General features: G+C 39.8%; 1 protein-coding gene across 6 annotated transcripts; it reads left to right on the top strand.

Moving 5' to 3' along the window:
- The first annotated feature begins 37,512 nt into the window (after positions 1-37,512).
- LOC124275368 (prostaglandin E2 receptor EP3 subtype-like) lies at positions 37,513-119,254 on the top strand. 6 transcript variants are annotated; one of them, XM_046710892.1, is made up of 3 exons: positions 37,513-37,674; positions 112,045-112,951; positions 114,019-119,254. In XM_046710892.1, exons 2-3 carry the CDS (start codon positions 112,091-112,093, stop codon positions 114,619-114,621), a joined length of 1,464 nt encoding a protein of 487 aa, XP_046566848.1. In that variant the 5' UTR covers positions 37,513-37,674; positions 112,045-112,090; the 3' UTR covers positions 114,622-119,254. The 6 variants fall into 6 exon arrangements, with proteins under 6 accessions (XP_046566848.1, XP_046566846.1, XP_046566849.1 ...); XM_046710890.1 differs by lacking the exon at positions 37,513-37,674 and adding an exon at positions 67,648-67,704; XM_046710893.1 differs by lacking the exon at positions 37,513-37,674 and adding an exon at positions 75,055-75,136.
- The last annotated feature ends 21,414 nt before the right edge of the window (positions 119,255-140,668 follow it).

The following is a 140,668-nucleotide window of genomic DNA, read 5'->3' as shown; positions in this document are numbered from 1 at the left end:
CCAGGCGCCATGATGAGAGACCAGACGTGTTTACAACGATAAAAGGAGACATATTCATCGAACAGTATTTTTTTAAGAGATACCCTGCGACCTCAATGGCTTTGTATTAATCGTATGCTTAATATTAATTCTATTTATCACCAGTTTTAATAAATCCTTATATAACCAATGATATCTAACGTCTTGAAATGCATTGTTAAATGTGGTAAAAAGCTCAAGTTTGGAATGGCTGATTTGGGTCAGTACAACAACAGGAATATTCCAACCTCTGTTTCCATTAATTTCCGTTGTTCTATTCAAGTATTGAAGCACCGTTTTGCTTTCCTCGTCAAAGTCGACTTCTTGTCTTTCACCCATACTCCGTCCGTGATGAAAACTGGACTCGTGTTATTATGACTGTCCGTTGGAAGAAAATGGTCTGAAACCGAAGCAGTCCTTTAATTTGGACCTGAATTTCTTCAGCACGAATATCGGTACGGCACCGTCCACAAAAGCGCTCAGGTCAGACACCGGCCTCGCTTAGAAAGTCAAACACACATGTCTGAAATCAAATCAATCAGGTTTCTGTAAGGAAATGAGTGGAAATTAACTCTTTGAACAAATATTATTTTAATGTTGTCACGGTTACCACTAATGGCCCATCGATGAACACATTAGAGGACCCGTGAAGCCTACGGGGATATGGAATGCTTCTATACATCTGCCCAATGTAATTGAGCAGCAGCAAGAATCAGCACTGCACACAAGTACATTAATAGCTACATGCATGACAGCAAGAGTGCATTCTCCTTTGAACAAACGACTGATTTTGTTTCCAATTTTCATAAATGAAAATATTACTCAATAAACTTTGAACCTTTTATTCAAGGATCACGTGTGTATGCTGTTGCTGAAGACCCACCCACCGTTATTTCTTTCGATGAGAGATCCGGTGTATTCACTCTTATGATGTTTAAAAGCCGCTCTCAGTAATATTCGAAATATATGACGGCGGTCTGTAAATAGAGATTATTAACCGAGTGTGTTTCCGTATCATTAATATCATATATTAGGAATAAAAATTGTATTATGCGAGCCTTTCATAATACAAAATGTTAACGTTTTAGGATTCGCACGGCGTGTATGGAGTTTTGTGAAAGTAGTTCATGGATTGACGTAATTTGCATAGTTATCAGATTTGGATACCAAGTTTATCAAATTGCTTTATTGCACCGATATCACCCTCCATTAGATGATAAATATTGGTTTGGGACAAGCGTCAATAAATTGGCGAGCCATATCGCCTTTTCTGACGGGCATTGGTTGATGAAGACCTATTCTACTGTTTATCATGGAAGAAAGATCCGTATTCTGTGTTCATATGACGCTTTAATACTTCAATACATGAGTGAACAAGTGAGTTGTTTTTACGCCACTTATAGCAAAGATATTCCAGCAGTATCACGGCTTGCAACATCAGAAACGGAATCGAGCCTGCTCCTTTGGTCCAACCTTTAACCACTAGCCTACCCCACTCCTCTAGTGAAGGGCATATGTTATTAGACATGATACCCATCCCCCATCACGACGTTAGCGCCACAATTATTGTAGGTACTACTGGATGGCCACAATTTGTTTTTCTGATAACTGTGTACCGAATCATTCTTTTTCTTAAATTATGTGTCCCTGTGCACTTCCTGATACCTATCTGGTCTGATTCCAGAATATTCCGACATCCTGTTTCTGTGTAGTAGGTGGTGAGAAATAAAACCGCAACAGCTGACCGCAGACGGATCTAAACCCGGAAGTGGTGAGGAACGCTGAATAAGTAAGTAATGTTCAAATGTAAATCCAATCTTACCTAAAAGAATTACTGCTGTTTACTTAATAATGGAAAGTGTATGGCGATATGTATATCTGGACTTGGTGGCGTTTGGGAAGTCATATTTGCATGTGAAAGAGTGCGAATTTAATTTTACGCCGCACTCAGCAATATTCTAGCTATATGTCGGCGGTCTGTAAATAATCGAGTCTGGACCAGACAATCCAGTAGAAGAAAAGGTGATAAAACGCCCGATTACCAACGGAAGCAATACGATAATTGAGTACATTTTCGAAATGGGCCATGAGAATCACCCCAAAAAAACCGTACTATGCTTTTAGTGATTGACTGTTTGCTGAAGTACAAACTTAAATGCAAATGCCACTGTGAAGTGAGTATTTGGATTAATTTTGTTAATATGCTTACAATGCTTCGATAGTCTACTCGATGTCAGTTCCCGACAATGACGGGAGTATAGATTCCAGGATGCCTGTCATTAATGAGGATGATTAAGTTACACAGGAAGGGTCCAACCTCAATCAAGGCCATTAATTGACACACACTATCAATATTCTCTCCGAATAACCGGAAGAAGCAATCATTAAGCAATCAAAGAATCAGAAAAAAATCACCTGGGTCAATACATTCTGATAATTTCCGGATATTCTGATAAGGACAGCATATTTACCTAGCAAAGGAGAATATTTCTGATTCCAGGTTATGAGAGCTGATTCATAGTAATCGATGTCAGGTGACGGGACGTGATAGATGATACCCCTCTCGGTTGCCTAATAGAAATCGGTATCAACTTCCCTCAGTTTCGAAGTCAGAGTGAAAGGATCGTCACGTCTGTCAGAACACAGGACAACTGATAAACATGGTCATGAAAGATGTATAAAATGTATGCGTGATAGAATGGACGTTTTGTTTCGGGAGGAAATTGAAAAACGTGTGTCCATTATTTTTAGCCTCATAGACGTTTTGCAGGTGAGGTATTCGTTTAATTGTGTGATTGAGCAATTTAAAGATTAAACATTTAAGATATGACTTAATAACATTAAGAATGGATTTGATGTTTAAGATGAACTACTAATTCATTATTTTTAACCTAAATACCAATAAAACCGGTCGGGAAAAACGCCAGAACACGTTGTCCCAAACGTGTTCGTTAATGTAGGGGAAGATCACAAAAGGTTTTTTTTCCAGTTTTCTTAATTTAGCGATCATTTACAAATCCACAATTACTGAAAATCTACAAAATATGACACAACAAGGAACAACATAATCACAACATTCATGGGGAGGCTACTGGTGGCCATGACAGACGTATAATATCGGCAGATTGTAAAGATCATCAGGTAATACTCAAAAGCTTAAGGTGTGCCTTCAGATCATCGGGGTCATCCCTTATAGGCGGTAAACTGGTCCAGCTGTGCGGAGTTGAATGAAGTTGTCCCGCTGTGGCTGACAAAACGATACCTTTTAATCACAAATCTAAATGCAAGGTGTGTGCAAGATTCTCTCTGTGAAAGAATTCAACGGTTACTAGGTTTATATCTTATCCGTTTTGGAAGCTTTGTTTGTTTAGGAGATAAACGTTGTCTGTATGTATTGATTTACTGATTGTTTCATGTCCGGATATTTGACTGTGAAACTGAGTGCACAAGCTGGGGTTAAACTATTTAATTTTTTCCACATATATGTAGGCATTCGAATTCGTATACGCGTATACATCATGCAATATACGTACATACCCATACGCATTGACGTAAACATACGCATACAAAGAGACAAACGCATGTCTATACGCACTGACACACACTTACACATACACAGACATGTACACTTACACTTACACAGATATACTCACTTCCACTTACACATACACATATATGCTCATTTACGCACAAACACATGCATTCCCATTCACATGCAAACACAAGCCTACATTACACATACCTATACTCACCCTCAGGCATACACATACCATCCACATAACATATGTGCATATCATAAACACAATATCATGCGCTGACGCATTCCACAAAAACGATGACATGTGTCAAGTTCATCAAGTCAGGGAGCCGGACCACCCCATCCCGTCAGTCTCGTCTTAATGCAAGAAAGGGTTACTGAAGATCAATTCTAATCCGGATCTTCACTGGTCTTGCCAACCCTTGCAAACAAATTCTGCTTCATATGCATGAAGAAACAGACCCGTAAGGAGGAGAGCCCAAAGGGGTACTTCTTGTTAAAATGTTTTACCCCGAAACTTTATGTAGATGTTATCAACGAGGAAACCATACGTTGTTTATTAATCAATCAGATTGCGGTACTCGGTCACGTTTTTTAATCCAAATTGTTTCTCAAAAGTAATTATCGGAAGGGCCCATGCATTGCAGTGTAGACTGATTTATTCTATTTCAACGTGCTTCTAAAGCTTCGAGATAACATTACACGTTCCACATGAACTACAAGAAAATAAATAGCACCTTGAAGAGAGTTATCAGAACATGGACGCCTGCTGTTAACTACCAGGGCATGTGTAGGTTTCCGTTTCCGTGTTCTTGTCAGGAAAGCATTGGCTTATATGTCTGTGGTAACCTGTGCTGTAAGAAGTTGGGAAACCAACCCTGTCTACGTTTCGAATGCACACCTGTGCAAAAATGTGAATTAATCACGACCATGTCTGGCTTTGTAGATTATCTACGTCTTGGCGGAGAGGTCGGGTATATTTAGTGATTGTGGTAACACAGATAGTGCAGCCAGGAACTGGGCTCTCTGCAACGATAACTCTTTCTTTTTGTGTACTTTGTAGGTGTGTAACAAAGGACGTCTTGTTTCCACTTGAAGCTGAGCATGTTTCACAGTTTGGTGACTAGCTTGTAAAACACGGTACGAATAACAACCATGCCATGCTCTGTTTTATGTCATGCGATTTTTTGTCAATGGACTACAATGATAAATTAATAGGCCAGATTCTATTTGTATCAGTTGTAGTGACGGTGGCTCCAACGCTTCGTTAAACAGTATAAGCTTAAAGTATGGGGAAATGTGCATGCATTTCCCAGACGTTTACCCTTTGGGTGAAACCCACTATCAGGGTATGGTACAAACCTTGAAACATACTCGCGGCGAAGAGGGATTCGAACCCACAGGTTTCAGGCGTGCCTGTGAGATGCCCCTGTGCACAGTGAATTACGGCTCTTCTGACTTCGTTCCCCCTGTAGATGTTGTAGTGAGTGAGTTTAGTTTTACGCCGCACTCAGCAATATTCCAGCTATATGGTGGAGGTCTTTAAATAATGGTGTCTGGACCAGACAATCCAGTGATCAACAGCATGAGCATCAGTCTGCGCAATTCGGAACCGATGACATGTGTCAACCAAGTCAGCGGTCCTGACCACCCGATCCCGTTAGTCGCCTCTTACGACAAGCATGCATTACTGAAGATCAATATTCTAGCCCGGACATTCACGGGTCGTAGATGTTGTAGCCTTCACTGACAATATACAGGAAACGTTGTGATAAATATATGTTGTAAAAGTACTTAAACTAACAGATCTGTTAATTTTTGAAAGTACCACCAAAGTAAACAATTACTATCAGTTCTTGGCGTCAACATGTACCACGCGAACATCTCATACTCTTACACATGTATTTGCTTCCATTGTGTCAACATGAAGAAACCCGGGTTTTGCAGGTGAAGGTGTAAGAGCCCCACGATGACATTTCAGTGCATGATACAGACATACTAATCACAGGCATGATATATGAATGATCCAACCTCAGAATTATTTCAGGATCCACTTTCAGAAATCCATAATTAGATTACAAATATCACAATTCTCAATGTAAAGAAACCTGGACTCAAGTGGGGGATCGCAGCGTCTGTCTCGAGAGATTGGTGCTTAAAAGACGTAATTCGGCGCCCTTGTCAGCTGAAGGATGAAGAATGATAGAATCTAAAAAGAGTTTATCAAGGAAATATTCTGGCGTTGCCTCCGTTCTTGGACGACAGAGAATTTTGTACTTCCTTATCCAGTGGCGTAGTGCCCGCCATTTGTCCGGCTTCCTGAAATAGATGAGCACTTATGTAATGCACATACTACAGACAGTACCTTATCTATATTCCGTCCTCCTCACCATCCTGATCTAATTGAGTCAGTGGTTTATTGAATGTTGTCAGGGGAGGATTATATGCCAGCCCACTAGGGTTGTGACTGTATAATTGAGGTGTTATTACCGTCAAACATTGAGGTGCTATCCTTTGGGATCACTCTGACAGAGAGCAACTGATTTCAAGGCCAAGTTGAAAGGAGTTACTGGCTTTGCCATTGCATAGAATGTAAGGTTAAGTTACATTGCATACCAAATTGTATTGGTTTAGGTAGCATCTTAATGAGATAAACGGTATTCAAATTGTCATAGAAATCATCGTTGAAAAGCCGTTTTGGAGAATGTTTTGTTGTTAAATAGCATGGAAAGAGTCAAGGATCATCATCAGTATGAATTGCATTTGAACCCGAACATGGTCATACAGGTAACAAATATGACTTATATGGTCATAGCTGACATTTTGTAATTGCTCTTTCTCCTTTCCCTGTACTTCCCAAATGACAGGAATCATGGTACAAGAAGGGGACATGATTTAATTGCTCTTTCTCCTTTCACTGTACTTTCTCCAATGACGGGAATCGGATGACCAGGTTGATGCATGTCATCCCATCCCAGATGAGTAGATCGGTGCTCATGTCAGTCACTGGAAGGTCTGGTCCAGAGTTCATTATTTACAGACTGCGACCGGAGTTATCTGAGAGCCCAATGATGAATGCATTCGCTTGTCACGATGGAGACTCGGGTTCGATTTGCAACATGGGCACAATGTGTGAAGCCCATTTCTTATGTCCCTCGTCGTGATTTTGCTTGAGTATTGCTGAAAGCGCCGCAAAACCATACCGACTCATATGGCATCCTATAGCTGAACGCGGCGTCAAACAACAACGAAATAAAACGGTATGGCCTCAACTGCTTTAGTCTGATCCGAATGTGTGATAATGTTTACAATGATCTGTATACATACACCAAAACACACAGGCCCACATCGGGATTTCACTGAGTATATTTCCTTGCCAACGCAAGGATATTCCAACCACTGATATTATGATACATTCCCATTCCACACCAAGTTGTTCATTAACCATTATCTAGTGTATTTCTGAGTTGATTGTCCGCTATGTTTGATCAGGTAAAATGGCTATCGCCTGTTCAACCGGCTGACAAGCGTGGCCTTAAATTGTAAAGAATAATTCATTATAACGTGTCTAAAATCGATTAAGGTGTATTCTTTCTATATTCACGCTATTACGGTAATCAAAGACAATTTTATTTTACATCGTTGTAATATATAGGACGCATATGTATTTTGACTTGTACGTAAAATAATATTCCTCCAGTCACCCTATACAGACATCATCAAACGTTCTAACATGTTTCAAAATTCGTAATATAAAATGGGATGGGATGTTGTTCATGTTGATTCATGAGCTGTCATTTCTCAGCAGCCACGCAGGTTTGTGAATGTGGACGTGTACACTAAGAGCAAAAATCAACAATACAGACTGATGTTGACTCTAAATATTGTGGACATCTGATATCGTTTTCTTGAACACAATTGTCTCATCGAATGCTACACAGCGAAATATTGTGTTTGCTTTTCGCCATAATCCCTATTATTATCTACTGCGGTTTGAAGCCAAGTGGTGATTATCAGAATTATTTTATTTATACTTTTCCCATAACGTCCATGGTTTGGCATTGATATGATATAATTCCAGTCCACTCTAGCGCACGTGTCGTAAAGTTTCAATTTAGAGAAAGTTTATTAAATAAAACGGAATATTAATGACTATATTTTTGCCTCATAGAATCTCTTTTGATAGTCACCTGCAACTTGCAAAAGTAGCTTTACAATGAGAGTTGTTGAAAATTACCTTCATATTGATTTGCAATGAAATATAAGTCTTTCAGAAATTTTACATTTTATTTTTATTCACATCGAGATGTAGATCTCACCAGCAAACAGTGTCATTATGTAGTTATGTTATTCATCAAATGTATCTATATTTATCATGATATATCCCCTAATCCAACATAGTATATGTTGTGAAATAGTCTTGTCATGCAAAAGTTGAGTTGTGGTTAAAGCGTTTGTTCCTCACGCATGTGACGCAGACTCTGTTCTCTATATTTGTGTCCACTGGCTTGATATTTCTTGACTGTTACTTACAATGTTATAAAACCAGGCCATGATATGACGAAATCAACACCATATGTCCAGTTAATGAAATTAACAACACTAAAGTTCGAAAACACCACGTGAAGTGTTTCCTGCAAGCCAACTGACAATATCACCTGAAAGTGTGTTAAATTGTTTGTGTAATCACCATTAATTCACTTAACACAGCGACATGTTGAGTTGATACAATATAAATTGTATTGACACAGCTAATCAGACACCTCGTTGTACCCTACACAAGGGGCTCCTCACAAACATCCCCATGGGTTCTCTAACACTGTTCCCCTATTTACCGCCCAATCGGTGCGTGGTTTACATGGTAACAAATGGCCCACTGGGCTGGTATGTCCTTGTGTGTTTTCTTAATGGCTAAGAATACGAATGTTGTGTCAAGGATAATGTTGATGTGTGATTATTGCCGTGTGTCGTATTAAGTTGTAAAGGACACATATTAGATTAAATATCAAACTTGTTGAAATGTGTTTGTGATGATAATATGGCTCTGCAATGACAATGAAGAATTAGTTGTTATTCGGGTTATGAGTTTCATTTATGATGATGACATAAAGGCATTTCAGCATTTCTAGAAGAAATTTGCTTTTAGATTTAAATTGTTCAGTGAAGGTAAATTTAAGTACTCTAAATAATACAGTCAGCTTGCTAAGGTGCAAAGATATATAATGTTTACTGTTTGAATTGATTTGTTTGATGTTTAACGCCGCACTTGGAAATATTTCAGCCAGATGACGTTGTGTGTAAATTACAGGAGTGGTGGGGCAGCTTTATGGTTAAAGCGTTTGCTTTTCAGGGTTCGATTCCCTAGTCATGATATTGATGGAATGTTGCTTAAATCAGTCTCAAACCGTACTTACTCATTCACTGGGAAACATCAAGCTTGGATCAGTGATATCGATTTGCGCAAATGTGATCCAATGCATCAACTATTTATTCTCGAATCATTTGTAGCCTCACAATCTTCACTAGGGGTGGGGTTAGGGGGCTTGTGTTGGCTGGGGATTGGGAGATAAGGAGTGAATGATCTGAATATGGGTCTTACAAAATGCTGCTGCAGGAATATGAGTCATATCCATGAATAATCCAACAAATAAGGTAGCGTCTCATATCTAAGCAGACATTTCGACAGCAGATTTGATGCCAACCCAAGGCTGTCTAGTGTATACATACCCCCAAGCACTTAAACCCCAACTATTGATATCAAGTAGAAACATGAACTCCATGGTCTTTATAATCTGTACGTCATCAACATCGATTCCACATTTTACCCCATTATTCGTTCAGGTTTGTGTGATATAAATTCCCCAGGACTTCCAACATGAAATTTACCAGAGCCAAGGCGGCGCCTTAAATGACGTACATTGTTTAGAGGTAAACCATTTGTGTCCGGTAGAGAGTGCAAAGTAAACCTGTGAGGAAAACAGTAATGTCATGATCTCATTTTAAATTGTATGCTTGTCCCATTTGGCTCTTTTAACTACAGTTATGTTGAGATTAAAATGCCCTAAATGTCAAGGCATACGTTCAATGTTATTCTTCAAAATAATGCTCGATTTTAAACGCGCCATTGAAATACAGCATCTCTTTGATATTACTTGAATGCTAACTGAACTGGTGCACTCCAGTCTGAATCAAAATTGACATCATTCCTCGATGTGGGAAATGTGTGTCCCAGTCTTATAGTGTTGATAGTACGAGAGTCCGAAATAAGATCAGAAACATCCCACCTAGTATTCTGCGTGTATACAATGCTTTAATATTTTAAAACAGGAGAAAACAAGTGAATTGTGTTTTGTGCTACCTTTCGCAACTATATTAAAGCAATGTCACAGCTTGCAACATCAGAAACGGGCCTCACACTGTAGTCCTGTGGGGAATCGAATCTGTACCCTTGGTCCAAAATTTAACTAATGACCCATCCCTCCCCTCCAATGAAAGGCATAGGTTTAATTTCCATGGGTTGCGAATTGTTCGAATCTCATGGTCATACCCCCATCAACGTATAGCGACCACAGACGGATCTAAACCCGGAAGTGGTGAGGAACGCTGAAGAAGTAAAAATGTACCAATGTAAATCCAAAATTACTGCTCTGAACTTGATAATGAAAAGTGTATGATGATATGTATATTTGGACTTGGTGGCGTTTGGGAAATCATATTTGCATACAGTGTGCGAAATAGTTTCCAAACTTTCATAGCCAGTTGGGCTAGCTATTCCCGAAAGTAATAAAATAATTCACTAGCCCGATGTTTGAATTTAGACAAGGGTTTCATCATTAAGCTGCTAATGTGATGAACATTTTGATCAGGCCATAATTTTGCATGATTTAAAAGTCTATTATAGTTTAACAAATCGGAGAGAGTGATATATTGTAAAATGACCCCATAGATTCACTAGCCAGTCGGGCACTGTGGAGATTTACTGGTCCGACTGGAATTTTACTAGCCACTGGCTAACGGGCTAGTGGCTATTTCGCACACTGTTTGCATATGAAAGAGAGAAAAATATCACCTAGTCATAAAACACATTGAGTTGGGTTTTATTTTTGTTCAACTACAGTAAGTAGTATAGAAACTATATCACGCAGGCCAGTAAATATAACATGACATCCAGTGATTGATATTATGAACAATAGTTTACTCCACTGGGGAACGATAACAACTTCCAACGAGTCTGGAATCAGATCGACTTAGTCGATATACTCTATCGCATGGAACGTTCACGTAGGAAGCATCAATGTCTTTTGCTGGGTAAGCTTTGGTAAAGTGTACTGAAATAAATCTTTTCTGAGATCATGAAGTTTTTCGCTTTTGTTCCAAACGGATGATTTAAGTGTCGAGAATAAAAGAATAATGTCCAAGGAATTTTCGATCGTGTAAAGCGAACAAATCCCGACAGATTCATCAGTAAATTTGTTGTAATGCCCATATTCTGTTTGTTTCGAACAACTCGATTTTCATAAATGTCACGTACAAACATGGGCATATAGTGGTGCACAATACTGTTTAGCAGCTTATACCATTGATAAATACCATCTATACACGTCATTTACACCAATGTCAAATGCAAACATAATGCATCAATGTAGATCTCTTACGAACTTTCGAACTGATGAAGACAATTTCATATATATTTACCACAGTAGGTAGTTATTGAGTGTATTACGTGTATTTATGCCACTTTATTAATATTCCATTAATATTTATTAATAATACTACGGCAAGAAACACATTAACTTACGATACACATTATACCCTTTTGAGAAATCGAATCCGGGACTTCTGAGTTACGAACGATTTAACCAAAGGGCTAACTCCCAGCTTCATTTGTGACAGTAGAAAAAAACATCCGAAAGTCAACGAATGAAATACGATAATTGGGTAAGTTTTCGAAATGTGTCATGAGAGATCGTCCACAAAAATAACAGTGATTGACTGTTAACTGAAGTACAAACTTAATTGCAAATGCCACCGTGAAGTGAGTATTTGGATTAATTTTGTTAATATGCTTACAATGCTTCGATAGTCTACTCGATGTCAGTTCCCGACAATGACGGGAGTATAGATTCCAGGATGCCAGTCATTAATGAGGATGATTAAGTTACACAGGAAGGGTCCAACCTCAATCAAGGCCATTAATTGACACACACTATCAATATTCTCTCCGAATAACCGGAAGAAGCAATCATTAAGCAAGCAAGAGTCAGAAAAAATCACCTGGGTCAATACATGCTGATAATTTCCGGATATTCTGATTAGGACAGCATATTTACCTAGCAAAGGAGAATATTTCTGATTTCAGGTTATGAGAGCTGATTCATGATACGTGATAGACGTGATAGATGATACCCCCCTCGGTTGCCTAATCGAAATCGGTATCAACTTCCCTCAGTTTTGAGGTCAGAGTGAAAGGATCGTCACGTCTGTCAGTACACAGGCAATTGATAAACATGGTCATGAAAGATGTATAAAATGTATGCGTGATAGAATGGACGTTTTGTTTCGGGAGGAAATTGAAAAACGTGTGTCCATTATTTTTAGCCTCATAGACGTTTTGCAGGTGAGGTATTCGTTTAATTGTGTGATTGAGCAATTTAAAGATTAAACATTTAAGATATGACTTAATAAGATTAAGAATGGATTTGACGTTTAAGATGAACTACTAATTCATTATTTTTAACCTTAATACCAATAAAACCGGTGGGGAAAATTGCCAGAACACGTTGTCCCAAACGTGTTCGTAAATGTAGGGGAAGATCACAAAAAGTTTTTTTTCCAGTTTTCTTAATTTAGCGATGATTTACAAATCCACAATTACAGAAAATCTACAAAATATGACACATCAAGGAACAACATAATCACAACATTCATGGAGAGGCTACTGGTGGCCATGACAGACGTATAATATTGGCAGATTGTGAAGATCATCAGGTAATACTCAAAAGCTTAAGGTGTGCCTTCAGATCATCGGGGTCATCCCTTATAGGCGGTAAACTGGTCCAACTGTGCGGAGTTGAATGAAGTTGTCCCGCTGTGGCTGACAAAATGATACCTGTTAATCACAAATCTAAATGCAAGGAGTGGGCACGGTCCTCTCTGTGAAAGATTCAACGTTTACTAGATTTATATCTTATCTGTTTTGGAAGCTTTGTTTGTTTAGGAGATAAACGTTGTCTGTATGTATTGATTTACTGATTATTTAATGTCCGGATATTTGACTGTGAAACTGAGTGCACAAGCTGGGGTTAAACTATTTAGTTTTTCTCCGCATATATGTAGGCATTCGAATTCGTATACGTGTATACATCATGCAATATACGTACATACCCATACGCATTGACGTAAACATACGCATACAAAGAGACAAACGCATGTCTATACGCACTGAGACACACTTACACATACATAGACATGTACACTTACACGTACACTTACACAGATATACTCATTTCCTCTTACACATACACAGATATGCTCACGCATTCCACAAAAACGATGACATGTGTCAAGTTAATCAAGTCAGGGAGCCATGGCAGACCACCCCATCCCGTCAGTCTCCTCTTACGGCAAGCAAGGGTTACTGAAGATCAATTCTAACCCGGATCTTCACTGGTCTTGCCAACCCTTGCCAACAAATTCTGCTTCATATGCATGAAGAAACAGATCCGTAAGGAGGAGAGCCCAAAAGGGTACTTCTTGTTAAAATGTTTTACCCCGAAATTTTATATAGATGTTATCAACGAGGAAACCATACGTTGTTTATTAACCAATCAGATTGCGGTACTCGGTCACGTTGTTTAATCCAAATATTTCTCAGAAGTAATTATCGGAAGGGCCCATGCATTGCAGTGTAGACTGATTTATTCTATTTTTAACGTGCTTCTAAAGCTTCGAAATAACATTTCACGTTCCACATGAACTACAAGAAAATACATAGCACCTTGAAGATATAAATCGAAAACAGTACAAGAAAGTTATCAGAACGTGGATACCTCTATTAACTACCAGAGCATGTGTAGGTTTCTGTATCCGTGTTCCTGTCAGGAAAGCATTGGTTAATATGTCTGTCGTAACCTGTGCCGTAAGAAGTTGGGAAACCAAACCTGTCTACGTTTCGATTGTACACCTGTGCAAAACTGTGCATTAATCACGACCATGTCTGGCTTTGTAGATTATCTACGTCTTGGCGGAGAGGTCGGGTATATTTGGTGAATGTGGCAACGCAGATAGTGCAGCCGGAATTGGGCTCTCTGCAAAGATAACTCTTTCTTTCGTTCTTTCTTTCTTTCTTTCTTGTGTACTGAGTAGCTATGTAACGATGAACGTCTTGTTTCCACTTGAACCTGAGGATGTTTCACCGTTTAGTTTATAAAACACGGTACGAGTAACAGCCATGCTGTGCTCTGTTTCATGTCATGCAGTTTTGTGTCAATGTACTATAATAAATTAATGGGCCACATTCTATTTGTATCAGTTGTAGTGAGTGTGTGAGAGTGGCTCTAGCGCCATGTTAAACAGTATAAGCTTAAAGTATGGGAAAAGTCGGAAGTAATGCATTTCTCAGACGTTTACCATTTGGGTGAAACCCATTATCAGGGTATGGTGCAAACCTTGAAACATACTCGCAGAGAACAGGGATTCGAACCCACAGGTTTCAGGCGTGCCTGTTAGATGACCCTGTGCACAGGGAATTACGGTGCTTCAGACTTCTCTCCCCCTGTAGATGTTGGCTTCACTGACAATATACCAGTGGTTCACTAGACAGGAAAAGTTGTGATAAATATATGTTGTAAAAGTACTTAAATTAATAGATCTGTTAATATTTGAAAGTACCACCAAGGTAAACAATTACTATCAGTTCTTGGCGTCAACATGTACCACGCGAACATCTCATACTCTTACACATGTATTTGCTTCCATAGTGTCAACATGAGGAAACCCGGGTTTTGCAGGTGAAGGTGTGAGAGCCCGATGAAGACATTTCACTGCATGATACAGATATACTAATCACAGGCATGATATATGAATGATGCAACCTCAGAATTATTTTAGGATCCACTTTCAGAAAGCCATAATTTGATTACAAATATGCACAATTCTCAATGTAAAGAAACCTGGACTCAAGTGATCGCAGCGTCTGTCTCGAGAGATTTGTGCTAAAAGACGAAATTCGGCGCCCTTGTCAGCTGAAGGATGAAGAATGATAGAATCTAAAACGAGTTTATCAAGGAAACATTCTGGCGTTGCCGCCGTGACGACAGAGAATTATGTACTTCCTTATCCAGTGGCGTAGTGCCCGCCATTTGTCCGGCTTCCAGAAATAGACGAGTACTTATGTGATGCACATACTACAGACAGTACCTTATCTATATTCCGTCCTCCTCACCATCCTGATCTAATTGAGTCAGTGGTTTATTGAATGCAGTCAGGAAGGATTATATACCAGTCCTCTAGGGTTGTCTCTGGCTGTATAATTGAGGCGTTATTACCGTCGAACATTGAGGTGCTATCCTTTGGGATCACTCTGACATTGAGCAACTGATTTCAAGGCCAAGTTGTGAGTGACTGACTTTGCCATTGCATAGAATGTAAGGTCAAGTTACATTGCGTACACAATTGTATTGATTTAGGTAGCTATTATTTATTTGATTTAGGTAGCTATTTAGGAGGATTATATGCCAGCCCACTAGGGTTGTCTCTGACTGTATAATTGAGGTGTTATTACTGTCAAACATTGAGGTGCTATCCTCTGGGATCACTCTGGCATTGAGCAAGTGATTTCAAGGCCAAGTTGAGAGGAGTTACTGGCTTTGCCATTGCATGGAATGTAAAGTTAAGTTACATTGCATACCAAATTGTATTGGTTTAGGTAGCATCTTAATGAGATAAACGGTATTCAAATTGTCATAGAAAGGCCGGTTTGGAGAATGTTTTGTTGTTAAATAGCATGGAAAGAATCAAAGATCATCACCAGTATGAATTACATTTGAACCCGAACATGGTCATACAGGTAACAAATATGACTTATGTGGTCATAACTGACATTTTGTAACTTAATTGCTCTTTCACCTTTCACTGTACTTTCTCCAATGACAGGAATCGGATGACCAGGTTGATACATGTCATTGCATCCTAGATGAGTAGATTGGTGCTCATGTCAGTCACTGGAATGTCTGGCCCAGAGTTAATTATTTACAGACTGCGATCGGAGTGATGTGATATCCCAGTGATGAATGCATTCGCTTGTTACGATGAAGACTCGGGTTCGATTCTCATTCACCAAATCACACAGGCCCGAATTGGAATTTCAGTGAGTATACTTCCTAGCCAAAGCAAGGATATTCCGAACACTGATATTATGATGTAATCCTATTCCACACCATGTTGTTCATTAACCATTTGAGTTGATTGTCTGCTATGTTTGATCAGGTAACGTGCATTTCACCTGTTCAACCGTCTGACAAGCGTGGCCTTAAATTGTAAAGAATAATTCATTATAACGTGTCTAAAATCGATTAAGGTGTATTCTTTCTATATTCACGCTATTACGGTAATCAAAGACAATTTTCTTTTACATTGTTGTAATATATAGGACGCATATGTATTTTGACTTGTACGTAAAATAATATTCCTCCAATCGCCCTATACAGACATCATCACGCAGGTTTGTGAATGTGGACGTGTACACTAAGAGCAAACTTCAACAATACAGACTGATGTTGACTCTAAATATTGTGGACATCTCATATCGTTGTCTTGAACACAATTGTACCATCGAATGCTACACAGCGAAATATTGTGTTTGCTTTGCGCCATAATCCTTATTATTATCTACTGCGGTTTGAAGGCAAGTGGTGATTATCAGAATTATTTTATTTATACCTTTCCCATAACGTCCATGGCCTTGCATTGATATGATATAATTCCACTCCACTCTAGCGCACGTGTCGTAAAGTTTCAATTTAGAGAAGGTTTATTAAATAAAACGGAATATTAATGACTATATTTTTGCCTCATAGGATCTCTTTTGATAGTCACCTGCAACTTGCAAAAGTGTCTTTGCAGTGAAAGTTGTGGAAAACTACCTTCATATTGATTTGCAATGAAATGTTACTCCTTCTAAATTTTACATTTTATTTTTATTCATTTTACATAATTTATTTTTATGTCCATCATCGAGATGTATATCTCACCAGCAAACTGTGTCATTATGTAGTTATGTTATTCATCAAATGTATACATATTTATCATGATATATCCCCTAATCCAACATATAATTGTTGTGAAATAGTCTGGTCATGCAAAATATGAGTTATGGTTAAAGCGTTTGTTCCTTGCGCATGTGACGCAGACTCGGTTCTCTATATTTGTGTCCACTGGCTTGATATTTCTTCACTGTTACCTACAATGTTATAAAACCAAACCATGATATGGCGAAATGAACACCATATGTCCAGTTAATGAAACTAACAACACTAAAGTTTGAAAACACCACGTGAAGTGTTTCCTGCAAGCCCACTGACAATATCACCTGAAAGTGTGTTCAATTGTTTGTGAAATCCCCATTAATTCACTTAACACAGAGACATGGTCAGTTGATACAATATAAATTGTATTGACACAGCTAATCAGACATCTCGTTGTACCCTACACCAGGGGCTCATATTTATCATGATATATCCCCTAATCCAACATATAATTGTTGTGAAATAGTCTGGTCATGCAAAATATGAGTTATGGTTAAAGCGTTTGTTCCTTGCGCATGTGACGCAGACTCTGTTCTCTATATTTGTGTCCACTGGGTTGATATTTCTTGAGGGGCGATGGGGTAGCCCAGTGGTTAAAGCGTTCGCTCGTCACGCCGAAGGCCCGGGTTCGATTCCCCACATGGGCACATTGTGTGAAGCCCATTTCTGGTGTCCCCCGCCGTGATATTGCTGGAATATTGCTAAAAGCGGCGTAAAACCCAACTAACTCACTCACTGATATTTCTTCACTGTTACCTAAAAAGTTATAAAACCAATCATGATATGGCGAAATGAACACCATATGTCCAGTTAATGAAACTAACAACACGAAAAGTTCGAAAACACCACGTGAAGTGTTTCCTGCAAGCCCACTGACAATATCACCTGAAAGTGTGTTAAATTGTTTGTGTTTGCATTCAAGTCATTCTACAATATGATCACCATTAATTCACTTAACACAGCGACCAGCTGAGTTGATACAATATAAATTGTATTGACACAGCCAATCAGACACCTCGTTGTACCCTACACAAGGGGCTCCTCACAAACATCCCCATGGGCTTTAGTAACACTGTTCCCCTATTTACTGCCCAATCGGTGCGTGGTTTACATGGTAATAAATGGTCCGACCGCCTTAGTGGTGTAGTGGTTAGAGCGTCCGCCCGGAGAGCGGAAGGTCGCGGGTTCGATCCCCGACCGCGTCATACCAAAAGACGTTAAAATATGGTACTTGTTGGTCCCTGCCTGGCGCTCGGCATTAATGGGTACAACAAGGACTGGTCGGCTCGGAGTCAGTATACTGTTTCTGAGTGGGGTATTCCTGCTTCACTGCGGCATGGTATCTCAGTGGGCTAGCACTCTAAAACCAGCTTACGTCTGGGCTAGTACAAGCAGCCGCACATACCCGTACACACGCATGCACGTCGTCATATGAGCGAAATATTCTCAAGCACGACGATAAACCCAATTTTACCTCACAAATGGCCCACTGGGCTGGTATGTCCTTGTGTGTTTTCTTGATGGCTAAGAATACGAATTTTGTGTCAAGGATAATGTTCATGTGTGATTATTGCCGTGTGTCGTATTAAGTTGTAAAGGACACATATTAGATTAAATATCAAACTTGTTGAAATGTGTTTGTGATGATAATATGGCTCTGCAATGGCAATGAAGAATTAGTTGTTATTCGGGTTATGAGTTTTATGTATGATGATGACATAAAGGCATTTCAGCATTTCTAGAAGAAATTTGCTTTTAGATTTAAATTGTTCAGTGAAGGTAAGTTTAAGTACTCTAAATAATACAGTCAGCTTGCTAAGGTGCAAAGATTTAATGTTTACTGTTTGAATTGATTTGTTTGTTGTTAAACGTCGCATTTAGAAATATTTCAGTCAGATGACGTTGTGTGTAAATAACAGGAGTGGTGGGGCAGCTTTATGGTTAAAGCGTTTGCTTTTCAGGGTTCGATTCCCTAGTCATGATATTGATGGAATGTTGCTTAAATCAGTCTCAAACCGTACGTACTCATTCACTGGGAAACATCAAGCCTGGATCAGTGGTATCAATTTGCGCAAATGTGATCCAATGCATCAACTATTTTTTCTCGACTCATTTCTAACCTCCCGATCTTCACTAGGGTTGGGGTTAGGGGGCTTGTGTTGGCTGGGGATTGGGAGATAAGGAGTGAGTGATCTGAATATGGGTCTTACTAAACGCAGCGGCAGGAATACGAGTCATATCCATGAATAATCGAACGAATTTCGTAACGTATCTTATCAAAGCAGAAATCCCGACAACAAACCCAAGGCTGTCTAGTGTATACATACCTCCAAGCACTTACACCCCAACTTTTGATATCAAGTAGAAACATGAACTCAATGGTATTTATAATCTGTACGTCATCAACATCGATTCCACATTTTACCCCATTATTCGTTCAGGTTTGTGTGATATAAATTCCCCAGGACTTCCAACATGAAATTTACCAGAGCCAAGGTGGCGCCTTAAATGACGTACATTGTTTAGAGGTAAACCATTTGTGTCCGGTAGAGAGTGCAAAGTAAACCTGTGAGGAAAACGGTAATGTCGTGATCTCATTTTAAAGTTTATGCTTGTCCCATTTGGCTCTTTTAACTACAGTTATGTTGAGATTAAAATGCTCTAAATGTCAAGGCATACATTCAATGTTATTCTTCAAAATAATGCTCAATTGTAAACGCGCCATTGAAATACAACATCTCTTTGATATTACTTAAATGCTAACTGAACTGGTGCATTCATGTGCACTCCAGTCTGAATAAAACTGACATCATTCCTCGATGTGGGAAATGTGTGTCCCAGTCTTATAGTGTTGATAGTACGAGAGTCCGGAATAAGATCAGAAACATCTGATCTAGTATTCTGCGTGTATATAATGCTTTAATATTTTAAAACAGGAAAGAACAAGTGAATTGTGTTTTGTGCTACCTTTAGCAACTATATTAAAGCAATGTCACAGCTTGCAGCATCATAAACGGCCTCACACTGTAGTCCTGTGGGGAATCGAATCTGTACCCTTGGTCCAAACTTTAACTAATGACCCATCCCTCCCCTCCAATGAAAGGCATAGGTTTAATTTCCATTGGTTGCGAATTGTTCGAAACTCATGGTCATACCCCCATCAACACATAACGATGTTAGCGCCACAATTATTGCAGGTACTGCTGGGTGTCCACAATTTGCTTATCTGATAACTAGGTTTATGTGCATCGAATCAATCTGTTTCTTAAAATGTTGGTCCCTGTGCACTTCCTGATACCTATCTGGTCAGATTCCAGAATATTCCGACATCCTGTTTCTGTGTAGTAGGTGGTGAGAAATAAAACCGCAACAGCTGGACCACAGACGGATCTAAACCCGGAAGTGGTGAGGAACGCTGAAGAAGTCGAAATGTACCAATGTAAATCCAATCTTACCTCACAAAAGTTACTGCTCTTTACTTAATAATGGAAAGTGTATGACAATATGTATATCTGGACTTGGTGGCGTTTGGGAAATCATATTTGCAATTGCAAGAGAAAGAAAGATGACCTAGCCATAATACACACTATGTACTCAATGCATCATTGAGTTGGGTTTTGTTTTTGTACAACTACAGTAAGTAGTATATATAAGCTTGATCAAGGAGGCCTGTAAATGTAACAGGAAATCCAATGATTGATATTATGAACAATAGTCTACGCCGCTGGGGAACGATAACAACATCCAACGAGTCTGGAATCAGATATACTTTATCGCATGGAACGTTCACTTAGGAAGTATGTCTTTTGCTGGGTAAGCTTTGGTAAAGTGTACTGAAATAACTCTTTTCTGAGATCATGCAGTTTTTCGCTTTAGTTCCAAACGGACGATTTAAGTGCCGAGAAAAAAAAAGAATAATGTCCAAGGAATACTCGATCGTGTAAAGCGAACAGATCCCGACAGATTCATCAGTACTTTGTTGTAATGCCCATATTCCGTTTTATTCGAACAACTCGATTTTCATGAATGTCACGTACAAACATGGGCATATAGTGGTGCACAATACTGTTTAGCAGCTTATACCATTGATAAATACCATCTATACATTTACACTAATCTCAAATGCAAACATAATGCATCAATGTAGATCTTTTATGAGCTTTCGAACTGATGAAGACAATTTCATATATATTTGCCACAATAGATAGTTATTGAGTGTATTAGGTGTATTTATGCCACTTTATTAATATTCCATTAATATTTATTAATAATACTACGGCAAGAAACTCTTTAACTTACGATACACATTTCTTTTTTTGTGAAATCGAATCCGGGACTTCTGAGTTACGAACGATTTAACCAAAGGGCTAACTCTCAGCTTCATTTGTAACAGTGAAAAAAATACCCGAAAGCAACGAATGAAATACGATAACTGCGTACGTTTTCGAAATGTGCCACGAGACATTATACACAAATAACAGTGATTGACTGTTTACTGAAGTACAAACTTAATTGCAAATGCCAGTGTGAAGTGAGTACATAGTGTGTTTTATGACTAGGTGATCTTTCTTTCTCTTTCATATGCAAATATTATTTCCCAAACGCCACCAAGTCCAGATATACATATCGTCACACACTTTGATTAATTTTGTTAATATGCTTACAGTGCTTCGATGGTCTACTTGATGTCAGTTCCCGACAATGACGGGAGTATAGATTCCAGGATGCCTGTCATTAATGACGATGATTAAGTTACACAGGAATGGTCCAACCTCAATCAAGGCCATTAATTGACACACACTATTAATATTCTCTCCGAATAACCGGAAGTAGCAATCATTAAGCAATCAAGAGTCAGAAAAAAATCACCTGGGTCAATACATGCTGATCATTTCCGGATATTCTGATTAGAACAGCATATTTACCTAGCAAAGGAGAATATTTCTGATTCCAGGTTATGAGAGCTGATTCCTATTGATCATGACATTGCAGCAGCCTGGTACAAAAAGGGGAGAGTCATGATGACCCTGGCCTAGTTATTGATGCCAGGTGACGGGACGTGATAGATGATACCCCCCTCGGTTGCCTGATAGAAATCAGTATCAACTTACCTCAGTTTTCAGGTCAAAGTAAAAGGATTGCCACGTCTACTAATGCACAGGGCAATTGAGCAAATATGGTTATGAAAGATGTATAAATATGTATGCGTGATAGAATGAACGTTTGGTTTCTGGAGGAAATTTAAAAAAGTGTGTCGAACATTTTTAGCAAAATAGACGTTTTACAGGAGATGTATTCGTTTAATTGTTTCAGTAAGAAATTTACAGATTAAACATTTAAGATATGACTTTATAACGGTACGATTGGATGTGTTGTCTCAGATGAACTAAATGTAGCAGCAACACAGTGCCCCAAAAAGTGTTCGTAAAGGTAGGTGAAGATCTAAAATATGGTCCTTGTACTTACTCCTTAATTAACAAATGCACATTGATTACAGTAATCTAAATAAGACAAGGCAAGAAACAAAACTATTTTAACATAGGATGACGGCTGGTGGCCTTGCCGTCCCATCTGACAGGCTTTTTGTCCTCCAGTGTGCCGTGGAGATGGGTTCATTTCCAAGATTCTCCACAAACATAAATGTTGGATTATTTCACTTACATAAATCTGAATCTTTCTTCCCTCGACCTAGAACGTAAATAATATTCTGGAGATCGTAACGCATGACATCACACTGGGCTAGCTACTTGCATGATTTGATTGATCTCAACAAGGGTTATGGAACTTGCCGAGCAAAACCGTGTTGTGAAGATCTTTAGGTAATACTGAAAACATTAAGGTGTGCCTTCAGATCATCGGGGTCATTCCTCACAGGCGGTAAATTTCTCCAAGTGTGCTGAGTTGAATGAAGTTGTCCCGCAAATCTAAACGCAAGGAGTGGGCACGGTCCTTTCTGTGAAAGAATTCAACCGTTACTAGGTTTATCTCATATCCGTTTTGGAAGCTTTGTTTATTTAGGGGATAAACGTTGTCTGTATGTATTGATTTAGTGGTTGTTTGATGTCCGGATATTTGACTGTGAAACTGAGCGTACTAGCTGGAGTTCACATATTTCTATTTCTACACATGCACGTAGGGATTCGTATTATTATTCGCGTATACATCATAAACTACACACACATATCCATACTCATTGACGTAAACAGGCGCATACAAAGAGACATACCCATCCTAATACACACTGATATACACATACAAATACACAGACATTTACACTTCCACTTACAAATACACAGATATACACACTCACAGAGATATACACACTTACACATACCATATGTGCATACCTTATACACAATATCATACGCTTACACATACGCAGACGCATACACCTACATTTCCACTAAAACACGTTAAAGCGACCAACCTCTTTCATAAAATCTCTGCTCTATTATGAGCATATGTTTATGAATCAGTATCAAAGTAATCATGTTACAGAGTGACCGTGTCATGCCCCACTGGTAAACACAAAACGCTAATTTCTCACCTGACAAAAGACACCTTTGCAGAGGCACTGAATTGTAACCTTGATCGAACAACTTATGATCAAGAATCGTATGACGGTCTCAGAAATTTTGGAAAAAAGAACATACTCGATTGTACCTCAAAAGTTTATGAAGACCACAGCCTGAAGCTGTTGGAATATTGATCGACATGACAATTCAAAAATTGACTACTGGAAAGTTGAAATCATCCTCTTGTCATACAGCCTTGAGGAGAGATATTTGTCACTCTGATTTATGCATAGATCTAAATACGAAACAGTTGAAGCCTTTGTCACTTTATTTTAAATTCATGTGAGTAAATCCTTGGAAGGCAAATGGCTATTTGATGGTTCTTGAACGATATTAAGTTAACCATATACCTGCAGCTTAAGTTAATCTTGTTTTGATTTTGCCAACCCGAACAGAAATTCTGATTCATATGCATGAAGAAACAGATCAGTGAGGAGCGGAGCACAAGTTGTTACTTCTTGTAAATATGTTTTACCCCGAAATTATATGTGGACGTTATCAACGAGGAAACCATACGTTGTTAAACAGCCAATCAGATTGCGGTACTCGGTCAGAAGTAACTATCGGAGAGGCCCATGCATTACAGCTTAGACTGATTTTTTCTATTCCAATGTGCTTCTGTAGCGTCGAGATAACATTACACATTCCATATGAACTACAAGAAAATAATTAACGCCTTGAAAATATGCATTCAAAACAGTATAAGAGAGTTATCAGAACATGGTTACCCGCTGTTAATTGCCAGAGCATGTGTGGTTTTCTGTTTCCGTTTTCCTGTCAGTAAATCATTGACATAAGTAAATCATTGACATATGTGCCTGTCGTAACCTGTGCTGTAAGAAGTTGACAAACCAACCCTGTCTATAGAGAGATATTTATTTCTGTAAGGGGGCCACCGGCCCAATATACAGGTACATACAGACTTATTTTACTGACGAGGAGTGCCAAGGTTGTTACATGTTAAGTTTTTCGAAATCGAACACGCTTTTTCATACCAAGAAATACAAATCGTGCAAGCCTGTTAATGGCATTGACGTTTGTAGAAGATAATAAGTGAATAAACTTATCAAATTATGGATAAGAGTGTAATATACTGGTAAAATGGAGTTTCAGTCTATATTTCGAGTGTACACCTGTACAAAAATGTTAATTAATCATGACCATGTCTGGCTGTGTAGATTATCTACGTCTTGGCGGAGAGGTCGGGTATATTTAGTGTATGTGGTAACACAGAGAGTGCAGCCAGGAACTGGGCTGTCTGCAACGATAACTCTTTCTTTTTGTGCGCTGTGTAGGAGTGTAACAAGGGACACCTTGTTTCCACTTGAAGCTGAGAATGTTTCACAGTTTGGTGACTAGTTTGTAAAACACGGTAGCGGGTAACGGCCATGCTGTGCTCTCTTTCATGTCATGCAATTAGTTAATTAGGCCAGTCTGGTTTAGCGGGTGAGTGAAAATGGTTCTAACGCCGCTTTAAAGAATATTAGCTTAAAGTGGCGGAAACACTTGAAGTGATGCGGGTCTGAGACTTTTACCATTTTGAGCTGACAAACATTGAAACACGCGAAAGAGGCGACTAACAGATCGGGTGGTCAGGCTCACTGAGTTGATTGGAGTGCCTCAGAGATACAATTGTATAAAGGAACTGCGGTTCCTCAGACGTCGCTCCCCCTGTAGACGTTGTAGCCCTCACTGACAATGTACTAGTGAGTGAGTGAGTGAGTTTAGTTTTACGCCGCACTCAGCAATATTCCAGCTATATGGCGGCGGTCTGTAAATAATCGAGTCTTGACCAGACAATCCACTGATCAACAGCATGAGCATCGGTCTGCACAATTGGGAACCGATGACATGTGTCAACCAAGTCAACGAGCCAATGTACTAGTGGCGCACTAGATAAGAAAAGTGGTGCTAAAACATGCTGAAATTAATGGATCTGTTAATATTTGAAAGTGTCAACAAGAGAAACAATGACCATCAGTTCATGTTGTCAAAATGTAATATGCGAACATATCATAATCTTATACATGCATTTGCTTCCATGGTGTAAACATGAACAAACATGGGTTTTGCAGGTGATGGTGTTAGACCTTTCAATGCATAACATAAATATACTAATCACACGGATGATATATGAATGATGGGACCTCAGAATTATTGTTGGATCCACATTCAGAAATCCATAAACGTTTATAACTTTATTGCAAATATGGACAATTCTGAATGAGAAGAAACCTGTAATGATCGCAGCGTCTGTCTGGAGAGCAGAGGGGTGCCTGGTGTCTTTGTCAACTAAAGAATGACGGATTATCGAATGACGGTCTTGTGATACCAATTTTCGAAATATGAAATAGTGTTTAACAATTAAATATATTGGCCTTCTTTGATTTCCGGGTTGCCTCCGTTCGTGGACGTCACAAAATGTTGAACATCCTTATCCAGTGATGTGATGCACATACTACCGGCAGTACCTTATCTATATTCCGTCCTCCTCACCATCCTCATCTAATTGAGTCAGTGGTTTATTGAATGCAGTCAGGAAGGATTATATACCAGTCCTCTAGGGTTGTCTCTGGTTGTATAATTCAGGCGTTATTACCGTCGAGCATTGAGGTGCTATCCTTTGGGATCACTCTGACATTGAGCAAGTGATTTCAAGGCCAAGTTGTGAGTGACTGACTTTGCCATCGCATAGAATGTAAGGTCAAGTTACATTGCGTACACAATTGTATTGATTTAGGTAGCTATATCCTAATGAGATGAACGGTATTCAAATTGTCAGTATGAACTGTATTAAATTTATAGGTAACACATATGACCGTTTATATTGTCGTAGGGATGTCGGGATACCCTAGTGGTTCAAGCGTTATCTCGTCACACATTAGATCTTAGTTCGATTCCCCACATGGATACAATATGTGAAGCCCATTTATGGTGTCCCACGCCGTGAGTTTGCTGAAATATTGCGGTGTAAAGCATACTCATTCACTCACTATATAGCCATGACTGACATTTTAAAACTGAATTGTTCTTTCTCCTTTCACTGTACTTTCTACAGGGACGGGAATCGGATCACCTGCTTGCTGCATGCCAACTCAATCCATATGTGTAGATCGGTGCTCATATCAGTTACTGGAATGTCTGGTCCAGAGTTAATTATTTACAGATTGCAGCCGGGGCGGTGTGGTAGCCCAGTGGTGAATGCATTCGCTCGTGAAGACTCGGGTTCGATTCTCAACATGGGTACAATATGTGAAGCCCTTTTCTTGGGTCAGTCGCCGCGTTATTGCTGGAGTATTGCTGAAAGCGGCGTAAAACCATACCGACTCACGTCGCGGCATATAGCTGAACGCGGCATCAAACAACAAACAAATTCAAAGATGAGCCTGATCCGAAATTGTGATTATGTTTACAATGTTATGTCTGTATAGATACATCAAAACACACAGGCCGAATCAGGATTTTACTGAGTATATTTCCTAGCCAAAGCAAGGATATTCCAACCACTGATAAAATGAGCTCGTATATTAAACCAAGGTTGTTATGAACCATTAACTAGTTAACTGCCTGCAATGTGTTATAGACCTGGTAAAATGGTTATCACATTTCAACAGTCTGCTCCATGGTGGTCTTACACTGTATAGAAACATACACTATAACTTGTCTAAATGATATCAGGGGACACCACACACATCGTTGTATCCTACACAAGGGGTCTCTCATAAACATCCCCATGGGCTCCACTAAAACTGTTCCCATATTTAGGTGTATTGTTTCAGATTTAAATTCATGCTTTTGTGGTAATTTCAATTGATATGTTTCGTCATTTACCCACTCACGCAATCAAAGACCATTTTAATCTACATTGTTGTAAATTTTAGGACGCATAGGTATTTTGACTTAAATAATATTCCTCAATCGTCGGATACAGACCCCATGAAATGTACTGCATAGTTCCTGATGTACAATGGGATGTTGTTCATGTTGCTTCACGAGATGTGTACGCGATTAACAAAAATCAAACGCTACAGACTGATGTTGACTGTGTATATGTTGTGGACAGTAACTGTTAATATCGTTTTCTTGAACACAGTTGTATCATCGAATGGCCTAAAGCGAAATATTGTGTTTAACTGCTTTAATATCTTGATTTGTGAGGTTTACGTCTATAGTCCCTATTATTATCTACTGGGTTATGAAGGCAAGTGGCGATTATCAGAAATCATAATTCTACTTTTCTAACAACGTCAATGTTTTCCTGTTGAAATGCTAAAGATTCACCGACTTCTACGCACTTGTATTATCTGAAGCTGTTGTTTGAAATGTTATGTCACGTCTTTAGTTAGAGATGATTTAACTAAAAAACAAACAAACCCGGAATTAAATCTCTGTATTTTTCATAATAGGTTCTCTTTTCACATTCATCTGTAACTTGGAACAGTGTAATTTGTTGAAAATTACCTTGGAATTTAAAGATCTCAAAATTGTACATTTTATTTTCATTTAAAATAAATTTTCATTTTCATTTAATGTCCAACATGTTGATGTCAACAGCAAACTGTTTCATTATTTAGTTATGTTATTCATCAAGGATATCTATTTTTATCATGATTATCCCCAAATCCTTGGACATACATTTTGTGAAATAGATTGGTTATGAAAAAGGAGCGGTGTGGTCAAAGCGTTTGTTCCCCACAAGGGTACAATGTGTGAAGCCCATTTCTGGTGTCCCCCGCGTGATATTGCTGGAATATTGCTAAAACGGGTGTAAAACGAAATTAACCGATTCACTCACTCACTAGCTAAGAACCCCCACGCGGTTTGGAACAATCCCTTGTATCGCATGCCACACACGGTTATTATATAACTATATAGCCACCTCTTCTCAACCTATCGTCGTCGGCACGTGTCCGTATCACAGCCCGTCATCCTTATCAGTGAGGTTTTCTGAAATTGATAACTCTCGTAACGCGACATAATGAAATCCGTTTCTTCAAAGTCGTAACTAATCTTGTCAATATTTATCTTAAAGCGGCGTAAAACCATACTCAATCAGTCAGCTGTTCCTCACTCATGTGACGCAGACTCGGTTCTCTATATTTATTTGTGTCCACTGGTTTGATATTTCTTGACTGCTTTCAAAGAAGGTTATAAAACCAGACCATGATATGACGAAATGAACACCATATGTCCAGTTAATGAAACTAACAACACGAAAGGTTCGAAAACACCACGTGAAGTGTTTCCTGCAAGCCCACTGACAATATCACCTGAAAGTGTGTGAAATTGTTTGTGTTTGCATTCAAGTCATTCTACGATATGATCACCATTAATTCACTTAACACGGCGACCAGTTGAGTTGACACAATATAAATTGTATTGACACAGCCAATCAGGGGGATACCAGACACCTCGTTATACCCTACGCAAGGGGCTCCTCACAAACATCCCCATGGGTTCTCTAACACTGTTCCCCTATTTACCGCCCAATCGGTGCGTTGTTTACATGGTAACAAATGGCCCACTGGGCTGTTATGTCCCAGTGTGTTTTCTTGATAGCTAAGAATACGAATTTTGTGTCAAGGATAATGTAAATGTGTGGTTAATTCGGTGTGTCGTGGTTGATATTAAGTTATAGGACACATATTAGATAAAATATCAAAGTTGTTTGTCTCAAACATTTTGACAAGAAATGTGATGATAACATAGCCGTCCGATGAAAAAAGGGTTATTGAGTTTAATGCATGATGATAACATAAAGGCGTTTAGGTATTTCTAAAAGAAATTCGCTTGTTGATGTAAATTGTTTCGTGAAGGCACGTCACCGCACTTAGAAATATTTTTGCCAGATGACGTTGTGTGTAAATAACATGGGTGGTTGGGTAGCCTTGTGGTTAAAGCGTTTGCTCTTCCGGATTCCCTTGCCATGATATTGCTCATTCACTAGGGAATATCGAGCTTGCATCAATAGTATCGATCGAGGCAAATGTGATACAATGCATCAACCAATTTCTCGACTCATTTCTAACCTCACGATCTTCATGCTAGGAGTTAGGGGGCTTGGGTTGGCTGGGGATGGGAGATAAGGAGTGAGTGATCTGAATATGGGTCTTACAAAATGCTGCTGCAGGAATATGAGTCATCTCCATGAATAATCCAACAAATAAGGTAACGTTTCATATCTAAGCAGACATTTCGACATCAGATTTGATGCCAACCCAAGGCTGTCTAGTGTATACATGCCCCCAAGCACTTAAATCCCAACTATTGATATCAAGTAGAAACATGAACTCAATGGTCTTTATAATCTATACGCCATCAACATCGATTCCACATTTTTCCCCATTATTCGTTCAGGTTTGTGTGATTTAAATTCGCTAGGACTTCCAACATGAAATTTACCAGAGCCAAGGCGGCGCCTTAAATGACGTAAATTGTTTAGAGGTAAACCATTTGTGTCCGGTAGAGAGTGCAAAGTAAACCTGTGAGGAAAACAGTAATGTCATGATCTCATTTTAAATTGTATGCTTGTCCCATTTGGCTCTTTTAACCACAGTTATGTTGAGATTAAAATGCTCTAAATGTCTTGGTATAAATTCATTTGTATTCTGCGGAATACTTGTCGCTGATGTTGGAACGCACCAATGAAATACAACATTTGTCAGTCACTTTATTTAAAAAAGACAAATGCACTAATGCATCCATCTGTGCACCAGTTTGAACCAAATTAAAAACAGAATCATTTCGGGTCGGGCAAGACTGAGGTGTCTTGGTACTTATTGATATTATACGTTAGTTTGAGAGTCAGGAATACAATTATGAAAGTGGCGCTGTAAGTTGATGAACTCTGTAAAAAGAGACATGCATTGTCGCTCAACCAGCATCAATCAACATGGTGCCGAAGTACCAAGCAGACGTACCCTCCTGTATTTTGGGGATCAGTAATCTTCGTTGTCTCTGAAACGAATCACAACAGGAGGATTAAATCATTTCATACAACTGCGGGGGCGGTGAGGTAGCCTAGTGGTTAAAGTGTTCGCTCGTCACGCCGAAGACCCGGGTTCAATTCCCCACATGGGTACAATGTGTGAAGCCCATTTCTGGTGTCCCCTGTCGTGATATTGCTGGAACATTGCTAAAAGCAGCGTAAATCTCACTCACTCACTCAGCAGAATTGCATCTGAATTCATTTTTTGGACCGATGCTTGAAATGAAACTTGAATCCTAAATGACATTACATACATTACATTTGGGGAAAATGTCATACTTCTTGCCATTACAACTTGTTGAGAATGTTTTGTAGCTCCGAATCTTTAGGCATACATCTAAATATGTCACATTAGCCGGTTTCATTGGTCATTTAAATAACTTTTGTTTTCATTTTGGAAACATTGTCCTGAAAATATGTAACGATATTTATGTTTTTCTACGTCTATTGACAAATGTCCCATGGATCCGTTAGTTTGTCATGTTGATAGTGATATGTACAGTTTTAAGACTGCCCGGAGTCAAACAAATCCATTCAGTCGCAGAGATTCGACATGACATTATATCTACAGAAACGCTGATTAATATGAATAAAGCGTGTTTTAAACAATAAACGTCGTTGAACACACAACTCGTCTGTCATTACTGCCAGCAAGGTGTTAACACACATCCTTTAATCGTCATCCCAGGCCCCGTCCAAAACAATATCTTTACCTACTTCCTCATTCGCAACTTGCACTTTCCCCAAAGTCCTTACATCGGACATAACAATCGCACGCCCTCACCCAAATCTTTCCTCCCACCCCAAACCATACACACCCACGTCCCCAATCACTTAAACCAAAACCCACACACCGCAAATCCCAAGGTCCAAAGAATAAACTTTGTGATGACACTTATTCCTTAATCGATAATCGGATATACGCCTACACAGCTGCAACTGATACAGTTGCAAGACACAGTTGCTACTCATATTGCCGCAACTGTGTTAAACGTTTATAACATAATAACAATTCCCATAAGGAAAATAAAGCGAAAGTACAGGACAAGCGTTCAAATGTCCGTGTTTGCCGGGAGCTGTCATGACTGAAGGATTGACGGGTTTGCTGCAAATGGTCCACTTATTAAGTTGTCCACAAAGTCACGCATGTGCTCAATCAATAGCCGTATATATGTAATACTACACTCTTGAAAACAAACCACAGTCACGTGTAATACCAGTAAGTGTAAACCACAGAAAACACTCCAATGTGTATCCCCTGCCCATGAAATTGAAGTGCAGCTATCCAATCAGTTACCACTGAAATAGACGGCTTCACCATATCAAAACATCGACAGACGGTGTTGATGACAACAGTTACAAGCCAGCTGTATTCTCACAGTGAATTTTGTACGTGACACAACACAGTAATTTGAGACAGGATGTATACTGGTGCAAGAAGTCTTAAATCCTTAGAAGACTAAAATCGTTAAAATTCTTATTGAATATCCAACTTACATTTGATGCGTATAAATTGATAGGTAAACGAAAGTGAAAACTGGATTTGACGGGAACATTAATAACACTTGTGCCAGTTCCAAAGCACAGCTGTATTGGCATGAAATACGTCACCAGCCAATATCTGTTTTCTATTTGTTTCAATAGTGACAGTGTGACAATCGCTGGTTTGTCTGGGCCAGACTCGATTTGTTTACAAACAACACCGTACAGCTGTAATACTACAGAAACAAACACATGCTCATGATATAGTCAGAATTATACAATCGAGATTTCTTATGGACTGACTGACTGACTGAGTTTGGTTTTACGCCGCTTTTAAGAAAAAATTCCAGCAACATCACGGCGGGGGACACCAAAAATGGGCTTCACTCATTGTACCCATGTGGGGATTCGAACCCGAGTCTTCGGCGTGACGAGCCAACGCTTTAACCATTAGGCTACCCCACCGCCCCATTTCTTATGGATATTGAAAGGGTTTTGTCGCTTCTATTTCTGACATCACTATTCTCTCTAACAAACAAACAGACTTCACTAAACGCAAGCTCACCCAAGCCATCCACATCAAACGCCAAAAGCCCACCATCAACCGAGACCAAGGATACTTCATTCCATCCGCTTATGATGCACTCATCCACCAAGCCCAATCTACTGTATAAACTCTGCTTTATTAACATCTCATTATCATTTGTACATCATTGGCTTCCACTCCTGTCCTTTGTCTACTCTCTGGCTTCATCAGCTTTCTGCCTAGCCAATTATGTTAATTATGTTGTTTTCTTTGTTACATTGTTACATCCAGTATATATACACTTCCCCCTTATTCATGTTCCATTATCCTCGACAACGGTACAAGAATCTGTATCGAAACGTTGCACTCACGAATAAAAAGAAGTTGTTATCCATAAAGTTTGTTCTATATTGTGCTTCTATTACATTTTCAGTTACCATCGAACGAGGATGCGCAGGTCCTTTTGCCGGAGAGATTTTAAGTTTCAAGAAACCAACATACACATGAGCATGAACAATAGTTTGGTATACGAGTTATTCCAGGAGTAACATAAACAACTTATATTATAACTCTAGGCATTATGCACCTATAACACATCTACATTATAGTAGAAATGCGACATTCATGCATGACATATTTAATGCGAACTTGATGGAATACATTGCTATTTATATTTTTTGTTGCTGTAATTGTTCATGATATTGTTATCAGAGAATATATTTATCGTTTCTAAACACCATTGATTGACCGCAATCTGTTTCCACAGATGTTTGGGATACATCAACACCTCCAAGTCGATTAATATATTGTCTAATCTGCGCAGTGAATCGTGCCCTCGAACAAAGTATTGTGACGTCAGTATTAACATCCGTCGTTTCATATCGATGTACTACTGACTACTGTAAACATACATGGCACTAAACTCCACCATACAGTTCCTACATGAAGTGCTGACATTGTTCTCACAATGGCAGAGAACATCCAGTGTATTGTACACATTCACATTAAACTCATGTTAACTGATACATTATATATAACGAAAGGTCATGCACAGATAGAATTGATGGACATTTATGGGTTTGTAAACGTAACAGTAAACATCCCAGGCGAAGCATGATTGGTAACGCGATATGAGCATAATGAGTTACATGTGTATCAGTTGAATTGAAACAGGCTATTACAATGTTACTCTACTACCCAGTATTGTGGTTGTTTGGTGTTTCTTATACATTTTTCATTTGAAAATGTTTTATAAATGAATGACAAAGTTTAGTATGCATGGGTTGATAACAGCGTTACATTAGTCCTTTATTTGATTGTAGTTTATACAGGATGATTTCTATAAAATCTTTGGTTCCAGTGTCATCGCTGATTTTCAGTGATCCCTTCAAATACATTTCTCTTCTATTATTCTTCAACGCCCAGAGGAATCGGTTTCGTAACATATTCTGACTTATTATTCTTTGGCGTTGATGTTTTATATCCCACAGTTAAATATTAATGCAATGAAATCAGTTTATAATTTACGGAACACTACTTTTTAGTAGATCATTGAACACCTACAATAATGAAATAATAATGCCATTAACGAATCTATTTATGACTGACGCCAGTCTGACGTTTCGCGAAAAAGCAAAGGCCGCGACAGTTCTCATCGGGGCACATTGGGATCTCGACTCTTTGACGAGCTCGGTGCCCTTAAGATCATCTAAAATACTTCTATACCTCTTTGATGTGTCCTCTACAAATCACCTGAGCAAATTAGAACTGATATTAGATGTATGAGCGAGTAAGTGAGTGAGTTTAGTTTTACGCCGCACTCAGCAATATTCCAGCTATATGGCGGCGATCTGTTAATAATCGAGTCTGGACCAGACAATCCAGTGATCAACAGCATGAGCATCGATCTGTGCGATTGGGATACGATGACATGTGTCAACCAAGTGGGCGAGCCTGACCACCCTATCCCATCTCACGACAATCATGGGTTACAGGAGATCAATTCTAACCCGGATCTTCACGGGTTTAGATGTATAATACAGATATATTTGGATGCAAACGAGACCTTAAGAACACATTACACACAATACACACAGTAGTAGATTTAATGAGGATGTGTTTGTCACATGCATTATGTAGACCTTCAATAATTTATTTCCACACCTATATAAACCACATTTCGGACGTTTGGAGGCAATTTCAATTCAAGTCTTGACGTCTTACCCAACATGGTTTTAGCCTATATAAAAGTGACGTTATTTAGAACGTCACATACTCTGACGCACATCACGTAGAGTTGATATGCAAAGTTGGTTAGAGAGATGAGGAAATACACATACGTGCTGTCAAGCGGTCTGAGGGTGATGGACTATGGCCATGGACACGGTCATTTCATAACCAATTATTCATCAATATCAGAGTGTGATCGTATGAATATTTAACGAGAGAAGAGCAGGAAGAGAGAGCAAACAGCAATCCAAAAAGGAATTCTGTCAGGAAATTGATAGCTTGAGCTCAATCTGTGCTTTTACTTGAACATCACTTTTTAAACAGGGTCGATCCTAGACTGTTGTTTCCTGGCGCCAGTACCAATATCTAAAGCTCATAACTGAAGTGTGGAACTTCAAGTCTATATAGTTATTTTATCCAGATACATCTTTCACCTAGAGTCTGTGTGTAAAACCTGTCTGGCACCATCGCAGAATGGCAGCCTCTTGCAGTATGATGAGCTTGCAATTGACAATGGTAAGTTTGTTTATCCCTATTATCTTCTATTGCTGTAGTTCATATTGTTTAACCGTAATTTTTAAGTCACTTCATGTAGCTTTGTAATTAGAAGCCTTGATTGGAATTTAACCAAAGTATCAGAATAATAGGTCTTGAACATAGTTACCACATTAATAGACCTAAAACATTACAGAAAGAAGTAACGCACATTGCTCTGAAATTACTATGTTGTATGCCATCATGACCACTGGAACGATGGCTTAAGGTGGGCGTGCATATATTATAGTTTATATGGTTTAGTATATTTATTATAGCCATGTTTCTGACACATTTAGTCAGACACACAGATGCCATATTGCAGATCACTCAGATGTTATGCTACAAAACGCAGACATGTTATTGCACACAATGTACTATGTAATAAACGTAGGGTATATTAAAGTTTAGAGACGGCAAAACGGAGATGGCTTATTGCAGAAAAAGGACATCATGTGGCAGAAAAGAGAAGGCATTTTGCAGAAAAGGAAAGGCATATGATAAAACCGAGAGTTCCTATTGCAGAAAAGAAACGTCTAATGCAGACAAGAGAGTTCTTATTGCAGAAAAGAGGAGGCATATTGCAGAAAAGGGAATACATATTATAAAACCAAGATGTCTAATTGTAGAAACGAAAGGGCATAATAGAAAACAGTTGGAATTAGAACAGAGGATACCACGAGGTGGATCTAAAACATGACAGAAAGAGGTAACGCTGCTCTGAAGGTACCATGCTGTGTGCCATTATGACCACTGAATTGCTGATTTAAGAGTGTTAAGCGTGTACATTTAATACAGCGATGTTTCTGACATGTGACGCTGTACTACTCAAAAGACATCCGATATTTTCATATGACTTAATAATCTGTTATTGCTAGTGGGTATTGAAACACTGAGCCTGAATTTTCTTTAACTTTGTTTGAGCAGTATATATGAAAGCACCTCGCCCTCGTAGTGTGTATATTTAACAACACTAATGTTACTATGGACAGAGCTCACAACAAACATCAGTACTGTTGAGTGCTAATATAACCCAATGCTATTACATTGGGACCATTCCCCTGGGAGGTCAGTAACAATACATTTAATCTCTCAGCTCGTTGTCACGTGACAGAATAGTCCCAAGAAAGTCATTTTGGGATCATCGGTCAATATACTTTGTGATATTTGAGACAGTTTTGCTCATTCATGCCTACGACTGGATGCGTTGGAACAAGGACAATGGATATTAGATGGTCACGTACATTCTAAACTGGGATGTTATTGAACAAATTATCTTCTTTGTGAGGAATAATTGGGTATAAAGCACTCTGCTGGATTATGTTATTGTAGGTCGTATCCGACATGATGTTTGCACCGAAAAAGACGGATGTTTGTTTCGATAAAAACAATTAAACAAAATTGTTACATGACACAGCGCTCTTAGAAAATAGTCAGTTGGTTAAAACGTGTTCTTTCTGAACCAGGGGCGGTGGGGTAGCCCAGTGGTTAAAGCGTTCGCCCGTCACGCCAAAGACCCGGGTTCGATTCCCCACTTGGGTATAATGTGTGAAGCCCATTTTTGGTGTGCCCCGCCGTGATATTGCTGGAATATTGCTAAAGCGGCGTAAAACTAAACTCATTCACTCACTCACTCACTCACTCTGAACCATGATATACTGAAGTAATAATGTGCCGGTGTGTAAATAAATCAACGTTTATCTCGATGCAGCATAGCAACATGTTCTTTGCGTGAACGTTTTGTAGATGAATACACAAGCAATTCTGAACATACAGATATATCGAATAAATCAATATGAGCAAGCACTCGAAATAGACATGTAATCAACACAGATATTCAGCATGTCTATCATTTTGTCATCATGCCTCATAAACTATGGATAACTAACGAGTCATCAACCGCGTAGGGTCACAGGTGGAACCGTCATCGAAAGTGTGGAAATATATTGTGAATATCTGCGTCCCTTGGGTGTGCTAGAAACCTATCATCGGGGGCTCTAATCTCGGTTCGACCTGATTATGTTTCAAGGTTTGTCAGTACTATCTGTGGAAATGTGGGAGGCATACATCATTTCCTGCGTTCCTTAAGCTGATCATGAGACGCGGTGATAAAGCTGAATACCTGGCGACAAACCCAAATCACTCACTCATTTCAGCCGCCACATGCACATCATCCAGTCCAGTCCTGACGCACTCATGTTCCAGATAAGGCGACTTAAGGCCGTATCTAAGACACATGTATAGGGTCACGTTAACCCAACTGCATATAACAGCAACACAGTATGAACTGGATAACTTCTAGCCTGAGTGCGAACCTAATTTCAACTACGACCTATATGCAGAAGAAAACATTGTTGAACACATTCATGACAGGGAGACACGCTACCAACTGCGTCTACAGATAACGTTACTGATACGTGATAAAGAACGAACGCACCTTTCAGCTCACTGATGCCGAATTGATATAACACGAACGTAAGGTAAGAATGGAGTATCTATCACGAGAGGAGGAATTTAATATGGTGAAGTGTGCATATTTCGTGTATGAGTCAGTTACTGCTTCTTTCATGAATTGCCCATAACTGGACTTATCTTGAAGACAGTGAAATGACGTAATGTCTACGTATATGGGGGATTTCAGAAAGGATTAACCATCACCTGCTTCAGGTAGATAAAAGTCTGTTGTCACGGTTATTTCAGAATGGGTTTTTTGTAGAGGTGAGTGAGTGAATGTTCATTAAATCATTAAATCTTCAAGAAATTGAGTCAAGTTCTATACTATGAGCAACGGCTGCTGACGTGCCTTCTTGCACATAGAACACGCCCTTATCACGCGGTTTCTTGTTCCTGAACACAGATCGTAGTTAGTGTGTGACGCGAGTGAAGGCCAAATGGGATGGATTTGATGGATTTGACGATCCCGAAGGACATGTCGAATAGTCTTTTACTGTCTTACGTTTTTAAGGATGTAAGACTGAAAGGCTTGATAGTACGTCAGATTGATCACGGGTGGGCCTGTATTTATTTATAATTAATGAAAGCCATGAGCAATATGTATAACCTATAATACTGATGGGCGAAATAAATAACTTCAGTATGACGGAGCCATCAGTTAGATACTAATTATGAATCTCATTACCCGTACATCAATAAATCTCAATAATATTAATAATGAGTAATAATTTTCAATGAAACTCGCCACATTATAATTAATGCCGACTAGGAAAATGTGATGAACTATAAGACCTAATAAAAACCAACCAAAAGAAAAAGCCAAAAAAAACCCCATAAAAACAAAACAAAAAACAACAACACCAACATAAACAAAGGAACCTACACATAGGTGTAGTATTTATAACACACCACATAAGTATAACAAAAACCCTAAGATAGGCAAACACAAAATGACACATTGCTTTCTATTGTTTTAGTCTGTCATACAGACCCTGAAGTAAATATATCTAAGAAAGCCCACGCAAGTCTAGAAAATGTGGCAAGTCATTCAAAATGACAAGTCATTCCTCTGCTTCAAAATGAAGAAAGTCTCAGGGCTGCTTTTCATTACATTTTATTTTTTTCACTTTGAGCATTTTTGTCTGTAAAATGTGTTCATTTCAGAGACTAGTTGTCAGTCTATCGCTGTTTCTAAATGGCACGAAAGGATGTCCATTCACGTAGGCTCGCGTACTGGCAGAGTTTACCCTACACATTATTTGGGGTCAAACAACGCCTCCCCACTCCCCAGATAATTAGCGCTACTGTCTACCACAAGGATATACTGGTAGGGATAAGCCTTTGAGCCTGATAAACCAGATCTATCAAGGTCCGTCTGGTAGGGATGATGGTTCCCATGGGGCTGCTTATTGGCAACACACGAGCTTGTTAGCCCCAAAGGTAGATAGTGTGTGAGCCATTGACGTGGCATGTTGACAACTGTTGTGGAGAAACGGTGAAGTGTTTCAATAAGAGTCGGTAGGGTGGACACAAATACCTAACGGTTGTTCTTTAAAAAGGTCACATGCAACGTAAAACACAACTTGCAGATTCTGATACCTTTCGGTATGGACCTACCGAAACAAATCATCAAAAATGCAAATTCAACTTATAAAGTTGAAAAATAACGCGATGAAAAAAACCGCGCGAAATCGGAGTTCAAACGATTCACTAATTTTCCCCCGACTTTTCTGGGGAAAACTGGTTTCAACAGCTGGGCTGCGCTCATAGAACGTGCGCAGTGAAATAGGTTCGCGCAACTTGGAAGCGGGCTGTCCGGTGAATACTCGGTTAAGGCTTTGGTGTGAGCTATTTTCCTTATGTTTTGTTGATATCTCACAAGCGCGAGCTTTTTATATGTTATGACAGTAAATAAACTGTTTATATAATTTCATTTGTCTATTTTACCACACGTTCTTCTTACCGAGTCACTTTCTCAGTTCGATACTTAAAAGCAATGTCATTATTTAGCGTTGACAGAATTTCTAACTGTGATATAGATATGTCGTTGTCACAGACAAAACTCAATGTCTTGTTTTATTGACACCTGTGTGTCTGCCTGCCTGTCTGCTAATGACAATATTCTATACACAACTTCGATCACTGACCACATGCAATTTGAACTTAACACCAATCAGGCTAAACACCATAAACAAAACGCATTGATTTATGGCCCGAGTTCGGTCTCTGTCACATTATGTAATTACACAGACAGGCAGGTGTGATACTTGAACACATGACATGTTATGATGTCTGTTGATTGCAAAATGTTGTACACAAAAAATGAGCATGTGCAAAACCCAACATCTCTATATATAAACACACAATGAGCCGTTAGGGCATCTGCAAATGAACCAGCCGTTACACTTGAGTGCACACCCACCCGCTCTGACTGGGTTCGGTGTCCTGGGTGCTTCGTTTCTTGGGAAGAAAACCCAAGTACACAATATTGCACTTTTGATTTGCGATTGTACGCTTATAATTTTGTTTATATGTTTTTTCATAACCAGCAATGTATAATATATGTCATGAATAAGTGATAATTGTGTTTTAATTATGTTTGATTTTTTGGTTGCATGTGACCTTTAACATTCTGTTGTGTACTGATCTTATTGGGGCGGTGGGGTAGCCCAGTGGTTAAAGCGTTGGCTCGTCACGCCGAAGACCCGGGTTCGAATCCCCACATGGGTACAATGTGTGAAGCCCATTTCTGGTGTTCCCCGCCGTGATGTTGCTGGAATATTGCTAAAAGCGGCGTAAAACTAAACTCAGTCAGTCAGACTGATCTTATAAGATGTAACGTGTTTCAATAAGAGTCGGTAGGGTGGACACAAATACAAAACGGTTGTTCTTTAACATTCTGTTGTGTGCTGATCTTATAAGATATAACGTGTTTCAATAAGAGTCGGTAGGGTGGACACAAATACATAACGGCTGTTCTTTACCAATCTGTTGTGTACTGATCTTATAAGATGTAACGTGTTTCAATAAGCGTCGGCAGGGTGGACACAAATACATAACGGTTGTTCTTTACCAATCTGTTGTGTACTGATCTTATAAGATGTAATATCATTTTTTGTGTTTTCATAGTTTAGTTGTGACCGGTTTGTTGTGTTAACAGTGTGAGGATATCCATTTCCAGTATTTATCGTTAAGCTCAGAGACAGGAGGAAGTCTCAAGGGCGACTTATCATCCTAGTGTTTTTTAATTAAAGACATATTTATTGATTAGTGAACCTAAACAATTTAGTTTATAAACATAAGCCATATATAACCATTTCCATTATTATAGGAAATCTCTTCTAAAACCAGTTCCTTGGTCTGTTCCGACCATATCATATGGATGTGTTTATGAATCACTCTCAGACAGTCAAGACACCCGGTGTTCTCGGAACAGTATTTTGCCCCACGCTCACAAACACATGCAAAGTAATAGGCAAGGTAGGATTTCACTTAAAGGCACGGGAGCGCATGGTACAAATCAGAAGAGTGATATACACATGGGAAAATGATCATTTTCAGTTCTCATTTGATGAAAACAATGCGCTTTAGCATATTAGCGCCACAATGTATTTTATACTCTGATGTGTGTGCGGCTGAGATTTGATTTCACGCCGCTTTGAACATCGTGTCAGTTTGATGTAAACAGAAATCCTTTTGTGGACCAATAAATAATTTGTCATCACTGGCTCGCTGATGTCCTTCGTTGCGATGTCTGCACCACCCACGACTTGCATTGTTGCATTTTCGAATGCATGACTTCTAGCCTGCACTATGGCAAGCAATAGACCTGCATCTCATGATGCCAGTCTTGCAGCAGGTTCTTGATACTGATACATTACCTCGATGGAATAGATTGCTGTTGCATGGCAATGTTAAGGATGAGTTAGTGCTCAGGTCTTGTTCTAAAAACATGTTTACATGTTTGGACACTTGCACTCTATCCTAAAATACTCGCCATAAAACATGTCGGTATGTGTTAATGATGCCGTAAAGAGACTAGATTTCCGTTGTGTGGTTGTATGATGATGTCAGTTGTTCTTTGAACATGCACCTACGCATCAGCACACATGTGGTGCGCTAAATAGACGTGTTAGCATTATTCTGGGTATATTACATGTGAGTCGATTGAAGCGTGCTTTTGTATCTAACGTACAGTCATTCAACTGAATGTGGGAAGTGAAAATAAACATACAGATGATGCATGTAAACACGGGTCGTGTTGGCTATGACGATGTTAAACTATAGGTGTCAGCTCAGTTTTGGATTACAGTTGAATGGGAGGATGGCCGTGAACGTTTGCAAAGTCAAAGATATTCTATTGCACGTAAAGCCTCTTTACATCTCAGATTTGCACTGTCCAAATTTAGATCTGGCAATTTTAATTTAGCAGTTGAAACTCGAAGATACAATAAAGTTAATTACACAGTTCATTTTGTAAATTGAATGACAAAAATGTTATTGAAGATGAATTTCATCTACTCCTTAAGGGTGAACGTTTATCTGATTTAAGATTAATATATATTCAGAAATATTTGACTTATTTTGATCCAAATGCCAATTCTATCAACATTATAAAATCGAGTAATGACTATCATAAAAATGTGTTAGTTTTATGAGATTATACAAATCAGACTAATTATTTGCTGAAACAAAAAGGTAATTTCTCCGATGTTGAAGTTACAATTTCATGTTCCCAAAATTGTGTTTGTTCATTGATGATACATAAGCACCCATATGTCCAGCTATTAACACTATGTATTTGGCCAAGATTGCAGATTAGTCTTAAAATGAACTTTCTGAGTGGCAGTATAAACACCTTTGAACGTTGTTTTCTCTGTTTTAGTCCAGAAACGTAGAGATCATATGGTGGGTTGTAAATGTCCTGATTATAAGACCGAGGGGTTTATGCCCCTGACTGGACGTGTTCAAGAGAGATTGCAAAACCGTTAGATTTTCGTATTTCATGCCCTTTGAAGGTTTGCATGCACAATTAACTCCCGTGAAGACTGAAGCCAATTATTGCAATTTTATAGAATATCATATAGGTTTAAAAAACCCAAAACAAACAAAAAACACTCGTCAATATTCCGGTTACGTGACGCCGGAACCGACAGTTCAGTGATTGACATCAAGAGCATGTGTCTTGGGATAGGATGTGATACTGATGAGCGTCATGTTGGTCAGTGGCGGTTATGTTGCCTCGTGGTGCTGAGGTTAACACGTCACGCCTAAGATCCGGGTTCTTGCCGAATAGCTGCTGTACGTGTGTAATATTCGTGAGGTCCATTCCATCTTTAGGGGCTGCTGTACGTGTGTAATATTTGTGAGGTCCATTCCATCTTTAGGGGCTGCTGTACGTGTGTAATATTTGTGAGGTCCATTCCATCGCTAGGGGCTGCTGTACGTGTGTAATATTTGTGAGGTCCATTCCATCTTTAGGGGTCTGTACTGACGTAACTATTGCCAGAGTATTGCTAAATTCAGCGTAAATGAACAAAAACTCGCTACAAATCGCTACAGGTAGTAGAAAATGCTTTTTTCTGGTAATAGCAACCTCACTCGTCTTCCCCAAGTCCATACAAACCCACAAGAAATAATCAGTAGAGAATTCTGTATAGTATGCTCTTTTAGCGCCTTTAAGTGGTAAATAGACATGTTTGTAACTCGAAGCAACGACTGAAGTAAATTAGTTCTTGTAGGGGAAGGGGGTGTTGAGTAGGAACTCAAACACCCAAACCATATGTTCAAATTGCGCTACCACCAACACAACATACTTCAGTCAAAAGTGACAGGCAGTGAATACATCAACGCTTTTACATTGACAGTAACACAATACAGAGAAACACAAGAACGTCAGAAATCTTCAACAGTCATCCAGTTTCATAACACTGCTTAACGAGTACGTCGTAAGTAAGCGCATATCTTCACTATTTCCAGAACACATCAAACGCCAGTATTGGAACCTAGAGAAGCCCTGGAAAACTGTACCAAATCCCCTACCTATGATGTCAAGTTGCATATGTGCATATAGGTTTGTCCCAATTCCTCTCTTCAGGCAGCATACAGACACACGCTGGCGGTCTTAGTGTTGTGAACAATCTTTCACGAAACATTATATTGTTCGTATGACCTATTTTATAGAAATGTTGACATGTCATTGGGTAAGATGCAAGAAGAGCTATTGGATTATAAGACCAGAGTCCTAGTGTCATTGATGTGTCATAGACATGTCACCATCATGGACCACATTGAAGTCTTCTAAGTAAAGCAATTGTCAAGCCGCCCTATCGAGCCAGCGTGTTCCTCGGTGTGTTGCACTACAGCGATATGTTGACTGTTCATATTGGGAAAAACTGCCAAACGTTTGGTGCACAGTAAGTACTGAAGACATTATATAATTATGAACATTTCGGTGCAAGTGTCTAAAAACGCTTAATGAGGGTTGTATGTATTGAGCTGGATCTGTTCAATGCGCTGGGCGTATTGGTTTGTGGATGTGTCTTCATGTCTACATGGTAACCTTGGAAGCTGTAAATAGGTTGATGTAATGCATTCCGACATTCTCGTGTTGCGGTACAAACTCTAGACATGGAGCATGTCGACATATTGCTTTAAGCTGCATAGATTTACACGCGGATAGTCAGCAATATATATATTCATGCGTGCGTATTCTCTTCAATACAGCTCGATCCTTGAAAATGTGGTCTCGCACGTTTGGCTGATGCCATGAATAATAATCCGTCTTTTTTAATCTTCTTGTTTTTTAGTAAAGCGTTCGTTCGTCACGCCAGAGGTCTGGGTTCGACTCCATAATATTGTTCAAAGCTCCAAAAGCGATCCTCACTCACCCCATAGTCACATAAATATATTATATATGGTCAAAGAATAATAATTATAATATCGTTGTGATTCCTAGAATCCCGGGAAATAAGCTCGTAGAATGGGGAGGATTAAAAAGATAAGTTGGTTGGTTACTTGAGACATGAGACATTCCTAAAAATATATGTCAGTGTTCTCTTGTCGAGATTTGATTATTTCTAAGCCGCCGTGGTGTAGGTGAAGTATTGTTGCGTTAGAAAGTAAACACAATAACCTTTGCAATGTACACGATCGGGCACACAGCCATCCAATCAGAATATTTGTCTCCATGCCTTGCCAGGTATCTCTCGTGCCAGGTTCCAGTCTTTGAATGGCTTTCAAACATAACTTAATCAGGAACCATCCTCACAACTGAAGCTGATATGATGCTATTTTAAACTTGCGTTTTACTCACCAAGAACGCTTAGAAGTACGTATACGAAGACCCCTCAACACAGCAGTCTTGTGCATTTCCAGGAGTGTCAGAGGGGTGGTGTCCTGGGTGCCGTTCCACTAACCGATCTTATCTAAGATCAATCTTAGCAAGTTACGCCAATTTTACAATCGTCTTAGCTAAAAGTTACACCCGTTCCACTAACCGATCTTAGGCCGATCGTAGCCGGTCCCGATCTTACGATCCGATCCAAGCTTAGATCGAGACTCTTTCGTGCAAGAGATACAGGAATGCGAGGCACGAGTTATCTCCCTTTGCATAGTCTAGCAAATGATAGAAAGTAGTTTACGAAGTGAGTTTAGATTTACGCCGCACTCAGCAATAGTCCAGCTATATGGCGGCGGTCTGTAAATAAATCTAGCTAAGATGCATAGCGTTCACTAACATGAGCGTTCATGTTAGTGAACGCTATGTATCTTAGCTATAAATAATCGAGTCTGGACCAGACAATCCAATGATCAACAGCATGAGCATCGATCTGCGCAAATGGGAACCGAAGACATGTGTCAACCAAGTCAGCGAGCCTGACCACCCGATCCCGTTAGTGGCCTCTTACGACAGGCATTGGTTATTGAAGTTCAATATTCTAACCCGGGCCTTCATGGGTATTTTTCCAACCAAGTGTAAACGTGGAGAAAAAACCTAGAGCAAAATATTAGGGTAGTGAGCACCTTGGTTTCAGGTGCAAGTGCGTGTGAACGCTGGGTATCAAGCATAATATAATAATAATAAATGCATATTTATAGTGCGCCTATTCCACATCCTTGGGCATGCTCAAAGCGCTGTGTACAGATAATTTACTCGAGAATATTTACAGCCGAGATTATAAGTAATATACAGAGAACAGGTTTTAAGTCTGGACTTTAAAATGTCAATTGTGTCAGAGCTTTAATATGTGCCTTTAACCTTGTCAATCAGAATAAACAAGGCGTGACGAGGCTATAACGTATGTAGAATCTGTCAGTGGTCTTGAATAACACGCGGCCTGCCTTTAGAATCCCCCACCAAATATGCGCAGTGAAATCAAACATATTTGTATGTTTTTGCTTCAGAACATTGTTCACTTTACGGCTGTCCCTATTCTTAACCATGACGTTGCAATACTGTTGTACAAATGTGTTATACCGACACGCTCGGTTGTGTTCCCATGACGACAGTGGTCAGACTGGCCTGACATTTGTAAGGCTTCAGTGCAGTGTTTGGTGTACATCACAGAAATATACAAATTCATTTCATGGGGGACTTTAGGTGACGCTCACGGTGAAATGCTCGCTCTTATTTTTCACATAGAATAGGAAAGCCACCATTTTGGTTTCTCTACGATTGATTTTAGCTATCCTAAGTTCGTCATGAGCAACTTAGACTTTGAATCTTAACTTTACGATTGACTTAGGTAAGATTGGTTAGTGGAACGGTATGCCGATCGTAACGTCACGCTAAGATTGGGATTTTAGGGGTTTACGATTGGCATAGGGCTAAGATCGGTTAGTGGAACGGCACCCTGGAAGCAAACCCGGACACTCTCCCAATGACAGTCAACAATCGGGAGTACCAAACCTGAGGAACGGAGGAGTTGGACAACTTAGTACTTGGGATTCAAGCGTGACATTTCGGGGGGGTCCCCATATTTGCCATGTTTTCTTGCACCCTGTCAATCACATTCATTACTGTAAATAGGGAACGAGGAATCAACTATATAAATGATTTATTAGATTTATACCTGGACAAAATGGTTGGATGGATTGGACACGTCTAAAGCTTCACGACAGATTCATCAGAGAAATAAATGCGAGCAGTGCACACAAAAAATTAGGTCATAAATACGCATACCACGCCCTCAATAGAATTGGTAAATATCAAAATTTGAGAGAAGGGCGAGCGTGGTGGGATCTGTTGTCGGACATGATTCTTCGTGTTACTAATGCCTTCTTCTTTTTGTCCTTCTAATTCTTCTTGGTATCATCATATTAATATTTAAAAAACACTCACTGATTTTCAACACAACGGCTGATAAACATATTCCGTTGCTGAGTGACTATGCAGTTTCACATACAAGAGTTCTTCCACGTTCATATACATGTGGTCAACAAGCATCACCACATGATGAAACTAAATCCAGTATGAGTTCCAACCACGGCTGGAAAATATCCCAAGGTCGACATTTGCTCCGTTATTTACTGAGACAAACAACGCTGACTTTGTAAATAGGGTTCAAGAAATATGAGAAGAATTACTTCATTACTAACCCAGAAACGATGCGAATTGTTTCAACAAAGTCAGACTAATACTGACGCAAACTATGATCCTGGGCATTTTACGACATCCATATGGATCACTTTCTAACATTCTCGCCAAAGGCTGCATAACGGCAAAGTAGGAAACATGGCGGCTCTGTCGGAAACCGTTCTGTGATCTGGGGGTCTTTATGGGAAGCAATAGTTCCCGTACTCAGAGGAAAACCTGATTCAAAAAACCCGTAATTCGAATTTATATACATGTATCCATTTGAAAAATAGCAATGCCTGAATGCAACATTGTTCTGTGGATGGTTGATTATTTCAATAGAGAAAATATATGCTGATGGTCCATTCAAGGAGTTCTACCTTTGTTAGGGCTGGATAAAATATCGTCGATAGGAATGATTATTAATGATTATTGATTTGAAAATTGTTATCGATAATATCGTACTTTAACTTTTGCAATAGAAAAAAGTAAATTTTCTCACACAATATAACAATCTAGGATATGTTATGGCTTTCAATTATGTTCAGGGCGATGTTTTGTTAATAATCCATTCAAAACATGTCACCACTCAACAGTGATGTAAAGTATATTTGAACATCTTTTTCAGATATCTTTTGCATTTTTGCTCAAACTTACTTTTCCGATATTTATGGAAAATCGATCGATATTTAGTTAACGATTATCGATCTCTTTTATCTATATCGATAGCAAGCTCTAACCCTTGTAAAATATGTTGGAAAATGCGTAAAATATTAGCCACCGAAGTACCAAGCAGTCGTACCCTCCTGTATCTTGGGGATCAGTAATCTTCGTTGTCTCTGAAACGAATCACAACAAGATTAAATTATTTCATACAACTGCGGTGGCGGTGGGGTAGTATAGTGGTTAAAGCGTTGGCTCGTCACGCCGAAGACCCGGGTTCGATTCCCCACATGGGTACAATGTGCTAGGCCCATTTCTGGTGTCCCCCACCGTGGTATTGCTGGAATATTGCTAAAAGCAGCCTAAAACCATGCTCACTCACTCATACAACTGCGATTACCGTACATGTGCCCAAGAATATGTTGCACAGGCACACTGCTCTATGTAACCCCCAAACCAGCATCACGTCCATTCACATTATTACTAATGCAAACTTGTTCTCGTCACTATATGGCTGGAAAAATGCCGATGTGACGTAAAGCTCAACTCAACTCAACTCACCCATTCACATTAAGATCTCACATTCAACTATCCTTAAGAACTTAAACCTTCATGGGGTCACGGCCTGTTATTGTGAAGCCATATGTTTGCTGAGTCGTTGATGGCCGATTTACACCCCCCTTGGTGGACTCTGGATTTGATATGTAATCTCTGAAGAGCCGTTTTTATATATTTGGAACGTTGCTTGAAGATTCAGGCTACATTTTGTGTGGACCATTCGAGGTTATGGTTGTGCCCAGGAGGTCGTTGCGTGTTCTGGAGTAAACACAAACCATTCTTCAAAAGAGAAGATGTGATATTGCTGGTTTCAGGAATGTCAAATACGTGAGGTACTTTGTATTTTGTTTTATATGATAACGACAAAACTATATATTGGCTAAAGGAAACATATCATAGTAAACTGACCTTATACGTAATATCTCACGAAGATAATCTACACATAAGTTGTTGTATACCTCTGGTATTAGCAACCCCTTGTTGCCGGTCTCCGAGTAACTTGAGTAACATTGACTAGTGTGTTTTGAGCACATGGCATTGGCAAAATCACCCTTAATATACCAATGCATGTTTTTAACGAATAATAATAAGTAAACAATCTTGTAAACGTAATTATCCCATGTGTAAAATGCTTGGATGAATGTCCTCAAGTGGGGAAAGACGCCATTACTGACAACTTGTAATTCTAAAGTGAACTTCATGCCCTCGTCATCAGCTGATGATTACACACTTTAAACACCTACTCACACAAGCACGTTAGTGTCTAATTACAGAATCATATTTCAACATCCGTTTGAAGATTTTAAAACACAGGATGTGTAAAAGTCAATATTTAAGTGCCCTGAGTTAAAAAAAATCACCACGTTGAGCGGATTTTGCATTCAGAAACATGCGCAGTTGCAGCAGCCGTCTAAATTTCCGCATGGTTTCGTTCAGTTTGACATTTAACCTTGGTAGCGAGGAACTGAGCTGAGTGCTGCTGCTTACATACAGTTTAGTCGTCGTATGTCAGGTAGGAAATGAATTGTATCATTATATTTGAAAGTTACAGTCTTGGGTTAAGGTTGTACTCATGTTTACAATGGTGCTTAATGTAACGGTACTCACTTCGAACTCTAGCTGTCATTGTTGGAATGAAAATCCGTCGATGAAGATGCTTGACTTATCGCTTGAATATTTGTCTGAGATGCTCACAAGAATGCAAATGCTAACTTATCCACTGTGGAGATGTAAATTGTTTTCATTTTGAATATGTCATATGCAAGTTTGTAGTATTGCAGCTTAGGTTCAAATCCTTATCCTGATATGATTCTTGGATTGTCAACACCATACTTGTAATCGTTGGTGTCGAAAAAACAGGTAAACAGGGAGCTCCTCGTTGGGCTTCCTTTTCACATGAACATGCCACGCCATTACTTGGCAATGTTAATGTTTAAAGCAGGGTTAAGCTGAAACTCCTCCACTGATCGTTTTGAACTTGATTCCAAATAAGATGAGACTGGGGGTTCTAGCAAACTTCATGAAGGAACACAGTGAGTATCTGGTATACATGTGATACCGGGAGATACTGGCGATTACATTACCGTACGGATAGAACTATTCACTAGACAAGTTAGGTTCCAGGATGAATATGATATTCACATTTGTCTTGGATAAACAAGTACGGTAGCCTACGACGTGAGCATGTGAACAATCAGGTATGGACCAGGCAGTCTAATGATTATCACCATGATCTCTCACCCACTTTGTTAAGCCTTCTAAACAAGACGTTTATAGACCAATAAAACCACCTTGTCTGTTTCATATTTAAATTTATGCATAAATGTTCAAAGTGACAAACGATTTCCTCAGGCCTGTATGACAAGAGCGAGCGGATGACCTCAACTTCACCTTTATGGCATCAGCATTCCAACAGTTCCTACCTCCGGTACAATCAAGCATGCAGTTTCTGTGTTCAAAATGTGTCTTGCGACAGTTGCACATCAGGTATAGACGAAATTGTGCCATCAACTCTGCTTTTAGCAGGATTTCTAATGGATGTGAAAAGGGTTTTGTCGCTTTTAATTGTATCAGAATCACAACATTCTAGACCTCAGTAAAGCTTTCACAATGTTTCATAGCATACATGGGGCATGGGTAGATCATTTCCAAACTTGATGCATCAGTGACTAAACGGTGTTCGATGCAGTTCCCTTTTTACATTTGTACCACGTCCCCGTTTTGCAGGTGAACATTTCACCTGCCTTTACATGTGTTTGTGACAAGTGCCACCGATGGGCCAGGACAGGATCACCTAGAATTACCACTATTTTATAGTGAAACATATGCAAGTGGTACTGTCGGACTCGTAAAATTGCAATAGACTGCGTTTAGCAGAGCCTTTCATTTTGTTTTGAAATTGAATTGATCGCCTTTGTGTATTAAGTCGCCAACCCTGACCACAAACCCATTAAAATAATGACAGTTTATATAAAAACGAGTGAGTATGGCTTTATGCCGTCTTTAATAATATTCCAGTAATATCACGACAGGGGAACACCAGAAATAGCCTTCACACAGTTTACTAGTATATAAGACTGTGTGAAAGGTGATAGTATGGGATTACATCGCGCATATCATGAATAGTTATCAAGATATTCCCATACCATTTCAAGGTCCGCTGTTCAAACTCATGTTAAATCAAGCATGTCAGCAGAGTCAACCCGTGTTCACCCGACCAACACACTGGTGTACGACAAAGGTGGAGTATATCGGATTGTGTAGAACCAAACGTACTGCCACTGGGTATTTTTTAATATTCTCAGTCAATGGTATTGTTTTAAAAATCAGTACCTAAACATTACATGTTTAGTGATGTTATATCTCATATCTTGTAACATTTGGCGAATGGCTTTCTTTTACTTCTTTTTAATTGTTTTTTCCACGTTATTTTACAACCATTGTTTTATACGTTTCTGGTAATGCTTGATGCGTTGTTATGGTGCTTCTCGAATGAGTACTCTCAGAATCGCGCTGCCTAACCTATTTCAGGATTGGCTATGTATAACGTGTTCAACTGCATCACAATCACATAACCAAACATAATGCGTATAAACAGTTCTTACAGCTCAGCGATTATGTTCGTCTCGTAAAGTTTGGGTTATTTGAACAGTGCTCATAATACCACCGTAGAAATCGTGTCTATAAGTACTTAACCCTCTTCTTCGCTCCAGTACCTCGTGTGCTGATAGACGTGTCCGTAATAACGATTAACACCAACCAATGTTTTCGGACCATGAACTTAATATACCAAAAACCTTTGTTTCGTGGATCAAGTTGCTAATTATACGTAATCAAGGTGTTATTTAGAGTTAATAAGTCATGATTAAATTACATCACCAGAACGATCAAACTGATTGAATAATGCGCACGGAGTGTTTTCAATAACAGCATAAAATTGGAACCATATATGCGGTGTTTGGTGGTTTGGTGTTTCTCCACTCACCGGAACAGCGTTTGTGTGTTCAGTGGTAATGTACATGAGTTTAATGCAGCCTTAAACTATGTAGATGATAAAACGGAAACATTATGCCAAAGCTATCATGGTAATAAATCGAACAAGTATCATATTGTTTACAAAATGGCTGTATGGTGTGAGGCAAACCTTTAGACTGAATTTGACTAGAGTGTATCGTTGTGTGATTACAATTAATCCGAAAGCAGATCGAGATGTATATATTTGCACAGACGCAAACACGCACGCACGCACACACACACACACACACACACACACACACACACACACACACACACACACACACACACACACACACACACACACACACACACACACACACAGAACGGTTTTGAAATATAAGAACCCACACACTTGTAGATCGTAAAGTAGGGTCACTTTAGTTTTTTATATGTAGGTCGTTTTTCTCTCACATGCTTCTCACACACACACACACACACACGCACGCACGCACGCACGCACGCACGCACGCACGCACGCACGCACGCACGCGCGCGCGCTTTCACTTGTCTATCTCTCACACACTGTCTAGCTCAGTCTCTCATTCTCTTTCTCCCTCGCTTTTCTCTCCCCATCTCTCTCTCTCTCACACACACACATAACCACACACACACACTTTCTCACATACCTTCCAGGCCTTGGGTACGAAGACAATTCATGTTATGATGTGATAAACTGCATTTGACAATATTTCTTCCATCTACCCACTGAACATGTTTATAAGCACTTTAACTGTCAACACTTCATGAAGCCAAGAATACATTTGAGAAAAAAGCGAAATTGCTCCTGATGGCTGCAAACAAGTTTTGAAGTAGAAGTATTTCTACCGCTGAACCTACGCAACTTGTCTCATTATTGCATAGATGTTCCAGAATGTTCCAGAACAGTTTAACCGCTGTATGGTCCCACTGTATGGGAGAGGCAACTACTCTCTGAGACGGAATACGTTGTAACACCCAAAACGATCTCTTAAGGTTTTTTCATCCTATTTAGTCTCTATATGCCAGGAAGTACCAAATGGGAAGAATGTGCACACGCCAAAGTAGATCGTCATTTTGCATGTATTTATAAGAAAGAGCGTTCTGCCTCATGGTTAGAATCTGTAATCTGTATGAAAATATAAGCGCGTAAACAAAGTCGAATGCACCATGTTGCAGCGAAACCATCAGAGGCATGCTCCCACAGTAGGTCTGTGGGTTATTGGTTTCAGTATCAGTATTTTTTGTATTGTGTGTATTACCCTGGTAGTTATACATCCACCGGTTCCGTTTTGGTAGGACTATATAATTGATAAAAACCTCACTTTCAAAATCAGCTGGTAGCAGGTTGAATCCAAGAACTGCCCCGACTATGATCCTTGGTTTTTCAACGCTGCATTGTTTTCTTGGGTAACGTCTTTGAGTGGCATTTAGAAGTTGGTGTGATGAACAACGAGGAAACTTCTATAGATATACAACTTCTGTATTAATAATGTAAGCGACGTTTCGGTGTAGCTGCTAACACTTGCTTGATAACGGTGTTAGCATCTACGCGGAACGCAGCTTACATTAATGATAAAGAAGCTGTATATCCGTAAAACATTCCCCGTTGTTTTCCTGGGATTCGACAAATGGCAAAGCATCTATGAAATGAACCAGTCCTCTTTGGCCTCACATATAGTACGCTCACACGCCGCGGTGTTAGAGACATATATCTATTTAAAGTGGTGGTTAAATGTGAGTGAGTTTAGTTTTACGCCGAACTCAGCAATATTTCAGCTATATGGCATCGGTCTGTAAATAATCGAGTCTAGACCAGACAATCCAGTGACCAACAGCATCAGCATCGATCTGCGCAATTGGGAGACGATGACATGTGTCAACCAAGCCAGCGAGCCTGACCACGCAATCCCGTTAGTCACCTCTTACGACAAGCATGGGTTGATGAAGATCAATTCTAACCCGGATCTTCACGGGTATGGCGGTTAAACTGCTTGGCAGACATAACTATCTTTACATATGTATAATATATTTACATCATGTGTAACATGTAGATTAATGTGTAAAAACAGTCATTGACATCACATGTGGCCGGATTCTAAATTCACTGTTCGATTGTAAATCAAGTTTTAGATTCATACACGTTTCTGAACTGCCGCTGTGTGTGGCTTTTCAGCCTTGACGAACCATTCATTTTCCAGTCACCCAATATCTGCCGCTTGTTTCCATATTGCATAAAAGTCACGGAAGTAACCGAAACATTTATCATTTATACATCCAACAAGTCATTGTTCTTGCCACAAGCGATAACAAATACGGAGACTAAACAAATAAACCCCAACAAAGACAGCATCAAGTTCATGCAACCCACGATGACATAGATAAATTCCTTGTCATACACCGACACGGGTTAGCAATCAACCATTCCTATGTAAACGCTCCTGATTTCCTAGAATCGAATCATTTAAAAACTAGAGGTATCGGTTTCAGTATTCTCAGTATGTCCCTGTAAACACACATTGTGTGGCCAGGACAAACCGCGATACCATATATGTAGCATCGACACGAGCACTTTTGTCCATCTCTCATGGCCGTCAGACCCTAGATTCCCTTGGTTGTTCTGGCTATTTTATGTGATGAATTTTGTTGCTATCAGATGGAACCTGATATCTGTTTGGATGAGTTGCTAGTTGAAACTTTTGGTTTGGAATCCCAAAAGGGATTAGTTGGCGACCCCAGCCAAAGGAGAATTTTAATCATTCAGGAGATATGGGTCACACATGAATGAAGGTTTGTGGCCCCCCATGTCCTGTATTATTCAAACCCGGATTATTGGGAACTCGACCTGTAAAACCGTGACAATCGCTTTGTAATGCAATCTGATTTTTTATAACAATGAAATTACACTTTAAGTATTAGTTCAGATGTGTGTGTGGTGTTTGTTCAAATGTATACCAGGAAATCGTGATCGTGTCATGGTGGGGCGGTGGTAGCCTAATGGTTAAAGCGTCTGCTCGTCACGTTGAAGACCTGGGATCGATTCCCCACATGGGTACAGCGTGTGAAGCCCATTCTGGTGTCCGTGATATTGCTGGAATATTGCTAAAACGGTGTAGAATCATATTCACTCACTCACACATGTCATGGTCAGCAGATTTGCTGGCAGTATAGTAGAATCTAAATGTAAGATTTAAATGCGGTCAGGTTAAATGTTTAGTTTTACAACAGTTGTGATATATATGATTTACGTTTCTGTCACGTGTGTGTGTGCACGCGTGCGTGTATGTTTGACTGATCATACTAGCTCAAGTTAATGCCGGTTTTATTGACACATTATACTGGAGACTGCGGGGTAGCAAAGTGGTTAAAGAGTCTGCTGTTCACGCCGAACATCCGGGTTCGATTCCCCACATAAAAACAGTATGTGAAGACCACTGCGGATATCCTCTGTCGTGATAGTGCTGGAATATTACAAAAGGGGAGTGCTGGAATATTGCAAAATGGGGAGTGTATAAAACCCAACTCAGTTACACACACATACACTCGATACAAACCCCGATCGAGTAGGCTTCCCATCTTGTGAAGAGTTTTACTCTGTGAACCCGCTGGCTCAACGCTTTAACCACCAGAGTTCTCATCGTATTTAAGGTGCACATTAAGACTTGAGGGTATTTGGCTTTGAGGCTAAGAAATGCAAACGATGGACAATGGGTGCGTTTCAGTTGGGTTTTACACCGTTCTTAGCAATATTCCAGCAGTGTCATGGTAGGGGATAGCAGAAATGGGCTTCACACCTATTACTCATTTTGGTAATCGAACCCGGGCTTTTGGTTTGACGAGCGAATGCTTTAACCACAGGGCTACCACACCGGCCACTATAGACAAAGAATACCATGAATGTATGACAACTCACTGATACACTAGTAACTGCGTCAGGGTATCTTAAACACCCTAAGACAGATCTAAGCCTTTACCTTAATATTATTCTGTATACCCAGAAACTAATGGTACCATCCAGGATGAAATGATGATAGAAATAGAAAACTTGCTACCCGCTAATGGGTTGTAAGAGTTGTATTCTCCATAGGGACCTCAGAATGCACTTTGAATGCGCACTTATCTATTGACCAGAGTACTAATCGCATGCGTATATCCATTTGTGACCCCGACTCTTAATAGACCTATACAGTTATATTATACAGATTATATGAATTGAACATTGATATTTGTGACGGTGTGCAATGATTAATATGGTTTGAAATGTGTACGACAAAGTATGGATTAATTTATTATTCCTTAGCCACGTAAGCTCTCACGAGTGAAACTATTAAAATGGAAATTGAATGTGTATCTTTAGTATGATTTTGACAACTTGTTGGAAACTGATAGGGTCAGGTACTGATTGAAGTCTTCTGCCATTACGTTGCCACATCGACAGCAAATACAATACAACGTATCATACATTGTCGGCTAACACCAGATGGACACAACATCTAGTGGAACATTATCTAAAACCAGTTCCAGAAACTGAAATACTATTTCATATAATCCTTTAACTAATATCAATCCACCCTTGAGGATCCGGTATAATTTTAAACGGGTTTGTGTTAAGAGCTGAACAAAGAAACTGATCGGTTTAGACTAAATGTTGCTGCTCCCTGATTTTGGTGATGAGATTTTCGTATCCTGTTTGTTTAGACAGATGCTCATGAGATCAATCCCTGGATTATCGGTTCCGGACTTAGTTATTTACAGACTGTTGTGATACAGCTTGAATATTACTGAGTGTGGCGTTCATTACAAGCAAACATCAATGACAATGACTGTTGCAGTTTGGCTATATGATTATTCTGTTCCACGCTGCACCATGAATTGGTAATGGCTGATCGGGGTTCTGCAGACAGAAATCTGGCTTCTGTCCCTGACCCGGGTTCCTGAAGGTCACTGGGTCATGTTCTGAACACGCCTCTACCGACGAACGTTATCATCAGCTATTTGATACCAGTCTCGTGGCTATTAGAACAATTACACAACTATTGGCGAGAATAATCTTATAATAATTCACCACCGTTGAGTCAATATTTGACGTTATCCGGTATCGAGGTCTATGGACTGGAGTCATGACGGGAAACTCTCTTGGCTATTCTTTGACATGTCACGTGGTTGCTGGGTAATTCAATTTGCGGAATTGTCAGGAATCGGAATGATATCATTATCAGTAAACGCAGAAGTTATAAAAGTGTGGTTTGCTGGGTTGTCGGTTTCATTCTTGACACATCTGTGACACATTTGACACAGCTGCGTCCCTCATCAACAGATGTGTCAACGCTGACAGAAGTCCTGATAACTCACAGGTAGGTCGATTACTCTCTCTCTATAATGGGCCGACCCGTGGGTGTGGGGATGAGGAGACGTGTTGGGATGGGTGGGTGGAACTTATGTTAGGGTTGGAGGCTAGGATTTTGTACGGAGCTCCAGAAAGCATATATTTTCAACTGCAGCTGCAGAACGAGATGTGTTTTATGTTAACACTACGAACACATGATTTAAGCATCCTCTTGCCACAAATGTGTTATTGGTGTGTGTGTGTGTGCACAAATAATTTTTCAGGAGTCTAGGGCATATGTATCCTATAGGATAATTCATTCATTACACGAAGTCCTACCCCCCACCCGCCACCACCCCCATCACCCTTCTGACAGACAACCAAGGCGTGATACCCATCATGGTTACAGATTCTGGGACCCCATCCTCTACGTTCCTCTTTGATATTGCTTGAATGTTGCTGTTAAATGAAGAAACCCAGACCGTTTAGTACTTGACAGCACGAACTTGGGTATATCTTTTCTCAATATTATCGTGAAAGTTTTCCTGGTTTATAACTATCATTTTGTATGAATTGAAGTCAGTCAGCATGCAACGGTTTAAATTGGAATTATCTATGTACTTTTAAGCAAATTATCTATGTGCTTTTAGCAAATCAGTTTGTCGTTTACAGGGAACATAACAGCCGCTTTGGTAATTACATCTGTGATAACTACAAGCAATTATTGTTCATGTGCTCCCACGAGATCACACCGTGACCTTATCATACAGCCCATTTCACAGATGGCACAAAACAGCTCTTTACTCTGTTATCAAAATGCTCACCGTGATATGTGAGTATATACATATCCGCCTTTATAATGGATACATCACTTATTAACCAGACGCTAATAGAGACATACATAGTGTGTGTTGGTAATGGGGCGTTAGTATCGAAACACTATCCTGTCATTTTGGTTCTTATAATATTATTTTCATAAAGGGCGTGTAGAAATGTCAAATGTACGTGCCAATAAATCAGAATGAAATACTTACGATATTACTAACGGGTAATTGATCTCGGAGCTTTCGTGGTGGGCAGCGTTGATATGGTGTATGTAGTAAATGAAGCTTTCGAATGACACGATACTGCATGTCAAGGTTCGTGCACACTGATATCCAATATGATAATACAACCCAACGGTGAGAATCAGAATGTTTTAGTAAATTTTTCGCGGATGCTTGTTGGACGAAATTGCAATACGATATTTTTCGGGGATCGTTTTAAGAATAATAGATGAACATGATGTGGGGAGAACCTTTAAACACTTTGTCAGTATTTGCATCGACATTGGAATTAGTTTTGATCTCTGATCTATCACAGTGAGTACTGTTTGATATGGTGCATTTAGTAAACTGAGTTATGGATGGCACGCTGACTTATTTCACATACTCAACGCACCACCAGCTCAACTTTGATCAAGTACAGGTTTAAATGAACCCCCATAAATTTCGGATCTCATTAAGTGCAATTTTGTGACATTGTTTTAAGGTTTTGGGGTACAGTGGAATCATGTTGATTTCAATGGAAATCCAACATAAAAGTTTAGGCTTAATTTTCGATTAGAAATGTAACATCGCTTGAGTTATTGTTAGAATCAATTGACTGAGCATAGGGATGCTTGGCGGTCAGACATGACGCCGAACCTCACCGTCCTATCCATTCATGCCATATCGACGCCACTGTTTGAATATTGCAGGATAATAAACGACTAACATATAATGAACCGCAATAAAAGAGTCACCGAGCCTGATCACCCTCTACATTCCACCGCCTCTTCATCTTACTCGTAATTATCAATTCAGGTTAAGAAGTTGCCTTGCCCCAAGGTTATACTGAATGCTAAGCCAATGAATGTATAGAAATTATATCCTTTAAAGAGCAAGTCTAGATTAACGGATAGTACCTAAGGACGCCAGTCTGTTAGAGGTACAATATGTATCTTATTCATATTCTTTCATAAATTATCATTTTAACTATCATTTAATATGTATAAACTATTATTTATTACGTATAAACTATCATTTATTACGTATAAACTATCATTTATTACGTATAAACTATCATTAAATACGTATAAACTATCATTTAATACGTCTAAGCTATTATTTATTACGTATAAACTATCATTTATTACGTATAAACTATCATTTGTTACGTATAAACTATTATTTATTACGTATAATATATAATTAATTACATATAAACTATTATTTATTACTTGTACAAGTCTAGTTATGAAGCACGTCTGAAGTTTCCGTTGCACAACAACCCAGTTTTATCATATTTAAACGCATAATGCAACAAAAAATTCCTTTTATTCTCTCTTATCTATTTAACAGTCTGGAAGAAAGATACCCCATTGCCAGCTTTGTGAGTGAGTGTATTGTTTTTAACGCTATATCACGGCGTGTCAGTATATTTTCCGGAAAACTAATTATTTTATAATATTTTGGAAAAGCCGAAGTGACACTAGCTTCAGACGCAGCTCGATAAATGCGTGGTTTGAGGATTAGTGCTGTCGTGATAGTGCTGGAATATTGCAAAAGGGGAGTGCTGGAATATTGCAAAATGGGGAGTGTATAAAACCCAACTCAGTTACACACACATACACTCGATACAAACCCCGATCGAGTAGGCTTCCCATCTTGTGAAGATTTTTACTCTGTGAACCCGCTGGCTCAACGCTTTAACCACCAGAGTTCTCATCGTATTTAAGGTGCACATTAAGACTTGAGGGTATTTGGCTTTAGGCTAAAATATGCAAACGATGGACAATGGGTGCGTTTCAGTTGGGTTTTACACCGTTCTTAGCAATATTCCAGCAGTGTCATGGTAGGGGATAGCAGAAATGGGCTTCACACCTATTACTCATTTTGGTAATCGAACCCGGGCTTTTGGTTTGACGAGCGAATGCTTTAACCACAGGGCTACCACACCGGCCACTATAGACAAAGAATACCATGAATGTATGACAACTCACTGATACACTAGTAACTGCGTCAGGGTATCTTAAACACCCTAAGACAGATCTAAGCCTTTACCTTAATATTATTCTGTATACCCAGAAACTAATGGTACCATCCAGGATGAAATGATGATAGAAATAGAAAACTTGCTACCCGCTAATGGGTTGTAAGAGTTGTATTCTCCATAGGGACCTCAGAATGCACTTTGAATGCGCACTTATCTATTGACCAGAGTACTAATCGCATGCGTATATCCATTTGTGACCCCGACTCTTAATAGACGTATACAGTTATATTATACAGATTATATGAATTGAACATTGATATTTGTGACGGTGTGCAATGATTAATATGGTTTGAAATGTGTACGACAAAGTATGGATTAATTTATTATTCCTTAGCCACGTAAGCTCTCACGAGTGAAACTATTAAAATGGAAATTGAATGTGTATCTTTAGTATGATTTTGACAACTTGTTGGAAACTGATAGGGTCAGGTACTGATTGAAGTCTTCTGCCATTACGTTGCCACATCGACAGCAAATACAATACAACGTATCATACATTGTCGGCTAACACCAGATGGACACAACATCTAGTGGAACATTATCTAAAACCAGTTCCAGAAACTGAAATACTATTTCATATAATCCTTTAATTAATATCAATCCACCCTTGAGGATCCGGTATAATTTTAAACGGGTTTGTGTTAAGAGCTGAACAAAGAAACTGATCGGTTTAGACTAAATGTTGCTGCTCCCTGATTTTGGTGATGAGATTTTCGTATCCTGTTTGTTTAGACAGATGCTCATGAGATCAATCCCTGGATTATCGGTTCCGGACTTAGTTATTTACAGACTGTTGTGATACAGCTTGAATATTACTGAGTGTGGCGTTCATTACAAGCAAACATCAATGACAATGACTGTTGCAGTTTGGCTATATGATTATTCTGTTCCACGCTGCACCATGAATTGGTAATGGCTGATCGGGGTTCTGCAGACAGAAATCTGGCTTCTGTCCCTGACCCGGGTTCCTGAAGGTCACTGGGTCATGTTCTGAACACGCCTCTACCGACGAACGTTATCATCAGCTATTTGATACCAGTCTCGTGGCTATTAGAACAATTACACAACTATTGGCGAGAATAATCTTATAATAATTCACCACCGTTGAGTCAATATTTGACGTTATCCGGTATCGAGGTCTATGGACTGGAGTCATGACGGGAAACTCTCTTGGCTATTCTTTGACATGTCACGTGGTTGCTGGGTAATTCAATTTGCGGAATTGTCAGGAATCGGAATGATATCATTATCAGTAAACGCAGAAGTTATAAAAGTGTGGTTTGCTGGGTTGTCGGTTTCATTCTTGACACATCTGTGACACATTTGACACAGCTGCGTCTCTCATCAACAGATGTGTCAACGCTGACAGAAGTCCTGATAACTCACAGGTAGGTCGATTACTCTCTCTCTATAATGGGCCGACCCGTGGGTGTGGGGGATGAGGAGACGTGTTGGGATGGGTGGGTGGAACTTATGTTAGGGTTGGAGGCTAGGATTTTGTACGGAGCTCCAGAAAGCATATATTTTCAACTGCAGCTGCAGAACGAGATGTGTTTTATGTTAACACTACGAACACATGATTTAAGCATCCTCTTGCCACAAATGTGTTATTGGTGTGTGTGTGTGTGCACAAATAATTTTTCAGGAGTCTAGGGCATATGTATCGTGCTGAAGCATCCTATAGGATAATTCATTCATTACACGAAGTCCTACCCCCCACCCGCCACCACCCCCATCACCCTTCTGACAGACAACCAAGGCGTGATACCCATCATGGTTACAGATTCTGGGACCCCATCCTCTACGTTCCTCTTTGATATTGCTTGAATGTTGCTGTTAAATGAAGAAACCCAGACCGTTTAGTACTTGACAGCACGAACTTGGGTATATTTTTTCTCAATATTATCGTGAAAGTTTTCCTGGTTTATAACTATCATTTTGTATGAATTGAAGTCAGTCAGCATGCAACGGTTTAAATTGGAATTATCTATGTACTTTTAAGCAAATTATCTATGTGCTTTTAGCAAATCAGTTTGTTGTTTACAGGGAACATAACAGCCGCTTTGGTAATTACATCTGTGATAACTACAAGCAATTATTGTTCATGTGCTCCCACGAGATCACACCGTGACCTTATCATACAGCCCATTTCACAGATGGCACAAAACAGCTCTTTACTCTGTTATCAAAATGCTCACCGTGATATGTGAGTATATACATATCCGCCTTTATAATGGATACATCACTTATTAACCAGACGCTAATAGAGACATACATAGTGGGTGTTGGTAATGGGGCGTTAGTATCGAAACACTATCCTGTCATTTTGGTTCTTATAATATTATTTTCATAAAGGGCGTGTAGAAATGTCAAATGTACGTGCCAATAAATCAGAATGAAATACTTACGATATTACTAACGGGTAATTGATCTCGGAGCTTTCGTGGTGGGCAGCGTTGATATGGTGTATGTAGTAAATGAAGCTTTCGAATGACACGATACTGCATGTCAAGGTTCATGCACTCTGATATCCAATATGATAATACAACCCAACGGTGAGAATCAGAATGTTTTAGTAAATTTTTCGCGGATGCTTGTTGGACGAAATTGCAATACGATATTTTTCGGGGATCGTTTTAAGAATAATAGATGAACATGATGTGGGGAGAACCTTTAAACACTTTGTCAGTATTTGCATCCACATTGGAATTAGTTTTGGTCTCTGATCTATCACAGTGAGTACTGTTTGATATGGTGCATTTAGTAAATTGAGTTATGGATGGCACGCTGACTTATTTCACATACTCAACGCACCACCAGCTCAACTTTGATCAAGTACAGGTTTAAATGAACCCCCATAAATTTCGGATCTCATTAAGTGCAATTTTGTGACATTGTTTTAAGGTTTTGGGGTACAGTGGAATCATATTGATTTCAATGGAAATCCAACATAAAAGTTTAGGCTTAATTTTCGATTAGAAATGTAACATCGCTTGAGTTATTGTTAGAATCAATTGACTGAGCATAGGGATGCTTGGCGGTCAGACATGTCGCCGAACCTCACCTCCTATCCATTCATGCCATATCGACGCCACTGTTGGAATATTGCAGGATAATAAACGACTAACATAAAATGAACCGCAACAAAAGAGTCACCGAGCCTGATCACCCTCTACATTCCACCGCCTCTTCATCTTACTCGTAATTATCAATTCAGGTTAAGAAGTTGCCTTGCCCAAAGGTTGTACTGAATGCTAAGCCAATGAATGTATAGAAATTATATCCTTTAAAGAGCAAATCTAGATTAACGGATAGTACCTAAGGACGCCAGTCTGTTAGAGGTACAATATGTATATCTTATTCATATTCTTTTAGAAATTATCATTTAAACTATCATTTATTACGTATAAACTATTATTTATTACGTAAAACTATCATTTATTACGTATAAACTATTATTTATTACGTATAAACTATCATTTATTACGTATAAACTATTATTTATTACGTATAAACTATTATTTATTACTTATGAACTATCATTTATTACGTATAAACTTTTATTTATTACGTATAAACTATTATTTATTACTTATAAACTATCATTTATTACGTATAAACTATTATTTATTACGTATAATAATTATTTATTAAATATAAACTATTATTTATTACTTGCACAAGTCTAGTTATGAAGCACGTCTAAAGTTTCCGTTGCACAACAACCCAGTTTTATCATATTTAAACGCATAATGCAACAAAAAATTCCTTTTATTCTCTCTTATCTATTTAAAAGTCTGAGAGAAACATACCCCATTGCCAGCTTTGTGAGTGAGTGTATTGTTTTTAACGCTATATCACGGCGTGTCAGTATATTTTCCGGAAAACTAATTATTTTATAATATTTTGGAAAAGCCGAAGTGACACTAGCTTCAGACGCAGCTCGATAAATGCGTGGTTTGAGAATTCAGGCTGTGAAAACGAAGGTCCCAAATTTCCTGACATAGTCAGCCAAGTCACTGTTTAATTGTCTATTTAGCATATGTTACTGGTAACCTATTCTACTTAACGGAGCGGTGAGGTAGCCCAGACAGTAAAGTGTTCGCTCGTCTCGCCGAAGACCCGGGTTCGATTCTACACATGGGTACAATGCGTGAAGACCATTTCTGGTGGCCCCGCCCTGACATTGCTGGAATATTGCTATAAGCGACGAAAACTAAACCCACTACCTAAGAAACTCCACGCGGTGTAGAACAATCCCTTGTATCACATGCCACACACGGTTATCATAAAACTACATCGCCACCTCTTCTCAACCTGTCGTTGTCAGCATGTGTCAATATCACAGCCCGTTATCCTTATCAGTGAGGTTTTCTGAAATAAACAACTCTTGTAACGCGACTTAATGAAATCCGTTGTCAAAGTCGTAACTAATATTGTCAATTACGTCTTGGTTATGTAAGGCAGTTTCCCAGAGGTAATACAAAATGATTTACTGTTAATGGTAATTGCAGATAATGCAATGCAATAAAGCCATCGTTGTTTGGTTGGTTGTTGTTTAACGCCGCACTCAGCAATACTCCAGCTATATGTCGGCGGTATGTAAATACTCGAGTCTGGATCAGACAATCTTGTGATCAACAGTGTGAGCATCAATCTACACATTTGGGATACGATGACATGTAGGGCAGCGGGGTAGGCTGCTGGTCAAAGCGTTCGCTCGTCACGCTGAAGGCCCGGGTTCAATTGCTCACATTGGTATAATATGTGAAGCCCATTTCTGCTGTCCCGCCGTGATATTGCTGGAATATTCTAAAACCGCCGTAAAACGATAGTTTACTCATTCATTACACGGCCGTGTGTACACACCGTTATCATAACGTTTCTCCCTCACCACCATCGCTCATGTTAAACAAAGCAGCACTATCGCTTCCCCATCTGTATCAGTACTCCTGTACAAGATGCGATCGCTGCATCGCATGCATTGCTCCGTCGGTTCCTATATATAATGTATGGGTTTAGCATCGCGTCGTACAACCTTACTGCATACATGGGTTGAAAGCCAGATCATTCGAAGCTGGGTAATTAATATTACATCACCTGTATTACAGGATCTACTGAAGCTCGACGTACATGTCAATGACGGTGACTCTCAATTGGTAGCATGGGCCAGATATGGAAGCTAATTCGTTTTGCCTGAAGTATTAATATATACCCGAGAACTGTTTGCTTGAAAGATGTGGGTGTTGGAGATTGCAGTGGAGACTATTATCAATATTCGAAATAATTTTCTCACTTTTGAGATGTAATGTTTGCAATACACCATAAAATCTTACAAATACCCATCTGACTCTGACTTCTGGGTTCGAATTTGGAACATATAGAAATGTTCTATTTTTGTCATATGCTGACTTCTACTGTCACACATTGTTACATATTTTAATGCACGATCATATACGACCAACAAACGTCTCCAAGTAACACCAACTTACAGCTAATGGAATTCAACCTACTACAGTCACGGCATCTTTACGTGATGTCATCTGAATATTATACAGCGGACAAACGTGTCACAAAGCGTCCTACACCGCTGCCATCGTATCACCTTCATTCAGCGTCACATACCACAATCGTCATCTACTGTCAACCGCCGTCATAATAGTGCTACAACGTCATCAATAGTTTTATGACGTCATGTATATTGAATCGTCATTAAATGCCAGCAACATGGCATATATGCGTTATGAAGACATGCAATGCCATGCAATGCCATGCACCATGACGTTCACGATATATATATCATGTACCTTCATATAACGTCGGGGCGGTGGGGTAGCCTAGTGGTTAAAGCGTTCGCTCGGCACGCCGAAGACGCGGGTTCGATTCCCCACATGGGTACAATGTGTAAAGCCCATTTCTGGTGTTCCCCACCGTGATATTGCTGGAATATTGCTAAAAGCGACGTAAAACTAAACTCAACCACTCACTCATATAACGTCATACACCGTCAATAGCCATGCGATATCAAGCTGTGCCACCTAATGTCATACATTCCCAAATACCGCCATACAACGTCTTACAGCATCACTTGTAACAATCACCTTCATCTTTATTTAGCATTACAAGGTGGCGGTGATTGCTGGAAGACTCACCGATCCACTCTCTCGCCATGCACCGTCATGAACTGTATGTCACGCAAACGATGCACTTCTATTCTGATTTTGTTATTGATATTTTTTACGTCGATCTCAGCTCACCAACTACTTACTTATCGGACTAGGTAATATAACAATGGCCAAAGTAATGTTTAAAATATCGATCGTAACAGTTTACAGTGAATTAAGCCAGTTTGAGGATAAGGACACTTTTTGTGTAGTCTTCACATCACATGTAGTACAGTGTGTTTATGTTGCGGAAAAATGGTTCGTGATTTCTTGCCATGTTATTTTTTGTGCTTTCCAGTTATCAATCAGTCCTATTAAAATTGTATGTTAGGATAACGGCAAATTGTTATTTTTGATACAAGTTTTAATACGAATGAATTGAAAAAATCATGCGTCTGAGCTCCGCATAGGTATATTTGGATAAACATCGATTAAAATGGTCATACTCAAATATATCAAGATTTTGCAATGTTTATAGATAACAAATAGAAATTCTCGTCAGCTTTGTTTTCGAATAGACCGACTGACTGATTATATTGAAAGGACGAAAATAGTTGTAAAAGGTTCATATATATTCCAGCAATTTAAAAATTAGTGATAAGATGTGTGATTCAAAACAAGAGGATCCATTCCACAAAGCGATGTTTATTCTCCAACTGTAATTCGTTTAATACATTTGAAACCAGACCATAGGCTGGGATTATTGTTCTTCATGACACAGAGTTCGATGTTAGCTCAACGACTACCCGAAAGCACATCCAGACCAAAGGCGTGTTTCTTACGTGAATGTTAACAGCCTCAGCAAGACAGCCTCAGCAATAATAATCTGTAGAACGGCGCAAAGTTACAAATAGTAATATGCTCCAAATTTACTACCAAAAAAAGCGTAGTTATTCATTATGGCCATATGAAATTAACAATGTCCACTACGTAGATACTGAGTGTCTATACAGTTCACATTATTTGCCTTGTCGTGATCTACCTGTTTATTGATAAAAGATCTCACGCTCGAGTGACTGAACATGTACAGGCCCTAGAACATCCGCACATCATTATTGATTGACCCAGGTTATTCATTGGGTGCTGCTACATGAATAGAACATAAATAAAAGTGCTTCGTGTTAGTTATTATCAGTGTTGACATGGTAGCGCGCTGTCGCGGCTTGTCCTGGCTATGGAGCTATCAGCATGATTGAAAACGGTAAGTTATGTTGTACTGTAGCACATCTTCAACAATTTATCACAGGCATGTATATACTGCACTGCTTCTGTCAATGACGTTGAAGGAATATAGACGATTGATTTGTATATACAATGATAAAGTGATCAAATGTTCAACGATTTTGCAGATGTAGTTACATTGTAAAGGCTCTATCTACAGGGGCGTAGGAACGGTTTTCAAACCGTGGGGGCTAATTTATGAAAAGTATTGAAAATCAAAATGAAAATTGTAGTTATGGTAAGGTCGAAATGGTTTCGTCTTGAAAAAAGACCCCCCTGTTCCTACGGCCCTGATCTATAGTTAGTACTACATGGGGGCTTTGGGGTAGCCTATGGTTAAAGCATTCGCTCGTCACATCGAAGTCCCAGGTTCGATTCCCCACCTGGGTGCAATCTGTGAATCCTAAGCAGTGATATTGCTGGAATATTGTTAAAAGCGGCATAAAACCATACTCACTCAGGCTCTGTCATTTATGCATGCTCTCGTACTGAAGACCAGGTTTAGAAATAGTCTGTCGAAAGAGGGTACTATGCTTGTTGTAAGAGGCTCTTAACGGGATCTGTTGTCAGGCTCCCTAACTTACCAGTAGGTGATACATGTCATCGTTGTCATGATGTCAATTACTGAGTTAGTTACAATACAGCTGTAATAGTACTGGGGCAGGCGTTGACCAACACACAATCAGCAAGTTATATACAACGAAGTCGCCTTCAGCTACCTGATTGCAGAGCTAGTGAGTTAAAAAAAAGGTAAAGTCACAGCAGTAACAGAATTTGTTTCACTATTAAGCTAGCTAGTTCACTTAGAATTTATTAATATATTGTTTTATGAGCGAAACCAATTCTAATAACATTGAATTAATAGAGATTCCTCAAATAGACGGGAAAAGGAAGATGAACACCTGACATTTAGATTTAACCAAAACTTTACAAACGTTATCAGCTATGACGCCAAATCAAATCAGTCACGACCGAATAACTATGACTCGTTTGGTTTATATTTAGACTCAACAGGATATAGGTGTGTATTTTCTTTTGCCCAGTATATGAATATGTAAAAGCATAACTCCTATGGACATCTGTACAAGTACTATGGAACCGTCTGCCGCCATTGTTCATTGTGTACTGTGCGATAAAATGTAAAGCTTTCCAACAGACATAATTCTCCGTCATGCGTTAAAGTAGTATTTCGGTCGGTGTGATCCCACTCTCGCTGCTTAACTGACAAAGACGTTGAAAGCTCTTCTCTCCGAGGTCCCACTCAATTATAAAAACCTCTTTCCGATGTCTGCCTCAAACAAAACTGATCCAGTGCACCGCAATGCTTGTATTCTATCACTATACTTCTGTAGTTGAGCACCTGGATCTGGAATGCTAAGTCTCGAGCTCCTTGATTGCCTTTACAGAAATAACTTGGTTCATGTAACAAGGGATTTATATAATAACCGCGATTTCGGTACGTTTAATACTCCCTGGCACGCCGAAGTTTGGGTTTAAATTCATTTTTTTAATTACATACCACGTTCTGGTGGTTAAGAATGCAATAATGTCTACTAAACTACACGTTCAAGCTTCCAGATTCATATAGGAATTCAGGGCAATATTGGCATAAGACGAATCTGTGTTTATCATAAAACACCCTGGTACACTCTGATGCTATAACAGTTTTGACCTTTTGTTCGGACACAGGGGACCAGTGGTGACCTCTCAGTTGTCGGACAGGCAGTTGTTAGACAGTAGGTGTTTAATTAATGAAGACAGAATTGACTTGAACAGGACATTCCTGATTAGCGGGCTCTACTCAGGAAGTAATACTAGTGTAAGTAGATAGATAAAGTCATTCCTATTTTCTCCGGGCATAAAGAGAACCTTATGATGCTCAACAGAAACGGCGATTTTAAAGACACAAATCTTGTACATTCCAGTGTTGAGTTTGATCTGTTAATTTGATCTGGTAATCTAAATATCGTTTTAAGAGGTTTAACATCTCCACAAATTTATACCTGGTACCAGCCACTCAGTTACTGCTACTAAACGTCATAACTGTAATTCAACACAGAACTCAGCTGGCGTGCTATAACCTGCAAGAAGATATTCCTTGGCATTTGCCCCACAGCAATTTCAAATCTTAGCTACTTATTTCCAGTTCCCATTACAACCGTAAGTCCTGACTGAATAAAGTGAATTTATTTATTCTGAAATTATATTTATATTCCCAACTGAATAAAAGACGCTTCTCAGGCCCAACTAAACGGTACAATCAGTCTGTGGAAACGTTACATGAGCGTTCCTATTACCATCTCGAGGTATCAGACAGTACTTTCGGAGTGGACTCAATCAGAGCTCTAGCTCTTATAGGTTTTCTGACAGAAGGGAGGTTACTGTCGCATGTCGTCGAATACGATGCAAGAATTGCGTCCCTTAGGTATGCAAGGCGCCTCTGATCGTGCGTTCGTTCTGAGGCCTGCATCAGTTCGGATTTAAGCCCTCACTCCTTGATAAAACCCAGATATTGCTCAAAGACGCGTTAAATCCAACTCACTCTCTCTACAATAAAGCCGTTGAAGGACTAGTTCATCTAAATCGGACACACTTTCCAGCGGCCCCAGAATCTCTTCTGAAGGTTCTACGGTGTAACTGCAAGACTGACTGTGACAACAAACGTTGCAGCTGTCGAAAACACGGCTTGCAGTGTTCACCCGGGTGTGGGAACTGTCTGGGTATCAGCTGCTTTAACTCGCCAGCAGCTCTTTAAGGTGACCTTGACGAGGACTTCTAGATAAGAATTTTTTTAAAGTATGTATGTAAATATGAAGCAGAAGAACTTTTAATTTGTCAAGTTAAACGTTTTGATTCAGAATGAAGTTTATAATAAGTTATCTATGTGTTTGTCATATGAGTCATATCTATCATGAACATTTTAAGGATGAGATTTTGAGAAAGGGTGTGTTACAAAAAGCTACAGTTTGGACATGTTCCCCATCTCTGTGAAAGTTAGACTTTTGATATGTAATAGAGGATACATTTCTCTAATTAAAACACTTAAAACCATTTATTTTGCAATTTGTTTGAGGTTGGCCTATTTTCAGCCTTAGACTGGACTAAATGTGTTGCCTTGTGTTTTTGTTTGGCTGGCAGTCAGTGTAAGTCTTTGTTCTTGTGCCAGGGGCATTTAACTCAATGTATTATTTTCATACACATCGATACCTCTTTATCTCTACCACGATGACATTTCACGATCCCCATTACTGGCACTTTCATGTGTTTGTCTCGAACTACCAGAAACTCGATATCCTAGTACGTGGCAATGAGGTTCAACGTTATGGTGAAAAACGGTAAAGTTGCAAAATCTATGTGTTATTTAATTGAATATCCCAAGAACAAGTGCCAAGAATCCATTTTATTGGACGAGCTCCTTCCTTAGTAACAGTTTCTATGCTTTCTCACGTGCTGGAAGAAATACGATACTGATGGTTGTCACCGATGCGGTTGTTGACGCCATTATGGAACTTCAATTTTGAAGTACGTTTTCTGTGTTGTCTAATTATTGATGGTTATGAATTGCGTTGATATGCCAAATACTCGAGATGTATTCACGCGAAGCCATACACACGCAAGCTGACCTTTTATTTGCTTATTTAGAGCTACATCTCCACATTTTTCAAATAGTAACGCTGTCACGTGCTGCCATTGAACTTGTGGGAATGATTTGTTTGTTTGCGAGTATGGTTTTACGTCCGTTTTTAGCAATATTCCAGCAAGATCACGGCGGGGGATACCACAAACGCACTGTACCCTTGAGGGTAATCGAACCCGGGTCTTCGGTGTGGCGAGCAAACTCTTTAAATACTAGGCTACCCTACTGCCTCTGTGAAAAGGTGAATGTGAAATGGGGGTTAAGCGTCGACTGCATACACGTCAGCTTGAAGCTGCCTGCACTAGTCCGGACTAGTCTCATGCCAGTTGTATAGTGCTAGACCACAGGAATACCATGCTTAGTTAAATTGTAAACATTTTCTAAGATGTAACATTAATGTCGAGGCGAGCATATCTTGTTTTATTCCATCTCTGTCCAGCGCCATGCAGTAACGCTGTGCTGTAATGAGACATGCATATAAGGTTTCAGACTATTGGTCTACCTCGGTAACATGGCCAATATTTGAAGTGATTTTGAGTGCTCTTTACATTGTCAGCTTACGCATGGCCCCTCTTGACCTTGTCAAGACGGAAGACACAGGTAGCCTAGTGACCTCATTCAGAAATTCCACCAGAGTTGTCCCCCTGCTCATCAAATAGACTTTGTTGGTTCAAGCCCCAATTCACACCGAGTATAATCGTAGTAGTTTGTTAGTAGTACACCCCCGCACATTGGCCTCACTGGTGGTTTGAGCTCTCACGCGCTGGAAATATCAAAAGTCAAATCCGGAACACTCAATCTTTCGTATTGTGGGACCAAAGTGTTCTAAGTTTTTACTAGACATTTGCTATATGATCTATTTTTCCTCTGACGTGTTCAAGAAGAGATTTGATGGAGTCTGCCAAGATCATATCTTTTCAAACCATTAAGATCGTGGACACAGGATACGAAAACGACAATATTTGATGTACCGGAGAACCGGGACATGAGAGAGAGGGCCCATTAGGTATAAGATATGCCGATCCACCCTTGCTCAACATTGCTTTTCCTTTTGCTTATCCGGCACTTTGTTCTATATACACACTCAGAGTGTCCGCCACTTATGTTGACAAGACAATGTCAACGAGGAGACAATAATGTACTTCCCGGATATTCCACGTCCAATTAAAACTCTTCCTACAGAAAAGATAAGACAAATAAGTCCATCACCATTTATTCACTATTATCTGGGTCGGATTCAGATTCTTCCCCCTCCCGCAAAAAAGATTTTCTCTCCCTGAGGTCTGAGGTGCATTTCCCCCTAACCTTTGGACTTCATGATTTATGTGTGCCACCCGGCCCACCCCACCCACCCCACAAAATAAATAAATAAATAGAAAGTAAAATAAATAAATACATCCTGGATCCGCCTCTGCTTATAAACTTACGTAAAATAGAAAATACACATCTGGTTTTGTATTATTTAAAAAAACCCAATGTAAGTTTTTTGAATCGTGTTTTGATAGATACTTCAGGTCACAAACACTGTGTACGTGTTGGACAAAACACCATATGTGTATACTTTCTTTTGTACGTCAGTGTTGTTATTTTGACAAATGCAACGAATAATAAGTGTACACCTATAGCAGATGTACTTGCATACTCAATCCACTGTTGAGTGAATGTTAATTTACACCTGGGTCGCCTCCAAATTAATGGCTCGACCATTACGGTATAATGTTACACCATCAGTACCGTCGCATATTTTGACCACCAAATCCACATCATAGTCGAACGTGAATATAAACACCAAAGGATAAAATTTCGTTGTGACATATTCCATTGCGTTAAAGACGAATAAGGGTTGGAAATTATGCGAATTAATGACTGAAAATCAGCGATCACACCAGATGATAACGCAAACATGAAAACATGAAATGAATAGATACCACGAACCTTTGGCCCGTATTTAGGTACACATGTTAAAGAAGGTGGCCCAGTTGTCTGGGTTACCTCAACTCTATGTGAGACCCGTGAAGGTCCGGCTTAGAAAATTGATCTTCAGTAACCCATGCTTGTCGTAAAAGCCGACTAACGGGACCGGGTGGTCAGGCTCGCTGACTTGGTTGCCACATGTTATCGGTCCCCAATTGCGCATATCGATGCTCATGCTCACTGGATTGTCTGGTCCAGACTCGATTATTTACAGACCGCTGCCATATAGTTGGAATATTGCTGAGTGCGGTTCGAATATCAGAATGATGCCAATTACGGACGTCGTTTGTCAGTGTTAGTTCTCTTACTTCCATCAGTGTAACTTCGCAAGGGCGGTTTATAGTATCCGCTCATCACGCGGAAGACCTGGGTTCGATTCCCCATATGGGTGCAATATATGAAGCCCATTTCTGGTGTCCTCCGCCTTGATTTTGCTGGAACATTGCTACAGGCGGCGTAAAGCCATACTCACTCACTCACTCAGTGGCGTTGTTCGCAAATTCAAATAGTTAAAATAATGAAGACATATTTGTTTACGCATATAGGGATCGGTGTTCACAATAACATGGTCAGGTATGACAGCTAACCTTTAGCTCAAATTATCTTATGACAATTAGACACCTCCCACAAAGGACCACACCAACACAGAGAAACTGATTTCTACTTATTTCTCTTCCCGAATCGCATGTTTTATAATAAACCCATCTAAATTAACCAATGCCCACACGCAATGTCCCTGTCAATACACGCATTCTTACTACCAACTCTGCTATTGACAAGCAGTGCTCGTTAAACATGAATAAATCTTCATTATCTTAAGCACGTACGGCAGCCCCAGCAATCTGCCGAGTGGTGAAATACACATCACATTTCGACCTGCCCTTTTCAATCCGATTGCAAGACCACCAGCCACAAACACTTCAATCTGTCATCCCGCATTGCCTTCCATTCCTGATAGAACCCAGGCCTGTAATACACGAGAATGGTGATGTGGTACAATTAGGTTTTCTGCCTATTCCCCAGGTGAGTGTCAGTCTATATATTCTTGTCAGAAAATGTTGCCTCGTACGATATTTGATACCACCAGATGTTCTTAGAACTACAACCTGTTTTCATCGAAAGCAGTACCACCGGTAGCTTGTAGTCTTTAACCACCTCCATCGAGCGTACCCACACAACCATCCCAGGACCAGTAAGCAAACAAATTACCTCTGTCCCATCTGTTGTATACTGCCGAAACATAACAGCTCCATGTAGGTAACGCCCAACGTTGCTTAATGTCTTGATTCACATACATGTGCCGCCATCACGTGACAATAAAATCTTATAATAATAATCTTCCCTCAGGCTTACGTCAAACTGTTGATCATGTTTCCAAATAGTTCTACTTCACCTTGAAAATCATTTTCTGTGATCATAGCGAAAGAAACGTCTGTGTCGATTAACGTCGCCGAAATGCATTAACGACTGACGTTACGTCATTTATGTTGAACGTTTAGCGTGACTTGTGTCAGCGACCTCAGTCATCGTGTTATGCGTCATACAACTAGCATACCCATCTCTAGTGCTATGTACACGGTTCATAGGGCCCAGGATATGATATACGGATTAGAGGGTACTTAAAGGCTCTCTGGGGCTCTAAATCATCGATCACTGGTTGGGGCGTGCAGTCTTGGTGCGATCGGCGTTGATCAGGGTGTACACTAGATGTGTTACGCTATTCAAAGCCAGCGTTTAAAGTGACTTTTCAGTTCGTTTTTAAATTGGAATTTACAGTATGGGGACATTTCTGGATTTTTCGGTAAGTTCATCTTTAATTTCGTATTTTGCGTTGTGAACATGTATAATCATATGAGAATTGTCGATGCTTCGGATTCAACTGGTCGTGATTATTGTAACAGGCCTTTCTACTTCGTGTATTGTATCTTCATGATTATAGGTTAATACAACTGAACATTGTATTCGTCAATCCGGTCATTTATGGGTGTAACTAAACAGTGTTATCAAAGCACATTTATTTTACTTGAAGTAATATTGAAAACGTAAACGCAACATAATGATCTCATTCACTGGGAATAAAAGACCGATAATGATATTTAATAATCAACCATTTCCCCATTTCCCTGTACCTTCACAGATCTTTTATTCAACGGAACACGGACTTCAGCCACAGCTGTCTATTTGCTTTGTTATTGATTCAATTGCCGCTTTGAAACCTCCATAGTCAGACTTTCCGATGGAGACAGTGTACATCATGATTGTGTGTTATTATAGTGTTGTGTTACATTGTCTGTGGCTTTGGAGACACTTGTCAGCAAAGAGAGTGGTTTGAATTGAAGCGGTTGCAAAAGGCATTGAATATAGTCAATTTAACAGTAACCGTCTTTTAAGCCAAGCTAACCGAACAATAAAAATATATATGCTCTGGTTGATATGCACTGGCTGATACGCTATTTTCGGTATTGTGCAAATACGACCTCTATTATTTCCACTGTAACTCATGGCATTTACAGGCAAATATTTGTTTGGTCACAATGCATGTTAGCATAGCTAGAACCGACCATTCTCACCCTCGTCTCGTAAAGAAATGTCTTTTGCGCGTTTTGAAACACTGACGAAACTCGTAATTTTTTAATATCACATAAGGGGTTCTTGAACTGGAATTACAGATATTTTGGGCTCAGCCTCAAGTTCCTGGTTATGAGGGATTGTATAGTGCACAATTGTATCCTCATTCCTCTGGAATGTCTAACAAGCATTTTTCATCTAAAGATCATGCTAACAACTATAGGCGTTGAATAAAAGGCGATGTTTACGACAAGCGTCAAGGCGGAAGTATCAACAACTAAATATATCTCTATACAGAGCGAGTCGAGGAGTGTCCCTTCAATTGGGCCGGCTTGTGGAGCCCGACTAAGGATGCATGTTAAACGAATAACATAAAGGTGATCATAAGTTGGTGGTTGTATCAATGAGAACTGAAGCACCGAAAAACGATTGAAATGGTTATGATGGAAAAAGAGTCTTAATACCTTTGAAATTATGGCTTTGAATGATTTTCATCGAGGTCATTTTGCAAGAAATCGTTGTTTGAGCTGAGAGTCCACATGTAATTTCAATAATGTACAACAGAAAGGGATTTTACAATGGTGCGAGGGGTCTGAGACGCCTGGGTCCGCAATGCACAGTTTCATATCTTATATCACGCCAGGCCGCGAATAGCTGGAAGATTGCGGATGCAGCGTAAAGCAATATTTCATTCATTCCTTCATTCATGCCAGGTTTCGTTTGCTGCGTGTTCGAATCCCTGAATACCCCCGACTGCATCATACCATACCCAGGTAGTACCGTATTGAACCGCCATCATACCATACCCAGGTAGTACCGAATTGGACCTACATCATGCAGAGTCTTCGTCACACGTTCCACTGAAACAAACTGATCTAACTGGAACACTCTTACAAGCATTGTAACGGGTTTTGTCGTGTCTGTTTGAAGGTTTTGTCGTTCCTAATTATACTCATGGAAACGAATAAGGGAACACCTGAAAGTACAAGTGTTCCTTTATTCTTTTCCAGGTTTCTTCACAACGTATGTATTGCACTGTGGGTGAAATTGTGGAAATAAATAAAGGAACACTTATACCTTCATGTGTTCGCTTATTCGTTTCCATGAGTATATATAACCTTTATGATTTTTATATTGTGAACGCGCATGCATCTTTATCTAACGATCCTACTTTGAACCTAGTAATGTCCTAACTGAATACAAGCAACGAGTGTACTATGCTACAAGCAACGAGTGTACTATGCTACAAGCAACGAGAGTACTATGCGCGTGATTAGTATGAAATCGAGTGTGACTTGAACTGGGATCGGTGAACGTCTTGACTGACGTGACGACACTGGTATGCTTGCGGGGGTAGTGCCAGATCACGCGTTTGTTTGATACTAGCTTCTGTGGTGCAATTTACTACCACGTTCATGCAAAGTCAATGTTTGGTTCATGTGGGAGAAGGTTGTTTATATCAGACAAGGACCATATGGTTATAGTTTCTGATAGTGGCACACGAGGTTTTTCATGTAACCTGTAATGAAACTGACACGTGGATGGCATTTGGTAATTAAAGAAGCCTTTTTATGAATAAATCATGATAAAGCTGTAAGACCGAAGTCATAATACTAAATAGAAAAAACTACGCTGACGAAAGACATCATGTTTCAATCAATTTCAAAGAATCTAGTATGAATCTTCACATTAGGATGCCAATCTAGTTAATTTTGTAAACTTATTACATCCTGATATATACTATTCTTAAAACCTAAGTTTTGTAAACAACATTATATCAAGCGGTGTATATAAAAGCGTCGATCCCATTTCCATAATCATACGAGGGCCATAACACGCTTTTGACTTTCTTACAAGTACATGTATGTTGTTTTATGAATCGCCCTTAGTTAGTGATGTGATAACCCCAGTGTTCTTTGAAAGATAAACTAATTGTATTTGTTGGAAATGTTGATAATTTTAATTAAAGTGTAACCATGATAATTATAGAACAGCTAGCTTCCTGCCTAAATTTTCATTAATTTAGCAAACAAGCAAATAGGGAGATATGTAATAGATAGCCAGGTAGTCTGATTACTATAGGCAGAGAGACATCTCACACTATACCAGATAACATGTACACAAGTGACAGGTTAACAGATAACCAGATGTCAGGTAACTGTGGTCAGAAATCCATATAGCAAATAACAGACGGCAATATGATATGTATGTACACAGGTAACAAGATAACAGACATAACCAGATGTCAGATCACTGTAGTCGGACGTGCATGTAGCAAATTAACAGACGCAAGATAACATACAGGTAACACGATAACAGATAACCATATAACAGATTACTGTAGTCAGAAATATATTCAGCAGTAAGGCAGAGGACACCTAAAGTCAGTTGGATAAGAGATGACTTAGACGTCACATACCAGGTTAACAGTTAACTAAGATCAATCTGCCACATAACAGATAACCAGGTGGACAGACAGTCATGGACATGGTACCATATACGCAGGTAGTGATTTTACTCGACAACCAGAGGTCAATACAACCAAGTAATAAATTAACCACTGTATAATCATGAAGTCAGATACACAGATACTCAGATACACAGATATCCATAGATGGCCCCATCACAGGATAAGCCAATCCAATAGTAACCAGAGCCCTTATTCTCGAAACGTCAGTAGCCCTAAGAATTCTTACCTTTTATCGTAGCCAATATATTCAGAATGGGCTTAAGAAGTTCGCAGGGCTGCGAACGTTTCGAGAATAGCTAGCCAGATAGTGAGATACCATGATACCTTTGACCATATAGCTATCTAACCGTAAAGCAGAATGTCAAGATTACCATTAAACATGATAACCACATAGAACTACACCGTAAAGCAGAATGTCCATATTGCCATTAAACATGATAACCACATAGAACTACACCGTAAAGCAGAATGTCCAGATTGCCATTAAACATGATAACCACATAGAACTTCACCGTAAAGCAGAATGTCCAGATTGCCATTAAACATGATAACCACACAGAACTACACCGTAAAGCAAAATGTCCAGAGTGCCATTAAACATGATAACCCCATAGAACTATACCTGTGAAATCGATTACCTTACATCCTGATAACCTGAATATCTGATGGACCGAGAAAGATAGCAGGGAGTCAGATAACCCAATGTCCACAGATCCTGATACCACGATAACCAGGAACAGGAAAGGACACATAAAAAAACAGGAAGAAATCAAACCAAACGAGATGTACTGTTAAATGAACCGTTCGAACTTATACCGAATCTACGGAAGATACTTTTCATGAATGAATAGCACACATATATATATACGTGCTCGTGTATTCATGTACGTGATAGCAACCATGTATGCACAGCTTTAGCCATGTGTAGGCCGCTTATCCACGGGTTATGTTATGCCCTTGAAGCCTAGCTTGTAACACTTAATCTTCCTGTTCCTTCTAGAAGTAAACAGCTCTTCTGTATCAAGAAGTAATATACGCCACAAGTGAGATGTGATGATTGATTGTTTACTCTTATCTATATAAAATCAGAGTCATAAAGTTGTCTCCCTTCATAAGGAGGAAGCATGTCAGAAGCAAGCTACACGGTGCCGTAAACTGGATAATCCTTTCAACGAACAAAGGTCTGTCTTTGTGTCATATCATCATGTTTTCATTCTGCAGCAGGTAGATAAGTTAGCTTTTTGTACAGTTATTCAACTTGGATCTCCCCTACTGCTTTATAATCACTTCATAATGTGACAACCGGTAATACAAAAGCCCGGACTATGGCGCCACCATTTTTAAAATCGTTATTTGTGTTTCGCAGACGTGCCAAGATCCTAAAAACCAAATTCATGTAGGTTGTAATCTTTAGTTTTTCAGCATCGTACACCTGCTCATGGGTTTCATTACAATGATAGACATAGGGGGATCTGCCTCATGTGGGGTTTTCAGCCTCTTACACCTGCTCTTGGATTTTATTAAAATGTTAGAAATAACGGATCTGCCTCAATTTGGGTTTTCCTACAGCATCATACTGTTCAGAGCGGCACCAAAGCCACTCACTGTGTCCCAATCCAACCGCTGTGATGCACAATCAACATAATAATATTCATGATAATGCACAACTTCCCTGACTACGCAGAGGTGTGTTTCATAACTACCAAGATATTTCTAGATATTCCTGTTTTGTTATGCTTTTACTACCATCTTTGCATATGTTTCTGGCCGAAAGACCACAGACGATTTATCATGAGCATTAGAAACAAGATTCATCAAATCCCGAGGGCAGTATTCATGATCTGATAGGTCCTGAATCAATACGTATTCAAACATTCAGGTAATTCCTCGTGTCCGGATACCATCAGTATGATGCCATGTTACGTGCTGCATCAGGACCCTCCATCGGGAAGCTACCAGATCCTTGATGCATACCTCAATAAATAACCAATACAAATCTATAATCATAAATACAAAATATCAATGCTAGAAAATAATTTTGTCTGGATTTTATGCAGATTCTTCTTGTCGTTAATGGCAAACCAGTGTCGGAAATTGTATAAAAGGATCGCTGAAAATCAGTGATGACACCAGGTGTTCGCGAAGAACAATGGCACGAAAATTCTACAAGCACGCTCATAATATCCGCTTTGCTGTAATTTCCTGAAGTAACAGGGATCGATACATCGATGAGATGTAAGACTCGGCAAGCTTGTGCACCTCTTACTCCGGGTCATCTGGTTGGTAAACTTCATACGAAACTCTTCAGGCTTAGCCTGAGATGTTAGCAGGTGGTTTATGTGTTTATTACGGCAATCCACTACAAGGGTGACAGACGTTAGTGAGTTTATTGGAATACCTCAGGGTACCGGCTGACATTTTCTATGCAGGTGCCAGACAGACATCAACGGGCGCTTATTGAAACTGTGAAAAAACACAAGCTTCATCTCCTGAGAATGCGCTTCCCTAATTGGCGTCATTTCAGGACCATGACCTTTGTATGTTTAAGCCTGAAAGGATGTTAATGCCTGTGTGGTTCAACGTGTTACCGAAGTATGTTCCAGTAATGACGTTTAGGGGTTGATGGAGAGTCTGTTGATATGGTTAATTACCCAAAATATGTAACGATGTATGTTTATGAACGAAGTAGTTCTGTCGCGCTCATAGTAGGGTTCACGAAATTGAGCCATGGGATCCCATCTTGTCGCTACTGCATACCTCCCACACTTTGAGTGACTGACTGACTGACTGAGTTTGGTTGTACGCCGCTTTTAGCAATATTCCAGCAACATCACGGCGGGGGACACCAGAAATGGGCTTCACACATTGTACCCATGTGGGGATTCGAACCCGGGTCTTCGGCGTGACGAGCCAACGCTTTAACCATTAGGCTACCCCACCGCCCCCACTTTGCCCCCAAAGATTCGTCATATATATATATGTTAAAAGGCTCGTGTTATTGCAATGGTTTAACGAGATAGTTTGTAAATCTATGAACGGTCAGCAGCAATAAACCAGACGCTGAATGAGTAGTTGTGAAGGGCACCAATGACAGTATGGGATTCGAACCAGGTCCTATTCCGACGTAACATTCTAACAGCTCTTCTTCACAACATCCCGAATGAAAAGAACAATCTGAGCTTTGTCTGGAGTCTACGATGAAGGAATTATTAAAGAGACCAAATTGCTACACATGTACATGCAGCAAAATTCCTTGAATGCTTACTACAGTGAATTTGCTTCAAAACATATTGTTTTGACTGTGTTTTATTGACATTCCTGTCCTTGTACAAAACAAGATCCGTTTTATAATAATCCTTTAAAGGACGCTGGTGTTTGTTAGACACTTTAGGTATTTGCACTTTGTCACACCTGCACTTGAGCTACCCCTGCACATTCGGAATAGATCCTTATCATCTGTACATACACCGGTAAACAGGGGCCTTGATCTCACTCTACATTTACTGATGACTTCGGGTCAGTGTCAACATATCCTTGCGTCAATGCAATGTGACTATAAACTAAACACACCGCCTTGTTGAAGTACCTGTGATATGTTGATATAGCAGGTAATTTATGTCAAGTGATACGAACAGCGTGAACCATAGCCTGTACGTACATACATTTTTGCTGAAAATGTTGCCAAAGCCTTTGATACCGCCCCTCTTGAACACACGGATGGTGATAGAGTCAGAACATTTGCATGTATCTGGGATTTTTTTTTATCCAGTGGAGAATGAGATTTGCTATTAGGATTTTAAGTGGGCCAGGCACATTTTCACAGTTAGAGTGCAATGTGATGGCTGGCATGTGTTGAGACATCCGCAGGGATCACCTTTAGCCTTTCGTGGCAGAGTTGCCGATTATCGTGATGTGGTTATCGTGACGCATTTAACCGGATATAAAATGTTATCTTCGTATTTTTGCCATTTCCATACATACGGACACCAGATCCCGGACATTACTTGATATAAATATATTATGATAAATAATGATGACAACAGATAAACATGTTCAAGGTCATGTGGCTTTGACAAGGCGGCGTTTCATGGGAGAGGTCCCATTCACGGTTTAGGCTGTGTTCAACCCAACCACCCAACCTCTCTCTGTTGCAGGGGCGGTGGGGTAGCCTAGTGGTTAAAGCGTTCGCTCGTCACGCCGAAGACCCGGGTTCGATTCCCCACATGGGTACAATGTGTGAAGCCCATTTCTGGTGTCCCCCGCCGTAATATTGCTGGAACATTGCTAAAAAGCGGCGTAAAACTCACTCACTCTGTGCTACATTGTGTTTTAATCTGTAAATGATCATGATAATGACGTAATTATTCCGGTTCTTCAAATCTGTTGTAGTGACCAAAGTGTGTCAGCAGGCTGTCAAAACGTTATGACAATCTATAATTTAATGTCATGAAATAAACCTTGGCATCCTAAGTACTGTATTGTCATGGGATGTCACAATGTCAGTATCAGTGACTGATTCTATTTCTTGGTCTTTGCTTACAGTCCCCTGGGTGGGTAACACGATGCCAACCCTAATCAACTGCTGTCAATAACCAATCTCAGCTGTCCATTGCCCTTTCGAACATCCTGATAAATCCGTTACTGTATCCCATACCTTTCATGACACATACTCACTTGTAGCTGTTCACAATTTCCGGGGGTTCAAAGAGCAAGAGAAACAGCTGCTGTTACACACATGATCTATTGTTGTCAATAACGGCGCGTGTCTGTCACTGTAACGTGTTATTTTTGATATGCTTAACGTTCCGGCAGCTGTAGATTTCAAGTGTTTGTATGAAAACTGTTATCTTTACATATTAAAACAGTATGGATTGCATTAGCGAGAAACATACGTGAAGAAGTGGAGTGGTAGCCTAGTGGTTAAAACGTTCGCTCGGCCGGTATGGAGATTGTTTTTGTTGTTAAATAGTATGGAAAGAATCAAGAATCATCACCAGTATGAAGTGTATGTTAACATGTACATATAGGAAACAAATATCACTTATATGGCCGTAGCGGCGGTGGGGTAGCCTAGTGGTTAAAGCGTTAGATCGTCACGCTTAAGACCCGGGTTTGATTCCCCATGTGGGTACAGTGTGTGAAGCCCATTTCTGGTGTCCCCATCGGCATAAAACTAAACCCACTGACGTTAATACTTGAAATGACATATTTTTAAGCTATAAAATGGAGTTTAGCAATCACAGAAAAAAGAACTTTAGCAATCGATTAATTCGGATACAGGACTCTCTGTAGGTTATATATATTATTATTTCACATCTACGCATATTCAGTTAACGTAGATTGTATCAGTTATCATAATCTATTAACCAACGCAAGCTGCTACAAACTGTCACGTATCTCCCTGTCATTGGCAATGACAAATTGCATCCAACCTGATGCCATGTATATATTGCTCACGTGTCATTTTGTTTATTATAAGAGATGCGTATTGGCGTCCGTTGTGGTTCAATGCCGCACTCAGCAATATCAAATAGCAACAACGTCACCAATTCCCCCAACGGCTCTTCTGTCGTGTATACAATATACGTGTGATAAAAAATGTGATATCAAATTGGTTCCAATCTGTCCAAACAACTGAAAACTCAGTAATAGTTTGCGTTGTTGATATTATGTCTATTATTTCATATTATTAATACATCTACACACTCATACTGTGTACATGTCAACATCGTAAACACTATGTCTTTCTGTGGATATTGCTTGCATAACTAACTTTCAGGCTTGGATAACAGCGTACTGGAAGTCTTAACAGAATGATAACACAATCTTTGAGATGCCATCGTTATCAACATGGCTGCCGCTGATGCTGAATGACGCCGATGCACGCCATTACCCCTCTAACCATAACACACGATGTTCTATCTCTGAAGTATTGTAAAACAAATGATAATTTATCATTAGCCGACTGATAATCAGCAAGTATGTTGTTTGTCGTTTCGCCCTGATGAATTGACACATCACGTTCAATGATTCTTTTTTTTAGAAAATCAATTCAATGTCCGTATATTTCTTTTACTTTTATCCGCATCGAGGGTCGGACGAGGATAGGTGCATGGTGATTCATATACGACGTTGCTTGAAAGGATTTTTCCAGTGCATCCACGCTAGGATATTAATCATTTGCCCGGCAAGAGGTAAAAAAAACTTGCGTAACGCCTATTAATCATAGTACGGGAGATCAGCATCTTGAACTTTTAGTTTACCTTTGTGAACCAAGCTTTCAAGTGTGGCTCTGTGGTGGTATTACAAGTTACCTACTGGCCTTTTATCATGTAGTTATCGTCAGTTTAGTTCAGTTCAGTGACTGAGTGAGTGAGTATGTTTTTACGCCGCTTTTAGCAATAGTCCAGCCACATCACAGCGGGGGACACCAGCTTCACGCACTGTACCCATGTTAAGAATCGAACCCGGGCCTTCGGCGTGGCGATCGAACACTTCAACCACTAGGCCACCCCACCGCCCATCTTCAGTTCAGATTCACTCACTCTGATTACAATTATAACATTCATGTTTCAGATTAGTTGAGATGAGATTTTCTTTCAAACGCCATCAGTTCTTGGTGAAAACGAAAGTCAATGGACTTGTAACAAATATAATATTTGGTTACTATACTGGTAAAAGCTGTAACCCACTCACTCACACATTGGTCACACAATTTGCTCACGGACATTTTTCAACGAATACATATGTGTTCAATAAACGGATGTGGCGAGGTATTGTACTTCAGGTATCCTGCACATCCATTTTATAAACTCGATGTTCAAGGTTTCAGTAATCTGCTTGAAGTGATCCTGATTTAACTGACCGTGTTGAATATTTGAAAGAACAAAGAGCTACGCTAGCACCATTGGTGCCATGTTAGTGCTTGATGAAGTTAATTACGGTGTCTTAAAAAAGCTAGATGTTTTTGGAAACTATATTATGGTTACTTTGGGGAGGTTTACGAGTATGTGACTGAGAACTTCACTTAACTTTCATAATTGAAAACTGCTTTGAAAACGATACCCCCACACGTTTATATTTGCTCATATCTTGCCCAGACTAGAATAGCGATTGCAGCAAGCGTTATCTCTTGGTGCTTTCCGATGGTGGCCAAATATTCTAAAGTTTATGATCCTAGCGGAGGTTCTGAATAGTTAACAGACTCTGGATAAAAACCGGAATCCATCATTTTGTGGCAGACTCGATGATGATTATGGGGGCAATCGGGCGTCGTTTGGAACTTAGACTTACGACTCCATTATGCCACACAGCCTGACGTTACAGAGGAAGTAAACTTGCTTCTATACAGGGGGAAGATTGTGGGAAGGTTTTTATCCAAGAGAGCATTTTAGATGTCAGTGTAGATATCTGTGACTATTTGTCAAGGATCAAATTATCCAGTCATTGTCTATATTTTATGTTCCATATGTTCCGATAAGTCACAGTAAAATATGGACATCTACTGGAGCAAATGACATACAGGTTGCTCTGTATTTCTCGGATAGAAACAACATACACTTTATCATTTAGATAGGTTTATTTATTGGCATGGATAGACAGTGGTAGAAAACTGCATAGATGTCATAAAATGACTTCTAGGTGGTTGAAAATATGCAGAAAATTCACTCCGCCTTTTGTGGTACGTTTAAGGTTCTTTGAAGAGTAGGGGCGGTGGGGTAGCCTGGTGGTGAAAGCGTTCGCTCGTCACGCCGGAGACCCGGGTTCGATTCCCCACATGTGTACAATGTGTGAAGCCCATTTCTGGTGTTCCCCGCCGTGATATCGCTGGAATATTGTTAAAAGCGACGTTAAACTCACTCACTCACTCAGTCTTTAAAGAGTAAGTGAGTGAAGCTGATGTTACGCCGCTTTTAGCAATATTCCACCTATACCACGACTTTGCACACAAGAAATGGACACATTGTACACATCTTCGTCGCGACGTGCGAACGTTTTAACCACTAGGCTTTGAAAATTATTCCAGTTGTTAGCACAATCAGTTCTGGAACGCCAAAGACGGTACAGTGCAATCATATCAATCCGTTTGCCACATCCGCATCCGTACTTTTCCACACGTATCAACATAACAAGGAGTAGTCTGTCTCACAGAACCCGAACCACACTATTGTCCCTGCTGCCTAACCCTAAAGCCGTTCATGAAGCAAATCTAGATTTCCCCAGGCTCAGAATCTCCGATCTCATTGGGGCTTCTTTTTCAAGGTAAATGGGTTTATTTATTGCTATCAAAATTATATATATTCAGAGAACTACGGACCCGTGAAGGTCCGGCTTAGAAAATTGATCTTCAGTAACCCATGCTTGTCGTAAGAGGCGACTAACGGGATCGGGTGGTCAGGACGGCTGACTTGGTTGACACATGTCATCGGTTCCCAATTGCGCAGATCGAAGCTCATGCTGTTGATCACTGGATTGTCTGGCCCAGACTCGATTATTTACAGACCGCCGCCATATAGCTGGAATATATAGTAAACATAAACTCACCCACTCACTCTTTCTTCTGTGGCTGCAACATGTAGGTAAGAAATACTAAACAAAGCTGAAATGTTCAGAGCTTTGGACAGTTACAGTGCTCCAGTGAACACATGCCCACTCACTCACACAAGCAACCGATGTATGGTCTCGGTAATTTAGTTGTAATTTCTGTGTAGTTTACCTGTAATTGTGGGGCGGTGGGGTAGCCTAATGGTTAAAGCATTGGCTCGTCACGCCGAAGACTCGGGCTCGAATCCCCACATGGGCACAATGTGTGAAGCCCATTTCTGGTGTTCCCCGCCGTGATGTTGCTGGAATATTGCTAAAAGCGGCGTACAACCAAACTCAGCGTTAGTCTAAACAAGGAGATGAAGAAAATCAAACGAAGGTCACATTCCCCAAAGCGATCGCAGCGCTACGACAGTGTAGGTCTATGTCAAATGAAAGGGGCTTGGTCACCTTGGCGCTGAGTTCGCATGTTGAATGGAACCCAGGCGTTAAACGCTTTGTCGCCAGAATGAAACAACATTATAGCGCTCGTTTCTTGTCCACGTGCGCGTTAGTCCAGAGACTTGTTATTTAGCTGACACCTGTTTAATGTATGAAGTCAAGGGAGCATATATCAATTCATTTCGAATAAATACTAATTATCGTTGATGTACAGGCCACATGGGCTTCTTTCCTGGAGTGCCCGACTGCACTATAGAATCTATCTCTAGGCAGTTTGAAAACACCTGCTCCATGACGCAAGTAATGCGATTGAAGTACAGACTCAAGGAGAACCCACTCTGCTTTAAAGCACTAAATTTGATCAACTCACACATTGCCTCATATCTTGTCGTTTACCCTCTTGAAGTTAAAGGGGTTTGTTGTGACGACTGAACAGATGAGAAGATACACACAAAACATGCAAATTAGGAGAATCTGTTACTTCGTCATTTAGTCGCAGTTTGTGAGCACTGGGTCGAAGGAAAGAAACAATACTTTCACTTAGGTTCAAATGTTGTCTCAGCATAGAAAATATTGGGGTTTTGGCAAACTAACATGCTTACTTCATGCAGCGAAAACTATCCGTCTTTGTACATCATAGAAATGAGGATATGATGGGTGAGTATGGTTTTACGCCGTCCGCGTTGGGCAGTATTCTAGCAATATCATGGCGGGGAACACCAGAGTGGGTTCACACATGTGTAGAATCGAAAGCGAGTCATGGACGTATGGATGATGCCTTGTTGTCAAGTATCAACTCAAGATGGAGCAATGCTTGTAACATTATCTCTGTTAGATCGTTAGGTTGTGTGCGTCAGAGAAACCTGCAGTTAGGCAGGATGTACAGACCCGTGCCAGTTATATCCGGACACTTGACGTAATTCCCATAGACTTACATAAATTTAGAGTAGCTTAAATAATATTTATGAATTTTATTTTCGTAGGATTCAAGTCAAATTTTGCACATTTGTGAGGAATCATCTTACCTACAATCACATAATTTCTGTTTAATTTGCCGTTGCGTATTTATCGAATGGCAACCATTTAATCAACATATGCACAGTGCCGTGAACTCCTTTAACATGGTGGCCTATGAGATTGTGCATTGTGGAACCATACGTAAGTTGATAAATGTGATGTCATTTGTTAAATAGTGGTCGGAAAATTGAACTGAAATTATGTGTGCAGAGCAGAGATGATTTCAAATTTGCCTGTAAAATTTTACAAAGATCCATCCTAAACTCACTTCATGAAAATTATTTATGCTACACTGAAATAACATGTAAGTCTATGGAAATTAGGTCAAGTGTCCGAATATATATGGCACGGATCTCTAGATGTATACCAGCGGATTCTTGGAACGCTGGTATGATGGTGGTGACACATGGAAGATCCGAATCTTGCATCCGAGCCCACATACGGCGGATCCTTCCTCATGAAAGGGACACAACTCTACGACGAGATGTTAGTTTTGCCTCAGATCACTGTATTGTTTGGACATTTAGCGTGATATAAAGTATTTACCGTTTACGACAGAATCGATAAAAGAATCATAGATAAGCCTGAAAGCAAACCTCATATTCGTTGTCATTGTCCAGAATAAATATTCAATACTCAATTTGTTTAAATATATATTGATATGTGAGTAGTGCAGTTTATATTCAACCAAATTCCTCGCTTCAAAATGTACATTGACAGTTTGTATATTGATATTATACAATATATCATACACAAAGAGGTCATTAAGGACTATATAGTACAGGTTGGAATCACTGCACACAAACCAATTATAATCTCCCAGCAAGCTGTTCCCAGATGTAGTCCTGCTACTCACCCTTGTAATTATAAGGTGCCGAACAGTTACCTTAATAGGCTGTGGTCATTTAGACACAGCTGTAACAAATCATGTGGCTATAAGCTATTTAGATCTGACGTACTAGGTGCGATCACTCTTCATGATTGACGGCAATCCGTTCCCGTGAACAGGCATTGCCAAGCTGTCAGTGACGTGTTCGATTGGACCACCCGATGTACGACTCTTGTGTACTACAGCGCCGAGCTCACAGGAACGTTGTTGAAAGGCCATTGAGGCAAGTTGTGCAGTTTGTTTTTACATGCAGAGGATAAAACGTGTTTATTTACACTGGCATGAAGCAGATTTGCCTACAAGTGTTACACCGTGCAGTGAGTGTTGGAAGCGGCGTACGTTGTGTGAAAAGTATTTGATGTTTTTTAAACCCAGTTGTTTTCAACGTATGACAATGTCCGTAATACCTCGATTTATCCGTAGTTCGAAACAAGCGGAGCTTATTATATAAACATAGAGCCGAATCCATGAAGACAGTAAACCTATTCATCTTATCGAGTCTATGAACTTCAGATATCGTGTTAATGATCTCACAGTTATATATCACAGTATAACACAAATAGAGTACATTTCATAGTTACTAATGTATAGTTTTCATAAAAAATGAAACAGTGTATGTATATTATGTTGAGTACTATTCCAGGCACAATTCTTTTTGGGTGGGTCGTTACAAAGTGGCTTACGCCAAACATTTGATCCTTGATTAAGATTGATCAGTTATAAACCGAGAGACCTTTCGTTGAAGTACGTGTTTGGATCACTTGTACGACCGGTTTAACTCCCACAGGTGTGTTAGATACATTCACTGAAAATGTTTGTAGAAGATTCTTTATTAATCGTTTAATTTTTTATCTACTGACGTTCTCAGTTACAGAGATTATTTATTTATATAAATCTCTGCTAATTCTTTTATTCATTCATTCTGCGATTCACCCACACCTTAATTCACGCATTTGTTGACTGATCACTGGCCTCGTTAATTCATTCACTGTTCATTTCATGCATCAACTGACTCATCGAATTAACCTGTCATTGGCCCACCCACGATATGATACTGACGTCTAAAGGACTGACTCACTGATTGTGTCGTTGACCAACTGACCAGATTCCTCACCACTCACCACTCGTTTAAGCATCCTCGCAATTAGTTCGTTTAGTCGTTCACTGAAGTAAACATTGCCTTACAAAAGAGCATTTCCTTGTTGGCATTACAGGTTTGAATTGGTCTCTACCAACCTAAATTAGTTGACCAAATCGTGTGACATGCCCGAATTTATGTCATTGTAACCCGACGACGTTGGTTACAATATTGATCATTGGATTTTCTGGCCCAGACTCAATTATTTACAAGCCGCCGTCACAACGATGGAATATTGCTATTTTCTAGCTAAACAAATGTCTATTAATTACTTTACTTTTTTTCACAGCACATTGTACGCCGATTTAGCAGAGACTTTTTGTAATTACGTACTGTGCTTTTTGTATGTTTTATCATCATACAGACCCGAGAAGATCCGGGTTAGAATTGGTATCCAGCAACCCATGCTTGTCGTAAGAGGCGATTAACGGGATCGGGAGGTCAGGCTAGCTGACTTGGTTGATAACGTCATCGTATCACAATTACGATGCTCATGATGTTGATCACTAGATTGTCTGGTGCAGACTCGATTATTTACAGACCGCCGCCATACAGCTGGAATATTGCTTGGTGCAGAGTTATACGACAAACAAACAAAATATCATCATACATGAATTCATAAACACCCTTTCTGACCGTTTGCTACCTTGCCGTATACAAAATTAACTTTATTATACCAATAATTGTCAGACCTTCCCAACAGTACACATACTTAGTGTCAAGTCACATATAACTCTGATAACAACTAACCTGAGATCAATTCAGTGCATACTATATTGTTCTCCGTGAAGATCACAACACTTCCCACTAAGAGCATTCACCAACGTAATCCCCACAAATCTCATGTACTAGCGATCACAAAGCTTTAACCCAAACACTCAAGCTCTGCAGTGACTTGTGCCACATTTACATATGTAATCCAGACAGTCTGTCGTGCATCCTGACCAAAGTCGGCAGTATTACCAGTCAAAGACCCGTGTACCTTAATAACATTAAATACAGTTGCAAACTTGATACTTAAAGGATCACCTGGAGGTCAATGGAAGCAAACAGCCCTCATACGGATCTATACGGACACATAGCCACCACGATCAGTCCACGCTCATTAACCACAGGGTCTACACCGACTACTGTATCCACCAATCTTTGTAATGGGTCAGTTTGCTCAGTTCCTGAGTGGCCTCAAGTAGGTGGGATAGTGGGTGTCAATTGACACTAAAAGTGCTTCCTGTTCATGACCAGACATGGCTTATTATGTATTTTTGTATTAAGGTCATACGAAATTATTGCTTGGTTCGAGAAGCAGGCGATTTATCTAGTATAACTGCTTCCTGTTAACGACATAGTTAGAGATTTTGTTTTACTGACTGACTGCTTTTTAGCAATATTCCAGTCCATGACTAGAAATGGCTTATGTACATTTTGTTTTAAGGGACCGTTCATAATTTATGGCTAGGGTGGTGATGACGATTTTAAAGGGGGGATTCACTCATTTTGTTCTTGGGAGGTAAGGGGCAGCAATTTTGTATATATAGATATTGAAAACTTATCTTTCAAAATATGGGAAGGGGGATGGGGTCATTGATTTTGTACATGCCATGCAGGGGGTCACTTACTTTGTACATAATGTTTTGGGGGGGTCACAGTCACATTGCGCATGCTCCTCCATAAAACTCATCATCACCCTACCAACACCCCACCCCCACCCCTAGCCATAATTAAATTAGGAACGGTCCCTAAGATCATATGGAATTATTGCTTGTTTAGAGAAGCCACCGATTCATCTTGTATAGCTATAGTTAGAGTATGGCTTTAGATATTGTGAAACTGATAAACTATATTACTGAATTTATTGAGTGAGATAATTCTTGTTTGAAAAGTATGCACTTCACTATCAGTTAAATTAACGCCAGAGTTTCTAAAAGTACTGCTTTTCATCCAATTATTGCGAAATCAGCTAAACACGCCATTTATACGTTTTCGTAAGGTGTCATATTCATAAGTAAATTGCTATGAGCGGGTTTTAAGTGGTACTTCTCTAATATTGAAATACGGCCTGATAAATATGGTCTATATTGATATTTTACAGATTACACTATTACCATTAAAACCTGACTTGCATATAATTAAAATAAGAAATTCGTCGTGCTAATGCGTCTAGATTTTTAATGGCCGTCGTGGTAGCTTCGTGGTTACAGCTTTTATTCGTCACGTCGAATTCCCGGTTCGATTCCCCTAATTGAACCAATGTCTGAAGCTCATTTCTATTGTCCCTGATTGAGTATGGTTTTACGCCGTTTTAGTGTTCTAGCAATATCACGACGGGGGACACCAGAAATGGGATTCACACATTGTACCCAAGTGGGGAATCGAATCCGGATCTTCTGCGCGGTGAGGGAACGCTTTAACCACTAGGCAACCCCACAACCCTTGTGTCCCCGAGATATTGCTAAAGGCGCTGTAAAATATCACTCACTCACTCTAGATAGTTAGAAACAGACATAATGGATACTGCAACAGATATCCCATCATCCGTGAATACCGATGGTTATGCTCTTTCACTGACCTGACAGATATTGAGTGATGACTAATCGCGATGATGACGATTTTGTATACACAATATATACATTTGTGTACTTAATATACTTATATATAACGCGACATATATAGCACCATAACACTGACAAAAGGAAGTGTTGCGGATAGGAACAGTTTGCACTAGACTCTAACGGAACACGCTACATTGTGAATAATATTTTATAGGACAATTGATCATTACTTAGGGCTCTTACCATGGGCGTTTTTAGGAGGAAGCGCAGCTCCCAGATCAACCGTTCAGTGGATGGCCATAGCATTTTTTGCTGAGGTGATTGAAAATGTAAACAGACGATCTGTGGGTACACTTATTCAGGAATCATGTTATCTTCAGCCTTATTATAAAACAGCCGTTTCACTGGAGGATACCAAAGGGAGGTAACCGCTACGGGGTTACATCCAATGAAGGCTCGCTTTGTTGTTAACTGTTTATACTCAGGAGGGTTTAGAGCAAGATAGTGGACTCGCAGCTTCGCGTGAGAAAGGATGACTTGTGGAATTACTTTTCGAGATTTGGAAATAATGCGAAAGGTAAAGTAACACATTCCTGTCATACTTTACGTGACATTGTGATAATCCTGGTCCCTCCCGCCAGTGTGACGCTTGTGACTGTCCCATTTCTCCCTCCCTGCTAGCTCGTAACGTAGCAATGCAAACCACATTTTCAACTTGTGAACTTGAAAGAAAATCACACATTTGTGCCGGGCAGGGGAAGTGATTGAGCTTGTAGTGTTCGCGGAAACAGTTCAGTTTTCTCAGCTGCTGATCAGAGATAGACAAACCATTGTTAGTAGATTTCACTGACATATTATCCTCACTTGACGTTAACTATAGACCAGGTTTTTTCACTTATGTAGAGCAATGACGCGTGGATAATGTATGGAAATATGAACATTTTTCATCGTTTTATGTGAACTATGTCCGAGTCAGCTTATACTGTGGGGTCACAGCCAAGGTGAGTGTTGAAATTGTGTCTTCGTTTTACCCAAGTAGATATGTCCTCTGTGGCATTAATTGTGCAGGATGAATTGTGTTACATCAAGTCATAGAAATCTTCGTTATGTAATGATTCATACATATAGTTATTTTTACGCGAGCGGAAATGCATGTTTACAACATGTAGCTTTTAAAAAGATTGACAGTGTCATTGCGTATGCTGCTTGTGTTTACGTTTTCTTTGTCTGCTGTTGAGCGTTTAACAGTGCAGGTCCGGTTAATACAACCCGGCTGAGCAATGTCACTTTTATCTGCTGTAGCTATATAGTTGTATGTCGTGAAGACTAGGTGCATATCTCACTCACTCACTCACTCACTCACTCACACTCACTCACTCACACACACACACACACACACACACACACACACACACACACACACACACACACACACACACACACACACACACACACACACACACACACACACACGTCACGCCGCCATGTCGATCAAGAGGTTGCTACACCAGTAATTGTTGCTGTTATGCATATTAAACAGTTCGTTCAATTTTTATTTGTTTTTATATGGAGATGGATATGGTGCGGAGGGGAGATGGAGGGGGGGAGTCGGGTGTGGTGTAATGTCTGGGACAAGGTGACCTAAACTTTGTGTGTGTGTATGTGTATGTATGTATGTATGTATGTATGTATGTATGTATGTATGTATGTATGTATGTATGTATGTATGTATGTATGTATGCATGTATGTATGTATGTTACTATTGTATGTATGCATGCATGCATGTATGTGTGCGTGTGTGTTTACATGTATGATTATGATGCTGATTCTGTCGGTTCTAATGAGTAAAACATACTCTCGTGACTTCGGCGGTCTGGGTTCGACTCTTAACTGTTTGAAGCACACGTCTTGTGTCCCCTGCCGAAGGTCACCTCTTACAACGATGCATGTACATGGGCAAATAACATTAACATAACCACTCCACCTCTGCTGACATTTCCTGTATCATGTCACGCGTCACGATGTTCCCCTAGTGTGTGGCCGAGCCTCTAGTTCCTTGTTACAAATGCGTCTATGCCTTTAAAAATGTTCAACCGACATTCGCCACGATTTCAAGGGTGTAGGGAAAGTGCGTTTAGCAACACTATAGACGATTTCAAGGGTGTAGGGACAGTGCGTTTAGCAACACTATAGTTTTGTCAGTCGATGTCTGTTATTCAGAGTGATAAAATCGAAATAGAAGCATCTGCAGCTAAAGTTCTGAAAAAATCTGAATTGAGGGCTTACATTAGCGTGTACTATACGAGCCGAGGATGAATTAAATGGCATCATGATGGATGTCCATGTCGCATTACTTCCGTAATGAGTGAAATTAAGACAGGCACGTTTTACAAATTGCGATACATTACACTCTGCCTAGTATGTACAGTTGTTTAAAAAGACTGCTGTCTCTGGCGTCACAGCGTCAGATTTGATTATTTAAAGATTAATTGAAAAATTCAAATACGAAATGCGAAAACCTTTCACCCTGCTCTGCGGTCAATCTATTAAGATCTCCCAATACGTCAAGCGTGTACATCATTTCATCTAATATAACCACACCACAAACTTCTTGAGAGGTAAAATGCAAAGGCACTTAGAACTAGGTGATCCTAAAAGGTATTGTTGACTACAACCGACAATGAAAAGCCACGAGCACAGAACATCCATTATAATGCATTCCCGAGGCTGTTATCAACGTTGAATCACAGCTACTTGAAACGCACTTGTGTCTCTGACCTCCGTTTTTGTGTGAGAGAGCACGGAATTTTATCATTTTTCATCATTCATTAAATACTGATGGTTTAAGCATCGGTTATTATGCATTGTTTTTTGTACTGAATGCATTTAGATTATGTCACAAGTTCACATCAGTGAAGAAGTGGTATTAGTTTTTGATATGCTTCTTAACGTTAGGTTACCCCGGTTGTCTGAGGCGCAACAACTAGCTGTGGAAGATTGCTAGACTAATGCTTAGTCCCTGAATATATAATTTTGATAGCAACAAATAAACCCATTTAAACTGAAAAGGAGACCCAGTGAGCTGGGAGATTTAGGGGAAATCTAGACTTACTTCATTTAGGGCTGTAGCATTGCAGGGAGGGCTTGGCATTAGGGAACATAATGTGGTTCAGAGCCTGTGAGACAGACTAGAGGATTGCGTCCTTAGGCGTGCTACGCACCTGTGATCACGGTTTCCGAACCTGTTTAGGGTTGGTTGTGTTTCTGGCTTAGTCATGGCAACATTTATCGAGGTGGCTAATTTCTCAGACCGTAATTACTTCAAGCTCCCCTAACCAAGCCAACAGGTCCTATTGCAACTTGATTACTGTACAAAGCTGTGTTCTCTCACCCGCTTGTTCTATCCATTCACTCACTCCAGCCAGTGCAAAGCATAACCTGTTTCATCTACTAACAATCATTCCCTAACTGAAAAACAAACTAAATCTTAATGCTTTCTCCGTGAATAGGTTTATTTAGACAAGACTGCCTCCCTCCAACCCGCATCAGGAGGTTGATGACATACTGCAGAGATAGCCGACGCTGATGAAAGAAGGTTCTGCTCTCCACAATCTTCTCTAGTTCAAATTCCCCTGCCCATTTATATGTTTTCTTGTAGTAAAGCTCATTAGAGAAGTACAGACGTTGCTGTGTTTGTCTAACGTCAATCCAAACAGAGACGCTGCTGACCGTTTTATAGGCTCGTGGAATCCATCCACTTCGAGATTTGAGAGCAATGTAATTCAAGCTGCCGTATCTGAATGAACTGCGTGGTGTTTTTAGAAAACAAACATGTTCTGTTTGCCTTGGATGTATGTGTGTCATGTATAAAGAGCCTCATGCATGCGAGTTTCTACTCATCATCCAAATAACGGTTCTCTGGATTGCCATGGGGAAATCAACTCGTATCAAGCATATGGAGTACATCCACACTAGCCATGTAGTTAATATAGAATGTTCTAGGCCGAATTCTTGCTTTTGTGATCACGTTGGCTGGAAGCATGAAGTGAGTGAGTTTAGTTTTACGCCGAACTCAGCAATATTCCAGCTATATGGCGGCGTCTGTAAATAATCGGGTCTGGACCAGACAAGCCAGTGATCAACAGCAAAAACATCGATCTACTCAATTGGGATACGATGCCATGTGTCAACCAAGTCAGCGAGCCTGTAAGTCGCCTCGTACGACAAGCGTTGGTTTCTGAATATACCGTTAGTCGCCTCGTACGACAAGCGTTGGTTTCTGAATATACCGTTAGATCGAGGAATATCGATCACCTTGTATATTAATTTGGCATGGGCCAATGAACTTGTATAGGAGAGTTCATAAGTTAGATGTAAGTACTTTACGTTCAGTAATAGACATATGTGTGTACAATAATGTATGCAATGCATGGGATGTAACCGGTTTCAAAGACTTGCCTTTGAGGCTCATTGTGACTGATAACTTTAGATCGAACCTTTTAATTATTTTTGCCTGACCCATTAATTTATGGCGTTCGTTGACATTGTGTTGCATTGTTTGGACATTTCTTCTGTCACTTGCTTGACAACGGTGTTAGTAGCTACGCCGAAACGTCGCTCATATTGATAGTAAAGAAGTTGTATAACCATAGAACTCTCCCCGTTGTTCAACACACCAACTTCTATATGCTACTCAAAGACGTTCTTTCTTCTGTGACCCGTGAAGGTCCGGGTTAGAATGAACCTTCAGTAACCCATACTTGTAAGCGGCGACTAACGGGATTGGATGGTCAGGCTCACTGGCTTGGTTGACACATGTCATCGGTTCCCAATTGCGCAGATCGATGCTCATGCTATTGATCACTGGATTGTCTGGCCCAGACTCGATTATTTACAGACCGCCGCCATATAACTGGAATATTGCTGAGTTCGGCGTAAAACTAAACTCACTCACTCACTCTTTCTTCTGTGGCTGCAACATGTAGGTAAGAAATACTAAACAAAGCTGGAAAGTTCAGAGCTTTGGAGCTTTGGACAGTTACAGTGCTCCAGTGAACACACACCCACTCACGCACACAAGCAACTAATGTATGGTCTCGGTAAGTTAGTTGTAATTTCTGTGTAGTTTACCTGTAATTGTTAGTATTGCAGCCAAGTTCGTATACAACGCCGTCTTATTAAATAGCGAAAACGTAGGTTTGGTTAGCAACAATAAACACTCTCTGTATCCCAAAATATACAGATAGTTATGCTTTAGTAAAGAAATGAACGTTTCATGATTGCCTGATAACTCTAGAACTTGGCGAGGAGATGGGTTGTAGAAAGATTACCCACTGATTACTCAGTCCTGTCTGTGATTCATGAGTGTAGTCATGTCTTGCTCCTAAAGAGTTGTAAGTTGCAATTGCATGTTTGAATTTACCATTCTTAGTGCACTCTGTAAGCAGAACGTTAAATGTACTTTTTCAATGCTAGTGTATTGTAAAGAAAATGAATTAAATAACTATTTTGCAAATCCTTAATATGTAAATGTCTATATGTGTGTCAGAAGTTATGATACACATTTTGATCCTCTCAACCCATTCCACCTCTTTCGTTACCACAACATGTTTAATTTACTTAAAATTGCAGGAAATACGAAAAACAATGTGAAAAACGACCCAAGATGATTGTTTGTCTCGTATAATAAAGGATTTGTTGTAACTAATACCCACGTGACATCATTTTCTTTATCTATGCCGAAAAACAACTTACATAATGTAATCAAAGTAGTACAAGTTATATAGTTAATATATATCAATATTAATATCAAATATATTAAAATAAATATTTTCTTATCATTTGGGCGAATGCTAACTGATGTAATATGCTAGACTATTATACAATGAAAGCTATTAAACTCCTGCTTGAAATATATGTCAGGGTGTATTCAAGTCAGAGGTAGTTAACTTTGATATTGACCAAATATGTGACAATAAATAACAGGACTATCACAAGGACACATAGCATTGATTATGTTTCATGCCTAATGAATCTACCATATGTTGCAAATGTACGAGGTCTTTGACTGCCATGCGTTAGTGCCTCGGGGGAAATGGGTGACCATTTCATTTGTCGATAACAGCCGTCAATGTGTTCATTCGTGAGCCACAGGCGATGCCAGATTTAGTAATCATCTGTTTTGTTGTATATGGCCTGTTTCTATTTTTACATTTTAAGTCACAGTTATGTAATATTTAGGGATTAACCAGGGCGATAGATGCTACAATATAACGTAATGTTTCGCAAGTTTTCACAGATCAATCAAATTCCAAGTCAGAGATTAACGTATTTTGTGGAGAAAGCAAATATTGATCATACCTATTTCGTTGCCTTAAAGGCATTCAGGTAGATAGACAAATCACTAGGCCTGGATAGTGTTATTAGTATGTGATCAGCTGGGTGACGTATTCTTTTGTATTCGTCAAAGAGGAAATCGCACTTCGGTAGATCGATGATAGCTTTATCGATCACTAATGTACTACCTTCACGGGTTGTTACCTATTGTAGACTAACTTGAGGAAAACTTGTTTTAAAACTGTTTTAAAACATTATGATAACCACATGTTCAGCAAGTAATTATAATATGTCCATATGCAGAATTAAATCGATAAGTGTTAGTTACGAATCTGCATGCAGGTGACACATTGAACATGTAATTATAAGTACAATCGTCGTCCCCTGCGGATGATCTTCACAACGTATACCATCGCACCATTAGTATGACACTCCGCAAATGACGTTAAAATATATTTCAGTGTTTGTAATTGTAATACATCTGTCCAATGTTATTACCTCATAGTGATATTTTTAATTATGCATCAGCATTTTTCTTCTGAAAAATGTCATTGTTGCATTTAATTGTACATGTACATTCGTTGTGCTTGTGGCCATGTCAACACCCTGTTCATCACACATGATCAGCATTGGTAAATCACATCAACACTTACAGCATCAACACTAACAGCATCAACACTGACAGCATCAACACTTACAGCATCAACACTGACAGCATCAACACTAACAGCATCAACACTTACAGCATCAGCACTTACAGCATCAACACTTACAGCATCAACACTTACAGCATCAACACTTACAGCATCAACACTAACAGCATCAACATCATCAGCGCTTACAGCATCAACACTTACAGCTCAACAGCATCAACACTTACAGCATCACAACACTAACAGCATCAACACTTACAACATCAGTACTTACAACATCAGTACTAACCATCAACAATTACAACATCAACACTTGCAGCATCAACACTTACAACATCAACACCTACAGCATCAACACTTACAGCATCAACACTTACAGCATCAACACTAACAGCATCAACACTTACAACATCAGTACTAACCATTAACAATTACAACATCAACACTTGCAGCATCAACACTTACAGCATCAACATATACAACATCAACACTTACAGCATCAACATATACAACATCAACACTTACAGCATCAACATATACAACATCAACACTTACAGCATCAACACTTACAGCATCAACACTAACAGCATCAACACTTTCAGCATCAACACTTTCAACACTTTCCGTTTGTGAAATCACTTAACACGGACTTAAACGCATATGTCCTGTCAACACACCATCCATGCACTATTTACACACTATAATAATAACGATTCATTGCTCAACACCACATGCTTTCTGCAATATGATAGTGACGTTTTTTTTCTTATTTCGTTTTGATGGAAGGCTTTACACCTCTGCTTATGGAATTTGATGTTACATGCGTCATAGTAGATCCTGGCCCCATGAGGTTTGTTCGGAAGTATTAATTTCATTGGGAGGTATGATACTTAAAGGTCACATGCAACGTAAAACACAACTTTGCAGATTCTGATACCTTTCGGTATGGACATATCGAAACAAATCGTCAAAAATGCAAATTCAACTTAACGCAAATTCAAAATAACGCGATGCAAAAAAACGCGCGAAATCGGAGTTCAAACGTTTCACTAATTTTCCCCAGACTTTTCTGGGGAAAACGGGTTTCAACAGCTGGGCTGCGCTCATAGCACGTGCGCAAGTAAATAGGTTCGCGCAGCTTTGAAGCGGGTTGTCGGGAGAATACTCGGTGAAGGCTTTGGTGTGAGCTGTTTTTCTAATGTTTTGTTGATATCTCACAGGCGCGAGCTTTTTATATTTTATGACAGTAAATTAACTGTTTATATAATTTCATTTGTCTATTTCACCACACGTTCTTCTTACCGAGACACTTTCTCAGTTCGATACTTAAAAGCAATGTGATTATTTAGCGTTGACAGAATTTCTAACTGTGATATAGATATGTCGTTGTCACAGACAAAACTCAATGTCTTGTTTTATTGGCACCTGTGTGTCTGCCTGTCTGTCTGCTAATGACAATATTCAATACACAGCTGCTATCACTGACCACATGCAATTTGAACTTAACACCAATCAGGCTTTACACCATAAACAAAATGCATTGATTTATGGCCCGAGTTCGGTCTCTGTCACATTATGTAATTACACAGACAGGCAGGTGTGATACTTGAACACATGACATGTTATGATGTCTGTTGATTGCAAAATGTTATACACAAAAAATGAGCATGTATTTACAAAACCCAACATCTCTCTCTATATATACGAACAATTAGCCGTGAAGGCATCTGCAAATGAACCAGCCGTTACACTTGAGTGCACACCCACCCGCTCTGACTGGGTTCGGTATCCCGGCTGCTTTGTTTCTTGGGAAGTAAACCGAAGTACACAATTTTGCACTTTCGATTTGCGATTGTACGCTTATAATTTTGTTTATATATTTTTTCTTAACCGGCAATGTATATTATATGTCATGAATAAGTGATAATTGTGTTTTAATTATGTTTGATTTTTTGGTTGCATGTGACCTTTAAACCGATTTATTTGTTTGGCGACAATGTGCACTCATTGCATCCGAAACCTATCACATCTTCATCCTGTTTCATGCGTCAGATGTACAAAGTTGTCATCACCTATATAAAACAATATGGTCCTCACATGGTTTCTACGTAAACACGAAACAGGAAGTATCGATCGTGACATTCTCTTACTCTGCTTCCTTGACATACATTCAATGCTAATATTTCCCTCCGCTGCCGTGGCGAAAAACGTCGCCCTAATTTGACCTTGACCTTGTCAGAAGGATAATCATAATAATCTGTCATAATCATGTCAAAAAAACGGCTCAGCTATTTATGGTTTTGCTTTTATGACCAATGAGCGTCAACGCTGCCTGCTATGAAGGCATAATATGTTACCATAAGAACAAGTCTAACGAATTAATAATATATGGATCAGATTCTGTATTTTTCACAACATTAATCGAACTTGCATGGTATTAGATTCGAATTTGTGACTTTGAGAGCATTGTACCATGGGCATCTCTGTATAAGCAGACAATGCAAGGTGTAATCGCACTTCCTGCGTAGAGAGATGCGTCTCAATGTCTCCGATGTGACATGAATGCGATAAAACTCTACTTATGTCTTCAGTCAGCCTGTCAGGTGTCAGGTGATGGGATGGTCATCATGCAACGTTTCCTTTTCCTACAGGTTATTGTATTACGGGTTTCTGCATCGATGGACTGTATATCTCTTTGATCAATATCTCATTCAGATGAAACCATTATAACAAAAGTGTAGCATTCATACTTTATTCACCATTGGCTTACAGTTAACAGGTGACGGTGTAGGTTTCAGACTCGGATGTGGCAGTTACTCAAACTGTTAAAATGATATTCCTGTTTACTATATAAACACTTATGACTAAGTAACCATTGCAATTTGAGCACGTAACACATTTCAATACCAACGTTGACTGTTTGAATGTAAAATATTAATATATGCTTTCAAGACTTCTGATTCTACCGCGTGGATGAACAGGTAATAGGTACACTTGACAATCAATGATTAGTCTGTCGTACAGACCCTGAAGCAAATATATCCAAGAAAGCCCACGCAAGTCTAGAAAATGTGGCAAGTCTAGATTTCCTCAGCTCCTGAAAATGAAGAAAGTCTCAGGGCTCTTTTTCATTATATTTTATATTTTTTACTATGAACTTTTTTCAGTAAAATATGTTCATTTCAGAGACTAGTTGATAGTCTAATCAATGATGAATCAGTGTGATATTGGGTTATTTTCGATGACTATTAGTACTATTCAGTTATATTCTGGGCTGTTCAGTTGTAGTCTTCATTTACTTTCTGTGAATTTCATTTACATATTGTGATATTCTGTTATATTCAGTTTATCCTGTGATGTTTAGCTATAGTCTATGATATTTAGTTTTATTCTGCTCTATTCAGTTCAGTCTATGATATTCAGTTCTATGCTGGATATTCAGTTCAGTCAGTAATATACAGTTATATTCTGTGATATTCAGTTCAGTCTGTGATTTTTACTTATATTCTGTGATATTCAGTCATATTCTGTGATAGTCATTTATGTTCAGTTATATTCTGTGATATTCAGTTTTATGCTGCATATTGAGTTCAGTCTGTGATATTCAGTTTTATTCTGTGATATTCAGTTATATTCTGTGATATTCAGTTCAGTCTGTGATATTCAGTTATGTTCTGGGATATCCAGTTATAATCTGTGATACACAGCATATGTTTCGTGTAACCCAGCATGGCGTGTCTTCATCCTCTGGCAGCTCTGAGATAAAGTGCACCTGTTACGGAGCTTGGTTGCCCCCAACATGGAACATACACCGACCTTGTGCATGTGTATGCTGAGATTAAAAACAGAGCTCAGTGACACATGCAAAGATGTCATTCGCTAAATGTGTGTTAACCAAATACATCACATAAATCCTTTACCTTCGTGTGTGGTAAACATGTAAGTACTCACGTGAACGTATTCATATAAAGGCTACTGTAGAAGTATGTTCAAAACCTGCAACTAATCATGAGGACGATGTTTAACAGATATTTAACTGTATCTTTGCTCATTGGTGTGATCACTCATATTATGAGCGGCAGTGGCTTAAAGTGGTTAGCCCTTTGCGCTAAAGACATGGGTTCGATTCCCAAATTTGTACATCATATGGTGACCCCTGCTATCATATTGGCGGAACAATTCTAAGAGCAGTGTGAGCTTACTCACTTACTCATTCACTCCAAACATACCAGCTCACTTCAAACATACCAGTCATTACGGAACATATGCTTAAGCGTCTATTCACTGTACGCAATTGGTCATTACTATTCAACCATCAAATCAGTAAAATTTAATGTGTTACGCCGGTGTCACTTAGAACGGTACTAGTAGAGTACAGAGTCACCCTGTAATGCAAGAAACAGGCATATTATCAGAGAACACAAATAAGCAAATTCTTGCGTTGTAAAGCACAAAATCTCACGATCTTGTGTCAATATGACCTCTGATACTGATTGATCTTTACATCCGGTTCATGGTGAAGATTCGCACACGCGTACCGCAAGACTGACGCAAACGAGTTGGCAAATATTGCTTTGAGGTGAATGAGAAATGTTCTGTCAACAAGCACCTGGTTGTCACGTTTAAATACATTTGTGCCTGGTTTCAGATTGACATAATAATTTCCTCTCAGCAACCGTGACGTGCGGTCTGCAATGAATAACACTTGCTTATGCACCTCGCCGTAAAATCGCCCACTGCCATGTCTGTCCCTTATCATCTGCTCATAAACAGATGACTTTGGTGTGACTTGGTGTTATCTGCTGTAGTATTCGCTAAAAATATGTACTTTTAAGTGAAAATGAAAATATGGAAACATCCGATTTTCGCTATATTTAGGAGCGTTATGCTATGGTTTTTACGGTATTAACACATGTACTTCGTATCTCACGATTTGGCTAGGTTGCCTTGACATTGTCCGTCTCTTTGCTATTCCTGTTTGTAGTTTTGAAGTATGGAGTGATTTTTGTGTAGTTATTGCGTCTATAGAGGTTTTTATGTAGACTCAGTGTAGTTAATATAATCCTGTTATTGCTTGATAATTGCAACACGGATCTAGCGTTTTTAAGTGACCACGATCAATACCATACGCTTACTAATTTATGGACTGGCTTTTGTCTCTGTCAACACAGTGGCAGATTTTGATCACAGTACACGGGATGAAGAGTTGGTTCTTAAGACGTCGACGTAAACACTTTCATTAAATTGTGTTGTGCTTTGTTGGCCAAATAAAGAAAAGTTACAAAACATTGCCATAAACTTAAGAACCCCCTACTGAAAGGAGATTCTGTAGTAAGATTACGACTATATCAGTATGCGTTTATGAATCATAATAGTGATAATTACACCTGTTGGCAAATGTGTGAATCAACACGTGAGCCTATCCGGACCCATTGGTGGCATCGGTCACAAACACATGCAAAACCAAGTCAAAAGTTCCCATGGCTAACACGTGAACAGGGAATTGCATTGATTCACGGAGGTCTTACCTGCCTGTCGATCTCTGACTCTCTCTAAGTGGATGAAACACTCCAGAGCGTTATAATTAGGACACTTATCTTCATATCTTGTGCCACAATAAAAATAATAGGTCTTTTATAACAAAGCATCCCAGCAACAAAAAGACCATAAAACATACAGTAAGGGCACCAAGGGTTAGCAATATCTGAGGCCTGTATATCAAACATACATTTGCAGCTTATCTAAAGTACGTGTGAGGCCAGAAAGAGGTCAAGACTTTTTGAAACTCTACACGATTTATAGGGTCCACTAGGACACAAGCTGCAGCCAGCATACTCAAAACAAACTGTATAATTAATTCCTAAGGCTCCGAGGAAGCTGTAAAGGAAAACGTAATACTATGAAATCTGCTTTGATAAAACGTTCGTGCACACGTTCTCTCTGATGTTGATATTGGACTATCAAATCGAAAATTACATATATATAAAGAATCTAATTACATCTTAATAACACTTTGATAGTGAGGAGGGCGGTGGGGTAGCCTAGTGGTTAAAGCGTTCGCTCGTCTCGCCGAAGACCCGGGTTCGATTCCACACATGGGTACAATGTGTGAACCCATTTCTGGTGTCATCGGCCGTGATATTGCTGGAATATTGTTCAAAGCGGGGTACAACCATACTCACTCACTCATTGATAGTGAGACGAATTCTGATTAACCGTTGATTTAAGCTCACGAGCTGTTAGCCTTATGGGAACTGCGGCACAGCCTCTCGCTATTTGCAATGTCGGGTTACCTCCCTTAGGTGCACCAGAATCGTATCATCGTCGGTTAGCGTCCCACTTTTCCCGATGATGATTCTCGAGGGTTTTGCTAATGCGGAAATGGCCTAAGGCATGTATCACATTTGGCTTTTGTTCTCATACATCCGACACATGTTTGCATGTATGACAGTTCAAATCTGTTAAACAAACTCACCGGTGCTTGGTCATGCCGCATTCGGGTCCATAGGTTGGATTTCCACTTGGTGAATACTTGGAGTCAGTTTTTCGTGTCCCTGGCCTACTGTGGCTTTAATATTGATAGATGTGGGATACAGAATCCCTCATTCATTTCCCAGACAGACTAGTTCCAATATATGTTCATAAGGGAGTTATATCCAAGCAATATCAAGGCTGGGGACGTTAGAAATGGGCCTCACACATTGCACCCATGTGAGATTAGAACCCGGGTCTTCAGCATTACTAGCAAACACTATAACCAATTGGCTACCCCATGGTTTATATCAGTATATGTTCGTTACAACTGACATGGTTGTTATTGACAGCTCTACCAGGTGTCAAACCTAGTGTTAACCGATGCAAAGAGCTACTTTGTATTAGAAGTCGATATATGTTCTCACCAGTCCTGTGATAACAACATTGATCAATGAGAGTGTCTTAGTCAACCAGGACCTCCTTCCAAGGTCGACAGACATTTGGGGAAAATCGGAAATTTGTGAATAGTTTCCTCTTTACGATTTCTCTCAGCTCAGATGAGGATTCTTGAAAGGCAGATGAAACGCTGAACATTTTTAGTTGTATTTTGCGAATAACAAACCAAACAAAAAACAAACAAAACAATTGGTGACAAACTAGATACTACGGAAGCGTAGTAGGGCCACGGTGAAAAAAAAATTTGGGGTCACTATCTCCTACGTAGGACTTAATATCTCCTACGTAGGACTTAATATCTCCTACGTAGGACTTAGTATCTCCCACGTAGGACTTCATATCTCCTACGTAGGACTTAGTATCTCCTTCGTAGGACTTAATATATCCTTTTTTAAGGATGGTTATTAAGTTGAGAAATGTTTGGCTATGCAGGACGTTAGATAGTCGAAATGTGAGTCAGTGAATATTCATGACACTAACGCAGTGTTACTGTGTGTGTATTACGTTAGGGTGACGTGGACCCTGTTCTAATTGCAGTTATGGAGGTTTGGGTATGGTTATGATTGCAGTTATGGAGGTTTGGGTATGGTTATGTTTACTCTATCATACATACATCTATTCACACACACACACAGAGGTGGGTGGGATGGTTGGGGTGAGGTTGTGATATGAAACTCGGGTTATAACACGACCTCCGCAAGTTGTTGCTTGTCTTTATAGGGCTAGGTTGGATCGGATGCAACGCTCGTTTGCGGTTTTATTCGTAATTGTTTACAGGTTGACTTGACTGGGGTGGACAAGTGTTGAGTGCGGCGTAAAACAATACGAAATTCAAAAGGCAAAGAATTGACATTATAGTTATTTGTATAAATATAAGGGGATACCTGCGCATAGATTGCCACCTGTAGTCTAAGACACGTCTGTACACGCAGATTATGATTCATGTGCAACGACCTCTGAAATATCCAATGCATAATAGTGCAACATATAACAGTGAACTAACTGCAACGCGTAATAGTAGAGCAAACTGAACGCAAGGCAGCACAGTACTAATGTGCAACAATTAGTTGAACACATGACTCTAATAGTGAAGGAAACAGTAGACTCTAATAGTAAATGAAACACATGATAGTAGACTCTAACAGTAAATGAAACACATAACTGTAGACTCTAATAGTGAATGAAACGAATGACTGTAAACTCTTACAGTGACTGAAACAGTGAAACAGGAGATTGTGTGCGTGTCTGGGGCTTTAAGTCGACCGTTTCAGAGTATATCGATCATCTCCTACAGGAAGTATTAAGTACTACGTAGGAGATACTATGTCCTACGTAGGAGATACTAAGTCCTACGTAGGAGATACCCACTTAGGAGATACTAACTCCTACGTAGGAGATATTAACTCCTACGTAGGGGATACTTAGTCCTACGTAGGAGATACTAAGTCCTACGTAGGAGATACTAAGTCCTACGTAGGAGATACTATGTCCTACGTAGGAGATAGTAAGTCCTACGTTGGAGATACTAACTCCTACGTAGGAGATACTAAGTCCTACGTAGGAAATACTATGTCCTACGTAGGAGATACCCACTTAGGAGATACTAACTCCTACGTAGGAGATACTAAGTCCTAAGTAGGAGATATTAAGTCCTACGTAGGAGATATTAAGTCCTACGTAGGAGATACTAAGTCCTACATAGGAGATATTAAGTCCTACGTAGGAGATATTAAGTACTACGTAGGAGATAGTAAGACCAAAAAAAATTTTCATCGTGGCCCTACTACGCTTCCGTAAGATACAGGGTTCATGATTCCGGATAATTGAACGGATGTGGATAGACGGATGCTTCAGCCCAAGGTGGCCGGGGTTTTGGTGGTTGTCGTAAGTTAGGGCTCATCTGCTCATTTTATATATATTTGACACGTAGGTGGAGAGAGAGTTTATCAGAGAGAGTTCATCAGAGAGAGTTTCATCAGAGAGAATTTATCAGAGAGAGTTAATCAAAGAGAGTTCATCAGAGAGAGTTTAGCAGAGAGAGTTTAGCAGAGAGAGTTCATCAGAGAGAGTTTAACAGAGAGAGTTTAGCAGAGAGAGTATATCAGAGAGAGTTCATCAGAGAGAGTTTAGCAGAGAGAGAGGGAGAGAGAGAGAGAGAGTTTAGCAGAGTTGTACATGAACGATCAACGTGTGGTAGTGTAATGTTTGTTCAGCTGGACACAGGGTGTAATTCGTACACTGTGCAGTCAGATTATCAGTTGTCATAGTTAATATGGATTTATTACCCTCAATTCAACGATTCTGTTAATATGTGCTACTGGTATTGTTCTTGGTTGACATGTGTTATCGTATCCCAATTGCGTAGATCGATGCTCATGCTGTTAAACTGGTTCAGACTCGATTATTTGCAGACCGCCGCCATATAGCTGGAATATTGATGAGCGCGACGTAAAACTAAACTCACTCACTCACTATGTTGTATCAGCAGATTCTGCTTTGTCTTTGGTGAGTGAGTGAGTTGGGTTTTACGCCGCCTTCAGTAATATTCCAGCTTTCATCATATTCCAGGCTTCACACATTCATGTAGGGAATCGAACCTTGGCCTTTGGGCCACCCCACCGCTCCGCTTTGTCTTTGGATTCAAAATAGCTGCAATTATGGACCATGTCAAGTGCTTCTTTATTCAATATTAGACGCTAAATGAAAACACTTGACGGCAATTTCTGCTTAGTCATTTCATTTCTCTCTGCCAAGTACACACACATGGTAGACACGTCAGTGTTGACAAAGTTTGTAGTTTTTCATTGCTCGATCCCAAAATGACACGTGCATGTGTATATGTATGTAAATCGACTGCAGACTGTTTGCCACGAAACACATTGGGCGTGTTAATATGTTAGCAATGACTGCCGGGAGATCAAGGGACGCAGTTAATGACATCTAATAGAAACACTCATCAACTACAGCCCCTAAAGTGCGTGTAAGGAACTATACCCCAGGCGTGTCGTATCGTTGAGGAATGTCGAGTGTTTGTCTGGGTAAACTCCCACGTAACTAAACCTCTGTCTCCTATATTGTTACCCCCGTTTGGATCCTGGAGGGAAACGATTGCTAGAGTCGACACAGGGGACTGGGTGGCCAGACTATACTACTTGACTGAGGGCGGTTGGGTTGTCTAGTGGTTAAGGTGTTCGCTCGTCACGCTGAAGACCCGGGTTCGATTCCCCACATGGGCACATTGTGTAAAGCCCATTCCTGGTGTCCTCCGCCGTGATATTGCTGGAATATTCCTTAAAGCGGCGTAAACCCCAACTCACTCACTACTTGACTGACTGGGTGTTATGTCCAGATGATGCTCATGCTGTCAGTCACCGGTTAATCGTTGGAATATTGGGGTCGTTAAACAGCAAGCAAACAGACGGCTACAAACAGTCGGGTACGGTTTGATACGCACATATGTATATTTCTATGAGCATATCTTGCATTTAACTCTCTTCCTAATTAATGTAACCGATAATTAATTGTCCGATCAACTTACTGACAGAAATGAGTTTTGAAAATGACTGATGTGGTGGATGACTGTTTTCATATACACGGGATCGGATGGTCAGGCTCGTTGGCTTTGTTGACACATGTCATCGTATCCCAATTGCGTAAATCGATGCTCATGCTGTTGATCACTGGAGTGTCTGGCCCAAACTCGATTATTTACAAACCGCCACCATATGGCTGGAATACTGATGAGTGAGGCGTTTAACAACCAACCAAAGAAACAAGTATTAAAGTATTAATGTAGTGCATGAATGTATTCATATATTCATATTCAAGAATCGCCCCTTAATGACTCTTAAGTAGAGCTCTATTGAAAACCTCGGGCACAAATTCGGTGAGTTCTTCTCCCACGGCTGTGTAATGGGGACCGTGATTATGTCACTGCCTCTGTAGGTTGTTTGTCGCTCTTGCAGATGTTCAGCGTGTAAGAAAAACTACATTTGATTTACGCAGTTGCAATTACAACAATGAAATTTGATTTCCAAAGGCAGCTGTATGTTGTTATACACCCATCAAGTGTTTTATTTGACGCCAACTGGGTTATTATTCCCACACCTTTCTTTAATTCAGTTGGCATCGATATAATTTCTTCAAAGGGCAAGTTGCTCAACTTCAAGGCACACACACAACTATCAAGTAAACAGGGTTTTAAGAAGTGTGATCTTCAGAAACAGATCATGAACCACGAATGACTTTCAGACTTTGAAGGTTTCATGGGTCAAATTGTAAGATCTATTAGATATCCTTATTATCCTTCATAATATATATATTACATAGTGAGTGCATTTAGTTTTACGCCGCTTTAAGCAATATTCCAGCAATATCACGGCGAGGGGAAACTAGAAATAGGCTCCACGTGGGGAATCGAACTGGGTCTTCGGCGTGACGAGCGAACTCTTGAACCCCTGGGCTTCTCCGCCACCCTTCTTATACAGTATGAATCCGTGAAGATCCGGGTTAGAACTGGATTTCAGTAACCCATGCTTGTCGTAAGAGGCGACTAACGGGATCGGGTGGTCGGGCTCGCTGACATTGTGGACACATGTCAACGTATCCCAGTCTCGTTGATCGATGCTTATGCTGGTGATCACCGGGATGACTGGTCCAGACACGATAATCTACAGACCACCTTCATATACTAGTAGCTGGAATATTGCTGAGTGCGATGTTTACAACAAACAAACAACACGCATTATGAATGGTGGGGTGGGGTGGGGTGGGGTGGGGTGTGTGTGTGTGGGGGAGTCGGACAACTGGTAGTCTAGACTGCGGACTTTGTGTAACTAATAGCATGCAAACTGCCTTGCCTCGGCATGTATTTGTGACTGGTGCAATGGATCGGACTAGATAAGCTCATATTTTTCCGATACGTTGTATCATCTCTGCTAGTGATTACGAAACGCATGTTCTTGACATATTCTTAATCCTACAATAGCCTGTGTTCTAAGCATACGTTTAGAGGGTAAACGATTTAAGTCACTTTGGTGCTGTACTTAAACACTATTAAGTAACGCCAGACCCTGCTCACATATCTCATCCTGGTTTTGTAAACAGAATAGAGAAGTAAGCCAAACACATCCAGCATACCAACAACTGAAGTTTATCTCTTTTTATCTTCCAGATTTACGTAGGAGTCCACATCGGGCCGGCATTATCTAAGTCCCAAGATGGAGTTCGACAATTTGTCGTGTGTTAACGCCACAATGGTAAGGGATGTGGACGCTTTGTGCAAAGACACTGGGGGTGGAAATGCAACATGCAACAAACAGGCACTGGGCATCAATTTGTCAACACCCATCCTTATGCTGTCAACAGGCGTCCTTGGAAACGTCCTTGCCCTTGTTGTTTTGTACACGTCCAAAAAGGAGGTCAGAAAGACGGTGTTCTTCACGATGCTCGCTGGGCTAGCGTGGACTGACGTCATTGGTCAGATGTGTGCTGGGCCAATTGCAATTATCACATATGCTAACAATCTCCAATGGCAAGGCGGAGACCCCGTGTGCAAATACCATGGTTTCACGATGGTGTGTTTTGGTATTCTAACCCCACTGTTGGTTTTGATAATGTCCCTGGAACGTGTTCTAGCTTTGCGTTTCACCTACTTCTACGCAAGAGTCGTAACAGTCAGAAAAGCCCAGTTTATGATCGTCGGTTGCTGGGTATTTACTTTATCGTTCTGTACGCTTCCTTTCATGGGTCTGGGGACATACGCACTTCAATTTCCCAAGTCCTGGTGCTTCTTGAATTTTCACCGACAGAGCAACACTGATGCGGCGTTCGCCTATTTATTCTCCATCATGAACATCCTTGTAATCTCCCTCATCTTCGTGGCCAACTGTATCGTTGTCGTGACGTTGCTGCAGATGCGTCGGACTCGGAGGATCAACAACTCCCCATCCATAGATCGGAGACTGCGCGTTAGCGGACATCGACACAGGAACATACTCGAGATGGAAATGGAAACTCAGATGGTGTGGTTTCTAGGAGCAATCACCATTGTTTTCTGTACCTGCTATGTACCCCTCAATGTGAGTATCCGTCAATAAAAAAATGCATATTATTTCATCACCTTCACTAACACCTCTAAAGATTTTGCTGTTCAGATTGCATTATGTTTAAGAACCAGGAACCACATGCAACATTCAGACTTCCTTTTAAGAATATTTGTAGAACTTGTATGAACACAATGACGGATCAATATAACATTTATAATTATATTTAATTCATTGGTTTGTCTATGCAAATGTGAATATGTAATTTGTAATTCAATCCGGTGAATGAAAATGCGGCGACTTTTATTTGAAAAGGTATTCAAATTAGCTGGGAATTGGTTACAATTTAAGTCAATACGATCATTCACACAACCTTGACAACATGTGAAGTCCGTGACGCTCTGCCTATTTGCGCCATGATTTAGGTTTTTGAAAGTGTGCGAATGTGTGTACAATATGGTGTGTACAATTATATTCACAAATTCAGCTAGTGTAATACTTTCAACTTATCGTCCTGGTGTTAAAATTATTTTAAAAATCCAGATTCCGGTCTTGATTGATCATGACGAATCGTGACCACCTGAACATGTCTATAGCAGTAACAACCACACTTCTTGATGTAAATTGAATCCAACGTATCTAAAGTACGCGTAGTCTGTCTCACAGTCCCCAAACCGCATTATTGTACCTTATGTCCATCCCTCTCTGCAATGCTAAAGTCCAAAATAAAGCAAGTCTAGATTTCCTCAGGTTCAACATCTCCCATCTCACTGGGAATCCTTTTCAATTTGAAAGGAATTATCTATATCAAAGGTAATACTATGTTTATTCAGACTACAGTTTATTCTAAATTGCGCGTTGTTGCAGTGAAACCCCCCCTCCCGATATACATTTGTACCATAAAGATATTCGTGTTATCCGTAGCTCGAGACCACCTCGAGACAACTGGGATTTGATAGTAGGCCAAATTGTTTTGAAGTTGATTCCAGAGGGATCATTTATTGCTCTGCGCCATATCCAGTTAACGTGTTTTTAGAAACGTTATTTCAGGGTCTCATGTCAGTGGTTGTGTGTTAACTTTCCATGATTTTATATGATTTCAGGTTCACATTCTCACAAATCAGATCACTGGGCAAATCGATGTCAAAAAGGACTTAATTAGCATTCGTCTGGCAAGTATCAACCAAATTCTAGACCCATGGCTCTATATTCTTTTGAGGAAAGCAATGTTTTTCAAATTCCTCAGAAGGGTCAAGCAGTTTGTGGCCCAACGGAAGCGACCAAGTTCATCACGAAGGCATTTTGCTGCACACATGGAAGGGTCTCAGAACGGTTCCTTTGCTGCGTATCAGATGCATTCTGCATCGGGAGCACATCATAACAGTCATCATTCTCTAAACGAATGCGTACATCCCGAAAAAAATCATATCGGAAGTGCTATAGAGGCCACAACGAGGCCAGAGTTAAGGGACACAACTCTGAACGGAAGCAGTGACAGTGAATCGGATGTGTTTGTTGAGCCTCAAATTAGGACTAAGGCGAGTTTTATCAGTATTGATGAGTACATTGCGGCTCACAGGTTGAAGAGAAGGGATTCAAGTGGAGGTGGGGACATCAATGGGAACAAGAAGTTACAAAGACTATACAGCTTACCAGCATATCTGAAAGGAACTGAAAACGATGGCATCGATACACAGCTGTCATGATTTGTATTAATCACAAACATTAATATGTCCCTCCAAAATAGATAACTCGTGGCCAGAACCTGTAACAACTGTTCAAGATTCAATAATGTGAAACATCAGTCAGAAAATGATCGGTCTCAATTGTCCGAAGAAATAGATTCCATTGAGCTCGAAATTGAAATTAGAGCTGAACATTATTTGAATGGATCACTGAAAATCAGTGATGACACAAAGTATTCACTAACAGGTGAAATATATACTGCCCGTGCGGTAGCTATAGCACTTACACAATGTGGTTAAAGAACTGTGCATTGTTACTTGACATTGCATAGCGGTACTCGTCACATAAGGCGACGACATGTGACCAAACCAGACAATCAAGTTATGGACCAGATATAAAGTCACACGATAGCAAGTTGAATAGCAAGTGACATAGTGATATTGCTGGGACATTGCTATCAGCCCAAGCCCATGATACAGTGCAGGGCAAAAGAAAGTATACCCATGTTTGATGTGTGCTAGAAACCCAAGAAAACTCATTAACAAGAAACTGTAGTTATTAAAAGGTGATGTATTCCATACCGGTATTATATGTATGTTTTGGACCCTTAGTATGTTTCGGCAACTATTTGCAGCCAAGTAACGTTTTCATAATGGATTTTGTGTTCAAATCCTTTTTGTCAGGCTCTGTGTAAGCTTTCGTTTGCCCGGCTGTTTGTTACGAATCAAAATGAATGTTTGTTTGAGTAGACCGTGTATCTCACATCAGACCCACAACATAGTAGATCACCATAACAGAGTTGTTGGTTTCATTTTCATGATCTCCATACATGTCGCTAGGACGACTCATTTCATTTTTATCGTTACAGTTATTTTGACACTAGATGTTGAAATAAATACTCTGATGCTGTGTCTGTCTGTTCCATGTGTTCCCGTTGTGATGTGTAGATTACAAAATGTATGTACATATTGTTAATTCAAAGGGAAATTATGCGCATACGCTGTCTCTATTGTTGTTGTTTTGTTCACGTTTAAAATTCAAAATGGCCTAATGATACATAAATGGCACGTAGTCGAAGTGAAAAGGACGTTGTGTTTGACGGTCATTGAAGCGGAACTTTGAGTATATGTTATACTCAGAACGTATTTTCTGTACATAAATCGTGTTTGTGTGTGTGTATAATTATTTTTTTATTATAATTTCAGAGGACAGCATAGTATTTTCTGTAATATATCAAAGTGTTATATACTGTTAGATACTATGTTTATCATACAGGGTCGTTTGTTTCATGTTGAACCTAAATGACAAGGTATTTGAATTGGTCCACGTTCAGTTCACAAACATATTTCAAGAATGAAAAGGTTATTATAATTATTTTTAAATACACTCTCTTAAAACGTGTAGTAGACTGTAGTATATAAGATCACATGTGACATACGGAGATGAACTCGACGAAGAAAAGAAGATTAAGTCAGATCTGTTTGAATTTTAAATACTCATTTCACAACAACAACAGTTTTATTTTATTCTAGTTTGTAATTCCCAAAGGTGACATGTTACATAAGATGAACAATAGATGATGTATGTACTTGTACTTTTCAATGGAAACAACATTGACTAGACAACAGATATGTCATATCTGTATGTCAATAGACTCGGAGTACCTTACTGTTGAAATAATTATTATGAAATGTTATCTGTGGTTTCCATGTCTGTACGTAATTAGGATATCCGTTTGAGTTCTTAGGTACCTTCAGTATTAACATTCACAATGACGGATGATTTGATGATTTGTCTGTAGCCAAGTAACCTCACGAGGACGTTGTTACAGATTGGGAAACCCTAGAGAAGGATGCACTTGTATGTCCCGAGTGACGGATTCGATGGCGACCATGACAGCATGACTGCCTTTCTTTTGCAATGTTCATGTAGGGATTTCAGTTATGTACTTCCGTGCAAGTATATATTTCAGTAATCAACTGCCGTGCAAGTAGGGATTTCAGTAATGTACCACCGTGCAAGTAGGGATTTCAGTAATGTACCGCCGTGCAAGTGGAGATTTCAGAAATATACCGCCGTGTATGTAGAGATTTCAGTCATATACTGCAGTGCAAGTAGAGATTTCAGTCATATACTGCCGTGCAAGTAGAGATTTCAGTCATATACTGCCGTGCAAGTAGAGATTTCAGTCATATACTGCAGTGCAAGTAGAGATTTCAGTCATATACTGCAGTGCAAGTAGAGATTTCAGTCATATACTGCAGTGCAAGTAGAGATTTCAGTCATATACTGCAGTGCAAGTAGAGATTTCAGTCATATACTGCAGTGCAAGTAGAGATTTCAGTCATATACTGCAGTGCAAGTAGAGATTTCAGTCATATACTGCAGTGCAAATGCATATTTCATGGCTGAATTCGTAGATTTTACATTCCAAGTACTACAATAACCATTACCCGAACTGCTTCGAAATCACGTCATCTGTATTGTCCTTACAGAAACATGATGGCATTGTCGTGAATATGCTTTATTGATGAGTGTGAAGCTCATACACAGTTGCCCTGCATTAGCTGTACACGTGATCCTCAAGCTCATGATATTATACACACAACAAACTGTAATGGAATAAAAAAAGTCTGAATTCTGTTTAAATACTGACACACGAAGACGTTAACGAACACTGTGCAATTCGTCACGCACATCATGTGTTTAACAAACTCCAACTGATCATTTACGTGTTTCACAATATCTGGGGTGTTAGAACTTCATCAAGGAAATGATAAGGGAAAATGGTAATTATTAGTTTAGTTCCGGATTGTTTCGAGGTCATGCTGACAGGCAGAGATATAACTGAAATATTGCTTTTATACAGTACAACCTGTGTTACTCCAGACGCACCCACTAGTTATATCAGTAAACAATTTAAATGAAGTCCTTTTTTACAATTACTCGTCTATCAAAACCTTATTCCGCTAAATATGCTTCGTCATATCCGGAGTAAAATGTATTTGTATACCTCACAGGCATCGCAAATTCTTACAGCAGGGAACGACTATAAGCTTGATAAGCCTGTCAAGTTGATTGCCAACGTTTCTCTCTGGACCATTTGAACATGAAAGCCGTGTCCTGCTACATCCGTCTTCGTAATATCCGGAGTTTAACACTCATATTCAGTTACCAATGTCTCGGCTATCGATCACCTATTCTGCTTCATCCACCTTCCTTACTGTATGTCTGGAGTGAATACTAACGTTCTTTTTAAAAGAAACCTTTTTCTGCTCCATCTACTTCGTAATATCCGGAGTTGAACTTTAGCATTCTCGTTACCATTTATCGGCTATCAAAGCCGTATATATGTCTTCATTATATCCAGGGTTTAACACTCACGTTCTGTTAACCATTTCGCGGCTATCAATTTCGTATTCTGCTATATCAACCTTCGTTTTTGTATATCCGATGACAAGGTTATCACATGTCAAAGCGTTATTCTGCTACATCCGTCTTCGTCATTTTCGGGGTTGATTGTACTTATATAACATTCACAGAAACATCTTAAAACAGAGCACTGTAAGCTGTAAACTTATGCCTATCAAGTAGTCACACCCTCACACAATTGACTGCACTGCAACAATGTCAGATGAGGCCGTGTGAACAGCGTCCCAAGGCCTGCTGGAACTCCCACGTGTGGCATTCTGAAATTCCATCCTCATTCATCTTGTGCAAAAAGCGTAACCTTATCTTTTCCAAACGTTATAGAGTCTGAAATAACAGACAGGGGGTGGAACATTGATATGATAACTGGTTCACTTAAATATGTGTACAGATGTAAGTGTCTAATTCAAGAATTCATGCTGACATTGAGTGGCAAATCTGACATATTTGCTACGTGTCATAGACAAGGAGGATTGTGTATATCTCACTGTCATTTTGTTCAAAACACATCTACGCAGTGCTTTTATCAAATAACTGTTCTCAAATGAAAAGCATTCAATCCTTAGTTCTGTTTATGAAGACTTGTGGGTATTGTTTGTTTTAGTGTAATTTGCTTCCAAACTTATGTCTACGGACCCATTTTCAAATTACTGTTCTAAAATGAATCGCATTCAGTCTTTCTTTAGGTTGTAGGTGACTGGGACCAGTGTTGTGGATTTTACTCTGATCTTCATCCAAACAAATCTCCGGAAGGCTCATTTTTAAGTGGCTATCTGAAATAGAAAACATTTACATTTTACATGAAAAATATACTGTGTAGATGTGTTGCTGAGAATATTTGTCAAACATTGTAAAGTCATAACTGAATTTTATATCTCGAATCAAGTCTGTTTTACATATATGTATAACATAATCTGTCCATGTTGTTACTGTGGCAAATAGGAAATGACATCTTGATTCGGTAGTTTCATTGAATCTAATAACACTGTTTCCAGGAAATGATGACTTACATACTCTGCTATGTAGATGTAGCGCAATAAACCCATTTCACCCTAGCATAATGTGTAAAGCCACGTGCCATGTTGGTCCCTGCAATGTACATGTGTTTTGTGATGTGTACATAGTTTGTACAGTAGGTATGGTCTGTTGCAAATTCGTGAAGAACTATCATCTCCTACGTGAACTGCGCCTGTGATATGTCTCATTAAATATTTAATACATTTATTTTTGTGTCTTTCTTGTTTGCTTCAATTTTCATTTGTGTGTTTCGTGTTCATTTTCGAGGACTCTCCTGGCAAGATGCTGTCCCCGGTAACCAAAGCTGGATCTCGTTTGCCTGTCCGGGTGAAAGGGTTGACTGCATGTCAAGAGTATGGGTCGGTGCTCATAATATGAATCACCCGTTCGATTACAGATGTTCGTGATTTACCTGAAATTTTGCATACTGTGGCGTTAAACAAATAATAGGAACAAAGAAAAATATCCAAGAGGGAGTTTCATCTTGTATATCTAGGGCATCTCTTGATTTAGAGATATTTTGGAACTAATCGAATAGCAAGCGAGGCAAGAATGTCCGCTTCACGTGGCTTAGAGGGCCGGGCACACATCTGATGCCTGCCGCTATCCTACCTAAAGCCTTAGCACCGGTATCATTACAAGCAAACAGACGCACGCACTCACGCACGCACACACATACACAAGCGCATGCGCGGCTATAGAGGTGCAATAATGTTCATTTGAAGGCGACACAAGCAATCTGCTGCATGGATTTCGGGGTCATACAAGCTCCCTATAATCCCTTACTTGGTGTACGTAGGACTGAAAACATCTGGTGGTAATTGTCCGTGGCCATGCTTGGTTGACTGCGCGTCATTTTAACTAAGTGGCTTGTGATGTTGTTCATCATATCAGTCACTGGATTTGCCTGGTGTACACTGATTTATGACAGGCTAAATATTTGTTAAATTGTCAGGTTGGCGATTGCAATCAAACAAGTGACAAACGAATATACGCAAACGAAGGCCGCGGTTGGATGGTAGGCTAGCGGCGCATGGAAGGTCGCACCAATGACGCCCCCCCTCAGTATGTGACTCAACTGTATTTCACATATAGTCTACATTTCAAAGCGAACGGAAGATGCATATAATCTTGGCTTCGCGCGCTATACGTTGAAGCAGTCGTACAATCTGTACTAAGTTTTGTTGTCAACTTCAATGCTGTTCAAACAACAGGGTGTTCGTGACTCTAATCCAGTCTCTCAATGCGATGTTTGATCTGCCGATATCATATCCGAGCTCGTGGGTTCCACCAAGGTTTCAGATATCTACTGACCACGTTACTTTCTGTTCTCGACGTGTTTTGTGGTGACCCATTTTACAATTGTACTACTAAATGGAGGTAACCATTGTAGCAAAAGGGTTATACGTATCACCGTAATGGCCGTACCAGTGCGATATGTTTCTCCTGCATTACTAATTAGTGATCTCACAGTGCGGTGAGTGAGTGAGTATGGTTTTACGCCGTTTTAAACAATATCCCAGCAATATCACGGCGGGGGACACAAGAAATGGGCTTCACACAATGAAACCATGTGGGGAATCGAACCTGGGCCTTCGGCATCACCAGCGAACGCTTTATCCACTAGGCTACCCCACCGTGTGGACTACTGCACACACATAGGATCCCGTGAGAGTATATACTGATAAGGGGCACAGTTAGCCAAGTCCTCAACACACTGCCACTGGCTATGCAGAGTTGCGTCCCCTTGGTGTGCCAGAAACCAATAAGCAACGGTTCGAATCCCAGGTGCGCCCTGATTATGTTTCCAGGATTTTCAGTACTATACCTGTGCTCATGGCTTTTATCTAAAGTCGTAATCGCTTAAGATAAGCATCACCTCAGACTGTATTCCAACACACTGTGATGCAGCTGATATAGTGTTTAAAGCGACGTTAAATTAAATGCACACTAGCATTACTTTAAAAACAAAAACTTTCAGTGAGTGAGTGAGTTTAGTTTTACGCCGCCAGCAATATTCAAGCTCTATGGCGGTGGTCTGTAAATAATCGAGTCTGGACCAGACAATCCCGTGATCAATAGCATGAGCATCGATCTAGGCAATTGGGGTACGATGACATGTGTCAACAAGAGAGTCAAAACATTGATAACTCAACAGTCTCGTTTCCTGTTGACTGGGTCACGTCGTATTGCGCAACTTAGTACAATAACCACTCCAGAATTTTGAGACCAATTCATTTAACTGGATACATAATTATTAATCAGTATTATTTGATACATCTAAGCACTTGTATATTGCAACACTACGCTCGTTCTAATCCTTGCAAACACGTCGTGCAGCGTGCTCTGTCGTACAGCGAGCTCTGACAAACGGAAACCTGGAAATCGTGGAAATCTCAAAACGAGGCTCTCCCGCTTGAAAAGTTTGGCTGTCTGGTACGGACTTGATATTATATCAATCACATTGTGTTTTACAGAACTACACTGAACAAGTGCAAAAAACACATAACCAGTGTAACCAGTGAGCCAGATGCATTTTACCTCACCAAACAGGGGCAGTCTGTGACGTCTTAGTTAAGGTAATGCTGCCTACACCTCGCCATAAAATATAGAAATACGATGTTATTACAGTTTATAATTAAAATTCATTTGTAAATATCATTTTCGTTTGAAACAAGGAATTGGAATTCAGTGTAAAAAATAGTTGTTTGTGATGTCTATTTTCACTTTCACACGAGAAAATTCGGGTCGGTTGAAAAGTAGGTCATTGTCTGAATAGGTTGATGAGACTCGAGCTCATGTGTCGGTTTGGTCACCGATCCTGACCACCCGATCCCGCCTTTTACGACAGGCATGGGTTGCTGAAGGCCAATTCTAACCCGGATCTTCACGGGTTATTTCAAACGAAGTGAGCAAGGTTTTCTCAAGATGAATTGAGATATCGGAATGAATGTACCATGCACGTGATGAACTAGATGTGATCATGGGGTCTAAGATAAGCTATAATTGTGTGATTTTGTAATGTCGGCAAATCAATCACCGACTGAAGCCTGCATCTCATCTGACGGTTTTGTCCACATCATGATGACACGTGATTAGCTGAAATACTGGGGGGCACTACTTCCACCCGTTTACACGTACCTTGTCACTCACTCACTTACTCACTCAATTACTATAAACAGAAGGTGTGTGCGTAAAGGCGAACGTATGCCGTCTCATCAAGAGCACCCATCACAAACACACTCAAAGGCAAGTCAACTGTTCACCTGTACAAACATGGGAACACATGAGACAAGAAAAAGGGGGCAACTGTATCGTACATCATTTCTGATTGTACGCCAAGTAATATCTCCTGTATGCACTGTCTAACAAGAATGCCGGGCCGTTAATAGTAGATCCTTTCCAATCAATAGATGAATTAAATTGACGTTAACTGTTCTTATGTTGCTTAAAATCAGCAAAATGCGTTAAGCAAGCAGACATATCACTATGGACAACCACATCCATCTCAATTACCCGCAGGTCGATAGAAAGTGATGGGCCTGTCAATACAAGGGCGATAACTCTGTGACTCATGTCTATTACCGCCTCCATGGATGGGCCCTTATATGTATATTGCTCCTTACATCATAGCTGCAAATACACGAACTAAAGTACTGTCGGAAATAGACAAAAACTGTTTTTTTGCATTGATATCTACAATTTATGTAGTTAATATGTGTAAGTTTGAAATATCTGTTAAACTAAGTTCGGCCTAACTACAGTCTCAGTGGTAGGGAGATAGGAAACGTACAAAAAGTACTTTACTGAGGAGAGATTAGTGCAGAAATGAGAAATCCTAAGCGACTTATTTGGAACAGGCCATGGCTTTATGCAAATTAGTGTGCGATGATATTATATTACAAAGGACAATTTTAGAATGTCCATTTTGAAATTAAACTTACCTTCATTATAAACGATAGCTGACGTAAAAAACAATAACTTTAATACTGAAACTATGAAGGATGTAGCAGCCATGGAGGCTCACTATCGCTATAAAAAGAAACAGGTAAGAGGGGTCGTCTCAAAAGCCAATCCAGGACTGGTGTCGCAGACGGTGGTTAGGGTCGGGCTGGGGGATAGAGATATAAGCTGAGATAAGATAATCCTTTAGGGGAATTAAACTGGGAAGAAAACGGCATGTCATAACAATTTACAAATAATATTCAGTCCTGGCGATCTTCGGCTGGTCATGACACCTATATATTTTGAGACATTTAATACGATGGCTGATTTAAGCTTTTCCATGGGTATCATACCCTTTTACGTATCTCAACATAAACTTTATGATCAATAAATGAGACATATTCAACACACATAAAAAGGCATAAAATATCTTTGAGATGACCCCTTGTGCCTGTAGGCAGCACGTGCATTTCATGCCAGGTGAGACGACGGTCCCTCGTCATTCCTGGCTGAGCGACCTAATTGCCATCTATAGTCCGATCTATTGTTTTGAGCAGCTATTCGTGTTTTCTCTTTTGCCCGATTTTACGAGTAAACATGCTTTTCTGGATATCTTATTACACATCCCACTGAATGCCCAGTTAGGCCGATGTGGGTTATTTCGATATATGCTATTTGTAAATTTGTAAATTTTAAGGATACAGAGTAACAGCCTAAAAACAGTTTGTTTTTTCTATTTCAAACAGTACTTTAATGCCAGTTTTATAGCACTGGGACCGCCTCCGTGGTGTAGTGGTTAGAGCGTCCGCCCGGAGAGCGGAAGGTCGCGGGTTCGATCCCCGACCGCGTCATACCAAAAAAGACGTTAAAATATGGTACTTGTTGGTCCCTGCCTGGCGCTCGGCATTAATGGGTACAACAAGGACTGGTCGGCTTGGAGTCAGTATAATGTGTCTGAGTGGGGTATTCATGCTTCACTGCGGCATGGTATCTCAGTGGGCTAGCACTATAAAACCAGCTTAAGTCTGGGCTAGTACAAGCAGCCGCACATACACATACACACGCATGCACGTCGTCATATGAGCGAAATATTCTTAAGTACGACGTTAAACCCAATTTCACATCACATCACATTATAGCACTGGACCACTGAGATACCAGGCCGCAGTTTTAACAGACACTATGCCCTGACTCCAAGCAAACCAGTCCAAGTGGTTCCAGACTTCGACCTTCATAGCTAAGGGGGGCGGTGGGGTAGCCTAGAGGTTAAAGCGTTGGCTCGTCACGCCGAAGACCCGGGTTCAAATCCCCACATGGGTACAATGTGTGAAGCCCATTTCTGGTGTCCCCTGCCGTGATGTTGCTGGAATATTGCTAAAAGTGGCGTAAAACCAAACTCAGTCATAGCTAAGGTTCCCCGCCGTGATATTGTTGGAATATTGCTAAACGCGGCGTAAAATCATACTCACTCACTCTTAGCTAAGCTTTTCTGAAATGGGTCACTTGGTTCTAATCCCTAAAATTCATCAGCATGATCGATTGTTGCCATGGGGACTTGCAATCATATGGATATATCCCGTGAAGTAATATGAGGATATCACAAGACGTAATTATTAGATATGGAACTATCACACGCAGTAATCATAAACATATATGCGTTATCACAGTGTGTTTGACAGAAAAATCACACGAAATTACATGGAGATGTCGCATGAAGTTATAAAGATATATCACCTGAAATTATTTGGAGATGTTGAATGGTCTTACATAAAACATCGTACAGCTGTAATACTGCTGAAACAAAATATTCTCATAATATGTAATTGTACAATCGACTCTGCTTTTAGCAGAGATTTCTTATGGATGTGGAAAGGGTTTGGTGGCTTCTATCTATAGGGATATCACACAAAATTACATGGAGTGAGTGAGTTAACATGTTACGTCACATCGGCAATATTTCAACCATACGGTGACGGAGTTATATAGAGACATATTACATGAAGTTATGAATAGATGTGATACGAAATTACATGGATGCATGACATGACGTTCAGTATGCATATCACATGAATCATATAGAGATATCACATAAAACTATGTGGAGGTGTCATATGAGATTATATGGATTACCTCATGGAGATACCTTGAATTACCTCGAGTATTCGTGCAGTAATCCATGTGTATAGTGCATGGTGTGTCTGAATGACCTAAAGTATCTGTGCGACGATCCGTGCGTTATTCTGCATGTCAAGATGACCTTGAACATCCGCACAGAAATCTGTGAGTATGAAATATAGTGCACCTTATGTCAGAATGACCTGGAGTATCCGGGCGGTGTATGTGGTATCGTGCATGTCAAAATGACTTAGAGTATCCACGTAGAAACCTGTGTGTATGCAGTATAGTGTAGGGTGTGTCACAATGACCTAGAGCATTCTTGAGGTGATCCGTGTTCACGCGGCATGGTGTAGTATGTGTCAGAAGGATCGACAGTATCCGCTGGGTGAGCTGCGCGTATGCGGTATAGTGTATATAAAATCGAGAAAACCAACCCTTCCCACGCCCATGATGAATCACCGTTAAAGCAGAGTCGATCGTAGAGTTTCGATCATGGGCGTGATTTGTGAATCACTATCAAATAGTGATGGTACCAGGTGTCCGCAAGGCAGCGTATCCTGGCCCATCGGCAACCGTCATATGCAAAGGCTAGTCAACTGTTCACGGAAACATATGGTACAAAAAAGGGAATTGTACAGAATAGCCGTGCAGGGACCCGTGATTGTGCGGTTTGGAGTAGGATATGTCAGAATGACCTACAGTATCCGTGTTGCGATCTGTCTGTATGTGTTGTGGTATATGGCATGTCAGAATAATCTGGAACATCAGTGCGGGGATTTGTGGTATATGACATGTCAGAATAATCTGGAACATCAGTGCGGGGATGTGTTATGGTATATGGCATGTCAGAATAGTCTGGAACATCAGTGCGGGGATGTGTTGTGGTATATGGCATGTCAGAATAATCTGGAACATCAGTGCGGGGATGTGTTGTGGTATATGGCATGTCAGAATAGTCTGGAACATCAGTGCGGGGATGTGTTGTGGTATATGGCATGTCAGAATAATCTGGAACATCAGTGCGGGGATGTGTTGTGGTATATGGCATGTCAGAATAATCTGGAACATCAGTGCGGGGATGTGTTATGGTATATGGCATGTCAGAATAGTCTGGAACATCAGTGCGGGGATGTGTTGTGGTGTATGGCATGTCAGAATAGTCTGGAACATCAGTGCGGGGATGTGTTATGGTATATGGCATGTCAGAATAATCTGGAACATCAGTGCGGGTGTGTGTTATGGTGTATGGCATGTCAGAATAGTCTGGAACATCAGTGCGGGGATGTGTTATGGTGTATGGCATGTCAGAATAATCTGGAACATCAGTGCGGGAATGTGTTGTGGTATATTGCATGTCAGAATATGGAAAATAAGAGATTCTGTTGTTTTTATGTAAAACCAGGGATAATCTACAACATTATATAGTCTCCCTGGTAAAACGCATGTAACCTTTTTATTATATTTATGAATGTATTTTGGGCCAGTGGCCTATTACTGAATAAAATGTCTGTCTGTCTGTCTGTCTGTCTGTCTGTCTGTCTGTCTGTCAGAATAATCTGGAACATCAGTGCGGGGATGTGTTGTGGTGTCCATGTAGCAGGGCGTGGAGTCATTCTTACCTTGTCAGCAAACCTCATGTGAACAAGGCGTCAGACTTTGGATCAGAAGATCCGTGCTTCGAATCTCATGTCAAAATCCTGGTACATCCATGCGGGCATATGTGTGTATATGTTGTGGTATATGGGATGTCAGAATGACCTTTAGTATCCGTGCGGGGATCCATGTTGTAGTAAGTAAGTGTTTTGGTATATGGGATGTCAGAATGATCTTTAATATCCGTGCGGGGATCTATGTTGTAGTAAGTAAGTGTTGTGGTATATGGGATGTCAGAATGACCTTTAATATCCGTGCGGGGATCTATGTTGTAGAAGGTAAGTGTTGTGGTATATGGGATGTCAGAATGACCTTTAGTATCCGTGCGGGGATCCATGTTGTAGTAAGTAAGTGTTGTGGTATATGGGATGTCAGAATGATCTTTAATATCCGTGCGGGGATCTATGTTGTAGAAAGTAAGTGTTGTGGTATATGGGATGTAAGAATGACCTTTAATATCCGTGCGGGGATCCATGTTGTAGTAAGTACGTGTTGTGGTATATGAGATGTCACAATGATCTTTAGTATCCGTGCGGGGATCCATGTTGTAGTAAGTAAGTGTTGTGGTATATGGGATGTCAGAATGATCTTTGATATCCGTGCGGGGATCTATGTTGTAGAAAGTAAGTGTTGTGGTATATGGGATGTCAGAATGACCTTTAGTATCCGTGCGGGGATCCATGTTGTAGTAAGTAAGTGTTGTGGTATATGGGATGTAAGAATGACCTTTAGTATCCGTGCGGGGATCCATGTTGTAGTAAGTAAGTGTTTTGGTATATGGTATGTCAGAATGACCTTTAGTATCCGTGCGGGGATCCATCTTGTAGTAAGTAAGTGTTGTGGTATATGAGATGTCAGAATGACCTTTAGTATCCGTGCGGGGATCCATGTTGTAGTAAGTAAGTGTTGTGGTATATGAGATGTCAGAATGACCTTTAGTATCCGTGCGGGGATCTATGTTGTAGTAAGTAAGTGTTGTGGTATATGAGATGTCAGAATGACCATTAGTAAACGCTTCTTTACTGATATTCGATTCCTTAATGTGGCTTCATTCGTTGTAATCATGATGTACTGTCTCGTCAGGACATGGAAATAGCTGCTGGATAACGACACCAATGGTGACCTAACGACAACAACATCTGCACAGATCTCAGCAAGGAGTGTTAATGTGTTAATGTTTAATAACGTACATGCGTGGTGTGGACAGAATCACGAAATGAATGCTTTCCTAACACGCACGAAAGGCATATTGCCAGACACAGAACCGGTGTTTTAACGCCACGATGTGATTTACTTTCTATAAAGATATACTATAAATCAGCAATGTCAACTGTATCCAACACGACTCAGTGATATATTGAACCTACGACCAATAAACCATCAAATGCAAATAGTGGAGCCAACAACCCATGTTTTGCGATAAATTTGTAAATGCCAGAGGTAAGACAGAACCATCAGAACACAATACTTCCAGCAAAACAATTTACGTTTTTTTGGTAATGAACGCCGTTGAAAAGAGTAATGTCATCAGATGATAGCCTTGGATACACCAGCAACAGAAACCTTTTTCATTAATAGCGATTTCATATCTATTTGTATCATTATACAAAGACGATGTATCTGCTGTTGCGGACACTGTTTCACAGTTAAAAACAGACAAAAATGTCTCTGAAACATTCTGGGAAGCATCTGGAATGGAAATAGATATATATAGTTTCCAGAATTATTCTGTTTCGACAGGGCGGAATATTGAAAAGCTAAGGGAATTTGAAGGAGGGAAGTTAAGTTTTGGTTTTTCACGCCCATGTTGGAATGGGACATAACATTCAGCAGTATAACAGCAGACGCAAACAAATAAATCAGAATTATCATCTACTATCAAAGGAATAATGAATAGTCATGGTTTCAGGACACCTTTAAAATATTTGACAGTGTAGTCGTTCCGATCTTGTTTTACGTAGAAAACTTTGTCGACATCGTGCAACGAAATATTTGGAAATGTCCAGACGTCCTTCTGTTAACAGTAGCGTCGTCCCTCTCAGAATAGAGTGGCACTTGGGGAGCGTGGCAGACCCCCTTTAGCAATATGTATATATGGTATTGTCAGAAACCATAACATATTATTGGTACAGACTTCCTTGACACAAATTGACATATGTCTTCTTCTTGCCATCGCGCCTTCTCACGTGAGGATGATGACATAGAGGCAACGGCAGCATCCATTAAAGGTATTTGATCATTTTATGTTTTGACTGGTCTAGACCTTTGACAATGGGTGAAATAGCATTACTCCTCAATTAATTAGCAAAAGGTCTCTGAACGGCATTTAGAAGTAATACACATAAGGAAAGTTTTATGGATGTCAACTTCTTTTTTATTAAGAACATCCTTACTCCTTCAACAGGTGATATACTAAAGAAGCTGACGTCTATAAAACTCTCTTTCTTAGCAGAAGGTACACCACATTTCACCACACACACACACACACACACACTCTCTCTCTCTCTGTCTCTCTCTCTCTCTCTGTCTCTCTCTCTCTCACACACACACACACACACATGTCTCACACACACACACACAGAGACACACACACACACACACACACACACACACACACACACACAGAGAGGCAACGGCAGCATCCATTAAAGGTATCATTTTATGTTTTGACTGGTCTAGACCTTTGACAATGGGTGAAATAGCATTACTCCTCAATTAATTAGCAAAAGGTCTCTGAACGGCATTTAGAAGTAATACACATAAGGAACGTTTTATGGATGTCAACTTCTTTTTTATTAAGAACATCCTTACTCCTTCAACAGGTGATATACTAAAGAAGCTGACGTCTATAAAACTCTCTTTCTTAGCAGAAGGTACACCACATTTCACCACACACACACACACACACACACACACTCTCTCTCTCTCTCTCACACACACACACACACACACACACACACACACACTCTCTCTCTCTCTCTCTCTCTCTCACACACACACACACACACACACACACACACACGATTCTGTGGTCTATGTTTCTCCAAAACATGGAACTATACTGAAACTGAATACCATATTAGGCAAAACCGGTAGCTTCTTGTGACATTACATGATGACACCAGGTGTTCGGTCGGAGTCTGGACACATGCATTGAACCTCGCATACCCAAAACATGGCTGGTTTACTTAACCAGTCTATGTGTGCATGTCCTCATCACGACGCTTAAGCAACAAAACAGTGTACTTTGTTCATCAAAAACATTCGTCAACAAACCAGAACATTTGTCTCTCTCCCTTTTTTGATAACCCCCAAACCATAACAAATTGGTTGTGCCTAACCTCGGCCTTGGAATTCTATTCTTCATTGAATATTTTTTCTTTGTCGTAAAACAGAGGAAACGTGGAAATCGGTATTTTTCATGATTATTTAAAACCAAAGGCTTCTTCAAAGTGTTTAGGTAGTACGGTAATGAACAACATACGTTACTTTGACAAACGATTAAGATAAATATTCCTATGAAGAAAAGAGCGTATCTGGCTACTATTATACATCGAGTGAACATAACTGTTTCTATTTGGACATTGATTCACGCCTTAAAATGATGTGAATCCCAGTTATATTGATTCATCCATACATCAATTACACAATCCATGAATAAATATATCCATCTCAACGTATATACACTGAGAAAGGACATAAGATATATTCTTGGTATCTTTGATGAACTGAACTTTATGCATTTCAAAATGATCTTTTTCCGTAAATACTGAGTAAGCATAAACGAATGTTTCTTTGGCACATTTGCTCAAAAGTAAGTGAGTGAGTGTAGTTTTACGCCGCCTTTAGCAATATTCCAGCAATATCACGGCGGGGGACACCAGAAATGTGCTTCACACATTGTACCCATGTGGGGATTTGAACCCGGGTCTTCGGCGTGACGAGCGAACGTTTTAACCACTAGGCTACCCCACCGCCCCCTGCTCAAAAGTAGGGACGGAGGTACTAGTACTTTGTATACTAACATATATTACCAACACTTTATATTGCATAATTAAAAAGAGTAGATACATCAAATAGAAAGATGTGTCAACTGCAATGTATTGATATTATGTATGTTAAATGAGATGAATAGTTTAACAGGAACATCTCATTGAGATTTGTCGTTGAACGACAGATGGCCGGAGGCATATTCTTCATCCAATGTTTATCTCATTCGTCCTACAGGGCAGCAGCAAAGTATCTGAGAATGGTCGGTGGTTGCTGACTGATTACCAAGGATATCCCAGAATTTCAAATGTTACCCCGACCATGTCCACGTGCAAATAATTTACACCGCTTGCACAAAACTGCGGTGTTTGCAAGTAATTCATAACACATGAATGAATGGAATAATCATTTTTTAAATCTACGTTCATACAAACCAAATATTATTAACCCCAAACTTAATATCCACTACAGAATATTTCCTCAAACGTAGCAATAAACACGCATCAGCACACACCAAATCAGCATTATTTGGTGATGACAATTTAAGAATAAGCTATTGAAATATACAGCTATTTATTGACAATACAATAGATTTACGACCAGGTTTTAAAGAAACATTTCTATTTCTATACTTATTAATCAATAGATAAGCAAACGAAGATAGGAGTTGGTGACAAGTGCATATGGAGATAGAATAAGCAAACGAGGCTGCTGAATTTTGCATTTTCAGAATCGAAATGTCTAAAGGCCACACGTGCATCATGACGGTGTCATTTACCTGACATCCTATGCTGAATGCGAGTAGAAATTTCAGATTTATACGAATGGTACCGTCGGTAGCACTGTATTAAAGTGGCCAAGCGCTCCTTGCTTTTGGCTTTCGGCAACAATCCAAGTATATCACGTCAGCCTATAAATAATAGCAGACAAGCCAGTGATTAATGATAAGCGATGAAGACACAGTGCCTGACCACCTGATCTACTTAGGTCGGTATTGACGAGAAGAATGGCGAACCCCACAACTAGAACTAGGGATAAGGCTTTAGAAATTCTTAAACAGTCGCATTACGTTCCAATTTACAAAAATGTGCTCAAATCTACACACTATTCCATACAATATAATAAATATATTTGAAATATTGCCAACTGATTAATTACCGGAGAAACAGAAAACAACACAGGCGAATGATGTGTGTGTGTGTGTGTGTGTGTGTGTGTGTGTGTGTGTGTGTGTGTGTGAGTGAGAGAGAGAGTGAGTGTGTGTGTGTGTGAGTGAGTGTGTGTGAGTGTGTGTGTGTGAGAGAGAGAGAGAGAGTGTGTGTGTGTGTGTATGTGTGTGTGGTGAAATGTGGTGTACCTTCTGCTAAGAAAGAGAGTTTTATAGACGTCAGCTTCTTTAGTATATCACCTGTTGAAGGAGTAAGGATGTTCTTAATAAAAAAGAAGTTGACATCCATAAAACTTTTCTTATGTGTATTACTTCTAAATGCCGTTCAGAGACCTTTTGCTAATTAATTGAGGAGTAATGCTATTTCACCCATTGTCAAAGGTCTAGACCAGTCAAAACATAAAATGATCAAATACCTTTAATGGATGCTGCCGTGACCTCTATGTGTGTGTGTGTGTGTGTGTGTGTGTGTGTGTGTGTGTGTGTGTGTGTGTGTGTGTGTGTGTGTGTGTGTGTGTGTGTGTGTGTGTGTGTGTGTGTGTGTGTGTGTGTGTGTGTGTGTGTGTGTGTGTGTGTGTGACATGTGTGTGTTAAAGGGGAGCGTGATTGTGACATTGAACCTCGTTTTACTTCAGTGCGGAACAACCTCCCACCGACACGCGTAGGTCTATGTTAGAGTTTTGCCGAACTCAAGCAATGCTGAATAAAGTAAACAGCGCAATTCAAATTCAGTGTCGTTTCTGTGAATGAAGACTTAATACTAATCCAAGGAAAGGAGAGATATTTGTATTCATTACAACGAATTCAATTTTCTGTTACTATGAAAATAAATCAACACATCAGTCGCTCCCTCTTCGTTAGTATTCAGTGATATCGTTTATGGAAGAAATCATCTTTAAACTGTATAATTCGTTAATTCAATTTATTGATGAATCTGAAGAGCACAGTTTTCTTCGCCATTTGCACAGAACAAAATACAATCCTACATTCGGTATAATAACTAGCGTGAAACAGTGGTAAAAAAACCACACCATATAGTTTGAGTAAAAATTCACTTTTCTTTGATCGGATTCTTTAAGCATATTGATTCAGTTATGTCCATGTAATATTTAACAAAGTCAAACAATTGTGGAAACGACAAAAATCGAACACAAGACATCCAGTTCTAAGCACATTGTTACTGGTATTGATGAACAATATAGCACACAGCACAGCATACACACTCCACTCGACACACTTTACCGGTGATCGTGATAATGCAATATCTGTGTATATATCTTACAGCAAGGGGTATCTCTGGTATTGGAACCCGAATGCACGTTATTTGTATTTCGACATTGTACACAGACATGAAGGATTTCTTCCTTCTGAAAAGAATACACAGTAAACTGTTGAGGAGACAATGGGTTTGGTATATGTACTGAGTACAAGGTGCACCCAGAGGGGAAAGGTACGTCGGTGTTATTGGTGAACATTTCAGCAATATATCACATCAGATTAAAGGCTCTGTGTACACAGTCAAGACAGGACCACACAACTATTAGCTGATACCCTGAACAAAGGTCGTCTAGGATGATTTGCAGTCAACTTGTACAGGCATTTAACCGCTCGACTCCCGCCTAACGACGGCAATGATGTATTGGAGACCTACTTTGCTTGGAAACCCCACAGGGTCTAATCTATGTTGACAAGTAATCAAGTCTTCATATTCCTTGCTGATGTGAAACGAATGATCCATCCTAAGACCATAGGTGATGTGACCACATGACCATCTTGGGAGGTAACTGTGATATAATTTGAACTATGTACCGTCTAGGGTGGTAACGGTGATGTCTATTGTACAATGTACTCGTGTAGGATGGTAACGGTGATATCTATTCAACAATGTACCCGTGTAGGATGGTACCGGTGATATCTATTCAACAATGTACCCGTGTAGGATGGTACCGGTGATATCTATTCAACAATGTACCCGTGTAGGATGGTACCGGTGATATCTATTCAACAATGTGCCCGCGTAGGATGGTACCGGTGATATCTATTGAACAATGTACCCGTGTAGGATGGTATAGGTGATTATCTATTCAACAATGTACCCGCGTAGGATGGTACCGGTGATATCTATTGAACAATGTACCCGTGTAGGATGGTAACGGTGATATCTATTGAACAATGTACCCGTGTAGGATGGTACCGGTGATATCTATTCAACAATGTACCCGTGAAGGATGGTAACGGTGATATCTATTGAACAATGTACCCGTGTAGGATGGTACCGGTGATAACTATTGAACAATGTACCCGTGTAGGATGGTACCGGTGATATCTATTGAACAATGTACCCGCGTAGGATGGTACCGGTGATATCTATTGAACAATGTACCCGTGTAGGATGGTACCGGTGATATCTATTCAACAATGTACCCGTGTAGGATGGTACCGGTGATATCTATTCAACAATGTGCCCGCGTAGGATGGTACCGGTGATATCTATTGAACAATGTACCCGTGTAGGATGGTAACGGTGATATCTATTGAACAATGTACCCGTCTAGGATGGTACCGGTGATATCTATTGAACAATGTACCCGTGTAGGATGGTAACGGGGATATCTATAGAACTATATGTGACCATCCACTCTGGCAAGGGTGAATTATAATACAGAACAGAAATTTCCCATTTCACTACAAATCTCTGTTAAAGATCATGCTTTTCTTTAAGAATCACCCTATCAAAGAGTGATGGTAGCAGGTGTTCGCAGAAGGTGCTCAGCTACGGCAGCTATGATAACCGCATGCTGAAGCAAGAGTTTACGTTAAAAAACTCGTAAAAGATTTGGTACAATTCAAATGGCTACCATAATGCTGCCTAAAGCTCTAGTAAGGCCTTGAGTACTGTAACCTTAATCAAACAACGTTTCGGCAAGAGTCCTTCATGCCCTCTTACAGTTATTGTTGTAAAATGATGTTACGCTAATAAGTATGAGCCTACATACCTCATGTGAACCAAAACACACCCACATTACCAAAAGTACTGTTCGAGCACAATACGATAAAAGTCAAGGATATATCATTTCGTAAAACATTTCAATCCATGTTTGTGTATAATAGTTTCTATACCGTTTAGGTGCTCATGAAACAAAGCTAAACCCATTGTATGTGGTCCTCTTTAAGGAAACAATAATCTCGTACAGATGATGTCAGAAAAAAGGGCTAATACCTTCCCAAGGGATGCGTTACGAGTTTCATCCCATTCTCCTATTGCTTATTTCACCAGGTGATGTTTGGCTGAAAAAGATCAACCCTTACAGGTCACTTATAGAATCATTGGGACCTGCTGATGAAAGTCTCTTTGTACTGATCCTCGGCTTTGAAAATACGAAACCTCCCATTCATCTTCTCCATCTGCTGCCCGACACGCCTCCACGGGGACAATCAGGATCGATGAAGCTTTCGAATTTCAAAGGATTCCGTGAAAGTTAAGAAATCAAGTGAGTGTTGTTTACAGTGGGATACACTTTCAAAGCCCGTTGACGTGTTCCTGGTGGCATTTTCAGGAACTCTTTGAGATTATCCTCAATATCTCCTTGTAACAAAATCTCTTTATCCAAATAGATTCTGTGACCACAATATACCTTCTATAGATGACGAAGAAATCTCGTTCAATCTTTCTACATTATCTTGATGTACCGTCGATTGATGTGATAGATGGTTCCCCGATGAACACTTACGACTATGGAAAGTTTTTGTTGCTCTTATCTTGGAAACAAATAAACACTTTTTATGCACATTTTGCGAGTGTCTATGGGTACTACTTAATTCACGTACGCGTAATCTGTAATTTTACCTTTTAGCCAAGTGAAATCTGTTTCGGCAGATAATAGATACTTATTTTACATTCCAAAACTGTTTATTGCAAGCCTTTGTCACCAGTCCATTCATCAGTTATGATTCCTCAGAATTCGACTTCGACTTGACCTATATGTTCTAATACTCAACAGTCCTGGTGGATCAACATTCCTTTAGTGTTTTGGCTTCTCGGACAGTTGCCACATCAGATTAGCATACTGTTTGCCATTTCTAGAGGTAACTCCCTGTAGGATCCCCATGGAATCCAACAAAACCTCAGCCATCATCTCGTCAGCTTAAACAACAGAGCGCTGGAAACATCTGATGTAATGGCTGTTTGACGTTCCCCTTCCAGTTGTAGGTATTTAATGACAGCCTGGTAGCCCATTTGCATCAATAGGGAATACTTAATCGCTATGATGCCAGCATAAATATACCGCCCGGTGTGTAAAGGATACAAAAGTAGCATTTAGGAAGTAATGCTCTAAATACCAGTAAGAGTGTAGTATACATCCTTCTCTCTTCACATAGTCTTGTATACGCAGAAACCGTAAAACTCATCGGGCTTATTTCATGCATTTTGCGAAAAAAAAAAAAAAAATCCATTTGGAAATATATTGTAAAAATACAATAAACGATTACTAAACGCAAATTACAAATTTAAATAAAAACTGTAGAATTTTCTTTTTCAATATGGAATGTGCTCGTGTGGGAAATCGAACTTCTTCCTCGGTATGGAGAACATACGCAATATCCACCATGTTACTCGACGGACCAATACATGATGGAAAGATACATATATCTGACGGAAGTGAGAGTATCACTCTCTTCTGCTGTCTAGACAAGCTCCAGACTGTTCGATAAGTGTCTATCTGGAATCCGTAAAGATGTCGCCTTTTAATCGGAGTAAACATGACCAGCTATTGCCAGTACAAATTACAGATATTGTGATGGGTGGTTTACTGATCGCAAATCAATGACATAATCCCAGAGGCGTGCAGACCCTAGACCAAGTGTCCTGCTTGATTAACACACTTCCATGGAGTAGGATATTTGGGTACATGCTATTCCATGCATACTGCTTTCATAAGCTTTCAATTAGATTTTTTTTCACATATGCACATAGATGAGGCACACTGTTTTCACGGTTAACGTGCAGTACCTCTGCTAGACAAGGTGTGGTGATGACGTCATATTAATTATCATCCTTTTGGAATGAGTATGGTTTTTGTCCGCTTGTAGCAATATTCCAGCAATATCACGGCTGGGGACACCAGAAATGGGCATCATACATTGAATCCAATTAAGTTGGGAATCCAACAAGGGTCTTCGGCGTGACGAAAGAACGCTTTAACCACCAGACTACCATCCTTTTGGAGGTATTAGGTATATTGCAATAGATTTCATAAATATATATTGCCGAAATGATTGCTTTAATGTTATGGTTGACTGAGACAGTAGGGAGGGTATACGATGCGCTGGATATTATTTATATTACTACATGTTTCACTCCATGTGTGTCGCGACGCATATTGGATACGTGCCAAATGAACGAGTCCAGACACGGCAAAGGAGAAGGTTGGACCCCCATCGAACGTTGAAATTATATGGATATCAATATACCCGAAAGGACCACTGTTCGAAAAGGACCACTGTGCACAACATTACATAATATACACTGCACTGTGTACATTGGCAGTATAAAACCAATGCATACTGAATTTAGTTCAGCTGAGTAAAGTTTTCATACCAGTTACATTTCATTGAACACAGATGAACTGAAATAGTGGTAGATGATGTCTGATGTCCTTCAGTAAGTGTATGTTGCAAGTAAGTTCATTATTCACACGTTTCACATAGGATATCGAGCTGCCAGTGTGGAAAGAAACTGGAGTATGATCATACAGTTAAATAATGCAGTACTAACATTTATTTCATGTATCTGGTCACGTAACCATTTAGCCTGATGATTGCTTTGTGTCATGTACATTGACCATGAAGTTAAGGAACCCTGTATTTGCATTTGATACCGTTGACCACTCTCTGAATTTGATAAATAGCTACAAAATAGTACAAGGGACACGTTGATATGTTTGATATTATTTGTGCGCATGCGTTACATTCATGTTATATTTTGTTGACATGTCAACGCATTTGAAAAATCACCATTGTCTGTCTCACTGAACTGTTAAGGACTTCGAGGGATATGATTTACATTTCATGTTATGCCCATATCTCAAGAAATAGGGTTGAGAAGATTATTGTGTGGTATACTTGTGTTGAGAGTGAGTGAGTGCCCACTCAGCAGTGTTCCAGCTATATGGCGGCGATCTGTAAATAATCGAGTCTGGGCCAGACAATTCAGTGATCAACAGTATGAGCATCGATCTACGCAATTGGCATACGATGACATGTGTCAACTAAGTCAGCGAGCCTGACCGCCCGATCCCGTTAATCGCCTCTCACGACAAGCATGGGTTACTGAAGATCAATTCTAACCGGATCTTCACGGGTCTCTAGTGTTAAGATATCTCTTCAAGTTGTACCAAGCCAGATATGACAACGTAACGCGTGCATTCCTTACTGCCGTCCTGCTGTCACGATGAAGGCTGTACTAGCCGCTACCAATGAACCCGCCGTGTCCTGTCTCTTTATTACTTTGACTATGCACACATATAACAGCATTAATTAATTAGGTCGAAGTAGCGAATACATCAGTTAATGTGGAACCTACTTACGCTCACTCGACCTAATGGCGTCTACAGTAATTATTTGTGCTATAAGAATCACTAACTTAATTATTCTATCTTCATGACAAAATTAATAAGTTTGACAAGGGTGATTATATTAGCTCTGTCCCTGATGAACACAGCGTTAATCACTTTGACCATGCGGAACAGAACATTAATCGGCAGTAGTACCCACGTGTTCTTTTTAATCCTTTCACAAATGAGCAGTCAATTGAATCACCGCATACATTATTCATTGCAGTTGTATTAGTAACATCTGCTTACCCTTACCAGATATACTAATTTTTACTTAAGGATTAAATTTGGATGATTAATTAAAGCATTTATCTTTTTGACTACTCAAGTCGAATGTGTGAGTTGTTTAAAGCCGCTTTGAGTATATCAGATCTATAATATCGGGGATGGGGCGAGGGTTGGGGTGGGGATGGGGCGGGAGTAGGGAGCGGTGGTGTCCTGTCTCACATCATACGTGGTATCAGGATCTGAACCGTAATCATTCAGGGATTCAACGTCACGTCTGAATGTAGATATCATTTTGTCATATCGTTGCACTGACTGGTTTAATGTGCCTCTGTCTGCGTTGGGAGTTACAGTGATATCTGTGGCGGAACACAGTTTGCAGCCTGAAATCCAACGGTGATATGTGGACCTATCAGTGTTCTTCTGGCTTCTGGTCACTCATTTGCAAGAAGACCTCGTCTGCCATTGCATGGCGTGTCTGCTAGGTAATGGAATATGGCGGTCTGGAGTGGGTATTCTAGTCTGAGGTGCAACTGATAGGCGCAGTCAAGTACATGATCGCAATCCCGTGAGACAGTATACACGATTTGTATGTGGTTCCATGGGTCTCTGACCATGTTAGGGTGTGTGAATAGACAGCTCACAACGCCTGAACACTCATGCCAAATTGTACTGGTCTTTTCGACAGTCATTAGGGAATGGATATGTATTTCGGACCCTGACATCTCCGTCTGACGCCTGACATATTAGCTTAGAGGTGAGGAGTATTACTAGGCGCTTGATAGTTCCTGTAAGGGATGCACACTGCAAAGTTGGGCATATCCAAGAAGTCAGAACGGCGGGGTGGGGGCCACATTCTCCACAGTGCTCACTGATATGTGATGTTTTATTTGGGCCAGCCTTAATGTCAGGAAGTACAAATAGTCACCGCAATAATCTAAACTATGATTATAAAGAACTCAAAGGACCACCACTTCTTGTAACTGTAATTTGTTATACGCATATCAACTTAATCATACACGTTGTTGAGAACAGGAAGAGTTTGTTATCGTTTCAGTTGTTGTTGTTCATTTCGTTGCAAGTGTGTTCGGTATAGATGTAGCATTCAGGAAAAAACTGTTTGAGTTGTCAAAACAAACCAGCCAACATAAGACTGACACTGTGGCTGAATAGGAACAAGCAGTTCGATGTGACTGAATAGGAATGCAGACTACATGTGCCTTCATGACAAAATCTCTAGACTGAAACTGTCAACTTCCATATCCACCAATGCTTGTCCTTAGAGGCTATAAGAGGGGTCGGGTCGCCAGGCTCACTGACTTGGATCATGCATGTTATCGTAACCCTGTTGCGTCGATCGATTCTTGCAGGGGCGGTGGGGTAGCCTAGTGGTTAAAGCGTTGGCTCGGCACTCCGACGGGTTCGAATCCCCACTATGGGTACAATGTGTGAAGCCCATTTCTGATGTCCTCCGCCGTAATGTTGCTGGAATATTGCTAAAAGCGGCCTAAAACCAAACTCAGTCAGTCAGTCAGCTGATCGATTCTTGTAATCGCTGGATTGTCTTGTCTAGAATTGAATTATTTACAAATTGTCATAATAGCGAAACAAAAAACATTTTTCTTGATAATGGAATGGCTTCCCCGTGATATATATTGATATTAACACACGTGTATAAATGTTCACAGTACAGTTGATCGCAGAAGAATAAGTACATTGATTTTTTGCCACATGGCATACCACGTCAATTAATCCCTGCGGACACTTTGATCCGAAACATACCAGCGAGTCGATAATAACGAAAAGACGAACCAAGGAAAGGTCCTTGTAAACAGTTGAAATCAACACGTTTAACGGATTTGCTTACCCCAAAATTTCGGAGCATGCACGAGAACTGTTCTCCAGCTG

This window comes from Haliotis rubra, unplaced genomic scaffold (assembly GCF_003918875.1).
Source record: "Haliotis rubra isolate DU_JTF1 unplaced genomic scaffold, ASM391887v1 Scf2, whole genome shotgun sequence".
Lineage (NCBI taxonomy): Eukaryota > Metazoa > Mollusca > Gastropoda > Lepetellida > Haliotidae > Haliotis > Haliotis rubra.
This window is presented reverse-complemented; position numbering and strand designations above follow the sequence as displayed.

Coding starts and splice junctions, on each gene's coding strand:
- LOC124275368 (XM_046710892.1), top strand. CDS start 112,091: ATGGAGTTCGACAATTTGTCGTGTGTTAACGCCACAATGGTAAGGGAT. Junction 112,952..114,018: donor CCTGCTATGTACCCCTCAAT/GTGAGTATCCGT, acceptor ATATGATTTCAG/GTTCACATTCTCACAAATCA.